The sequence below is a fragment of the Mesoplodon densirostris genome, chromosome 8 (genome assembly GCF_025265405.1).
Source record: "Mesoplodon densirostris isolate mMesDen1 chromosome 8, mMesDen1 primary haplotype, whole genome shotgun sequence".
In the NCBI taxonomy this organism is placed as follows: Eukaryota; Metazoa; Chordata; class Mammalia; order Artiodactyla; family Ziphiidae; genus Mesoplodon; species Mesoplodon densirostris.
The window spans coordinates 29,921,204-30,065,382 of NC_082668.1; the positions used below are offsets into that span (position 1 = coordinate 29,921,204).

Below are 144,179 nucleotides of genomic sequence, written 5' to 3' on the forward strand. Positions count from 1 at the left end.
CCTGACCGGCCGCGTCCGCGCCAGAACGGCGATACGCGACCCTCTCCCCTCTGAGGGGCGCAGGCTCCGGCCGCCTGGGGCCCCACCTGGCACCCAAGCGAAGGTCGGAGGCCGGCGTGCGGCCCGATCCCAGTCGCCTCGGCGTCCCGGGAGCCGGTGCAAGCGTCGCCGGGACCCTCCCAATCCCTCGCGCTCGCGCTCGCGCTCCCCGGGCGCCGCACGGCCTCTTCGGCCCCCTTATATAGCCCTCTAAAAATAGCTCGCCTCGCACCGCCTTGTAAGGCAGCAGGGAGATTCGCAGCGTGCCAATCCGCGCCCGCCGCCAGGGCCAAGCCCCGCCCCAGGCCCTGTTCCGCGCTGCCCATTGGTCCTCAGTGACTTCATGAGCCCCCTGTTTACCATACATGGTCACACGCGGCCTAATGGACGCCCTCCTCCGAGATCCCACGGCTGCGCGGAGAGCCGGGCGGAGGGAGGGAGTTTGGGGAGGGGGAAGAGCAGGAGGAGGAGAAAAGGAAGGGGGGGGGAGAGACTACAAACTAGCAAGGATGGGGGTGGGGGTGGGGAGGGAAGGAAAGGGGGGGAGAGAAGCGATCGCGAGAAAAAAAAAATGCCACCTCCCAAAATAAAGAGCAAAGATTGCATTAGGAGCGAACAGCGCTGCAGAAATAGATGGCAGCTTCGTGTCAGTGAGTTTGCATCCCCCTTCCTGATCCACGAGCTGGAGTGATTAGAGCCCTGGAAGGGAATTGTTACTCCCGTGAAGTCCCCTTTTCCTGGCAGCCGTCTGCACTGTACACGCTGGATGCCTCTCTCCATCCACCCCACTCAGTCTCTCCTCTCTCACCTCCTCTCTCCCTCTCTTCTGCATTGATTTTTTTTTTTTCCTTTTTAGTTGACTGAAACAAAACAAAACAAAAGGGCCACTGGATGTCTGCCTCCTTGGGGGGTGAGCCAGACAGACTGACAAACAAACAGACCCAACTGTGTTCGGGGGAGGGTTTCTCCTCCCGTTTTGCCCGGCAGCAGCAGCATGGACGTGTTGGCTAGTTATAGTATATTCCAGGAGCTACAACTTGTCCACGACACCGGCTACTTCTCAGCTTTGCCATCCCTGGAGGAGACCTGGCAGCAGGTGAATGATTTAAATTACTTGTGTAAATCGTGTGGTGGCGGCGGAGACGCAGGGGCTGCGTTGGTGTGGGCTTGGGGTTGAATTTTGTTTGTTCGTTTGTTTAATTCCCCCCCCCCCTTTGGCTGTCTGTTGTTTAAAATGTTTTCGGAAACAGTCATCTGCTTACCTCTCCACCCACCCCCTAACCCCTTAGTGTGCTGAGCTGAGCGGCCGGTCGGAGCTGCCTGCGTTTCAGTCACCAACACACATCCTTGCGCACACGTTGTGCGGCTCACTGCCCCCCAGCAGAGACCTGCCTAACTTCTGGGGTTCGGAGAAGCCGGGTGGGAAGGTGGTTTGGGGCTTTACGAGCCATCACAGACAGGTACCGCGTCCCTACATGCACGAGCTCTACCTCCTTGGTACCTTAAATCAGGTTCATCTCTTTGAACTGGTGCTAACGACAGTCAGATGGGGGGGAGGGGGTAGGAGCAAAGCGGAGTGTTTTCCTAGTAATTAGCGAGTATCGGTAAAGAATAGGAACTTGATTTTGAGATTAGAAGCTGGGCAGAAGGAAGAGGAGCCCAGTGATAAAGGATACTCAAAGATATCTCGGAAGAGGATGGGAAGATGTGTCTATCTCATGCTGACCGTGCATTGTAGGTTTCCCCAGTGCGGTGTCTTCGGAAGGAGAACACCCTCTGTGGGTGTCCTTGCTTCTCTTTCGTTTGGTGTGCCTCTCCACTTAGCACAACCTCCGACAAAGGGTGGTGTGTGCTTCCATGCCTCTGACTTTGTTTTAGAGGACTAGTCAAGAAACTCCTGAGATGCTGAAGGGCACCGATGCCAAGTTGGCTAGGTGTCCCAGTGAGGGGGAAGCGGGGCTGGTGACAAGTTCACTGGGCTTTGTGAAGTGGAATAAAGAAAGTGCTGGTTAGTGGGAAGTGCGAGATCTGCTGCGGAAACAGTGGTTTTCTCAGTGAGGATTAGGAGCTGCTGAGGGGACATTCTGCAGGAAAGATGGTGGGTGGGGATGGAGGGACACGAACATTCTTTCAGAATTCTACAGTGTGCATCATGGAACGTGCAAGAAGGCAGTTCGGATTTGCACATTGGAAGTGTGAACGTGCACAATCCGTCTGGGAGAAACGTGCGTGCCCTTGGGGCGGGCGGCAAGAGGCTTGGTGTGTGGCTGCTCATGTAACTTCTCTGCTCCGTGACAGCAGCTTGTTAAGGCTAATGAACGGCTGAATTTCCTCTGCCAGGATCCAAAGCGGGATTTGCCAGTTTGAGCCTGGGATGTAACAGTTGCTGCTTTAGCGAGTGAGGTTTGGCTTTTGGTATAAAGAGCCTATCCTGTGTACCATTGTTGCTAGTTGCTGTTCTCCCCTGATTTCGAGGCTGGAGTTTCTCCAGGTACTGGCCTCTGGTGTCTGTGCTTCCACACATACATTCCTGCCCAAGGATGCTGGCAGATGTGTTTGACTTTGTCTTTCTCTAAACGCACGCACAGCTCACATGTTTCTAGCAGAAGGCATTTCTCCAGTGCATCCTTTCCCCCATCCTTGATGAGACTGTCTCATGAAGGGTCTCACTAGAGCTTTTTCCTCCTTTTATTTCACATGCTAATTAAACCAAAAGGTTGCCAGAATTTCATTTTCTGAAATAGTCTTCATTTCACACCGTCAGCCCACTGGTGTTGAATCGGTTGCCTATTAACAACTGTCTAGACAGGTTAGGGAAGAGAATCTGTTGATTTAGTCAGCCTGCCCAAGGCAGCCCTTGTTTGTGACTAACTGTTAAGCAGGGTTGGAGGGAAGAAAGTTGGCTTTATTTGTTACAACGTTCCCTCCTGATGAATCACCCAACTTTGTTTGGTTCAAGATTTCACAGTAGTAAAGCCTGCTTTGGGGGAAGGCCTCTCCAGAGGAAACCTGCTTTTCTAGATCTGGTTAGAGCATCCTTGAGAAAGTCTAGATCTGTAAAGAAACATCATTGGTTTGATAATTAAAGGATGTATTGTATCTTTTGTTTCCTTAGAAGCCTTCTCCCGCTTCCCACCCACCTCATCCTTCATCTCACCTCCTTCAGGGCATCTCTAGCTTAGTCTGTATCTGTGGGCAAAGAAATTTTCACCCCCCTATTTCTTGCCTTAATCCTCTCCTACTGCCAACTGCCCTCAGCTTAAAACCCTTTGCCAGGCTCTTTCAGAGGCATGCTCATAATCCATACTGAAACATAACTTGTGAGGACACGGTCCTAAATGAGATATCATTCCAAGGAGCTTTCTTCCGTGGACTCTGTAGTCACAGATGCTTTCTGTAAAGGTGACTGTGCCTCCCGGTTCATGCTGATGACATAACCTCCAACCTCTGTCTCTTCCTTCCTCCCTCTGCCTGCCCCCTCCCTCTTGCCTCTTCTGAGTATAAAGGAGGGGAGTGTGATTACATGCAACTGTTGGTTCTAAATCAACCATCACATGGTGAAATTTTAAGGCTCCTTTGCTCAGATCAGCTCAAGAAGGTTGCCACAAAGAACCCCAGGCAGGAGGAAGTTTCCTGAAGCTCTGGGGTAATCAGATTTTAGAGGTCAAACGAGGAGCAGTTATTAGATGCACTCCTGAAAGTGAACAGTGTACCTTGAGGAGATGAGCGAAGTCCAGAGATTCCAATAGTCTGATTTGGTTCGTAAGAAAGAGTGGCTTGGATGATAAACTCAAGACCATCTGTGCATTTGAAAAATTAAGGATAGACTCTTTAGAGATTTTATGTTAAACTCAAGTCTGGGATAATTGTTCTGCTTAATAGTCAGTGAGCTTGTCATGGCCCTCCTGTCACAGGGGTCGTCATTCTGACATTGGGTTTTGGGGCAATAATGTCTTAGCCTCATACAGCTCCAACTATGAAAACCATTGTTGGTGTAATTTTTAAATCCAGATGGACATCCTACATTAACAGCTCTCCATTCCTGGGCTCTGACTGCATACTTAAGCATTTGGCCCAAGTAACATCATCCCTGCCTGTCATATAACTGTAAATTACACTGTGCTTATGTGGTCTATTATTTTATGGAATTCAGCTGACGCACAACTCTTAAGGCTACCAGCCTTAAGCTCTTTGGAAACTTGCAGGAAAATTTCCAAGAGCTGTCTGAGCAAAAGTAGGAAAAAGTCAAAGGTAGGACAGAAACTAAGAGTAGCGTATAGGGTACCACTTGATGATGGATAAAGGGGGACCCATTCATGAGTTTTGTTGCCATTAGAAATCATGATTTTTCTGGACCCACTGCTGACTTGGAAAATAAAAAAGGATTTGGTACAATACTGATGGTTATTTTTCTTTGGGAAGCTACAAAGACTTTTAGAATTTGGATATATTCTTTATACCTAGACTGCTATTTCATGAGTGCAGGTCAAGTAATGATGTTCTAAGTCTTATTTGCACTTAGCTTTGCTTCATGCCATTGAGGAGCATGGTATGTTTACTTGAAAACTCTTATGGAATTATGCTTGTTGTTAATGCTGATTCATAATTGGCAGATGGGGTCAGTTTCAGGCCTCCTTTTTGCTCAGAGAAAATTTTCCACTGCTACTGGAAACAAATAAATAAATCATAGAACATTCCTCCCTCCTCCCCCATTCCCCCATTGTTTTAAACTAATGGCATACTTGGCTACTGTAAGAACTACAGCGTCCCCATAACACTGCAATTTCATCTTGGTTTCAGGCACCCTGAAACACTTTTTACAAGGGCCTTTGGTATGAAGCATCTCTAGGGGACAACTTACAAAAATGGTTGCCTGCCAAGAACAGCCTCATGGTGCAAGGGATGGGATTTGATCTGTGAGCTACATCGCTTCTCCCATGTTGGGATCTTGCCTTTGCGCTGCCTTCTACAGGCCCGAGCAGCCTGGTGCTGTGTCAGCCAGAAAGACAAAGCAAACTGTAGGGTCCCTGCATCCGCAGGTTTGCCTCTGTCCCCAATTTGCAGAAAACCTTGTCACGAATTAGAATTTCTTGGCAACAGCACCACCCAGGGAAATTTGTAGACACAAAGGAGCCTTGCTAACCACACTGAAAGGATAAAATAGCTGGCTTTTTTTTTTTTCTTTTTTGTATGTGATTTGTGTGCTCTTTAGTTACCATAACTCTGTGTTTTTTTTTTAAATTTGAAACAGTGACTTGATAGATGAAAAAAAAATCAGAACTGCCCCTGTCCTCCAGATTTTCTAAATAAGGATGCAGTCACTCAATAAATGTAGCTTTACAAATGAAAGCACATGTGGATGCCATCTATCACACAGTTGGCCTTTCCATGGTCTTTTTAATTTTAATTTCCATGTTCTTTTTAATAGATACATCTTTGTGTAGGTTTAGGGACTCTCAAACATTATCACTCAGTCTACCTGTTTGCAGTTCGGTATTTTAAAGTGAGTGAATGTTACAATGCAGATGTTTTTACTACATCTGTCTTTAGTTGGGGGGATAAAGGAAGTGGTGACTTCTTTGTTCTCCATGAAACTCCCACCCCCACTGCCAACCCTGAGGAGGATGTGATGTTGGGGTCCAATCCATTTAAAGGGCAGAGCAGAAGATGTGACACCTCACCCTGAAATGATTTATGTATGGGTATGTCAGAGACCTTCAGCGTTCAAAATGTGCTCTTCCTCTCTCCCGGCCCATTCTAAATATAAATGCCAGTGGGGGCTATTTGCCTCTCCACTTAAACGGGAATAGTTTAGAGAAGGTCCTAATGGAGCTTTCAGTAGCCATTCTCTTATAAATCTTCAGATTCTTCTCCCTTCAGAGAATTCCTGTATTTTAACTTTTTGAGTACAAGATGGCAATGCAGTCTTCTTTAATCACTGTGTGCTTATTTGGGAGAGAAGACAGTTTCCTCTGGCCAGTCCGAACTGGCTCATGTTGATGGGATAGCTGGCCAGATCGGGTGGCAGACACCCGCTATCTCTGCAGTTTGTCAGTAGCATGCAAGGGGTTTTAAATCACCTTCGCTGGACTCCATGATTGGTGAATGCAGAGAACGCCTCTGTGATTCCAGTTCCCTCAATCTATCAGTTAGCATGTATGTTTGGAATTGGGATTTGCTGAAAGTTTAGGACAGCTCCCCAACGTAACCTGAGCGGTGCCAGAAGGGTGAGGGGTGGAGATTTATCTCTCTACAAATAAACCCCTTTGTTTCCCCAAATTAGCTGAGTGCTTGCTTAGCATAAACAGGTGGAAATATTTTAACCCAAATTGCCAAATCTTACCTAGCACAGTGATTAGGAAGCTCTATAAGTACTAATGGTGTTAAAGCCGGTGGAGCAAGATACAGCATCTAATCATTAATGTTACATGCAACATCCACAAGTTAAGAAACACTCCTCCTCCCAGTTACATTGTGTGCTCATTTTAGAGCATCCACATGAGAAGCTATCCTTACTTGGTTTAATTTAAGTGTTCCCCAAATCAAATATTGCATTACTGGAACAGGCTTTTACCTAAGATTGGTCATGATCTTGTTCCTCTCCCTTCTTGTTCCTTGGCCTTCATTTTCTGCTGCTAATTTGGAGAATCATTTCTCCTGCCTTGAATGCTTTTTGTTTTCCTCACTTGGTATTTTGCTGTGACCCTGAGAACCTGGTCCTGCTAAGTGTATTGTGTCCGTTGCACTCTCCGTTAGAGCAGCTTCCAGCTGCCCCATCCACCATATGCGTGACATAGAGATGGACAGTGGGGGGTCAGCAGCAGCTTTGTGATCAGTCCAGAATCAGCCTGCCTGAGGTGGGAGTGACTTCCGATTTCATCGTGATACCATTCCTGACCGAGCAGTACTGGAACAGGCTTTTACCTAAGATTGGTCATGCCTCTGAGCTGGTAGAGGCAGTCAGTCACACCTTGTGGGCTTTTCTCTGTTTATATTAAAATATGGAAAATATTTCACAGTCAGTCCTTCATTCCTTTGCTCTAGTTATGTGCAAAACACTGTTTGGGTGATGCGAATTTGAATTGGATATAGTTCTGCCCTCTATGAGCTTGACTTCAGTAGGGGAGAGTGAGCGTGCTCAGAATTAAATAATACAGTATTAGAACACAATTGCCAAGAAAAAAAGAGATTTTAAGTCCAATATTTGAACACTGACCCATGCCTCTCTGTACTTACCCACCTCGTTACAACCTTGCTTATAAAACGTACTTGAAATGTACTAAGTTTTCTTAGGCTTTTTTAGCTAATGGTGTAATGGGGCTGGTGGCCCTTTTAGGGCAGATGAGTCGACAGTGTGAATGAATACGCATGTCCATAATGGCCAGGAAACAGCATCCATGTCTGTGTCGTTTGGCAATGATTATAGGTAATTAAAATAATTAATGTAGAGCCATATGCAATATCTATTTCTGAATATGGGTTTATTGACATTTCCTGAGGTCATATTGAAAGTCAGGCCCCAGACCTTGTACCAAAGCTAGACCCAGAGAATCTTAGAATTTCAACTCCTGAAAGGGTCTTGGTTTCTTTAACTCTAAAACACTAGGCTAGGACCAAATGATTGTTGAAGCCAGATGAGGCATGGAACCTTCCAAGGTTACCTAGCTGTCGTTAACATGGACGGTGGTCCCAGGCCCAGTACTCTTTCAGATGCCCAAATCGGTTTGCTTGCTTTTCATCACACTGTTCTGAATATACTTTGAGTCTCTTCTCATCTTTTCTCCTCTCTCTTTCCCCCTCTCCCCTTAAAGGGAAGCAAGAAAACCCCCATTTTACTTTGAACAATACTAGTACATGGAATTTTGGAATTGTCTGGGCCCTAAACCAAGATATTGAATATCTTGGAGAAAGCTTATGTGTGTAATTTAATCTCTTTTCCATTTTTAATAATGTGTGGTAACCTGGAAAATGTACACTGTACTGAAAAAACAAAACAAAAGCCCCCAGTTACAACTCCAGCCTTAGGAAAAAAAGTGCTGTCACTTAAATGATAACAAACGGAGTGAGAGTAAGGAGGGTGCATTGAGATGTATGCGGGAGGGAGCTGGATGGATGATAGAACTGGGGTTTTATGTGGAAAGCATCAAATGCGAAGTTTTGAAATGCTTTGTCTCTGACGACTTGCCAACAAAGGGACTGCGTGAAACTGTAGCAGTTATCATGTGCCAATTCAGAAAAATGTCTTTTGAAGTGTTTTAAAATTTCTTGAGAGGGTTGGATGGGCAGTGAGGTTGTAATGTTTTACAAATTTAAACAAAAAACATTGCACATTGTGATAAGCAGTTGGGAAGAGAGTCAACTTCTGTGCGGTTTTTAAAAAGTCCTTATGGGGTGGGAGGGTGAAGCCAAGGCTCAATTTTCACAGTGTCCCTAGTGAGGAAAGGCAACGCAGGGTGCTCTTCACTCTGCTCAGTGACTTTTGGCCCTTCTCCACCCAATCTCTAGTATAGTTATGATGGTGAAAATTCTCTCTTGGAACTTGGCTCACAGATTGGTTTCACCTCTAAGATCTTAGAAACTGAAGATTTCTTCCCAAATGGAGACTTCTTTATTTCTCCAAAGCTGTCATCTACAGCTCCAACTCCAATATTTTCCTGAGTTTCAGGCCCACATTTTTGAACTGGAAACCTGGGGCTGACACTTAAGGCTTTTGGGGTTGTCCCATGAAGACCTCAGCTGAATATGTCCCAAAGCTTGAACTCATCAACTTCTTTCCTCCTTTTCCTGGCTTCCCTGTTTCTTTTATTGAGTTGACCTTTCTTCTGTGATCCAGGTTTGAAGGTCCAGCCATCTTTGGCTCCTCTCTTTCCCTTCACTCTGATTGGTTGAAAAATCCCATTGATTTGGTTCTTACAGTACGTCACCACGGTCTACCACTTTCTTCTTGCTCTGCCATTGCCCCAGGGCAGCCCCATCACCTCAGCTGGACTGACTTGCTGCCTCCATCACCATGTTTCAAACTGTCAATGGGGCCCTCTTTTACATACGATGAGGCCAAATGTCTAAGAGTCACGATGTTCCAAGACTGGGTCTAGGTAGTAGTCACAAGTTTCCCCCTTTGTTACCATGTGCAGTAACCGCCATCCAAATTGAATGACTGTACTTTTACTGCTTCTCTCTTCATTTATGTCATTTCCTTCAGCCTTTTCCTTCTTCTTCCTCTTTGAGTCTCTTTGTCCAAATTCTACCCATCCTTTAACTTTCAGATGGTTGCCACATCTTCCAGGAAACTCCCTCCCTTTCCCTTGGCCAACAGTAATTGCTGCTGTTTCTATACTCTTGTGTAGAACTTTTTACTTTCTCATGATGCTTTTTGGTTTTGTCCTGTAGTATAGTTTTTCTTTTCTTTTTTTGCCCCATTGCCTTATTTTTCCAGTTAGGTTGTATGATTTAGAGCAGAGTCCATGCCTTGGTTATAATTTTGATAATAAACTTTTAATACATAACCCTCAGGTTCTCAGAAAGCCTTGCATGTGGTAGATACTCAATAGATATTTAGGGCTTAATGATGTGACTTAAGATTTGACTATGTCTGTAGTAATGGTTCACAACTGTGGCTGCACCCCAGACCAATTAAATCAGTATGCCTTTGGGTGGAACCCAGGTATCAGTGTAGTTTTGTTTTTGGTTTTTTATAAATTTTATTTATTTATTTATTTATTTTGGACTGTATTGGGTCTTCGTTGCTGCACATGGGCTTTCTCTAGTTGCAGTGAGCAGGGGCTACTCTTCGTTGCAGTGTGTGGGCTTCTCATTGCGGTGACTTCTCTTGTTGTGGAGCATGGGCTCTAGGCGTGCAGGCTTCAGTAGTTGTGGCACGTGGGCTGAGTAGTTGTGGCTCGTGGGCTCTAGATCGCAGGCTCAGTAATTGTGGCGCCCAGGCTTTGTTGCTCCACGGCATGTGGGATCTTCCTGGAACCCATGTCCTCTTCATTGGCAGGTGGATTCTTAACCACTGCGCCACCAGGGAACTCCCTCCGTGTTTTTATAAAGCTTCTGGGTGATTCCAATATGCAGCCAAGGCTTTGAGCCATTAATCTATAGAGGGTTAATATCAGAGATATCAGAGTTGCAGGTAGCTACTACTTATATGGAAATATTTCATTTCTTGTATAACTTGGGATCTAAGTGTAATAGAGGCTTACAATAAAGCAGGACAGTGGATGTACTTCATCCAGCTCCTCGGTTAATAGCAACTGTCCAAGTGTTGTTTCATCTTTCTTGTTTTACTTTCCCTTACCCTAAAGTGTTTCTCATTTAGCTCACATTTCCTATGACCCACTAGAGGTTTGCTTAACCTGGTCAAATTCCATTTCTGGTACCTTTGTGGTGGTGGGCATTAAACTCCAACCATGCCGTGCTTCAAATAATTCATTCTCAGCAAGCTCTCGACCATGATTTTCCACTTACCTCAGCCTGCTCTGTGGTTTTAAAGGGATGGTTGCATGCACGAACATTTGTTGGATGATGCCAGATAGACATTAGGTAGCAGCTCTACATATTTCTTCCTGACCTCACTGTTTGCAAGTAGACTCTGTTTATAAAAAATTTCAAAGGACCCATGTTTCTAGTAAGAGGAGCAAAAATAAACTGTGGAAGAATTGCCGCTGAGGACATTCAGGCAAGGAGGCTGCCTCCTCGTCCACAGAAGGCTTTAGCTCTTGTGGTAATGACTGTGGGCATGTGGCGATGTTCACAAAGAAGCCTTAGAAATGCCTCTATTTCAAACTGTGATGTTTGCAAAAATGTATGTACTGTAGCTACATCCTTTCATCTATAAACTGTCTTTGATGGGGGTATGGTTGGCAAGAGAGAACATCATGAGAGGAGCTCAGAGCTTAGGGTTGAAGGAAGTCTTTTGGAAAGCTCAACCCGGCCGTGAAAATGGCAATTAGCTGTGGAGCAATTGCTCTGCAAGGAAGTGTCCGCCTGCTCCTGACCCCGCTTTCACACTCACCTTGCAGAGCCGAGGTAGCAGGAATTCAATGGCGTGGTCACAGTGCTGGCTCTTATTTTTGGAGAGGCGGCAAATTCGCTCATCACACAAAGGAGTGGAAATAGATTGCCCCAGCCCTACCTTTTGAGCTCTTAGTGTTTGTTCATATGGCCACTGTAGAGCTTGTTAATAGAGCACAGTTCCTGCCTAAGGGGTGAAGGATGTCTTCTGTGAGGAGGCCTCTGTGCAGGACTGATTCTCCAGTGAGCTCCCGAGATGCTGCTCAATGACAGACTGCGTCTCTGGCTTTGCTTTCTGCGTTCCAAGATGGCTCGGCCCTCCCCTGTGCATTTGCCTGCCTATATCAAGGTTCTTGCTTTCTTTGATATGGACCAAGATATGATTTCCTCTGTGACGGAGACGTTCATGTTGGCTTGTGAGAGTCTAACAAATATCTGTATTGAGCTTTTTTTCTTAAGGGCTCAGGGTGTTTTGCTCAGGATCTCTTGTCATTGGCACATACTTTTTGTAACTAAGGAACAGACAGGTATTACAGAATTTCCCGTTCAGAGGTGAGAAAATTGGGGCAGAGGAAGATTAACCAAGTTGTCTTAATGTGGCCGCAAAGCAAATGAGTTGCAAAACCAGTGGTGGAACACACTTCCCTCTTCCTTTTTTCCACTTGGCTATTCTGCCTATTATCATAATAAGCATCATAATAATATCTAATATCTGTCAAATACTTCCTAGAGATGATCTCATCTGAGCACTTTATGTGCATCATTTCATTTAATCCTCACACCAACCCTGTGAGATACATATTCTTATCCCCACTTTACAGATGGAGACATTGAGGTTCGAGTTATTCAATGACTTTGCCTAAAGTCACACAACTTGGAAGTGGTTGAGCCAGAATGCAAACCCAGGCAGTTTGCTCAGGACTCCAAATTTTTACATTTATACTGACTCCTAGTTAGGCAGGAGACGCCAGGGCAAGAGCCAAAGGTCATGGCCTGGGACTCAGTGGAACTGTATGGGTTTGAACAGCTTTCTGGTCTGTCTTCTTTCTGGGCCTTGGTTTTCTCATCTGAAAAAGAACTGGGTTGTGCTAGGGCTCCTTAATGTCATAGTGTTTGTAGTAGTCAAATTACACAAGGCCTTGAAATCAGGCAGAGCTGGAACCTTGAGAAAGTCACCTAACGTCTCTGAGTCTAATTCTGCCATGAGTGGAATGGAGTTAATAATGCCTAGGTAAGGGCAGGCATGTTGGCTCTCTGGCCCCGTGTCTGGTACATGGCATCCACTCAACAAATGCTCTTTCCTTCCCCGTTTTCAACCATCCTTCCTCCCATTAAAAACAGTGCAGAGGGCCTCCCTGGTGGCGCAGTGGTTGAGAGTCCGCCTGCCGATGCAGGGGATACGGGTTCGTGCCCCGGTCTGGGAGGATCCCATATGCCGCGGAGCGGCTGGGCCCGTGAGCCATGGCCGCTGAGCCTGCGCGTCCAGAGCCTGTGCTCCGCAACGGGAGAGGCCACAACAGTGAGAGGCCCGCGTACCGCAAAAAAAAAAAAAACAAAAAAATAAAAACAGTGCAGAGTGACACAATGCTCTTTTTCTAAATAGTATCACTGGTCTCTCTAAGATCCCAGTGATTCTGGAGTGTCTAAGAGAAGGTGAGGCCAGGCCAGGGAGAATGCTGGGCATTGGACACGGTGTTCCTTTATCCATCCCACAAGAGGGCTCTCATGAAGTCACTGGTGCTTAGAAGTGGGGAAATACTAGCAATATCCATTGCCCCCCCAAAACTCAGCCTCCTTTGATATCCTTGGAATTTGCTTGACTTGCTGACACAAATGTCCAGCTCGTTCCCTTTCTTTCCAGTCTTACTTCTGACTTATTTCCCTTAAGTTTTTCCAGCATGCGGTTATTTTTCTTTACGAGCCAGAATTAGGCACATATACTATAATATAGTGCTGGTTACTACACCTGCCTTTTCTGCCTTACCTGATGACTGAGCTTACAGCAGCTTATGAGAGTGAATCAGGTTTTATGAGATCTATAAATATCTCCGATAGGATTTTTATTTCATTTCCCCGCTTCACATAAGACATAATGGAAGCAATCACATACACAAGGAATATTCTTTCTGTGATAAAGTGGGTGTTTTTGAATTGGCCTCTGAAAAGCAATAATTTGATGTGGTTGTTCCATGTTGGGAGTTTTATGGGGGAGGGGGAAGAATCATGCCTATGCTGCTATAAAACTCGAATATTATTTCCTCATGTTGAAGGTTTAGCCCCGCACCTATGGGGAGATTTATGTCGGAGATGCCAGCCCTGTGTGCAGACTGCATTTCCTCCTTCTGAGGAGTGTGTATTTGTGTTTTCTTAGACACATAGAATCCAGGGAAGGAAAGTCCCATTGGCTGGCAGGAGGGAGGGCTCCCAGAAAGAAGGTTTCCAGTTCTTTGTCTCATCTGTTTCCAGCTGCCCCAAGGGAGGATGTTCTCATCCTTCTCTGCACTTCATGGATTTCCTAGGAAGATTTCACACCACTTAATATATCTCAATGAGATTTTTTTCCCTTGGAATTTCACTTTTAAAAAAAAAGTCTTAAACTTATCCAATTCTTTAAAATGTACTATTCCCCAGTACCAAGTATGGAAAGGATTTTCCTTACCTTACTCTTTGAGGAGTGTCTAGAAGGAACCTTGAACATGTAACTTTAAAGAATCCATTAAAAAAAAAAAAAGCCGCGAGAGTTCTATGTACCTCGTTTTTCCTGTCTGGAAAATGGAAGTCAGGAGCTCCATTTGCCATCTTACTCAGGACCACTGGGACAAAGTTAATTATGGATTTAACAATTGTATTTGAAAAATTGAATATCTGACTCTGACTACTTAGGATTTTTTAATTTATTTTTTTGTTACAACCTCTCCTTGCATACATCTTCCCCCAGTTCTCAGAAGCTTTGTGTTTAGCTAGATGATAATATAATTTGGCCTCTGAAAGAATAACCCATGTGAACTTAGTACACCTGATCCAAGGGCATGCGGGATTTTTCCTTAATGTCATTTCATTTTTTCTATTTAACTTCATCTCAGTGTGTAATATAATCTTATCATTTTGGCTCTGCTACCTACAAACACTATTCTGTGCTTATCATCAAATGATGTGTCTTCTCTGGTCCTCAGTTTCCTCATGTGTATACAGTAGCGTAGAGTTAGGAATAGTCAGCGATCAGAGATACAAACAGGAAGCTCCTGGGCTAAACTGGCTTCAAGAGCTGTTTTATTTGGCCAGCATACATATTTCAATTTCTTTTTAATCGGAATGCTTTTAGACAGATCATGCATTCTTCAATTAACCTTGTCTCCACTATTTCTACCTCGCTTTGTTTCTGATCTCTGGCCAGGTGAGCATGCATTTGGGTTTGTGACCCCCAGAATGGCAGCTCTCTAAGTCCCATTCCTCTCCAAAATGCTGTGATTTGGGGACAACCTTTATTTCTTTATCAGTCTCAAGCTGGCTTGATTACTACTCTTACCTGGAATCCATTTTCATTTCTTTTTAGATTTCTCTACCTTGTTGAATGTCTTTGTTTGGGATTCTGTTTTATAGAGCAGATTCCAAATTGCTTCTCAATTTCTCCTAGTCATCCAGGTTCTGTTGTCGATCATCGAAATCTGGATTGGAAAAGACCATCTGGTTTACCCCTCTCCCCGCCTGGGCTGAGCAGTGTCTGCAGAGCATGTTTATTACTTATTGGTATTTGCAACATTTTCCAATTTGGAAACTGACTCTAAGTTTCCTGAGCTTGCAGCCTCTTCTTGGTGGAAATGGGACAATACCAAACAAAAAGTTCTTTTGGTCTAACAGCCCTCATTAACAAATGACTGCCATTGTCACTGTTTCTTTTGTCACTCCTGAGACCCAACTGGTCAGTGGTGGGAAAAACTCCTTTTTGTGGTAGAAAAACATGTAACCATTTCTGAGGTTTCTGAGTCTTGACATAGAAGCATGTTGTACAGAACCCCATTAACTGCTTTAACTGCTTATTTTGTGTGGAAGTAGATTTTATATGACTTGTTTCACTGAGGAAGCGATGCTTTTTGTGTGAAGAACTCCAGGGCATTATAATAAAGTACTTTCCTGAGAATCAAGTAATTTGCATTTTTTCCTACGCTTGGCACTCAAATACTGCCAGCAAGGCACTTGGCCTTCATTTTCTAATGCTTTCAGGATGCTGATCTACATTAGGGGTGTTTAAAAAATTTTATTCTTTTGTATTGGCTCCCTGATATTACTAAGGATATCATTCAGATTGACCAGCTGGTGATTTTCAGGGTCATTCTTTTCCTGTTAAAAAAAAACCCTGTCATTCCATTAAATTACTTGATGCAGGGTGTTTCTCCTTTTCTCCAATCTCCTATTACGTTTTCTTTCTTTCCTTTTTTTTCTTTTTTAAAAACTCTGAGTGTTAAGTAAAGGTCCAGGTTCATTATCTTGTTAACATATATATTAATTATTTTTTTTAACTAATAGCTGTTTATCTTATTGGGTGAATTGGCAGCTATTAAAATATTTCTGAAAAAATGTCTCTAGAAAGGAAGAAAGAAAGAAAAGAAAGATAGAAAATAAGGAAAAGAAAAGAAAAAGGAAAGAAAGACATTATGTGGACTTCAAATGTCCTTGCACAGTTTTTCTGTGAAAGAGAAGCAGAATGCAAACCATTTGTCTTCCTATCCAGGATGTGCCTGCCTACATTTTCCTCCTGTTTTTGCATTCATGATCTCTTTTTTTATGCTCCCTATTCATAGAGACTAGGATTTTACAGATATTAGAATTTGAGGACCATTAGACATCTCACTGCAATCTGTTTTCTTCTCCTCAATTTGCGGGTAACCTGCCTGAGCTTTAGAGAACATTATTTAAGTCCAAGCGAATATTGGACCATCAAGAACTGTGAGCCCCCTTTCAATATTTTATTTATTTATTTTTCAAATTTTTATTGAAGTATAGTTGATTTACAATGTTGTGTTACTTTAAGGTGTACAGCAGAGTGATTGTTATACATACACACACACACTTTGTCAGATTCTTTTCCATTATAGGCTATTATAAGATACTGAGTATAGTTTCCTGTGCTATACAGTAGGTCCTTGTTGGTTATCTATTTTACATATAGTAGTTTGTATATGTTAATCCCAAACTCACAATTTATCCCTTTTCGGTATTTCAAATGCATTCTCTTGTTAACACAATGCATGGTGTGGCATGGCTCAAGGCAATGCTTCTCAAAGGGTGGGCTGCACTCCGTGGGCTTCGTCAGTACAGCGTTAAATAACAACAGAATCACCTTGGGAGGCCTTATTATTCCCTTTTTAGTTTTCTTTCAATCCTTCTGACCAACCCAAGGAGAAAGACTCAGCTTTGTGGTAGTATGTCTTTAAGGCTTGATAATCTTTTCTTCTCCTCCGCCTTCTTCTCTGTCCTGTCCTCCCTCCTTCCCTTTCTTCCTTCCTTCTTGCCTCTTTTTCTTTCCTCCCTCCCTCCCTTCCTTCCCTCCTCCCTCCCTCCCTTCCTTCCTTCCTTCCTACCTACCTTTCTTTCTTCCTCTTTCTTTCTTTCTTTCTCTTTCTTTCTTCCTCCCTCCCTCCCTCCCTCCCTCCCTTCCTTCCTTCCTTCCTTCCTTCCTTCCTTCCTTCCTTCTGACAACAGATCCCAGACCCAGAGATTTTGACAGGCAAACATCCAGCTAAAAGTTAATAATATCATTTTGGCTTTATTGTTTTTAATTTTATGATTATCTTTTATTGATGAACATTTACAGGAAGAGTATTTTAAAATATATTCAGCCTTAATACATAATGCCTTAGTGAGGCAATTAAAAATGTAAATAATAGGGAAATGATTACACAGATGGAATGCTGATTTGGTAAAAATGTATGAAGGTGGAATGAAATGAAGTTTGAGGAATGCTGGTGTGGTAGAAAATCAAGGGACTTGGAGTCAGAAAACTGGAATTAGGCCTGACTTTGTAAGTATAAACCAGGGCAAATTGCTAAGCTGCATTTTCCCATCTGCAGTATGGGGTTTATAATAATAGGATTCTTATAATCAAATGATATATGGCTGTGAAAGTGCTTTGTAAACTGTCATATGCTATATAATGTTATTGTTTTCTATTCTGTGGTAGGGGAGGCTTTAGTCTCCAACCTTAAACTAGCACTTCTTGTTGACTTGCTTCTTCCTTATGATTTCTATTTAGTGTTCTCAGCAGGGATATAGTAGCTTCTTACTTGTTCAAATGGGGCTATTACTTTTGCCTTAATTATGGCACTTTGAAAAATCTTCCTACTGGTTTTCTAGAAGTGGGGACATAATTTCTAATTTCTTTGCTTGTGTGTGTTAGCTTTTAAATAAATTTTGAAAAAGTAAACTTAGTATATAATTTAGAGTACGTCAGAACTTCTAGATTAAGATAATACATTTAGGGCTTCCCTGGTGGCGCAGTGGTTGAGAGTCCGCCTGCCGATGCAGGGGACACGGGTTCGTGCCGCGGTCTGGGAGGATCCCACATGCTGTGGAGCGGTTAGGCCGGTGAGCCATGGCTGCTGACCCTGCACGTCCGGAGTCTGTGCTCCGCAACGGGAGAGGCCACAACAGTGAGAGGCCCGCGTACCGCAAAAAAAAAAAAAAAAAAAAAGATAATACATTTAGCTTAATTGATTTTTTAAGATAAATTTTTAAAAGTCAAAATATTTTACCACACTCATGAAACAATTGTGTGCATTTGTGTGTGTATGTGTGTTGGTACCCAAGGATGAAGGAAGTTTGGATTTTGTGTAGAAAGGAGAACCCTGGGGACAGTTTGCTTCTGAAAGTGGAAGTCTGGGTGGCTAAAATGACTCATTAACAATGTCTGTCTCATGTTGTTAGATGATAAGAAGATGGGGACTTCCCTGGATAGGAAGTCCTAGACTTACCAGGACCTTTCAGCTGACTTACAGGGAAACCCAGCTTATGCTACACAAGGATTGGAGTGACAGCGCAGCATGTGTGCTCTCTGGGACATGGACTTTTATCCTGCCCAGGACAACCCTGGTAGGAGGTAACTGTAGATAAAAAGGGAGGTTGATCTCTCTGACATGAAGACCACACTATGTTGGTCAAGCTCCGTAAACTTTTCAACTCAGGATGCTCAGATCTCCATGCTGCTTAAGACAGGTGCCCTATTGACAAGAATTTGGGGGCCCGGAGTGTCAGGTCCAAAGGCCCACTCTTATACTGCCTCATCTGGAGCATTGGTGGAAATGAGGGTGCATCTGGATCACTGTCTATGAGGCCACCAGGGTTTTAGCCCATCCCTGTTTTGGGGGGTTGAGTAGCTCTGTCTATCTACGTTCCTTCAAAGCGAAGGCTTGCAACTTCGATGGCCCTGGGGAGCAGCCCATGTGGTGGCTTGGCACGGGCCTCTCTTGTTCTGCCTGCCTGGGTCAGCTGGCAGCCACGGCCCTCCCCTCACCCTAGGTAGAGTTGGAGGGGGTCCCTGAAGCTCACAGCTGCCTGTTTGCCCTGGCTGCAGGCTTTCAAGGGGAAGTGGAGATGGAGAGGGACAGGAATCTACTTCTGTAGGGGTTTGTCAGGACATACCTTTGGCTCAACCTCCCACATGAGAAATTTGATTCTGGGGTCAGGAATGTGACAAAACACTTAGGTATGCAGCTGGATTTTTGCCATCAATGTGATTTGCAGGGAAGTGTGGCCATAAAATGCTTGAGATCATGAATTGGATGGACTCCCCATCTGGAGAGCCATACCTTTCCCTGCAAAATTAAATATTTATACACTTTTAAAGTTTAGTTTTGATTTTTTTTAAAAGAGGATAGAAACGCACTCAACTATTAAGAAAAAAAACATAAATTGCTTCAGACCTAGTGGTAACATTTTCAAGTTTGCAACAAACAGCTTTATTGGAAAACATTGTTTTGTTCTTTAAAGAAAATCAAACCCATCCTAAGATGTTTCAAGACCCGGCTGATGCTATAGTCCTGGCCAGTGAACACCATGGAAGCAGCAGAGGCTGGGGCTGGCGTTGGCACATTATATTATCAGAGAGCTTTGTCGCCATCTGTTACTCCTTGTCCTCTCGCTTTCAGGTTCCTCCACTGTGGCTTTCCCCGTCAAGTGCTAACTTATTTCATTTTAAAAACACTTTTTATTTTGAAATAATTATAGACTCCTAGTAAGTTGCAAAAACAATACAGAGTCCGTGTTTCCCCCAGTGGTGATATCTTATTCTATAGCTATCAGATGACTTACTTTAATTTGAGGCACTTGCTCTGAGGGAGTCGGGCGGGTGTGGTAGGAGGGAACACCTTGGAAAGCAGGGTGACGTCCTTATGGGGCAAAGGGAGCTGTGGACAGGGGGCAGAGGGGGAATGGAGAAGGAATCCAGGCCATCCCCTCCCCAGCCTCTTTGTACCTGGGACCTCCCAGCTGTCAAAATGAAAAGCCAGTTACCTTCTGTGTAAATGAGAAAAAAGAAGAAATAAAACTGTCTATTTGCTGATATGCATAACATTTCAAATAAAGGATATACATAAGTACTCATTGATAGTTTGAGGAGAAGGAGGAGAGGGTGCTGGGAGATAGAAAAGGGAGATTTTACTTTTTATACCTTTTCTGTTCTGTTTAAATGTTTTTGACCTTCACGTATGGTCATTACTTTTAATTTTTTTAAGACAATCCTGGTGATGGAATGATGGGCCACTTAACATTTTCCTTGTGTTATACATATATATATATATATATATATATATATATATATTTTAGTCTTATGTTCATTTAAAAAATACCAAGCCTCTTGAGAAGATCAATAATTATCAACAATTTGGACTGTTGACGGTTGTCTATAATTATACCATGATTGCTGTTATTTTAGTGAGGCCAATAAATTAACCCCACCTCTCCCCTCCCTAACCTATTTGAGAAAACAGATATGGGAACCAGAGAGAGAGAGGTTAAATATCAGGTCTAAAAATTGATAAAACTGGGTTTAGACCCCGCTGGGCGGTGCCATGTCACTCTGGCTTCCCAGTATTTACTGTAGCCCTCCTGCTGGTGGCTTGTGGGCAGACCCATCCACGGGAAATGTGTGTTCCACAGAACAGCAGGTTGCCAGCCTTGCCTGCCTACCTGGCCCCTCAGTGCTTCCCCCACGGCAGGTGGCAGAACCTTCCAGGAAGAGGTCAGGGCAACAAGAGAGGAGCATGGGCTCCAGTATTTTTTCTTTTCTTAATGTTTTTTCTCCCAATATCACTGATCACTTTCTTTCTTGGGCAGGAGTGAGGGAAGGAAGTAAAAAGTTTGGAAGCTTTACTTCCAGGATGTCCTGGGAGATATTTACTTCTGGAAGAGGGAGCCCTGTGCCTCTGTGGAGTTCCAGAGGAGGGCAGGGAGAAGCCCAGCACAGCAAGGGGAGGGGCTCAGGGTGACAGTTTTACATGGGTCTGACTCAGGGGCCGGGCTCAAGGGTCCATTGTCTTAGGCCCACTGGCCGGAAAGGAAGGAGGAGCAGTGAGGGAAGGGGAGCGACCCAGAGCGTGTTCGGTTCTAGTGTGTCCTGAATTCCCCCGGCCTCACCCTGCAGGTAAAAATGGAAAGAATTTGAAGACTATAGGCAGGTAGCCTTAACAGAAGAGTGGTGGAGGTGGAAAGATGAGAACAGAAGAATCCTGTGTCTCCAAAACACTCTGGTTGTGGAGACTGCTTTGTCCCTTACCTGTCCACCTGTCCACTTACCTCTTCTTGGCCACTTCACATCAGAACAGAACTCACTCCTAGTCCCCGAAGTCAGCTGGCCCTTGCTGATCAGAGTTTGTCATCCACCAATGAGGGGTGAAGGAGTCGGCATAGTCACACTCGTCTGCAATAAACCATTGGGATTCTTGAGAAGGAAGTAGAGAATGCTCAGTTTTGTAGTTGTGCTTCATTTCTCCTCTGTGGTTTTTGTTTGGTTCTCTTTCTTTAGTATTTTCTCAGTGATGTCTTGTCCATGAATAGTTGTTAGTTGTTCTTCTTGTGAAGTCTGGAACCACCTATATTGCCATCTTAGTGATGTCACTCTTCTCGTTCTTTTTCTTTAATTTATTCATTTAATTCCTCTCTTTCTCCTTCTCTTCCTTCCTTGAGGGCTTTTGATGTGCCAAGCATTGTGCTAGGCACTGAGAATGTAGTAGTGACCCAAACCGACATTGTCCCTGCTGGCATGGAGCTTAGAGTTTAGAGGTGGACCCAGAAGATAAATAGATACATATGGATGTATGCATTGTAATTGGCATATAAGTAAAAGAATAGGGTGTCAGGGGAGAACATTTCTTCAGTGACTTTCCCAGTCACATCTGAAATAGTTAAGGAATTTTCCTATTCATCTCATAGCTTTTTTATATACTTCCCAAAATATTCTTCTCAAACCTTTTTCCTGGAAGTGTATAGTTACCACGCAAAAAGGAAATCTAAAATGGAACAGACATTTTGGGTTGAGGATACTTACAACCTTTAGGCACCTGTATTTCATTTATTACTAGTGTCCTCCTGGGTATATAAATTCTTTTCTATGTATGTAGCTGGAGTTTTAACCTTGCTAAACAAAGAGGTTGTCATGCTCTGTATCCTATATGTATTGTTACTGTTTGAGTAAGTATATTTTTGTTTAAAGGTTTTTTTTTAACCTCAACTCTTTTTTCTAACAGATTTATTTTATTTCTTTCATAGGAAAAAAAACGAGGGAAGTAAAGAAAAGGAAAAGCTAATGGGTCTTTTCATGTCACACAGCAAATCATGGCAGGCAAGAGATTTTGACTAAGCATGTCAGTTAAGGCTTTAATGATATGTTACTGTACAGCACTTCCTTATAAAATCTGTATATGAAAAAGCAGTAGGTAATTTATGGTCATCAGTGGTGGCAGTTTTAAAAATATACAGATACGATGAACATTCTGTTCCTTAAGTTCTGCCTCAGGATTGGTGAGTTGCCATTGCGTCCTGTTGAGTGTTGTGAATAATATCGATAAACATATTGGGTCGTATTTGTCTGATTCTGGCTTGGTACATAGCTAAAGGGAAAAAAACCTTTCTGGGAAGAGTGATGCTTCTTTAACAGCAAATGGACTGAATTGATGTTAAGTATGATTTGCAACAGGGGATGCTTAACCTTCTATCTAGAATCAAATGCCGGAATTAGAGACACTGAAGGCAACAGTGACTTTAACAGCAGTAAGACTTTTGCTTGATCTGCATGATTGGGAGAAGGATTGGGGGATAAAGATGTATCTGAAAACTTAACTTTACTTACCTTTAACATCTGCCAGTTTTCAGCCATGCAGTGACAGTTACCGGCATTACCGAGGGATGGTGGCAGGGTACTGGAGAGACCAAGGTACATCTTCAGGTGAAGGGAAGCATGAAATGAACCTTGTTCATCGGGTATCAGTGTGTGACACTGACTTGGTGATAGAGGCAGTTGAATTGGGTCATGTGACCTATGAGAGGGAAGCAGTGACTCCCAGCTGGTCGGGAGTCCTAAGCAAATCAGAAGGGACACAGCGTAGGGCTGGTGGTTTCATTTCCATACAGGTATAACAAAAGCTCTGTATTTTCTTCTGGTGAAAACATTGGAAAATGTTCATTTTGGTACTTGTAGGTGACCCAGGAAAACAAGTTGAAAAGTTAGCAATAAGGGGATGCTGTAAAACTTGTGACTCAACATTTGTATGATGTTTTTGAAACTTTTGCCTTGGGTTAGCCTCCTGGCATGACTTTCTGGAAGTCTACACTAAACAATAACTCTTTGTCATTCAGACCTAGCTTGGTCTACCTGTGCTTCCTTCTACTATGACAGCTCCTTGACCAAGGGCAAGATTTTTATGAGGGTGGGGGAGGTGCTATTATCAATACTGGCTTCATCTGTAGAGCTTAAACGCATTTGCCTCCTGAGAGTTAAGCCTTTAATGAGGCATCCTTTCCCTTGGAGCCAGCCTGCCTTTCTGCCGTCTTTGCTCTCCACCAAGGCAGAGAGCAAAGCCTTCTGTTATGATATTGCAGAGTTAATAATGCTGCTCTATTGATTTTATGAGGCTCTCAGTCACAGGGGAATGTATGGGGGATGGGGCCAGCACTCAACAGTGCGCTTCCTCCAACTCTCTTTCCAGCCCTGGAGCTTTTGTTTTGAATCTGGAAGCTTCCAACCAGGGCTGGATTTCCAAAGGTCAAATGTGCCTGCACATTTTGTCCTTAATGAGTTTTGCCCTGGAGCCCTCTCTGAACTTGCCAGCGTTCAACCTGAGTGGTAGCAGCAGCTTGATGACCAGATCCAATTGACGTTCCACCCTTGCGAGGTGCCAAAAGGAGCCACTTAGGGTTATTGGCCAGGAGAATGTGGTCATAAATGCATGTCTACAGGAATGGGCGAGGTTTCCTCTTTGCTTAGAAAGCCAGAAAAACATCAACAGAAAGGGGCTACAAAGGAAAAAAACACATCCAGGCACTGAACCTTTGGTCCCCTCACCAACAAAACAGTTGATGGTTTTAATGAGGAAATGTCACTTTTTTTAAAAAAGGGAGATAATCATCTTCTTTTTTCCTCTTGTTCTTTCTCTTTTATTCCACATTTTCTTGTCTTTCTCCTCTTCTTGCTTTAAAGATGGCATACACAGGTCAACTGATATCTGAGGAACTGATGTTTCTTTTACTTGAGAATTTCTTAACTAAGTATTGATCTTTTTGCCTTGGCTACCAGGAAACTCAGGGCTGAATTTAATTCTGTGAGTGATCCAGTAGCACTTTTTTTTTTTTTTTTTTGTGGTACGCGGGCCTCTCACTGTTGTGGCCTCTCCCATTGCAGAGCACAGGCTCTGGACATGCAGGCTCAGCGGCCATGGCTCACGGGCCCAGCTGCTCTGCGGCATGTGGGATCCTCCCGGACCGGGGCACAAACTCGTGTCCCCTGCATTGGCAGGCGGACTCTCAACCACTGCGCCACCAGGGAAGCCCCAGTAGCACTTTTTTAAGCTAAGATTTCTTTTTGGTAATATTTATCTTCTTTTGTTCTCATTTTAAGGTTTGTTATATGTATGTCTTAAATTAGTATGAATCTGAAATGGAAAATGCCTTAGATGACTTTGTAAAACATTTGGGTTCAGGAGTATTACTTGGTAGCATTAATATGACCATTGGGCCTCACTAATATCTTTTGAGCTCTTTATCTTTTCCTGAATTATCACTGAGGATCTAGAGAAATAGCCATTGCTGTTTAGTAAGTATACTGGTAAAGCTGAGCCTAGAACAAACCAGCAACGTCCTTGTCAGCCAAAAACTGTTTGCATTTTCTAGGCCCTGGGGATGCATTTTTTGCTGCCCCTTTACAGATAGCCCATGTATCAGACCCCCTAGACTGCTCACCCTTTTCCAAGCACACAGTGGGGCTTTCCTGTTTCTACATCATTGCTCATGTTGTGTGCTCTTTCTAGAATGTTATTGTTCCCTTTCTACATTTGACAAAAGCACACTTATTTTTCAAGGTCTAGCTCAAATGTGACTTCTTCATGTGGCCTTCACTGACCTCTCTAGGAGAGTGAGTTGGTTCCTTTGCTGTGTTGCCATAACACATTGTTTGTCCTAGCTATTGGTCACACATATGCCCTGTTCTCTTTAATTGTATGTGTTTCTATCCCACTGTCCCTACTATACCATGGGCATCTTATAGGTAGATATTGAGCCCTAGGATTCCCTGAAACTCTAGCAAAGTGTCTGATGTAAAGTGGAGGCTCAGTAAATAATTGTTAAATTAATTTAAAAGAAGTACAAATACAGTACTTGCCCCTGAAAGGCCAACAGAGTTCAAATGGGTATAACCTACATATCGTAGCAGAGTTCTTCCTCCCTGGCCATTATCCTGCTAAGACAAAGCTACCAGTCTGATCCAGTCACCCTTGAGAAGAGCACAGAATGATAAGTAATAGTGGCTCCTAATCAAGATTTAAAAAAAATTCATTTAGGAAGAATTTATTGAGCAGCTGTTGATTATACCAAGCACTGTGCTTAGCCCAAGGGAGGTTTAAAACTTGGTGCCCGACCTCCAGGCTCTTGTAGATTTGTTAGCACTTACCGTCTCCTGCTTGACTTTTTGTGGTGACATCTCTGCAGATTTCCCTTTCTTGTGTCAAGATTCTTCTTGAGAGCAGGGATTCCAGCTGCTTGGTGCTGGGCAAGAGTAGCTGAGCAGGAGACGAAGGAATTTGTGATTTCCTCCAGCTGGGTCTCTCCTCTAAGCAATTTCTTAGGACAACTTGGTGGAGGTGTTTACCACAGTTCCCACCAGTCTCTGCTGTCATATTCTTTTCACTAATGTGTACTAGCCTCCTGGCCCCTGTAGGTGTTTTGAGTTTGTGAATCCTGACCTAGATTTATCAGGAAGTGCATTGATAACTACTAGAGGAGGGGATGCTTAGAAACAACACCTGCCTACCCCAGCATCTCAAGGACAACTATCTGCCCTTGTTTCATGGGACCTCACCTGGGAGGTTGGGCAGAAATTGCAGTCCAGAATCTGAAATCAAGATACCTGAAGACTCGTATAAGCAGAGGAATCAGAATAGTAAATTCCTTCTTCATCATGCCTTGCTTCCTTTAGGCAAGCAAGATTCGGTCGCGAGAAACCAAGGATCAAAGAGGAAGTGACTTCAGGAAGGCCACAAAGCTAATTACATAGGAGGAGCTGGTAAAAGTCCTCCTGACTTTGGTCTGTGTTCTCTCCATGACACCACATTGCCTTTGATTTTATATACCTATAAAAAGTCCCAAAGTTGAAAGATTTTGATATCCAAGATTGATTAGGTACCCCCTCACAATAAGATGCAAAATTACTTGATTTTTAATAAAGATGGTCTTCCACAACCACACATTTCTGAATCACAATAATAATTCTTTCTTCTTAGTTTACTACCAAATGATTATAGATAAAACCACTTTAAAATTAAGGTTTAGGTTCCATGTAGGGAGCAGGGCTAAGTGTCAGTTTTGCCCTTGTGTTGATTTGCTGCCCAAAGTTTGATGGCTCCCCTTGGTTAGAGGTACGTCACCTGATAAGAGCTACTGGCATCCAGGATTTTTACACAGAAGTGAAATGCTTGCGATTCATCTGTTTTCCATTACTGCTATTTTTCCTCCTCTTCTTGCTGCTTCTATTCCTTCCATGTTCTTTTTCAAGCTGCATTTTCTATTCGAATCTTGAACAAAAGAAATGAGTGATTGATAATACTGGTGTTGAAAATGGGCTAAGATCCAGTATTCTGAAGGGCACTGGGTTGGGGGGAATGTTGAATCTGGTTTAGTGAAATATGCATTTTTATGTTTATTAAAATTAGGAGGGCTTCCCTGGTGGCATAGTGGTTCAGAGTCCACCTGCCGATGCAGGAGACGCGGGTTCGTGCCCCGGTCTGGGAAGATCCCACATGCCGCAGAGCGGCTGGGCCCGTGAGCCATGGCCGCTGGGCCTGTGCGTCCGGAGCCTGTGCTCCACAACGGGAGAGGCCACAGCAGTGAGAGGCCTGCGTACCACACACACACAAAAAAAAACTAGGAATTTTTTTTTTCAAATGTTGAATGGCAAATTCAAATACCCCCTTTAAAAAAGTGTGTCACTTACAGTTTTCATATATTTGGTATTAATCCAATAAACAAGTAAAATTAGGTTCTTAGTAAACCGTAATTATAAATTTTCTCAGTTCAGATCTTAAAAAATGATACTGGTTCCATTTCTTTCTATCTCAGTGATGACACTTGATGTTGACAGATTGGAATGACTAAAATACTATTTACTTTTAACAATCCAACCAAGATTTGGAACAGTCAGAGAAAACTCAGAAATTTCCTAATAAAGGCTGTTGTCAAAACTAAGACCTCTTCTTGTTCTCACCAGGAGAAATTACATAGAAATTACATATGTAGTTGAAAAGTTTGTGAAATGAAATTTGGGATCGGGTATTGTGTTTACAATTTGGGAAGATCCTGAACCTTTGTCAGGAATCCTGTTCCTTCAAGGTTACTGCAGATGGTTTGTTGAATTTTTTAGAATGTTTTGAGATCGTGGTAGAGGGTTCAGAGTTGGACCAGAAAAAAAACCTAAGGGAAAAAGGCAAGAAACTTTTGGTTCTGTTTCTGGTCTATAGTGTGGCTAATAGAAGTATGGAAAACCCAGTTTTCTTTACTAGCTTGGGTTCCCCATCAGTAGGATGGGGATTTTAATTCTTGTTGGTCTCACAGGGGGACTTTGAAATATTGACAACCATTTTCAGAAGCTTTTCACGAAAGAATTCTCTGTAAAAAAAAGGTATATGTCATTTCATATGGATTGGATTGGAAAAGCCCCAGTTTCACCTGGCTGCTATAGTTATGATTTGTTCCTGATTCTGTCAGCCTGTTTTCTAAAGCAAATGGAAGGTTTCTATAGATCTCTGATTCAGTGAATCGTGGGTTCAGAGCTCAGAGTATGCTTTTAAGAACTGCACAGACAAAGCATCCCTGCCTTAGCAAAAGTGATCCTTTCATTCATATAGTTGTTTGCAAATCCTGATAGTGTGGAAGGCATTTTAATTTTATTTTTCCAAGAACTCAATTTATATACACTAATATGTATAAAATAGATAACTAATAAGAACTGCTATATTAAAAATAAAATAAAATTCGGGAAAAAAGAACTCTGTTGAAGATCAAACCAAATATAAGCAAATTTTATGGCAATTGCAGATATAGACACAACATCAAAATATCTCCTAAATTAAGGCTGTGGCTCTGCTGGGGCCCACATTCCAGGATTCTCAGTAGAGAAAACATGTTTTCTTTATAGGGGAGTTTTATTAGCATCAATGTTCCGGTATGTGGTTCAGATTAATTAATGATGTAGTCACACTGGTGTCTTGCCATGAGTTTTATTCCAGTAAGTAGGGCACTAGGAAGTCTCATTGGCATATCCTGTCATGCCAAAATGGAATCCGTAATTTGGACCATTAAAATACATCTCAGTGAGGTCTGTCAACAAGGTAGTTTAAGAATTTTTAATGTGGATACTACCTTACACTGAGAATTCATTCACCATAAACTATTAAGTAGCATGTGCATTGGTTTCAATGAATATATGCCGTTGTAAAATATTTTGTTGGCTGAGATGATTGAGACGATTGAGACCTCAAAGACCCAGACCACCCACAAGCTCTGGTGGAGTTGACCTTCAATTGTGTAAGGAGATTTGTACTAAGAACCACCTTTTCCCCATGAGAGTTTCTATTAATTTTAAATCACAGTGGTGTTTTAAAACTTAATTTTATGTTGTGCATATGTAGCAACCTTCCTTGGAGGTTGAAACAACAAAGCAACTGGATTGGAAATTAGATTTTCCCCCTTATGCTGCTAATGTAGTTCTTGTTCCACTGGGATTTCCCTTTGCATGGGCTGATGATTTCTTTGAAACTGTATGGAAATTGGTTCAAACGGGAACAAAGGGGAGAGGGGATGGCAGTGATGATTCAAATTAGTGTCTCTTCTTCAATGAGAGTCTGGTGCGCCTGAAAGTGCATGTCTTGCGGTACCAGGCGAGCCACCTAAGGTTAAATGAGATGCCAGAGCTACTGGAAACCAAACTTCAGGGCCTCAGCACTTGATTCCTCCCTGTCCAGTTGGGTTGAATTGTTAATTTGAAATCTGCAACATCAAAATGTGGTTCAGAAATGGGCCAAGCACAATTTTTCTTTTCTTTATGTGATGGAAAACCCTTCTCTTTCTTTCTCCCTCATCTTTTTCCAGCCATCATGTGAAAGCTTCCTGTTGCCTATCATAATAAACAAGAAAGGGAATGACTCTGTGACTCTGGGAACAGTAACGGGTTTAGAGAAAGGCATCCGAAAGACATGAAAAAGAATCTACATTTCATTGTCAGCGGCATGTGCACACACACGCATACATGTGTTCATACACACACAGGGACCCTGTACGGCTTATATTCAGTATTTTCACCCTTAGCTCTTACCTAGTTTAAACGCCATACCCTCCTAATTGGATTTTGGCTTACTTCCAGGTTCAGTGTTTGAGGGCTCTGTATCTGTGAAATAATGATACTGAAATAAATAGCACCTCTCAGTAGAGATATCTTTTCATGTAAAATTCTTAAAGGGAATGGAGAGGAACGAAATGCTTTGTGTTTAGGAATTTATGGGAAAGTCACCAGAATGTGCCAAAACAGGAATTTCCAAGGACCTCACCTATGTAAGTGAAGTGTGCAGCTATTTAGGGTGACAAAAAACATGAGTCCTCCCTGCCTGCGAGATTTGAATGCACTGTTTCATCGAAATATCAGTGAATGTGGGGATGCCCATGTTGGGAACCAAATGGATGTGACCCTCAAGTGCTTCAGAGACCAGTGGCCAGAGTTGCCTTTCTCAGGGAGGTCCTTTTGGGTAACAGAAATGGAAATCAATGATGTAAGATGGTTGAGCCTCTATCTTAAATCTGTTCCCTCAGGGCACCAGTTAACAAGAACCTGGTTATAGAGGCCAGAAAAGGGTGGGTTTGTTCATCTGAGCGACACTTGGAGCACATGATGCAATACAGACTCCTGAGAAGAAATGCCCTCTTTGCATCTGTTTGAAATGGGCAGATGTGAGGACCCAAGACTGATCTCTTTGTCTTGAGCAGAGTTTCCATCTTACTGAGTCTGATGAGTATGAGTCAGTGAGTGCTTTCTCGGTGCTAAAATGTGCACGGAGGGGAAACGTTGATGGAGCCCTCTGACCTTATAAGGTAGACATTTTAGGATAGCTTTTCTGGCTGGTGAGACCAGCTAAAGTCCTCCCTGGAATTCAGGATTGACTAATGGCTTCATTGATTCATTTACCCATTAAAATAGTATCTTTAGGTGCCTTTTCCAGGCCCTGTGCTTGGTGTGGAGATTCATTGGCACATAAGCCCAGGTCCCTACTCTGCTGGCACATCCCTAATAGTAGGGAAAGATGGACAATAAACATGAAAACAAATAATTTAGATCTTTTCAGGGCTTGGTAAGTAACTAAAAAACAAATAAAACAAGGTAGTCTGAGGGAGAATGAATAGGGTGTTTGGGTTAGTTTATCTAGGCAGATCAAAGGACTCTCTGAATAGGTGGCAATTAAACCAAAACATAACAGATTAAAAGAAAGCAGGTATGCCATGACCTGGGGAGTCTGGATTCTGGGGTGCAGGAATAGCAGGCACTGTGGCTCTGAGCTTGGTGTGTTTGTGTGAATGGAAGCGGGGGGTAAGAGGTGAAGAAAACAAGACTGGTTCATGTAGGATCTGATTTGCCATGGCGAGGACGTAAGTGTGATGGCAGGCCACTGAAGTACTATCAGCAAGCATTTGAGCTGGAAGGGGTCTTTGAGAGGGTGGTTCACTCACTTTGCGAGAAGGAAATGAACTCCCTGCTCAGGGTTAGTAGTTCAGTGGGAAGGGAAGAGGCAGTGTTGGAAAGGGAGGTGTTGAATCTGATTCCCAGGCCAGGTTCTTTTTACCAATACAAATGAGAGTTGAACAGCACCTTGTCCACTTGTGTTTATGGCTTCTCTTCCTGGTGGTTTCTGGAGGCCAGAGGAGAAAAGATGAAGTGGCAGGAGGAAGAGGAACACTCTCTGAGATGAGGAAATGGCTTTTACTTCCTACACAGGGCTGCTCTATGGCCTTGTAGGAATCTAAATGTGCCTCTCATTTGGGAATGCTGGGTGTATCCCAGACAGTAAACATTTAAACTTTTTTTTTCTTTAATGAAAAACATTGAAGAGACAAGTTAATATCACCTGTAATTAAATATTAAAATACTGCTGAAGCCTACGAAGACTGTTGTTGGTTATATATGCATACATATTGTTTCTGGTGTTCTTTTGGTGGAGGAGGAAGAATTTTGGGCTTGTATCATACTCTTCGACCCCTGCCTGACCAGAATTGTGATCAAATGTGTTGACATTTTGACTGAATTGTTTGTTTGAGAGTTGCTTCATTCACTCACTCATTCATTCGACAAGACAAATGCTTGAATCAGGCCATGAGTCAAAAACAAGTCCGGGCGTCTTTGAGGAGCCCATATTCTAGTGAAGATTATATTTAGATGCTGGCGAGGCTCTTATCCTTGGTGAACCAGAGAATTCGTTGCATAGTATCTGTAAACTTGGGTTAGTGAGTGTCTTAAGCTTCATGAGCGAGGCCATGAGGTCCCTGTGAAGAGGCCAAAGACCACCTTCTTCTGGGTTTTGCAGCCTCCTTCCTTTCACCAGCCAGTTGGGCAGCAAAACCATTGGTCTGTTCCTTCGAACCTGTTCTGAATGAGCCATTCCCATATTTCTTTACCCTTCCACCACTATTTCATGGCCTCCTGGAACTCCAGACTGGTAGGTTCCTGAGAACCCCCATCCATTCACCTGGTAGGTGAGAAAACAGCCCAGTGAGGTAGATCATGCAGCCGGAGTCCCCTGCTCACTTAACCTTTTCCATTCAACAGCTTTGCTTTACCTTGATAATTATTTGGTGTTTTTTATCTTCCCTTTCCGTGCCCTTGCTATATTTATTTTCTTCTTAGATGTGTAATGAAAAGAACACATTATATATTGGCTATAGCATCCATAGTGTGTGTTTCAGGCCCTGTTATAAGCGCTTGACACTTGAGAGTGATTGAACTCTCACACACTTCTGTGTTGTAGGTTCTTCTGTTATCTCACTTTACAGATGAGGAAACTGAGGCAGAGGGGTCAAGTAACTTGCCCAGCAGTGATGTGAGCTAGTAAGTAGTGCAACCTGATTTTGGACCCAGGCAGTCTGTCTCCAGGGCCAACTCTTAACCCCCTTGCTTCTGCCTTTCAGGGTACACAGGGCCTGTTTCCTTAACTGGGGTGAGCTGCACAGTGGCACACCCACACAGGCACCTTAAATATTTGGGGAAGTTGATTCCAAGGACCCTGAATTAAGTAAATGTACAACCATCTATGTCAGGAAAAGCAGCTTAGGGCTTGGTTACATTATGTCTTTGGCTGTCACTTTTCGAAGTCTGAGGAGCAAAACAAACATTCCTCTTAGTGCCCCTACGTTGTCTTCAGCATTCCACAGTGGAAGTTCTTAAACTCTCTTGGTTTTGAAAATATCCTCTGTGATCACCAGCCACTAAATTGCATCTGCCACTGAGGGCCCCGATGGGACTTGAACCTGTTGTTCTTGGGAAATTCAGGCTTTGAGTGGGTTTGTGTGTGTGTGTGTGTGTGTGTGTGTACATTGTACACCTGGGCAGCTGTGCTTCGGGGTGAAAAACAATCATGTATGTATATGTATTTTTTATGGGCAGTAGAGGAAGGATATATTTAATTTACCCAACTGAGAAGGATATAACAATGGTCCAGAAGGGAGTCAATGAAATGAGCTTGCTTTAAAAAAAAAAAAAAAAAAAAAAAATCCCAGTAGCCTGAGTCAGCCTGTGCAAGTGATTTGGGAGAGGAAGGGGAGATGATGTCATGGGTTCGGCATGTTCCGAGCTTGGCCACTCAGTGCAGAGGGGCCCGGGGAGTTTGGGGAGGGTGTGTGCGTGTGTGTGCAAAGTTCACAGGAGCGGGTAGGGGGGTGAGTAAGAGCGGGTTGTAAAACAGGATTAATAACCCCTTGTCAGACCTTTCCCCGTTACTGTGTTTTTCAGTAATTTTGGTTTGAATGAAGGCTCTCTAGCCAATTAATGTTTATTTGTTTCCTTTGGCAAGACCCATTGGGGGAAGGGATGAGATTGGTGAATATAAAATTTTTGCTTTGTTTCTGCATTTTGGAAGAAGAGGCAAGTAACGTGAGTGTGGGTTTCCAATGAAGGCTCCCCTGCCCACCCGCCCCCTCCCAGCCCCAATCCACCCCTTTAAGAGGCAGGAGGCAAGACATGGCCAGCTGGTGCCTTGAACTGACACAGGTGCAGAGGCAGTGGGGGGGTGGCGAGCCAAGAATAATTACAGGTTTCTGAACCATCAGGCCCCTCCTGACACAAGCGCTCATCGCAAAGACTGCTCTTTATGGAGAATTAATGGTGAAGCTGAGCAACTGTCAGGATCATTGTTCTTGCGAGGCATCGCTCCGCAGGGGGGAGGCCTTCTCCCGAGTCCTTGGGCTCTCATGAGTTGCTGGAGCAGGGTGCCCTTCTTCTCAAGCAAGGACTGGTTGGCCCTCTCCTGCACAGTGATGGGCTTTTCCTTTGGGGGTGTCTCTTGTGCATTTGTTTTTTCTTTTTTAAACCACACTCTCAGCCCAGATCTGGGTCTTTGCTCTAGTGTAGGATGATTTTTCATTGACTATTAAGGCATGAATTTTATTTTGTCTATGAAAGTATAATAACTGAAGCAGAGACATCTAATGAAACTTATTTTCAAGCTCTAAAGTAACAAATGGGATTTCCTCCAGTGTGTGTCAAGCTAAATGGAGACTTGGCTGGGAAGTACGTTGATGGTGGACCCCAACATGTTCTGTGATCTAGCTGTGATGAGCCGTGGTGTCTCTCCACCACTCAGAAGTCGAATTTAGTTATAGTTCAGTGGCCAAGTGAGAGTGAGTGACCCTCCTTAAGGGCTGACGGAGGGCAGGTGCAGTAATTGTAGGCAGAGGCCAGAGGGATAGACTTCTCATTGGCGTGTTCTGAAAAGTAACGTATGGAAAAACAACCCTGAACCAAGATAGGGCGGCCTCTCGTGCATGGGCCACCTTATCCCTAGTGGACACTGAATTTTAAGGGTCACAGACACTGTGAAGGAGGAAGGAGCTCTTCCAGGTTGTTTGAGGCCTGGGGGACAAGGAGCACAAGACCTGGGCCTCAACTCTGCACAATTCGCCTTAACTCTTAATTCGGATTTGAGTTGTTTGGTGTTTGTTGGTTTGTTTGTTTTTAATGCGCTGCAACTAAGGAATCCTTGGGAAATGAAAGAGGTATTTGAGGCTGTCTATTTCAAAGACAACGCGCTCTCCCCAGGCCTTTAATTTTGTCTCCTTTCTCCCCAGCCTCCCCAAAGGAAAAATATACAACAAATATTTTCTTTGTATGTTGAAAATAGTTGGGGGAGGAGAAACACTGAAGGGGTTTTGGTAGAGATTTCCCAACTTTCATGTTTGTTTAGAATTCAGTTAATTTTCATAGCACTGTCTCTCAGAATTTACAGATTACTAGAGGGAAATACTTAATTTGGTTTCAGCTCCAGCAACCAGTTGATGTGAGAGACAGTGGGAAGGAATGGCATCTTACACTGGTTACAGTGCTGTGGTGGTTTTGCGGAGTTCAGCAGTTCTGACAGTGGTGGGTAATACTGTTGTACCTCTGGGGTGTGCTATTGATGTGGGTTCTTTTTTTTTTTAACCTAATAGCTAAAAAACACAGTAAGAGATTTTCACTTATGTCATATACTTGCTCACCCACAATTTCTAGACAGAATTTATTCTCTCCTAACCTTCCACCCAAATATTTTCTGGCAGTGAAAGTCAAGAAAAAGTGAATGTTTGTTTAAAATCTATCTCTAGTTCTTACAAGTTTGATTCTTGTCACTGGTTCATACCTCCTCTCTGCCACGAGTTAGGTTCACGGTTACATTCTCCTCCTCAGAACTGCTTTGAAATGTCAAAACCCAGGAAGATGGGCAAAAAGTTGAGGTGCCTGTTATGTGAGGTTCTCCCATAGGCTTACTGAGTTTATCAATTATGATGCTTCCTTTCCCTCCCCCAATCCCTCATAAAAATGGTACCAGAACTCTGGCCATGTTTTCAACTTCCTTTCCCATCTTTCAACTCTGACCTAATTTAAAAAGACTAGAAATGTGTCAGAACCGTTACATCATACCATCCTTTGAAGGGGGAAAAAAAAGAAATCACAAAGTTCCCATAAATACCAATCTTTGCAATCCTATAGAGTTTTCAAGTTGGCTTGGAGTTAGACGAATAAAGATTTTGCCAAAAAGTGTGAAGTGTGAACTTAGTTAATAATATGTTAGAAAGAATGAGTATCTTAGAAGATTGCTTTACAAAAGAAGCACAAATTACCCTACTGTCAGTAGCTTGTTTTGGGTCACTTTGAATTTCCATTCTGGGTTGTGTGTGAATTTCAGAGCACAGAAAAGTAATTAAGCTTTGGGACACTCTCAGGAGAAAGGTAAGAGGTTGTCTCCCTGTTTCTATACTTCAGACTCTTTGGGGACTGTGGCACCATGGTTAATAGCACGTGACAAAACCACACATAATAAATGTCAGGAGGGAGCTCCCATGGGCAGCCAAGTGCAGTTCACCTGCGTGTGCAGTTCTGGGTGAGCATTATTTCTGGGAACCAAAATTCACCCCTTCCTTGCTGGAAGCGTCGGCAGTATCATTATCATCAACATCAGTAGGTCAAGGTCTGATCTCAGAAGAAGCATGATTCTGCAAGTTCCCATGAAGGAGTTTGCTGGTATCTCCCCATATTTTTGCCTCTATGTTCTTTCCCCAGTTTGTTTGATCTTGTTCTTTTAACTCTTGGATCTTTGAAGTGAATGAAATAGGTGGAATACTTGGAATGAAGGACCTCTGGCTAAAAGGAACGCAAATGACTGATAATTGGTTATGAACATAGGTAGTAGTGTAGGTGGCACTTTGTTTCAATGACTGTATTATTCCAGAAAGAAATCATTAGCAAAATGCCATTTCTTTTATTTCTTCTATTTCTTCTTTGACTCACTAACTCAAGTATATGTGGATCCAAAGACTACAAATAACACTCCTAATGACACAGTTATTGAGTGGTGGCAAGAATATCGGACCAATGGCTTTGTCTTATGTTCTCATTAAAAGACAGAAAAAAAAACTAGAACTTTTTATGTTTTAAAAACATTTGGCTTTAAAGGGATGACATTGAGGAGCCTGGACTAGAGTCTGCCCCAACCAAACATGGGTATAGTTTCAGTGGTGGTGATGGATGGGGGTTGTGAGGTAAGCTTATGTTTCAGAAAGTTCTTACAATGCTACACCACTTCAAATACTTAGACCTATCTCCCATCTGAGATAGCAAAGGTAGAATTTAGCTCTGAAAGATTATTTTTATTGTTTGAGACCTATGTGATTTAAACAATATGGTCATTGCTTTTAAGGAGATCATAATCTTAATAAACCAGACATGCTACCAATTTATGGACCCTTAGATTCATTTTGGAGACACCGTTTAATTGTCCAGGATTGAGGAGGGTTGTCTTTCAACACTTGACAGTCAGCATATTTTCTTAACTCTGTGTTTCCTAAACCAGGCTTCCTGAAAGAGATAGACTTTATGCTGCACTTTGGATGAAAGAATGATTAGTGGGAGAGAAAATAAAAGATTTTGTCAAGCATATGGGCATGAGGGGAAGTTAAGGAGAGGAGAAACAGGTGAGGGAAACCCTTTAGGGGGAGGGTTTTAGGGGAAATGGCAAAAGCGCCTGGAGATATTTGCAATCTTGACTGGCAAGTTTCATGTAAATTATGATGAGATAAGGACGGGTTGAACAAGAGCCATTTGGTAACCTTGGCATCATCATGCCCACATATGACCAAGTTTCTTACATATTTCTTGATCCTGTGAAAGTAACTACCTCTTGCCAACAGCAGGGAGATTTTGGTGAACTTAATTAGTCCTGCAAGACTTGGATTATCCTGTTTTCTGTCAAATTCTGCCTATGGATCCTATCATAGAAGTAGCAGGTATGGCAGTTAACAGGTTTGAATTTTTTTCTTTTTTTAAAACTAGGTCTTGGATTATCATTTTAATAAGCATGTTTCAACAAGAAGGCTGTGAAGAGAATGGAGAGTATTTTAAAATATTTCAGGGTGATCATTTCAAAACCAAATTCAGGTGATGTTTGTTAGGAGACTAGAAGAAGCCATGCATTTCGAAATTGAGATATCGGACAGCCTTCACAAAACTCATCTGTGACTCATAAATAATAAGAAAGTCACTTTGCACTTGGGTGTGTTTCCTCCCCATTGCTGACGGTAGTGGATTTTTGAGAAGGTGGAGGCTGATCCAGTGGCTCAGGCCCTAATTTGTATTGTTAGGTCAGGCTGAGGAAAGCCTCATTTCTCCAAGGTGAGGTACCAGACAGCCATGATTTATGTCATTAAATTGACATCTGCTGACTCCAATTTGGAGTTTGCTGGCTAGTGTCATTGGGACAGAGTAACTCTCTGGTTCTGGTGGACAAACAAACATTTGAACTCTGTATCGAAATTTGTAATCTGGAGACACTCCTAGTGTGCCGATGGGCATTTCTTTTCTCTCTCTCTCTCTCTCTCTCTCTTTTGAAAGTATTTAGACTTATAGTAAGTCGCAAAAATTGTACATAGAGTTCCTGTATACACTCTTTGCAGCTTCCCTTAATGTTACATAATCATAATACAAGTATCAGAACAAGAGATTAACCTTGATAAAATACCATTAACTAATTTATACACTTTATTTGAATTACATTATTTTTCCCACCGGGGTCCTTTTTCTCATCCAGGATCCAGGCAGGGATCCATTGCATTTAGTTGTCTTATCTCCTTAGTTTCCTGCAATCTGTGACAGTTTCTCCTTTGTTCCTCATGACCTTCATACTTCTAAAGAATACCGGCCAGTTATTTTGTAGGATGGCCCTCAATTTGTATTGGTCTCATGTTTTCTCATGATTAGATTGAAGTTAGGTACTTTTGGCAAGAATGGCACAGAATAATGTTGTGCCCTTTTCAGCCTATCATGTCCGGGGAGCATGATATCAATATGCTGTAAAATTTCATCATATGGTGAAGGTGGTGCATGCCAGGTTTCTCTACTGTAAAATTATTATTTTTGTCTTTGTAATTAATTAATGTCTTGTTGGGGGGTGCTTTGAGACTAGGCAAATATCTTGTTTCTCATTATACCTTCATCTATTAATTTTAACATCCATTGGTGATTCTTGCCTGTACTCATTACTACTTTGTTGTTTGACTAATGGCAATTTTCTATTTCAATACTTCTATTTTCAATACTTCTATGTTTATTAATTGTAACTTTACTATAAGTAGGAGCTGATCTATCTCCTCCATTTATTTATTTATTCAACCACTTATTTATATCATTATGGATTCATGGATATTAATTATATTCCATGGGTTAGAATCTGTTACCATTATTTGTTTTTGTTGCTCACATTGCCTAGATTTGGACTTTGAGAACGCCTTCAAGTTGGCTCATGAGTCTTTTTGACATGCCTCCATCACTTTATGAGCACTTCCTTACCTTCTGGTACGACAGTATATTCTAATCTCATCTTTATTTTCTTTGCCTCAGCCTTTGAATCAACTGTTCCTCCAAGGCACTCTGGTCCCCTTTATTGGACAGTGATATTTAGAAGCCAAGATCTTCATGCCAGGTGTGCTCACTGCCACTTGGGTATCTTTGCTAGCTCATTGACAGAGCTAGGAAATACATGTATATATACGCATACATGCATATACACATTTATTTCTATACATACCTCTGTGTATATATGTATTAAAATCTCTGAGTAAATACTGATACCTTAAATTCCAATTAAACATCATAGGCGTTTCTTAAGGGAGTTCTTATAATTATTTTTCAAAAACATTGGCGATAAACTGTCTCTCTCTCTTTTTTTTTTTTTTTTTTTTTGATGGTACGTGGGCCTCTTACTGCCGTGGCCTCTCCCGCTGCAGAGCACAGGCTCCGGACGCGCAGGCTCAGCGGCCATGGCTCACAGGCCCAGCCGCTTTGCGGCGTGTGGGATCCTCCCAGACTGGGGCACGAACCCGTGTCCCCTGCGTCGGCAGGTGGACTCTCAACCACTGCGCCACCAGGGAAGCCCTAAACTGTCTCTTTTGCTTGGAAATAATCTAACATTGAAATCCTCCTCATCATTAACATTTTAATCTCCAACACTCCTGATGAGTTTCTGGTTGACAAAGTCTTCTTTTCTATCTAAGCTTCATCGCCAGCAAATATTACAAGAAGTGGATTTCTCAGGACAAAAATATTCTATAATGATTTCAGAGGGCTACTCAGCACATTATGATGGGTACTCATGCTTCTCTAACTCTCAGATGGAATAAGAATGCCTTGTATTAGGATTGCAAGTGATAGCCTCTCTTAAGTGGTCCAGATTTTCCCACATTTTAGTGATGGGAAGTATCTCCATCCTTAGATAATTAGTGTGATCCATGTGTTCTGGGATTCAAACTAGGGCATCCTGGGTAGGTTATTTTTTATCCTCCCTGAAGAGTGTGTAAATGCATTTAGAATCTCTCAGTTCCTTAGAACTCTGAGTATGAAGAGATCTGAGCTTCCTAATAATCACAACAATTTCTTAGTGACTTTTGATTCTTCGAGCTAAAAATATGTAAGATGACATGACATCCAAAAGCTCTATCCATAGACACTAGTGACTGTGGGTGTGAAATCATCCTTGTGTGTGAGGCCGGGAACTGCCTCAAGGACCTCTTATAACCCATGATTCAGCTGATTTCTATCTGAAACATATCTGTGTCTCTATGGTCTTGTTCTGCTCTGGGCAAAGCTAAAGGAGCATTACAATTATGTTCTAGAAGACATGTATTAGTGGTCATTTCTAGGATTGCTAGCCTCAGCCTAGTCCAGGTTAGGGTCAGCAGGTGGCTTTTGTAGAGTGGAGTAGAATAGAATGATCAAAATAATAGTACAAAGTTGATTTTATCTTTGTTTGATAGACATTATGTACTTGATGGGTACCAGACACTGTACTTGGCAGATGATGGTTTAAAAAGGAAAGGGGAGGTTTCAGGGGTAATATCTTATAATTCAGAAGTGAATTGACTGGGGCTAACACTGAGGGTTTCAATATTGGAAAGAAGTAAATGATAATTTTTAGCAATGAGATGGAAAAATGAAAGGGAAAATCTCTGAAACATAGAATTCAGAAAAGGGGCAAATAAGGATAAGACAAATTCCTAGACCTGAGAAGGTGGTAGTACTTGTTTCGGATATAAAGTGGTGGGAAGCTACTCAGCAAGAGCTATTATTTAATCAATAAGCAAAATAGAATCAAACTTACTTTTCCAATAAGCTTTACTTGATTAATACCTCCATAATATAGAGTACAGAATTCATTGTCCACTCATCCCCTAAGAACTTATCAACATACTTTATTGTTATGTTATTTGGTACCACTTTGCTTATAAATTCATGCAATGTTTAGCTTGTAATTGTTTATTCTGCACCTACATCACATGGATCTATCACTGTCTTCTCCTTCTAACATACAGAAAGCCTTGCACCTTGCTGTGAACACAGTAGTTGAGTGAACACTTGTGACATGAGGGTTGAATGAAGATTGGAACCATTCATTAGTTTATCCTATTAAAAATCAATAGTGAGGGCTTCCCTGGTGGCGCAGTGGTTGGAAGTCCGCCTGCCGATGCAGGGGACACGGGTTCGTGCCCCGGTCTGGGAAGATCCCACATGCCACGGAGCGGCTGGGCCCGTGAGCCATGGCTGCTGAGCCTGCGCGTCCGGAGCCTGTGCTCCACAACGGGAGAGGCCACAACAGTGAGAGGCCCGCATACCGCAAAAACAAACAAACAAACAAAAAAAAAACAAAACAAACAAACAAAAAAAAATCAATAGTGAGACCCAAAGGTGATTCATTGTTAAAAATCTGCTTTTCTTACTCAGTAATGCAGAGTTTTACCAGAAGGCTGATTAAAAACCACTCTTTTGAAATGTCACCAAAATAAAATCCTTGACAGATACAACACAACTAGGTATATCATTAAAATAGATTCTTAACGGAATAAAAACCTAGAATCAGAACATTGGTTGAAAACATAGAAGCTCTACAGAGGCAGTAAATTAGGAGCTAGTCACATTTTAAATTTGCCATCAGTGTTTCTTTGTTGAAGCCCCAGAAGTTAGAGCAAATTGAACTGATAGTATAAGTTAGCACCATGGTTTTCTACCAGATTCTGGGAGAGTAGGATTAAGTGAGGAGAGCTTTTAGATTATAAACTTAAAATCCGCTTTGGCCATAAAAGCGCTTCCCCTATCTTACAAAGACTTACATGCACCATGGATGAAGATTTGTTGAAACTCTGAAGGTTTCTGTTTCTTTAGTTTCTTTTTCCTCACTTCTTTACCGGGTGAAAACTTTATATTGAAATAGATTGTGTCTTATCGTTAACAATTCAAATAGCTATGATTAAACTTATTTTTATCGTGGAGTCAGAGATGTCAAACTATTGTAATGGGACTCGGGCTCCTTGCCACACAGTATGTAGCAATTGTATTTTGAATAACTTGCTGTAAACAATGGGGGTTTTGTCATGTGCATCAAAGGTTTTATACAAGGCGTTCTTTAGAACAGTGTCCATTCCTGCTGGTTAGGGAATCCATTCCCAAGGCAGGACTTGCTGTTGGTTCAGCTCATGACTTAGTTTGGGTGGGCATGGTTTATTCTTCAGGGCAAGTTGGAAAATTGGCCTATTTTTGTGACTTACTAAAGTCTATTTGAAAAATTAAGTTGGACTGTGGGGAGTCTTATCTCGATATGAAAACCTTGTCTGATTCTATTTGCTTCTTGCTTGAGCGGGAACTCCTAGGGAGGCTTAGAGCATCCCACCTGCTGAATTGGATTGTGGAGCATGAGACTATTTTAACATTAAATGTTCTCAGGGAACTTGATGGTGTGAGATAGCCCTTCTGGGCTTCTAGTTCCCCATTAACTATAGTAATTGAACTCATATCATGTGACCCTTGTGAACCCTTCAGAAGTGTCCAGGGAGAAAATAACAAGGTCAGACCTTTCAACAAGACAATTTCAGATACGAGCCATGAAACATTCTCTGTTCCTTCCTGTATCTTCTTCCTCAGCCTGTCAACATGTGGTCTCGTGGTGTTCTTTGCTTCTGATGGCTGTTTCTCTCCCTCCCTCCTTCCCCTCTGCAGACATGCCTTGAATTGGAACGCTACCTGCAGACGGAGCCTAGGAGGATCTCGGAGACCTTTGGTGAGGACTTGGACTGTTTCCTCCGTGCTTCTCCTCCCCCGTGCATTGAGGAAAGTTTCCGGCGCTTAGACCCCCTGCTGCTCCCTGTGGAAGCGACCATCTGTGAGAAGAGCTCGGCAGTGGACATTTTGCTCTCTCGGGACAAGTTGCTCTCTGAGACCTGCCTCAGCCTCCAGCCAACCAGCTCTTCTCTAGACAGCTACACAGCCGTCAACCAGGCCCAGCTCAACGCAGTGACCTCATTAACGCCCCCCTCGTCCCCTGAGCTCAGCCGCCATCTTGTCAAAACCTCACAGACTCTCTCAGCCGTGGATGGCACAGTGACGTTGAAACTGGTGGCCAAGAAGGCTGCACTCAGCTCAGTAAAGGTGGGAGGGGTGGCAACAGCAGCGGCAGCCGTGGCGGCAGCTGGGACAGTTAAGAGTGGACAGAGCGACAGTGAACAAGGAGGGGTAGGGGCTGAGGCATGCCCCGAAAACAAGAAGAGGGTTCACCGCTGTCAGTTTAACGGGTGCCGGAAAGTTTATACAAAAAGCTCCCACTTAAAGGCCCACCAGAGGACTCACACAGGTAGTGGTACAAGTTGGCCGCACGTGGTTTCTTCTTTTTCCTCCTTTAGCCTCATGGTGGGAAGGGCTTCTCTCTGTTCCGAGAAGTGGCATCCGTGCCAACTAGGAGGTGTAGAGAGGCAGGTGGGCCTGGGTGGGGAAGCAGGTGACTCGCTCGTTACCTTAGGATCTCCAGGTGTCCTGAGCACAGGACATGGGTTTGTCACTCACTGGCTCGGAGACACTTTCAGAGGCAATAATTCTACAACCAAGGTGTAGAATCAGACACTACTGAGGATGCCTGAACAGGGGCTCTGGTGGTGTGACTCACAACCGTACGTGATATGGGCCCTTGTCACTTTCCTGGCACTTTTCATTGTTTTATCAGTGTAATTTTGCAGTTTGGATCAACACTGGAATCCGAGGAGGTACATTTGAAATTCACAATTGAACAAGGTAGCCAAGGTGTCCCTATTCACTCTTTTTTCCAGCATCCCTGATTTTTCATCAAAGTCACCAACAGCAGGAGGGTTTCAGAGTTCATTAGAGGTGATCATTCTATAATTAATTGGCATCTCCTTTTTTGCATTGTTCTCTGGCGCATGCTTTATGGAGAGATGGCAGAATTGCTTTTTAATGAGCTTGTTACTGAGAAGTTGCTAAAGTGATTACATTGCTATGTGTGTGGTAAGGGCACTGGGGACCGTCGGGGACTGTATATTTTCCTCAAGACTTCTGTGGTGACTCCCAGGAATCATGTTGATCTTGGGAGCAATGGGATAATTTGGAAGAGGGGGAAACCGCAGAGAAAAGAGTGAGATTAGCATATTCCTTGAATCTGGTCTTTGTTCTCTGGTTTGAGTTGGAAGCTTAGAGCTGGTGTCTCTTCTTGGGGTTAGCATCGTCGGAGCAATTACTGTCATTGGGGTTTTTTTAATGAGTCCCTGACAGTGTATTGCTGGTATGGTTTTTGCATACTGCGTGCACAGTACAAGCTGAACAGGGAAAAGCTCCGAAAGTATAAACAGCAGAATCAGAGTGTTGTCAGGGAGAAATAGGTGATTGGATCTAGGCTAGGAGATGTGTTGGTGAGAGTTCTTTTCGGGCTTACTGCTTGTCTTCCAGGTACCCTGTGGTGGTTTGTGGACTGTGTCACCAAGGAAGTATACAGTGCAAAGTTCATTGACTGGAAAATCAGGAAAACCTGGGTTCTATTCCAATGCTATAACTAACTAGCTTTGTGACCTTGAGCACATCGCTTTACCTCACTGGCGGCCTCATTTTCCACATCTGCCAAACAATCTGGATCTTAAGGCCCCTCTCAGCTTTAATTTTCCTGGGGGGAGGGGGTCTGTGAAATGTCTTTGTGCAGGACAGAGGAGCTTCCCTGATGTAGGAGTGCATAATGTGTGACTAGAAGCCATCACCACCGCGAACCTGGAAGGTACTCCCACGGGAGGATGAGCGTGGACGTTGCTTCTTCACACCACAGGACTTAGGCATGCTCTCCTCTAACTCCGAACTGACTTTCCCTTCTGCCCTTGCTTGGTTCATGGGAAGGTCCCCTAAGGTAACTTTGAACCTGTGGCTCAGGTTCAGGTGCCACTCAGGGTTCCCATTGGAGATTGGGTTCAAGTCCTCCAGTCCACATACATCAAGGCGAAAGCTTCCTACTATTTTCAGCTTTTTTTTTTTCCTCTCTCTGATATTGTCCTGGAGATCATTTTATTTATATGTCTTTCTTTCTCAAGTCAATGAATAAAGTAACGAGAAGACATTGCAGTGCTCCCAGGCTTCAACCCTGACTCATCTCCTGTTCCCCGCAGGAAACCAGAGAAGGCAGGATGAGGCTAGAAGGTTGAGCTTTGTTGGGGGTGTGGAATTCATGCTTATGAGCACATTTTTTCATTACTGACGTGAGACAGGCTATGTCCTGCCTAGTATGGAGACTGGACGGCTCTGGGGAAGCAGAGAGTCTTTTTGGGGGGTGAGTCCAGAGCATTTTCTTCTTTTCCCTATCCCCTCTTTCCAACGGATGTGTTAGAAGGATAACTCTGAGGAGTGATGCATATTTTGTGCTTTGTTTTTTGGGCGTTTTCTGTTCAGAGTGATTATCAAGGTGGAGCTCATTATGTTTCCCAGCACCTGCAACCCCTTGCCGTATAGCGGATTAAAGTGGAAGGAATCCTCCCCGTGGGGAGTTTACCCAAGAAGGCAACATGCATTACTAGAAAGGCAGTACTGCAGAGTGGTTAAGAGCAGGGCTTTGCAGTCAGGGAGACTTGGGTTTGAATTCTGGCTCTACAACTTCCTAGATTTATGACCTGGATACATGATGTATCTTCCCTGAGGCTCAGTTTCCTCATCTGTAAAATAGGGATAATTTACCTCCAAGATTGTTTTGAAGATTAAATGAGTAAACATATGTAAAATACTTGGCAGATGGTAAGAGCTCATTAAGGATAGTAATAGGGTTGGTTGTAGTTGTGACTATTGCTGATGATATTGATTAGCAGTGATTTTGTGCAAAAACAGCTTTATGTAAACTAGAAATAAACCACTTAAGGTTAAATGCCACCAAAAAACAAGAAGCTTTTCTTTCCTCACTTCCATAATTTCAGTGTAGGGGTGATGATACAAGAACGTTACTCATGGAGGGTGAAATTGGACATGCAGGCATTGGCCCATTGAAGTTGGCAATAATGTAGAGCATGACTTTCCTAAAACAGCACAGGAAGCAATGGCCTTGCACCCTCCAGAAGCATTTTGCCAGTAAAACCTTCTGCAGAGACAAGCATGGAGGGAAGAGTAGGTGCTATGAGAAAGAGAAAGGATAGGAGGGGAGGTAGAAGTGGAGATGGGGGATGAGGAGAGGGAATCTGAATTAATTTGGATGAAATGGATGAGAATCAGAAGTATTTATTTGGAATTGGTGTGAAGGGGGCACATGGGGAACTGAAAAAAACAAAAGTGATAATTTATGTGGTGTGGATGAACTAAGAATAATGAAAAAAGCATGAAGGATGGAATCAAATTAAGTGCAAACATATCAAGGAAGTAGACTAGTAAAAAGCTTGAGGGCAAAGGTATACGGTGATGGGAATTCAGTTTGGAGATGAGTCTGCTGCTAGAAGTGAATGGAGTAGGAAGAGCCGCTGACCAAGTGTTGAAATGAAATGGGCTCTGGGGCTTCCCTGGTGGCGCAGTGGTTGAGAGTCCGCCTGCCGATGCAGGGGACGTGGGTTCGTGCCCCGGTCCGGGAAGATCCCACATGCCGCGGAGCGGCTGGGCCCGTGAGCCATGGCCGAAGGGCTCTGGTTGGATTCAGGCAAGCTGTTTTAACACAGGGCTCGCTTTAATTCAGTGAAAATATTTTCTTATCCTTCAGCTGGGGAAGCGTTTTGGGACATAAAAATAGAGAGGAGAGAGAGAGAGGAGGTGGGGGGAGAGGACCTCGCATTTTGTTCTCTAGAGTTATATATATGATCTATCTCTTCTATATGGTAATATGTTGAAAAAGAGACACACTTGCAAATGTGAAATAAAATGTGTGGGTCTCTGTCTATGCATAAAGAAAGACAATACGTTGTTGGTAACATGGATTTCCTTGCATTGAAGAATTTTTAAAAGTGTTATTCATTTAATCTTTATACAGATAGGATTTACTGAGCTGGAAAAGATATGCTTCTTCTTCTTCTTTTTTTTTTTTTTTTTCCCTTCTGTGTCTGTTTTTTGAGGATGCTGAATCCTTCAAACTTTTTGCCCTGAAGGATGTTAGGCAGTGAGGTGGCTTTTCTTTTTTTCAGGTAGCAGATGTTCAAGTTGGTAGCTAGGGCACAAATACTGTTTGCCCAAGGAGGTGAAGTGAGGGATGGGGGAGCCAGGCTGGGGGTGGCAGAAGATGAGGCAGGGACTGGGACAAAAGGAATATTGTGAAGTAGCAGAATCTTAGTGAAAGGAAGCATATAAAAATGGACATATGGTTTATTCATTGGGAAGAGCACTTAGTGCTGGCATGAGCGTAAAAATGTCCTTTAGCAGCCAAGCCATTACAGACCTTTCTCTCCCACTCTGTTTTCTGGTCTTTGTATAATATATTTTTCTTTCTCAATAAGTCAACCATTATGTTCATAGTTTTATTCATCTTCTTGGAGAAAATTAAATAATTCTTATATTTTGACGCAGGGGAATCCCTCACTTTCAATTTTTAAAAAACCCCACTTTTTTATGCTTATTTTCAGCAAAAATCAATTTGTTAAAATGTTAGTAGTTTCTATTCAAAATGAGAAAGAATAATATTCCACATTTCTTCTCGATCACTGCTGAGTAGGAAAGGAAGAAAGTCTGTATTGAAATGGTGCTTTGTGTTAAGTGAGCAGACTTTTCTAATATGGAAATTCATATAAAAGCATGTCCACATTTACACTATTAAGATGAGTCAGGCTGGTAAAGTCCGGACAAAGGCCAGCAATGAAGTCTTTGGTTGTTGGTCACAGAAGAGGGAGAAAAGAGGCCACGTCCTCTCTTGTGCTACTTGGAGAGCTCTCTATAGACTGGGGTTGCTTTAGCCTAATCCATGGGTGGTGATAGGACATTCTAGATTTTGCACTGAAAAATATAAAAGTATGCTTTCTAAGTGAAAAGATAAAATGAACGTGCAATTTACTTAGCATTCTATATCTGCTTTGGGGTGGTCATAATGAATCAAGATGTGGCACAATCTCTAAGTTTAATTAGGATTTAGGGAAATTGTTTTTAAATGGAAAGGTGAGTAAAAACATTACAAACAAAAAGATGAGTGTAGTATTTAAGAGGCAAACAAAAGTGCTTATTTTATACATATAATGAAAGTTCTTTAAAGTTTGAAATATAATTTATTTTACTTTTCAACAAATACTTATAAACACTTCCTATATGCCAGGTATTGTTCAGAGTAATAAGAAACAAAATTCAATTGAGTAAATTTTAAAGATCTTACTGGCTTTATTCAGTGATTTATGAATTGGGCAACATCTCATCTAACAAATAGAAAGGAACTCTGAAGCACTATACAAAACAAAAGACTTTTATAGACAGAAGGGGGCTGGACAAGGAAGTTGTACCAGCAAAGAGCTGATTGTTTGTGGCAAGGTCACCTTCCTTTAGGGGATGACAGAGGTCTATCAGGCAAATTACCTCACTAGTGCTCATCAGGTAATTCCAGATTGACTGGTTTAAGATTCCATTCTTGGGGCGGGTGAACCTATATTAAAATTGTAAGTTTCAGTTTGGTGAAGTGGGGCTTAGCACAAGTGACGCCATTTTGGGCCAGTTGTCTCTTTTTTTTTTTTTTTTTAAACAATTCTCCCCTTCTGATCAGACTCAGCCTGAGAGATGTGATCAAAATTTAACGCATTAATGCCACTCCCAGCTACTGCTCTGAAGATCTCACAGTTTTTGCTGATTCTCTGTGTGCTATTCACAGGTCATGACTTAAGGTTTACACTTTTTAAGTTGGTGATTCTCTTCATCCCTTTTCTGACATTTCAGTCTTAGGGTATTACTTGCTTGGTGGTTAGTGACCATGAACATGCACTTAAACGTGCATTTAAAGTGTACCAGGAAGACTACTATGATTATTGTAAGCAAGACAATTCCCAGTGTCTGGAGTGCACTTCAGAGCCATGCTCCCCAAGACCCAAACCAATCAAAATCAAATACGTCAAGAAAGACCTCATTGAAGGAGTCACTTTTTAAAGCCAAGTGGTTTATTCAGTGATTTTATGTAGCTGAGTTTCAGCTTCCCCAGAAGTGTTAATCCAAGTGCAGCAAGTGGTATTGGACGCAGCACAGACACCTTATTGTTCAGCTAAAAGATAATCAAGGGCTATCCCATTATCAAGAACAACCTTGGTCAGAGTCTAAGGAATTTTCTTGGGCAGCTATTGCTTTAGCAGTGGATTCTGCAGTACTTTCAAGAGTTAAGGAAGGTTCCTGATCATAGTCTCATTTGTACTCACTCCTAACCAGGGAAGAAAGTGCCTGTCAAAGGAAGTGAATCCTAAGTCCTGAAGCCTTCTGATAGGCCCCTTCTAACTTGACAATGTAAATCAGGGGAATTGACCAATGAGCTGCCTCAGTTTGATTGTGGACGGTTAGGGGCACAGTTAGGTAACCTAAGAGGCATTGCCTCGTTATGTACCAGCCATCTAGGCATGCATAAGCCCGAGGAGAATGATAATCACCACAGACAAAGATTAATCATGTCAGGGCACAAATCATTCCCATGAAGGTGGCACTGTTAACGGATTCATTTCCAGGGATCGTTGCACTTGCCCATTCAAGCCAGGGGTCAGTTAGTTTTTCAGTGTATTTGGAAAGTAAATCTCCTAGCCCAAAATAAAAAGTTGTTCTAAATTCCTTGCAAAAATGGGTGCAGCTGGTAAGATCTTTTCATGATTGGGGTAAGATCTGATTTAGATAATCATAAGAACGTCAGGGTGCAAATGTACTGTGGTTTGTCTAGGTATTGTGTCTAGTTGGGCAAGTACAGCTATAATCAGAGAAAAATGAAAACAAGGCACTGAATGTCCTGGCCATAAAAGTTAGACCCTCTAAGTGACTTCTAAGGGGGGTTCAATTGTAGTTTACAGGACATTAGGAATAGAAGAAAAATTGGTCGCAGGAAGGACCAGGGGGTCTCTAGCATTATGGACAGGTTGGAGTTTTTAATGGCAAAGCCAGCAGTCTAAAAGGTTATCCCCCTTAGTAATGGCCCGGGAGATATGATGGTGTTGTCGTTCCAGGCCAATGCCACAGTAAAGGAAAGGAAGAGAAGAGGAAAGGATTTTTAATGTTTAGTTAAAGTATGAAGTCTTGATTCAGCATCTTGGGTGGAAGCAGTCTATACTGATGTCAGCTACTTCTCTTCCTAGTCAGTTTGATTTGCAGGTCTCCAGAGTTTGCCCAGGAGCAGATGTCAGGTGGAGCCTTCTTCAGCTGTAAGATATGTACCCAAGGTTCAGTGCCTTCTAGTTTTTCAGCAGTGTCAGTGGTCAGGAGCACTTGGTAAGGTCCTTTCCATGAGTCTCACTTTTGCAAAAATATCAGAGTAAAACAATAACTGCCTGTAAATTATAAAAGACTTTAAAATGCCCACTGTTAAGATCTGATGAGAACTCATTTGCTAAGGAAGTGTATTTATTTCTGTGATATATATTTTAAGATAGTAACTGGAATTATGACTGATAACATTTTAGCAGAACATTTAAGAATTCCAGGAATTTCATACGATTTCTGGAACACTTATTACATATACAAATACAAAATAGAGAAGACTTATTGTTACCTATTTGACAAAGTTTCTCATTTAATTTAACATATCAAATAAGCCTATTTAGTTTAACATCTTCCTTTTTATGAGGAGGCAGAACAAATCTCTTGAGATGTTCCAGGGGCCCTCTGGAAAATCCCAAAGAAAGTTTGAAGTCAAGAAACTTCACTTAGAATTTGATTTGGGGGAAGTGTGTCAAAAATATCCATTTAATAGTGACAGTAGATACTGTTAAAGGCAAATACAGAAGGTTACATAGTTGTAAGTAAAACTTAGCTCTTTTAATATTGAGAAGATTGGGTTTTCTCAAGCATTCAAAGACCTGATAAAGACAGTGTGAAGCACAGTAAGTTGCTGTGGTAAGACACAAAATCTTCACTGTCCAGGCAGATTACTTAAAAAATAAAGAAAATTTCACAATCCATTATCAAAAGCAGACTAAAAGTCCAATAAAACCTTGTAATTTTAACAGAGAAAACCAAATTCTAATTTTGTACCAGTGTACTTTTGATATTACAACTCATTTTTTTAAACTTAAATAAATTCATTCTAATCTTAGCCAGCCTGACTACACATAAAATTTGTTTCCCAAGGTTCCTTTTCCACAAACTTTCTACAATTTTGTCCTATTTTTTTTCTCTTTCTCATTTTAGAACAATCAATCATTTTACTTTCCTTACCTACTTTTCATACATAGTTGTTTTCCTTCACCCTTATTTTTTTCTAAGTAGTTTTAATTACGTATATTGATAATATTGAAAATGAGGAATGCATCCTTAATTCATAGTGAAAACTAAGATGTAAGAAATTGTGGACTGGGCTTCCCTGGTGGCGCAGTGGTTGAGAGTCCGCCTGCCGATGCAGGGGACACGGGTTCGTGCCCCGATCCCGGAAGATCCCACATGCCGCGGAGCGGCTGGGCCCGCGAGCCATGGCCGCGGAGCCTGTGTGTCCGGAGCCTGTGCTCCGCAACGGGAGAGGCCACAGCAGTGAGAGGCCCGCGTACAGCAAAAAAAAAAAAAAAGAAATTGTGGACTGTCTCTTATATGGGCATTCTGTGGATTGGCAAATTTATAAATACGTTTCATAATTTCTAGAAGTATATTCTTTCTCATAATAAATTTTCCAGTGTAGCAAAACAAACAAACAAAAAAAAAAAACCATGTCTACTAATAAACCCAAGTTTCTCAGTAATAAGAAGCTAAAAGATAAACCTATGTTCAGGACTAATGTTCCAGTATTTATATGGAAATGATCTAGATAGTCAGTGACTATTCATCATTTAATTTAACTTAGCAAAACTCTAAGGTTTCAAGTTACCAAAAAGATTTGGGGAAACTATTTAAGTAGATATACCATAACCATAGTTATTGCTGGAAAGTGGAAACGCTTACCCACTTACATCTATTTAAATCACTTGTTCTTAACAGTTATGTTTAGATTACTCATGAAAATTTTATCATACCAAGTTATTTTTCTTGCTGAAAAATTTTGTAACGGAGATAACATGAACTTATTTGACTAGTAAACCCAGGTAGAATAAAATTGTATGTCTGCATTATTTTCAATGTTGATAACTCTAAAGACATATCTATTTTAATTAAGCCAACAAACTTAAACTAGCTTTTATTTACTGAAGATTATCCTAGGTCATGTGAACTTGAAAAACATTTGAGTTAGTTTTCATATTTCTGAGACTATGTTTAATTTATATAGCATTTGTTTTTAAACCAATTAAACGGAGCCCTTTACAAATTAATTTTAGCAATACCATCCAGAGGTAGCAAATACCACACATCTACAACACATATACAGTTGACCCTTGAACAATGTGGGGTTCAGGGGTGCCAACCCTCTGCGTAGTGGAAAATCTGTGTGTAACTCATCGTCCGCCCTCTGTATACATGGTTCCTCTATATCTGCGGATTCAACCAACTGCAGATCATATAGTACTGAAATATTTACTCTTGGAAAAAACCTGCAAACAAGTGGATCCAAGCAGTTCAAATCTTTGTGGTTCAAGTGTCAACTGTGTATATAGACACACATAAACATACAGACTGACTCAGAGACCTTAGAGCTTCCATTCTCAAATTTTAGCCATGAATTAGGTACAATAATACAAAACTCACTAGTTATATAAAATAAGTTGGATCAAAATTGTGTGTTTGGCAGATGGAATAAGTTAAGGCTCAGATGGCTAAAGCTTTTCACTAATATTTGTGAAGAAGACACTTAAGATTTTTCATTTGTCTAAGTTCCAAATAACTCCCTACCCCCTTTTTTCCCTTTGGTAAGAATTACCTCCCTGGAGTTTGCATTTCAAAGAGATATGGCCTAGATACGATTTCCTGGAGAAGACCTGGTAGAACATTTACATCTCAAAGGCACAGGAAAAGAATGCGAGTTCTTCCAAGAAGGACTCTTGTTTTATAAGGCCAGAATTTTTACAATACCTACAAGTCTTTTGAGGTGAGTAGGGGAGGTTTGGGGATTGGACTTCTAATTGTTTCTAGAGCTGCATTTCTGGTTTTTCAAAAATTTGTAAGATAGGGGCAGTTGCTTTTAATTTCTCAAAGAAGTGGGTTGTAGCCTAAATGATTATCAAGGGGTTGATTTGCTTATTCAACCACATTATCTTCAATTTGCTTTTTTATATTGGGGAGAGAATTTCCAACTAAGATGGAAATGAAAATTTATGTTCTGGATTTAGAGCTGTTTGTCTTTGGAATGTTTTAGTAAATCCTTCCACAAAGGCATCAGAATATTTTTTGTTATTTTATTTTTTTCCTCCTGGATACATAGTTTCATTTGTCTTAGGGGAGAAGGTTTAAAAATTTTTTTCTATCAGGCTCTGAATATCAGCTTCCAGTTTGGCCAACTTCTGATCACAGAGCTACTTAAAAATGCTTTCAAATATCTTGTCAGTTTTCAGCTGACACACGCAATAAATATAAATAAATAAAATGAAATAAAAAATACAGGCAGTATTGAACAATCCTATGGACTCAAGAGATGTCCCCAAAGAGGGTGCAAAAGTTATTACCCTCCCAAGATCCAGAGCCACTCTCAAAGATAGCCAAAAGGAGAAAGAAAGAAAGAAAGAAAAAAAAAAAAAAAGACTTAGACAATTCCCCTGAGGGCTGGCTGTATACCCAAGCTGCAAATGGAGTTTAACCCACATTTCTGTCCAGCCATATCTAGCTGCAAATGGGATGTAACCTACATTTCTGCCCAGTCGTATCTTGAGGCCCTCAAATTGACAAGCCAAGTTCTCAGGACGTAAAACAAGACAAACAAGAAGGTAACAGCTGTCCTTGGGAGAGAAAGGATCAATAACCAATGGATCTGGATTTAGAAAGGAAGGAGCAATGTGAAATTTTATTTTCCTCTCCCAACTGGGCATAACAGACAGAAATTCAGGAGAGCTCCCTCTGGTAAGAACTCTCACTCTTCGCTGGCTTCTGCCAGTTTCCCAGGATCCCATCTGCAGGTTGTAGTATCTACCAGAATTTGACAAGGTTTTTCCATTAATTTTAATTTTATTTTTCCTTGGCTGTTTAAGGGAATAATGTAGCAGTTTACCAGAAAATCTCTCAGAGTCCTGTCAACTCTGGGAGGGGTGCATATGGGGACCTTCCTTTGAGGGTAGATATGGGGGTGTCTGTATGGCCACTAACTTGGCAGACTTGTTCAGTCCTGTAGTCTCTTCAGAATGGAAAGACAATTCAGACAGAAGACAGTAGAAGGAATGTTCCAGCAAAGGGGGGTAGAGGGGAGCAGTAGGAACTCTGTCCCTCCTGTGGTCTTTGGTTTTAGGTACCTCCTGAGTCTTTTCATTAGCCTTTTATAACACATCTTTCAGTGAAGGTAGTTTGGAACTTTGGAGCCTTTTGGAGCCTCTGCATGCCAATTACAGTAGGTATCCCATTCTGTTTGTTTGATTTGGGAGCCCTTGTTTTAAGACACGCTTTCTTAAATGATCATGTCTAATTGGAACATTCCCTATAATGGCCGTTGTAATTCTAGGTTGTCTTTAGTAAGGTTTTGCCATTGTTGTTAAGATATTTATAGCTTCCGGGACCATAGTTCTTAGACATAAAATAAGCAGGTGTGCCAGAGGTAGTGTACTCAGTTCTTTGAAACATAAGGATCCCAATTTTTTTAGCTAAGCCTTGGGTCTCTCGGAGCCAAAATTAATACCCAAGAGGGATGTGGCACTGGGTTGGGGATTGTGTGGTGTTTTACAGCATACCTTGTTGTGTGGAAATTTTCTTGGGATCGGCAGGTGACCTGGTGTCAGTCTAACCTGTTTTGTGACCAGTTTATCGAAACACAGGAGTCTTTTGAGTTAGGTGACAAGTGCTCTAACAGCTTTTAAGTGCTCGACCATACCCATCAATTTTGTGGCTTTTGTCTTCTGAGATTCCCATTAACAATAGTCTTTACCTCCTATGCACACTAACATACCAGCAGTAACCAAAGAGACGTTACTGCATACTGGCCAAGAGAAGGTGCTAGGTGGACACCACCAGCTGTTCCCAATGAGGAACTACAGACTAAACTAACAGTCCCTAATAAATGGGGACTGTGGACTAACCAAGGGCTAGGGACTTGGGTTCCACGTGGGACCGTCTGCCAGCTCACGCTGACCCACTAAGCCCTGGACTGGGACTGTGGTCTAACCAAGGGCTAAGGATTGGCACTCTGTTAGAGCCTCCTGTCATACTAGACTGGCTTATTAACCTTGCACTGGAAAGCCAATTGGATCAGGAGCTCAGTGCAAAGAGAGCAGAACTCAGAGCTGAGAGGAACTTACCCACAGCCCTTGAAAATGATGAGACAGACAAAGAACTCAAAGGGTTTACAGGTACCAGTGCCTGTGTTTCTCATTATCTCTGAAGCCATCAGAAGTTTCCTTTGGATCCCACCACTGTCTCCAAATCTGTTAAAAAACAAAATTCAACTGAATAAATTTTAACGATCTTATTGGCTTTATTGAATGATTCAAGAATTGGGCAGCATCCCATCTGGCAAATAGCAAGGAGCTCTGAAGAGCTGTACAAAATGTAAGAGTTTTATAGGCAGAAGGTGGCAGGACAAGGAAGTTATACCAGCAAACAGCTGTTTGTGGCAAGATCATCTTCCTTTAGGGGGGATGGCAGGGGTCTCTCAGGCAGATTACCTCACTAGTGCTGACCAGGTAATTCCAGATTGACTTGTTTAAGGTTTCATTCTTGGGGGAGGCAAAAACTATAGTTAAGTTAGGTATTAAGTCTTGGTTTGATGATGTGGGGCTTAGCACAAATGACTCCATTTTGGGCCTGTTGTCTTTTATTTTTTTAACAGAAATCTTTTACAAATATAACCCTTTAAGCCATATTAATCTAATGACACAGGTGCTATTCTTATTTCACAGAGGAGAAAAATGAGACCAGGAGAGGTCAAGTAACTCGTCCAGTGTTACAGAGGTCCTAGATGGCTGGGCCAAGATTCAAATCAGACAGTATTGCTGCAGTCCGAGCTCTTAACTTCTGTGCTAACTCATGAGGGGAAAAGAAGTCATACAGATATTTTTCTTCATAACCCATTCAGAGGAAATGAGAAACTTCTAGTTTAAATACAAATTGACAATGAAAACTACTTTAAGTGTCTTCTAAATAGGTAAGAACTGGCAGGATCCTTAAACATACTGCCTCATCAAGTGACTAAGAGCCAGAGCAAGGAAATTACAAAGGAATGATCTTCCGTTTCCAGGCCCATTATTGTTACTGCAATAGTTACTATTATTATGGTCATTACTATTAAACCATTTTTTTTTACTTTAAAATTAAAGAGAGACTTTCTTATAACATTCCCAATTCACTCATTAAAATGACAAATGTTAATACTCTATCCATATGAAATAATAAAAACAAGCATTATCACATATAGTGGAAACTGAGGACCAAAACTATAAAAATGCCTTAGTCCAGTATATACAACCTGCCACTGGCAGAATTAAAATTTGTACCATGTCCCTTAGGCTTGCATTCTATTTAGTAGAATTTAGTAGTATTCTTATTTACTTTGTTCCTTCAGTCATTCTACAAACAGGTATTAAGTGCCCATAGATGTCAGGTGCCGTGCCACAGAAATGACCAGCAGTTAAGAAGGGAAGAACCAGTCAGATAAGGAGTTCTAAAGGAAGACAGAGCATTAAATGAGATTAGGGCTCCTGTCCATGGTCAGAAGCAGCATGGATGATTCAGAGATACGAAGTAGCTCTTCTCTTTCTGGAAAGGGTGTTTTTTATTGATGCTGTTCATCTTTTAAAATGATGCCAATGTGATAATACACTAATGTATATAAAATAGAAACCCTAATTCGAGGTCAGGCGTACCAGCAGGATAAAATTAAATACCTCAGTCTGGAACTGTAGGGGGCCCATCGACCACTTTCAACCTCCTCAGCGCCATAGATAAGAATTCTTTGAATTTATACAATAGCAACTGAAATAGGGCAATTTTGAGACATTAAAGGGCCTTTAATATGCTGAGACACATGGCTGCTAATGAAGTTTATCCATGTGTTGAGGCAGAAACTCATTAAACCCCTATTATGGGATGGAAACTAGCATAAGGGTTAACTGTTTAGTTCACAAGGTGGAGAGAGTTTAATGGGAGGGTTTGATAGTTTGGATTTAGCATATTCAGGGGCTTAAGAGAAAGAGTTTGAAAGAAGGGGCGTGAATGAGGTGGTGAAAAACAATTGATGGGAGAATTTTATGACTCAGGAAAATCTTAGAGCTTCACCACATGATAATTTAGCAATATGCTAGCTCTTAACATTTATGAAGATAAATTTAGGTAAACATATATTGAGTAGAATGGCTTAAGCTCAGCATATACACAGCAAACACATTTATTTATTTATTTATTTATTTATTCATTCATTCATTCATTTATTTATTTATTTATTTATTTATTTTTTGCGGTATGCGGGCCTCTCACTGTTGTGGCCTCCCCCGTTGCGGAGCACAGGCTCCGGACGCGCAGGCTCCGGACGCGCAGGCTCAGCGGCCATGGCTCACGGGCCCAGCCGCTCCGCGGCATATGGGATCCTCCCAGACCGGGGCACGAACCCGTATCCCCTGCATCGGCAGGCGGACTCTCAACCACTTGCGCCACCAGGGAGGCCCCACATTTATTTTATTATTATAATATGGTAATAACTGTAGGCTTTTGGGGATGCCTATTCCAGGTGTCCTTTTAATGGATAATTGGTAGTCACAAAGTAAATAAATATGTTAAAATAAGAATTGAGGAGAAAGAAAAAACCATGAAATTAAAAAGTATTTCACCGGGCCTCCCTGGTGGCGCAAGTGGTTGAGAGTCCGCCTGCCGATGCAGGGGATACGGGTTCGTGCCCCGGTCTGGGAGGATCCCATATGCCGCGGAGCGGCTGGGCCCGTGAGCCATGGCCGCTGAGCCTGCGCGTCCGGAGCCTGCGCGTCCGGAGCCTGTGCTCCGCAACGGGGGAGGCCACAACAGTGAGAGGCCCGCATACCGCAAAAAAAAAAAAAAAAAAAAAGTATTTCACCATAAACAATATTTATTGAACACCCACTATATTAGGTACTGTTCTTTCCCCCATCTCTGAGAACCTCATTTTTTGATACAAAAGCCTGAAATATGGTTTCATAAAGCCATTATATTTAGAACCTGATTTCAGAAGAGAATAGAGCATGGATTGGGGATGGCAGGTAGGAAGAAGGAAGAGAAAAGAGGAATCTCATTTCAGAAAAGGCAATGGGAGTAATTGAATTTTATAAATTCTAAGATTTAAAGGTTAGGCCAGCTTTGTTTGCTAAAGAGGAAAAGAGGTTCATGAGAAGTCTGTGCAAATGAAGAAATGGCATTGGGAAGGCCAAGTGTGAACCTGAAAAAAACTGTTCCCTTTAATAAATAATTAATGTATAGATGCTGTTTCTAATACAGTAAGAATATTAATAACCATGATCATTATGGTTATCCTGTATATATTATATTGGGAGGTTGGAGGAAAGTTAAACGGAGCTTTGTAAAGAGTGCAGGCAAAGATAATATTGTAAGAATTAATTGGTGGTAGGCAATATTTGTTGTTGTTGTTTTTTGCGTTACGCAGGCCTCTCATTGCTGTGGCATCTCCCGTTGCGGAGCACAGGCTCCGGACGCGCAGGCTCAGCGGCCATGGCCCACGGGCCCAGCCGCTCCGCGGCATGTGGGATCCTCCCGGACCGGGGCACGAACCCGCGTCCCTTGCATCGGCAGGTGGACTCTCAACCACTGCGCCACCAGGGAAGCCCCCCGCAATAGTGTTTTTATGTCTCCTGAAGTTGAAATAGTAATGGAGTGATTCTGTTTGAATCAGGAAGCAAAGGGGAGTTCAAGAAAGTCATGTGTAGTAAAACCAAAACCAAAACCTTTTTTTTTTTTAAGCTTTGGAATAATCCTTTTGAAAAAATTAGTTAAAATACAAGGACAGATGAAAAAGTATTTGTAAAATTATGTGCCTTTCTTTGAAAAATATTGTTTGAATTTTGTAGAAATTGTAGTTGAAACCTTGAATATGGATCATGAGGAAACAAACTTTTCATAGAAAGAAGTTAATTCTGGTAAGCAAATGGAACTCTTTGGGAATCCAGCCTACTATGGATATATGTGTAATGGGACTCAAAGCCAGGCTATCAGCTACCAAATGGAGAGAGCATGGCCCTTTAAACCAGGCAGTTTCAATTTGTCCCCAGTCTAATGGAGGCGAACTGGATGGCGGCAAATTTGTTTTCTAAAAATCTCAGTGCTTTCCTTCTTCGTGCCCCACCAAAGAATCTTATACTTGATGCTTTCCTATATTGAGTCACTTCCTGCCTTTTTAGCCTTCCTTTACCCTCCCTTACATCAGAAAGGATCTGGTACACTATTGATTGGTGGATTACATATCCATCAACCAGTATAAAACACTGAAATCTTTTATTATGTTTTGAATCTTCAGTTATAGGAGACTTAATGGAATTTTAGGAATCTGCAAGCAAGTAGGGAGTCAAGACGGGGGCGTGTTGGAAGCTGGAGCAGCATTCTCCACCTCCCACTCTTTCCCCTTCCCCTGCTGATGGATTTTCTACATTTTCTAAGAGTAACCTCTTTTCAGCCATTTTTTAAAGTAATATTTTGACAGGACAGTTATGAAGCTAAATGTTAATAGAAGGAAGACCATTCAAAATAAACAAAAGTTAGTGACTTTTTAATGTGCCGGCTATTTGGCCAACCAGTGACAGAGTCACCCCCCATTCCTGCAGTGTCTCCATATTTGGTTGCCAGTGTTAGGACCTGACTAGCTTATATAATGGAAGTCAACCTACTTAAATTATTTAAGGGTGTCTGCAGAGAGAATACACTTTCTGTGATCTGTCCCATATTTATGTTCACCTTGCCTCCTCCTTTGTTATCTGTGCTTATTGAGGTAGGTGAGTTGGGGACTGACCCAGGATGGAAGCCAATAAATTTTGGGGGATGGAAGACCAGGGAGCCCCATTACTAATTCCTTATGGATCCTAGGTCCAGCTTTGTCTTAAACCAGGCCTACTTGGCAGACTTTCTTCCTTTTTTGGACTTTGCATCTTTTCCTTTCTTCCCTTCAAAAGTTATCTGCAGTTTGGCTTCCCTGGTGGCGCGGTGGTTGAGAGTCCGCCTGCCGATGCAGGGGACACGGGTTTGTGCCCCGGTCCGGGAAGATCCCACATGCCGCGGAGCGGCTGGGCCCGTGAGCCATGGCCACTGAGCCTGCGCGTCCGGAGCCTGTGCTCCGCAACGGGAGATGCCACAACAGTGAGAGGCCCACGCACCGCAAAAAAAAAAAAAAAAAAAAAAAAAAAAAAAAAGTTACCTGCAGTCAGCTTAGACTCCTTTTATTTTATTTGCAAAATAAAAATGCACTTGCAATTTAAAACTCATTTTAGGGGCCTCCCTGGTGGCGCAAGTGGTTGAGAGTCCGCCTGCCGATGCAGGGGATACGGGTTCGTGCCCCGGTCTGGGAGGATCCCATATGCCGCGGAGCGGCTGGGCCCGTGAGCCATGGCCGCTGAGCCTGCGCGTCCGGAGCCTGCGCGTCCGGAGCCTGTGCTCCGCAACGGGGGAGGCCACAACAGTGAGAGGCCCGCATACCGCAAAAAAATAAAATAAAATAAAATAAAACTCATTTTATATGATAAGCCACTCATCTGGTGTCAGCAAGCATATACTTTAGACTTCTTTTGTTGTTTTTGTCTTTAGAATGTATCCTCTTTCCATTACTGTAATTGACATTTAATTTATGGAACTCAGTAAAGTAAAACAGTATTATGCATACTGTTTCCAAGCAAACAATGTAAAAATTTTTTAAATCCCAAATCTGTTGCGATACAATAGTTTCAACCATTCCACTAGGTGAGCTAAAGTTGACAAAAGCCATCAATCCTTTTGTTGTGGGCAGGAAGCCAGAAGCCATCCTCAATGGAGAAAGTCCTTTTCCTTCATGGAAGAGTATTGCCCAGTGAAGTGTGTTATGGTGTCTAATGTCTTCTTCTGGAGCCCTTGGAGTTTTCATAGCAGGGGAATTTTATAAGAAGGATGATAGATTGTTCCAATATTGAAGGTACTGTTAAAATGAGACAGGTTCTAGGAGTCTAAAGGATGCCCTAAAAATGTGAAATTATATAATCTGTGCCCTGATGACTAGAACCGAGGAAGAAGGTTGACGCCAGTACATATTCTAGTATATAAGATGGGCAGTGTGCAGTTGGAAATATTTTAGAATAGCTGCACGATAGTCATGTTTAAATGTTTTCTGTCTTCATTTTGTATGTTCATGAGGTTTAATATCACCTCACTGGAATTCATTACTGTGATTATGAACTTATAACATGGCGTTTGAATCCCCTTACTGCGGTATTCACACACTCTTCACCTGCACTCAACTTCTATTGTAGAAAGGAAATAATGATTCCTCATACCGAATTCTCAATTGGTCATGAGCCTACTGAACATAGTATCAGTATTTTAAAAAGAGCAACAAAAGATACATCTCCCTTCTCTCATATAGGTAATAAGACATTTTATGTTCAGGAGAGAGTGTCAGAAAATCAATATGAATAAATTCAAGTACGCAGAGGATTCAACCTATTCGAAAATGTAGTGTATGGCAGAATGATGGTATGCATTATTAAATGTTTCTTGCTTCACTTACATGTGAATATTAGCATGAAGAAAAGGTACCATAGGCTACTTATAAACTTAGGCAGAAGGCGATTTGCTGGCTTTTTGTTTTTTTCGTTCTTTGTTGTTGTTGTTTAGTGTCTCAAGGCTTACAGCTAATCTGAATTTGAAACTAAATACTGTCATTACAGAAGATTTTTTTCTGAGTTCTTCCAATTTCTCTGGGGACAAAATAATGGCTGCTTGAAGCAGTGGAGAAACAGTAATTAGGGCAAATAGTAATACTGTGCATGATTGAGGAAAATGTGAGGAAGGGAGGGAGAAAATGCAACAGACAGACTTGTACAGCCTGTTACTAGGAAACCACATCAGCATTAAATACAGTGTGCTAATTGGCTATCCTGTTTCTGCCTGGGTACCAGCCTGGGCCTGCTACACAGCTGTTTCTGCTCTTTCTGGTTGCTAGGTAACTGCATCAATTTTTTTCCCCCTCTTTGTATTCTGGAGGCTAATTGGCTACTTCTGCTCCTGGTGTTGCTGCTGGGTACCAGTCTGGGCCTGCTGCTCTGCTGTTTTCCAAAGGGATTTAATGGGGGGAGGGGAGGAAAAAGGGAAAGGAAGATATGCTGGCAATTAATGGAGCATAAGTGCAAATTCTACACAATGTCTGGCACCTGCGCCCCTTCAGCCTGCTTTCTCAACTAAATCCTTTAGCTATGAAAACACATTAGAATCTTGAAATCTTTCTTCTCTCTGCTTACCTTTTGAATATAGTTTAAAAGAAACAAGACGTTTGAAGACTTATTACTTCAATGATGGATTTGATCTTCTTAAGAAAGAATGGGCAAATTATTACACATCTATAGTTGATATGGGCACTAATAGAATTTGTGCAAACATGAACATTTCTAACTTAATAACAAAGCAGCATCTTTAACATCTTAAGGAGAGTACCACTTTATCTCTTAACTGGACCAAATTCCTTTGTAGCCATTCTTCTTGATATCATACAGAGTATAAAGTAAGAAATCACATGGACTAAAAGCAACTATAGGATTTTCCCAACTGTTTTATTCATTAAGAAAGAGTAAAGGGAAGCTTCTAGACCCATGCCTTTCCATTGTGGATTTCATTCCTCTGATGTGCACAGCACATGTCCTAAGTACTTTTTGGTGATACATTGCATTTACATAGAAATAAGCATGTTTGCACACCTTATTTTTCTTTCCTTATAGCAAACAAATGTGGTGCAAAGTAAACCTAAACTCAGTTTTGTGATTTTTTTAAAAAAAAGTGTAATTACTTTCCATATCATTTTTATTTCCTATCTAAGTAGAGGTTTCCATTTCATCATTATTGAAATTCTCCCTGGAAGTATGGGGAGGAAGATTCTTCAGAAGTGAAATGATGCTTCAAGGAGGTTTCACTTTAAATGGTTGAGAAAGTATATGTAAATTGAGGCCCCTTGAAGAGGCAACTTCATCCCCCTGGGAAGGAGCTGTTTTATTGAGAAAACTCAGAGCATGTTGTGTGACTGTGCACAGAAATAGTTAGCAGAGGCAACTCTTACTCAATGCTAATGGCTAGTACTGGCTTCCCATACTAATGAGATCTACCCTCCTCTATTGAAAGTGAAGAAGGAGAAGCTCTATTCTGAGCAACAGCCCTGCTGCTAGTAGATCAGATCAGGCTCTATGGAATCATTTCTGTTTAAAGTATCCTTAAAATAGGTAGAAGGCCTCAAACTAGGCTAGGATGATGGAGAGAATAGTGCAGTGTTCCATAGATCATAAGGAAACCAGCTAGCTGTTAGTAGCGATCGAACTGCAAAAGAAAACATTATCACAGGATAACTACAGAGCAGGTATAGCATTATTTCTGCTGTCTCTATTAAAAGGACCATTGTTAATCACTCCGAAATATTATGGGTCATCTGCAGTCAACTGAAGCAGGATATGGAGGAAAAGTCCAAGGAAGTGCTGGCTATTTTTGTCTGTTCCTCTTCACCTGTGGATTGGACGTATCTGCATTCTGGCTCTGGTAAGACCTGAGAAACCAAGACAGAGGTCTTGGAAGACTGAAGCAGTCATGATTAGCCCTAGCCATAAACAAACACTGGGACCCACCTCCTAGCTTCCTCTCTTCCTGCTCTTCAGGCAGGCAGATCTTTATTCTTTGCGTGGCTCCATATTGAAAGCGATAGTGGGAGTGCAAGCATGCTTTGGGGGTTGAGGAAAAGAGATGTTCCATGTAGCTGCTTCAAACTTTCGATTCTCCTCAGTCACAAAAAAACCTGCTTTGCTAATTCTCATCTGCACGCAGTGTTGCTACCTCTTGTATGAGGTACATCAGTTGATGAACCTGGAAAAGAGGAATCTGATGGCTGATAGCTGCCCAGTAGGGCTGCTGCTAACCCATATCATGCTTTTGTGTGAATCAGAAAAAGGTGCGCCTTCCGTGGGCAGATGTGGCCTGTGCTTGAGCAGCAGAGCTGGATTCAGCCCTCCTCCGCCCTTCAGCTGGCCACCCTGTGTGCACAACCTCCCATGGCTGCCTACTCACCACGGGAGCTGATCCACTCGGCGGGCCTTCCCTGACCCTCCAAGAACTTGAGACGCTAACGAGGTTCCGGCAGGAACATGAAAGTCGCATGACTGTTCGGGGTGGGGGTGGGTATCGGGACCCCCTCTCAGTGGCTGAAGAGGCCGCCCGTTATGTGTGAGAGTAAACCTTTTAGCCCAGCTGCACTCCCCAAATGTGAGATCATTAGTTGCCTAATGCTCTGATTCTCAACTTGGGCCCATTTTCCCCCTTGGGGCATTTGGCAATGTCTGGAGACACTTTGGGTTGTCACATCTTGGAGGGCGATTGCTACTGGCATCTGGTACGTGGAGGGCAGGAATGCTGGTAAACGCACTACAGTGCCCGGGATGGCCTCCACAAAGGAGACTCATGGGGCCCAAGCGTCCAGAGGACCGAGATTGAGAAACCCTGGCCTAACGCAACCTTAGCTGTCCTTTGCTCCTTCTCTTTGGGTTCCTCGGCACCACTTGCAAAATATTTCCTCATCCTTTTAAGACTACAGCCAGGTCTTGCCTTCCCTTTTGTGCTCTTCTAAAAATTGACAGAATATAACTACTGTATAATGTATTATTTCTTTTGGGTCTTAGAAGGTGTGCTGTCCCCCCGCCCCATGATATAGGGAAATCTCTCCACCTCTACCCGATGCTTAGCTTTCTAGAATTAACATTCATGATTGTAACTCTTCACAAGCGACATCCCCTCCCCTCTTGCTGAAGGCTCCTGACCTGTAATAATTTGAGATTTTGCTGAGGCAGGGATTTAAATCACATGGGCTGCCAGGCTGGTAGGTGGCAGAGAGGCTTTTAGCCAGGAAATGGGTCCAGCTGACCAGGCACTAACGATCATTTTCTACCCGTCCTCTCATGCACAGCAGACTTGCCAAATTGTAACAATTGTTTCCTTATTATCAAAGAGAAAGTTGACTGTTAGGGCAGAAATAAGGCTGAGGATAAATATTTTCAGTCAGAAAATGGACCTTTTATTGGGAAAACTGTATTATACTGGTATGTGCTACCTCAGTGCGTTTGCTATCATTCACTGTCTGGTCCACACCAGCATCGTGAGGAAAGTACCGTGAAGCATTCTGAGTTCCCAGGGAGAAAGGTGCTACCTCACATAAAAGGGTTTTAAGTGGCATATTATCTAATGGACACATACTTCATGCTTGCATTTTGTCAGGAGATGTGAATTATGCATTGGCCCTTTCAGCTGCATTCACATGCATAGAAAATAACATTGTCAGACATGTCATCCCCAGATACAATGGACAATATGCTATTATAATTGTGTGGCATTGTCCTTGCTGTTTGGAGATAATACTGCTGACATTATTCCTCTCATACATGTGAATGTGGCTATAGGGAGGACGTGACATCTGTGTCTTTCACACAGATTAGCTTATCCCCTGCCACTTGGAGAGATTGCGATTAGTGGGCTGGCCTCCTGGGGTCATGGGAAGTGCCATGTTTTGGGTCACAGTTGTTATCGGACCTTAGTTTTAGGTACAGTAGAGAATTAGTAATATTTATCTTGATGACCTGAAGAGGCAATGGTTATTGAGTCAGCTCCCCAGAGCAGATGTACTAAAGAAAGGATAGGCTGAGGCATTCCTACTCAGATTGGCTTTGGAAATGAGAAGGCAGTTGGGGACCAAGCCTGGATGGCTGCTTAACACATTATTGCTTTATCCAAGGAAGTAAGCAATAAGATATCACTTGTATAGGTTGTCCTAGCTCACCAAGTGCTTTTATGTACCTCATTTTATTTAACCCTCACTTACCTGTGGGGTAAATGTTCTCATTATTCCCATTTTATAGATGAGGAGACTAAGGCTCTGAGAATGATTTTTCTGTGATGAACTCTAGAGCATACCCCATTCTCTTTGTCCTTTGGAAATCAGTTGTTTTGCGGGGATGGGACTAAATTCAAACAGAATATAAATGAGTTTAGTTGTGTTTATGGTTCAGCAAAATAAATGGCTTAACTTTTGCCATCCTTCTTATCTCACACATATGCTAAGTAACAGGTGAGTTGTTATATATCCAGTATGACAAGTTTAGAATAGCTAAGAGAACTGAAAGTTTGTCTTATCTATTCCTATATTCTATTTAGATTGAACTTAAGAATCTTTAATCTTGGTTGTTTTTTTTTTCTATTTTAAGAAAGAAAGCTTTGAAGATGCCAACAAGTGCAAGGCATTGATTCCTTTTTTTTAATTTTATTTTTTTACATCTTTATTGGAGTATAATTGCTTTACAATGGTGTGTTAGTTTCTGCTTTATAACAAAGTGAATTAGTTATACATATACATATGTTCCCATATCTCTTCCCTCTTGCGTCTCCCTCCCTCCCACCCTCCCTATCCCACCCCTCTAGGTGGTCACAAAGCACCGAGCTGATCTCCCTGTGCTATGCGGCTGCTTCCTACTAGCTATCTATTTTACTACTAAGGCATTGATTCTTGAAGTGATAGCTCAGTACTAGCGCATTTGCATATTTTAGAAAATGTATGGAGAGAAATCATAAAGGAAAACTTCTCCTGACCCCTTACAAGAATGTACCTTAGTCCTCTTTCCTTACTAAATTGGAAAATCCAAATGGAGTGCCTTAGAGAAGAGGTGGGAGAAGCTGTGGATGGATGGATCTTGGTGTGTAGGTTACTCGTTGCTGTCTTAGGTATACCAGAGCTTTGCTTGGGGAGTTTGAACAAATAATTTGTGCTCTTATTTTTATTTGTATGATAATTACAGAGTTAAAAAGTAATCCTGTTTATCCCTCTTTTGCCCCACTTTTTGGAGGATATTTATGGACATGTTAAATGTCTTAAGGAGAAAAACACTTGACCAATACAGTAATTATAAATCCCCTAGTGGGCAAAGATCCCAAACTCAGGTGAAGATTCTGCTGCTGTGTGCAGCCATCTCCCCTCTGTATTCACAAAAGCACGTGGTGAAGAATAGCTGCTTTCTAGCATTCTGCCAAAAGGATCTATAGGAATCTCCGAGTGACAAGCACTTGCATTGTCTTCCAGAGAGCTGAAGAAAGAAAAAAATTTAACACCAAAAGCCACATTTCTGGAAGGTGGGAGGAACAGCACACATGACCCCTGAGGGCTCTACTTTTTGAGGATTGTTTGCCTGTAGATTTAATTTTGTCTGATCTTGGGTTCCTGTGCATCTTCATATTTTCAAATTTACTTCCCCCTTTTATTTATTCTACCTGCCAAAGAAATAATCATAACAAATCGTTAGAACTGGCAGGGCCCTCATCCTCATTTGATATGAGCTTCTTGCTTGCTTAGAATTTGCTGCTAAGCATTAGAACGCTTTCTAATCCACGTGTGTCTTTTCCCCCCTCCCACAGTCAGATCTTGAAGTTTTTCCTGTGGTTTTCCTTGGTGTCCATCTTTTCCACAAAGAATGTTAAATAAGCAACGGCAGGGACTGGAAATAATCCTTTCAACTAAGGAAAACCTTTCATGCATCTTTCCCACTAGTGTCATCGCATGAGTTAGAAGGACCAGAGGCACAAAGTTTATGGGATCAATTACAATGAGTTCACTATTAAACATTTAAAAAAAAATCTGTTGTGAGAAGAATAAAGCAATAATTAAAATTAACTGAACAGCTTTTGCTCTATTGAGGCGTTAAATCTTTGTGTAAACACAATCATATTGTGCAAACATGGGTCTTTTCACTTGGCTGATTCAGACAGTGAAACCGCTGAAGTTTTGAGGTCTCGGGGTCAAGGGCCCATTTTGACGCTGCTCATTTGTGTCTCCGCTCTGCCGCACACAGGGCCGTGAGCAGGTATGATTCCTTGCCCGCCACGGCGCAGAGAGGAGCTGGCAGATCGCAGGTCTGAGGCTGGCACGTGAAGCCAGCACGCTGCCCACGGGGCGGGTGTGGGTGGCTGCCGGCCGCTGGGGTCCGGGCAGTGAGCCGGCTTGAGTGTGGAGAAAACAGCAGTTATAAAATATAAATGTGTTTATTATTACACTGGGCCCCATGCTATATAATTTCACACACACTCATATTTGTGATTTATGGCCGCAGCTTCATATGGAGGAGAAGCTTGCTAATTTACCCAAATTGACAGGGAGGCCTCTGAAGATGATCAAATTGGAAGGAGCCGGGTAACTGAGAAAAAATGGTCTCCTAAAACAACCAAAAAAAAAGTGGCTGCCGTGTCGGAGGCATCCTTTGTTCATTTATTTTGATAAGCAGAGCTTTGCCTTAATTATTCATGATAATGCTTGCCCTGCAAGGAATGTCCGTCCCCTGTCCTGGCAGCCTCGGCTCGGTGCTGGGTTCTCCGTGAGGTTAATGCCAAAAACACCCAGCCCAGCTTCCCTTGAGATGGTGTCATGCTTTCACCTGTGAGAGCTGAGACAGGTGAAGATTAGGAGGTTCACGCACACCTGCCGCCTGTCCCTTTCTGGAAGACGGATGTTGAGTGGGTTGAAGGAGGGGAGGCCTCAGCCCCGGTTTGAGGCACTGCTGTGCTGATCAGGCTGCTTGCTGGTGCTGTACCTGTGTCCCTGCCCTGAATCCTCCCAAGGTGGGTGGTGATTTTCCCATCACAGGGAGGAAAAATAGAGGCCTAGAAGAGCCCAGGGATACCCAGCTAATAAGGAGCTAAGCTGACTTTAAGTCAAGATCTGACTCCAAAGTCGGTTCTCCTGTAGTATTCTGCTGGAATTTTCTAGGAGAGAAGCCAGGAAGGGGCATAGGAGCAAAGACCCCACCCAGCTTCCACCACAGCCCATCCCATTGGCTGTACTTTCAGCCCATTTCCTGATCGTAGCAGCAATAAACATCATCGTTTCCGACAGCTTTCCGAAGTGATTCTTGTCTTGGCAGAATCCTGAGTTACTTGTTCTGGGAGCTCTTCAGAAGGAAAGCACTTTGGAATAGCATATGCTAGTTCCAGAGTACTTAGAGCATCCATGATTCATGCCTCTTGCAGAAGAACTTAATGCAGGCAGAATACTGCGACCCCGGGATAACTTGATGGGCTATTTTTACTTGGATGTGTAATTACTAGAGAGTGGATACTGAATGGCCCACCCACTCTATTCATAGCAGAACCTTGGGAGTCATCCCTGTACACAACCTTTTGTTTCCCCCTTATTCAATCATCTTCTATAACTTTTGGGCATTACTTTCTAACTATGTTTTGTATTTGTTCACTTCTCTCCTTCTCTGCTGCTAGGAGCAATGCCATCCATGTTCCAGCCACAGTCTTCTCTCTCCCAGACTGTTGTAGAGCCTCCTAGAGGGTCTGCCACATCAGCTATTTCCCTCTGCAGCCCATTCTCCGTTTTGTAGCCAGGGTGATATTTTAAAGATGCAAATCTGATCGTGGTAATGCCTCTGCTTAAGAGCTCACAGTAGCTGCCACTGTTCTTAGGATAATGTCCAAATCCTTACATGTGGTGTGTAAGATGACTGTCCAATAGAAATATGTAATACAAGCCACATGTGTGTTTATATATACATATCCTGGCAGCTTTATTTTAAAAGTAATTAGTTATACTAATTAATTAATTTTAATACTAGACTTTAATTTCAACATGTAATCAATATTAACATTTATTAATGAACTACTTTACATTTTTTTCCATAGTAAGTCTTTGATATCCAGCATGTATTTTACACTTAGAGCACATCTATATTTAGATTGCTCTCATTTCAAATGCTCGGGAGGCACATGGGACTAGTGGCTTCCAGATTGGACCCAGCAGTCTGCCCCCTTACTGATTTCTCCGGTCCCATTGTGTTTCTCCACTCCTTGCAGGACACACCAGATCCTCCTCTTTGGGCTTCTGGGCTAGGTGTGGGAGAGGATGTGGCAGAGAGGTAGGAGTTTGAGGAGATAACCCAACACAGAGCCATCTTCAGTCTACCTTTGGACCTGCAGAGCTTTCAGGCAGTCGGAGGTATGGGTTAAGAATGAAGCCGTTGGGCCTCCCTGGTGGCGCAGTGGTTAAGAGTCCGCCTGCCGATGCAGGGGATACGGGTTCGTGCCCCGGTCTGGGAGGATCCCATATGCCGCGGAGCGGCTGGGCCCGTGAGCCATGGCCGCTGGGCCTGCGCATCCGGAGCCTGTGCTCCGCAACGGGAGAGGCCACAACAGTGAGAGGCCCACATACCGCAAAAAGAAAAAACAAACAAACAAACAAAAAGAATGAAGCCGTTGCTTTTCTGTTGGCCTTGGGGGTTTCCATTTTGGTTTATCTAGGGCTGTGTCAGGCTAAACTGATGCTTTTTTGAGAAAGTGAAGGGAATTAAATGGAAAACCACTGGTAAAGTTGATATGTGGTATCACCTTTGCCTGCCTACCCCACACAGAGGTCCTGTAGTGAGTAGTACCATTATATGAGCTAAAGATGAGACTGTGGGACCTGACAGGGGTGAGTGAGGGGTAGTTCACATCCCTGGCTTCTAGTCTCAGTGGATAATATTCCTTCATTTATTCATTTTTTAAAAGTTACAACAGCTACTGTATGGGTGCCTCTAAAGAGTTCTGGCATTCTTTCCAGTTGAAAGATTTATTTTATCAGAAAATATTTCCAAAAGGAATATGAACATTTATTTTTATTGTTGGCATTTAAATAAGAGGCATAGTGAGATAAGGGTTAATCACGTGGACTCTGAAGGTGAGCCTTCCTGGGTTTAAATCTTGACTGTACCACTCGTAAGCTGGTGAACTTGGGGAGTGGCTTAATTTCTCTGACCCTCAGTTTCTCATCTATAAAATGGGGGAGGATGATAGCATGTATCTCATAGGGCTGTTGAGAGGATTAAAGGAGAGAATAGCCTGGAAGCCCTTAGAGTGCTGCAGTGCCAGCCCATAATGAGTGCTGGATAAATATTAGCCAGTACCCTGTTTCCCCAGGATTTATAAAATATCATCATCAATTGAGGATTGATGGAATTGAGCCACAAGTCTTGACTCAGGATGATCATGCAAGATGTTTTCTCAGGGAAGATACATTTATTGTCTGTTTGTGTACAATGTTTTGTGTTTTTCTCTCTCACTTGGTTTCTGCTATATGTATATCTGTGTGAGGAAGGAAAATAGAGACATCTTATCAGGATTTGATTCTGCCATCCGTGTATCCAACAGAAAAAGCCAAACATGTTTTAGTGGATGAGATGTGTGGCATGGTGAGATGTATACTGTATTTAGTGGGACATGGACTATGAGCTATTTTTCTATGAAAAAAGTTGTGCTGTTTGGTCCAAACCCTTTGTGTTTCTAATCAGTGACACAGTGCAAGTTGAGAAGTTGGGGCTTAGGGTGACATCTCTGATCATTTATTGAAAGACTAGCACCAGGAGGTGGTCTGCTCCTAACACCGTACACTGATCTCTAACCACGTTAGCTAGAAACAGGTGATTGCAGACCTTTTGTTCACCAAGGAGGTACATCCGGCCACTGGGTGTTGATATGAGCCATCTTGCATAAAGAAGGATGTTTGTTGGGAATATTTTAATAATAAGTTTGCTTACGTAATACAAAGCACTTGCCCAGCCATCATCTCTCTTCATACTTCATAATAGTCCTGTGAGGCCAACATCAAAGAAGAGATTAGCCCCATTTGTTTCTGGTTTTATGTTTACCTTAGTATGGTATTTAGTGCTTATTATCATTGGTGGATTTGTTTATTGGTTTGGTTGCTCTCTTCCTTATATATATATATATATATATATGTTCTTTTTTTTCCTTTTTCTCTTTTTGTAAGTATGTATGCGTATGCTTCTTTTTGTGATTTTATCTGTATAGGTTTGCTTTTACCATTCGTCCTAGGGTTCTGTCTGTTTGCTTTTTTCTTTCTTTTTTTTGTTTTTTCTCTCTTCCCTTTCTTCTGAGCTGTGTGGCTGTCAGGGTCTTGGTGCTCCAGCTGGGTGTCAGGCCTGAGCCTCTGAGGAGAGAGGCCCGAGTCCAGGACATGGACCACCAGAAACCTCCTGGCCCCACATAATATCAATCAGGAGAGCTCTTCCAGAGATCTTTGTCTCAACACTAAGACCCAGCTCCACCCAACGGCCAGCAAGCTCCAGTGCTGGACACCCCATGCCAAACAACTAGCAAGACGGGAACACAACCCCACCCATCAGCAGAGAGGCTGCCCAAAATCATAATAAGGTCACAGACACCCCAGAACACACTTCCGGATGTGGCCCTGCCCACCAGAAGGACAAGATATAGCCCCACCCACCATAACACAGGCACCAGTCCCCACTACCAGGAAGCCTACACAAGCCACTGAACCAACCTCACCCACTGGGGACACACACCAAAAAGAACAGGCACTGTGAACCTGCAGCCTGCAAAAAGGAGACCCCAAACACAGTACATTAAACAGAATGAGAAAACAGAGAAATATGCAGCATATGAAGGAGCAAGGTAAAAATCCACCAGACCAAACAAATGAAGAGGAAATAGGCAGTCTACCTGAAAAACAATTCAGAGTAATGACAGTAATCATGATCCAAAATCTCAGAAACAGAATGGAGAAAATACAAGAAACATTTAACAAGGACCTAGAAGAGCTAAAGGGCAAACAATGATGAACAACACAATAAATGAAATTTAAAATACTCTAGGAGAAATCAATAGCAGAATAACTGAAGCAGAAGAACAGATGAGTGACCTGGAAGATAAACTAGTGCAAATAATTGCTGCAAAGCAGAATAAAGAAAAAAGAATGAAAAGAATTGAGGACAGTCTCAGAGATCTCTGGGACAACATTAAACACACCAACATTTGAATTATAGGGGTCCCAGAAGAAGAAGAGGAAGAGAAAGGGTCCGAGAAAATATTTGAAGAGATTATAGTTGAAAACTTCCCTAACATGGGAAAGGAAATAGTCAAGTCCAGGAAGTGCAGAGGGTCCCACACAGGATAAATCCAAGGAGAAACACTCCAAGACACATATTAATCAAACTATCAAAAATTAAATTCAAAGAAAAAAATATTAAAAGCAGAAAGGGAAAAGCAACAAATAACATACGAGGGAAACACCATAAGGTTAACAGCTGATCTTTCAGCAGAAACTCTGCAAGCCAGAAGGCAGTGGTAGAATATATTTAAAGTGGTGAATGGGAAAAACCTACAACCGAGATTACACTACCCGGGAAGGATTTCATTCAGATTCGATGGAGAAATTAAAACCTTTACAGACAAGCAAAAGTTAAGAGAATTCAGCAACATGAAATCAGCTTTACAACAAATGATAAAGGAACATCTCTAGGCAGGAAACACAAGAGAAGAAAAAGACCTACAATAACAAACCCAAAACAGTTAAGACAATGGTAATAGGAACATAGATATTGATAATTACCTTAAATGTAAATGGAGTAAATGCTCCAACCAAATGACACAGACTGGCTGAATGGATGCAAAAACAGACCCATATATTTGCTGTCTACAAGAGACCAACTTCAGACCTAGGGATACATACAGACTGAAAGTAAGGGGATGGAAAAAGGTACTCCATGCAAATGGAAATCAAAAGAAAGCTGGAGTAGCAATTCTCCTATCATGCAAAATAGACTTTAAAATAAAGACTGTTACAAGAGACAAAGAAGGACACTACATAATGATCAAGGGATTGCTCCAAGAAGAAGATATAACAATTGTAAATATTCATGCACCCAACATTGGAGCACCTCAATACATAAGGCAAATGCTAACAGCCATAAAAGGGGAAATCGATAGTTACACAATCAGAGTAGGGGACTTTAACACCCCACTTTCACCAATGGACAGATCATCCAAAATGAAAATAAATAAGGAAACACAAGCTTTAAATGACACTTTAAACAAGATGGGCTTAATTGATATTTATAGGACATTCCAAGTAAAAACAACAGAATACACTTTCTTCTCAAGTGCTCATGGAACATTCTCCAAGATAGAGCATACCTTGGGTCACAAATCAAGCCTTGGTAAATTTAAGAAAATTGAAATCATATCAAGTATCTTTTCTGACCACAATGCCATGAGACTAGATAACAATTACAGGAAAAAATTTGTAAAAAAATAAAAAGACATTGAGGCTAAACAATACACTACTAAATAACCAAGAGATCACTGAAGAAATCAAAGAGGAAATCAAAAAATACCTGGAAACAAATGCCAATGAAAACACGACGACCCAAAACCTATGGGATGCAGCAAAAGCAGTTCTAAGAGGGAAGTTTAATTAATTAATTTATTTATTTATTTTTGGCTGTGTTGGGTCTTCGTTTCAGTGCGAGGACTTTCTCCAGTTGCGGTGAGCGGGGGCCACTCTTCATCACAGTGTGTGGGCCTCTCACTATCGTGGCCTCTTGTTGCGGAGGACAGGCTTCAGACACACAGGCTCAGTAGTTGTGGCTCACGGGCCTAGTTGCTCCGCGGCATGTGAGATCCTCCCAGACCAGGCCTCAAACCCATGTCCCCTGCATCGGCAGGCAGACTCTCAACCACTGCGCCACCAGGGCAGCCCTAAGAGGGAAGTTTATAGCAATACAATCCTACCTCAAGAAACAAGAAACATCTCAAATAAACAACCTCACCTTACACCTAAAGCAGTTAGAGAAATAAGAACAAAAAAACACACCAGAGTTAGCAGAAAAAAAGAAATCATAAGGATCACATCAGAAATAAATGAAAAAGAAATGAAGGAAACAATAGCTATGATCAATAAAACTAAAAGCTCGTTCTCTGAGAAGATAAACAAAATTGATAAATCATTAGCCAAACTCATCAAGAAAAAAAGGAAGAAGACTCAAATCAACAGGTTTAGAAATGGAAAAGAAGTAACAACTAACACTGCAGAACACAAAGGATCATGAGAGGCTACTACAAGCAACTCTAGGCCAATAAAATGGACAACCTGGAAGAAATGGACAAATTTTTAGAAAGGTACAACCTTCCAAGACTGAACCAGGAAGAAATAGGAAATATGAACAGATTGAAATTTCAGACAAGCACTGAAATTGAAACTGTTATTTAAAGTATTCCAATAAACAAAAGCCCAGGACCAGATAGCTTCACAGGTGAATTCTGTCAAACATTTAGAGAAGAGCTAACACCCATCCTTCCCAAACTCTTCCAAAATGTAGCAGAGGGAGGAACACTCCCAAACTCATTCTAGAAGGCCACCATCACCCTGACACCAAAACCAAAGATGTCACACACAAAAATTACAGACCAATATCACTGTTGAACATAGATGCAAAAATCCTCAACAGAATACTAGCAAACAGAATCCAACAGCACATCAAAAGGATCGTACACCGTGATCAAGTGGGGTTTATCCCAGGAATGCAAGGATTCTTCAATATATGCAAATCAATCAATGTGATACACCATATTAAGAAACTGAAGGATAAAAACTGTATGTTCTCAATAGATTCAGAAAAAGCTTTCAACAAAATTCAACACCCATTTATGATAAAAACTCTCCAGAAAGTGAGCATAGAGGGAACCCACCTCAACATAATAAAGGCCATGTATGACAAACCCACAGCCAACATCATTCTCAATGGTGAAAAACTGAAACCATTTCCTCTGAGATCAGGAACAAGACAAGGTTGCCCACTCTCACCACTATTATTCAACATAGTTTTAGCCATAGCAATCAGAGAAGAAAAGGAAATAAAAGAAAAAGAAATAAAGTCCAAATTGAAAAGAAGAAGTAAAACTGTCACTGTTTGCAGATGACATGATCCTATACATAGAGAATCCTCAAGATGCTACCAGAAAACTACTAGAGCTAATCAATGAATTTGGTAAAGTAGCAGGATTCAAATTAAATGCACAGAAATGTCTGGCATTCCTATACACTAACGACGAGAAATGTGAAAGAGAAATTAACAATCCTGTTTACCACTGCAACAAAAAGAATAAAATATCTAGGAATAAACCTTCCTAAGGAGATAAAAGACTTGTATGCAGAAAACTATAAGACACTGATGAAAGAAATTAAAGACGATACAACCAGATGGAGAGATATACCATGTTCTTGGATTGGAAAAATTAACATTGTGAAAATGACTCTACTACCCAAAGCAATCTACAGATTCAGTGCAACCCCTATCAAGCTACCAATGGCATTTTTCACAGAACTAGAAGAAAAAATTTTACAATGTGTATGGAAACACAAAAGACCCCAAATAACCAAAGCAATCTTGAGAAAGGCAAACGGAGCTGGGGGAATGAGGCTCCCAAACTTCAGACTATACTACAAAGCTACAGTAATCAAGACAATATGGTAGTGGCACAGAAACAGAAATAGAGATCAATGGAACAGGCTAGAAAGCCCAGAGATAAATCCACCTTATCTTTGACAGAGGAGTCAAGAATATACAATGGAGAAAAGACAGCCTCTTCAATAAGTGGTGCTGGGAAAACTGGACAGCTACATGTAAAAGAATGAAATTAGAGCACTTCCTAACACCGTACACAAAAGTAAACTCCAAATGGATTAAAGATCTAAATGTAAGGCCAGACACTATAAAACTCTTAGGAGAAAACGTAGGCAGAACACTCTATGACATAAATCACAGCAAGATCCTTTTTGACCCACCTCTTAGAGAAATGGAAATAAAAATAAAAATAAACAAATGGGACCTAATGAAACTTAAAAGCTTTTGCACAGCAAAGGAAACCATAAACAAGACAAAAAGGCAACCCTCAGAATGGGAGAGAATATTTGCAAATGAAGCAACTGACAAAGGATTAATCTCCAAAATATACAATCAGCTCATGCAGCTCAATATAAACAACCCAATCCAGAAATGCACAGAAGACCTAAATAGACATTTCTCCAAAGAAGATATACAGATTGCCAACAAACACATGAAAGGATGCTCAGCATCACTAATCATTAGAGAAATGCAAATCAAAACCACAATGAAGTAGCATCACCTTACACTGGTCAGAATGACCATCATCAAAAAATCTACAAATAATAAATGCTGGAGAGGATGTGGAGAAAAGGGAACCCTCTTGCACTGTTGGTGGGAATGTAAATTGATACAGCCACTATGGAGAACAGTATGGAGGTTCCTTAAAAAACTAAAAACAGGACTACCATATGACCCAGCAATCCCACTACTGGGCGTATACCCTGAGAAAACCATAATTCAAAAAGAGACATGTACCACAATGTTCATTGCAGCACTATTTACAATAGCCAGGACATGGAAGCAACCTAAGTGTCCATTGATAGATGAATGGATAAAGAAGATGTGGCACATATATACAATAGAATGTTAGTTGGTCCTAAAAAGAAACAAAATTGAGTTATTTGTAGTGAGGTGGATGGACCTAGAGTGTGTCATACAGAGTGAAGTAAGTCAGAAAGAGAAAAACAAATACCTTATGCTAACACATATATATGGAATCTAAAGAAAAAAAAAAAAAAAAGAAAAGGTTCTGAAGAACCCCAGGGGCAGGACAGGAATAAAGACGCAGAGGTAGAGAATCGACTTGAGGACAGGGCGAGGGGGAAGGGTAAGCTGGGCCGAAGTGAAAGAGTGGTATGGACATATATACACTACCAAATGTAAGATAGATAGCTAGTGGGAAGCAGCTGCATAACACAGGGAGATCAGCTCTGTGCTTTGTGACCACCTAGAGGGGTGGGATAGGGAGGGTGAGAGGGAGGGGATATGGGGATATATGTATACATATAACTGATTAACTTTGTTACACAGCAGAAACTAACACAACATTTTAAAGCAATTATACTTCAATAAAGATGTTAATTTAAAAAAAAGAGAGAGAGTGGTTAGCCCCATTTTGCAGAGGAGGAAAGTGAGACTCAAAGAGTATGTAACTTTCTAAGACCAAATAGTAAGTAGTAAGAGTAAAGGCTAGAACCCAGTTCTCCTGATTGTGAGTTGTGTGTTTTTGTGTGTGTGTGCGCGCGCATATGTATTTTCCACTGAACTGTACTTGCAAACATGATACTCCATTTCCAGAAGTTCTGGCAACCTTTCTGAATAAAACAAAAAGTGAGATTGAGATGTGAAATAATGCTTTTACTGCAAGTTTTCCATTTGGGCATGTATCATTTTCATTCATTGCTTTCTGTTTACCCTTTGAATTAATAAGAACATAAATGAAGCTATTTGTGGCAGAGACCCAGGCTAACAGAGGCTTAAAGAAGATGGAAGATTTTTTTTCTCTTTCACATAAAAGTCCAGGCTGTGAGGCAGGTGTGCTCTGAGAAGTTTTCAAAAGCCCAGACTCCTGTCCTGTTGATCCCTCCCGCATCCCAAGGGTTTCTGTCCTTAAGGGATCACCCATGTCCATGCAATTCAAGATGGCTACTCCCAGGCCTGCTTTATAGCAACCTAGTTTTCATGCAACTGTTTTGAAAGTGGGAAGGGGAGAGGATGTCCCAACTTTTAAAAGTACAGCTTGGAATTGGCACTTGTCACTTCCACTCACATCTCATCAATCAGAAGTTAGTTATATGTCGATATGCAACTGCAAAGGAGCTGGGAAGTAGAATTCTCATTCTAGGTGGCAATGAGCATGGCTAAAATCCGGGGATTCTCTTGTGATAGAAAAAGGGAGAATGAGTATAGAAGGACAACTCGCTGTGGCTGCTCTGCTCTGAGTCTTAAGAATAGCCTCTTTTAAAGACATTTAAACATGAAGCACTTCAGTTCAGAAATTCTAAAAGTATAATATGGTAAGAAAAAAAATCGTGGTGCATTTTAGTTTGTGGCACATTGCACAGTCAAAATAACTGAAGGAAAACTAGCTTCCTGTGGTATGCCAGAAGTTCTGAATGGAAATTTAATTTACATTTTGCAATTTATGAGAATATTGCATTATTGGCATAATATGAAGTGACTGGAAAATGAATAACTTCGAGAAAGTAAGCCTATAGGGTCAAATTAACCACATCTTAATATTATTGCACTTTTTTCTTTCCAAAGTATCAAATCACATTGCACTGACATTTTCACCCCAAGTTGAAAATTTAGTAGAAGAATGAAAAGTATTTTGTAGCTGTGGGTTTAGCACAGACAAAATTAAGGCTGTTTGAGGTTAGAGGGATATAGTCTGACAGATTGTGTGGGGATGTTTTTACATATGTGGGTGTCAACATGTTTGTGCTGAATTGTTTGCAGATTTGGGGGGGAGGTGGTTTTGTGTGTGTGTGTGTGTGTGTGTGTGTGTGTTAATGTAGACTCCATGGGTGGCTTCAATCATTGTGTTTTCTTCCTAATTCCTATTACAAAGCAGCAGAAAGAGGTTGTAGGAGGATCTAAGCTACAGTGCTTGAAGGAAGGTTTGAACTAAGGACTAGTCATGGATGCATGTTTGTTCGATCAAGTTAATTGACGGTCTTTGAAATGTCTCCACTGTTCTAAATAAGTCTTGGAAATACTAAGGTAAATAAACCTGGCCTCTACCCTTGCAGGGACCAGTTGGTTTTGTGAGGTGACAGCGTGTAAACAAATCACTCAATCAGTAAGATAAGGCTCTTCTGAAGAAGTTATAGGATCAGAGGAGAAGGGGCACCCAGTTCTACCAGAGTTGGTCTAGAATCGCTTCCCAGAGGATATGCTTTGTGAGCTACTGGTGCCACACATTAGGCTAGGCTCTGAGGATACAGCTATGTAAAGACAGGAACTCTCACTTCAAGGAAATCAGTCTCCTGAGAGGGGGGTGGCTTGTCATCAAGGCCCCTAAGGGTGTGGTTCTTAGTTCTTTCCAGTCCATTCTTGAAATTCCTCTTCATATACTCACCCTTCACCTCAGCTGTGACACCCCACTGTTCCTCATCTGTGGGCCTTTGTGCCTGCTGTTCCTTCTCCCTGAAATGCCCACTGCCCTTGTCCCTGGCATCCTTCAAGTTTCCATGAGGCTTCTCTCTTCTGGGATGCCTACCCTGAGGGTCCTACAGAGTCTTGGGATGGCCTTCTCCACACATCCACGCACACACACTGATCAGACACATCGGGCTTTTGTTGTTTGTGTGCACACATGGGGCTTCCCCACCTGGAAACCCCTCTAAAACAGAGACCCTTTACTTTTTTGCTTTAATCTCCGGCACTGTCATTGCTCGGTGCATATAAGAAACAACAAGTAATGTTGGTTGAATCTAGGTTGTCACACTGGAGAAGCTGATGGTATTTTCACCATCAGTGAGTTAGACCAGAAGTCTTCGTATCTGACTTTACCTGCTCACTTGTGGACAGAGATGAGGTGTGTTGGAAACAATTGCATGTTAGGGTTTGTGAATCTGGAAGGCAGGATGTTACTGTTGATTTCTGATTGATCACTGACCTGTTCATTAGTAAGTGTCATTCTGAGTGCACTATATGCACTGAGAATGCCTGAGCTGGTACTCGATGGTGGGGGATGACAAAGAGGCAAGCGAGAAAGCATCTAGCTCTGTTCCTAGACACATTGGGTACTCAGGCAGGGCAAAAGATCAAGGCATAAAAAGATAAATATCTATAGGAAATTGCAAACAGGTGGCCAAAGAGTGAAAACTCGGACAAAACTATAGTTTTCTGAGAAGGAGAAATACTTTGGGCTGGGGTGACATGTAGAAGACAGACACATCTTGAGTTGAGGACATCCCCGTAAGCAGGAAGGGCTGGGGAGGGCTGCTTGGGAATGTCGGAGATTGAGGGGTTTGTGGAAGGAGTAGTGGATAGATAAGGGTAGGAAAAAAAGTAAGATGGTTTTGTGGAAAAAGTGAGATGGTTTTGTGGACATCTTTTCCAAAGTACATAGGCAGTGGTATTTGAAGAGCATCTTGCATAAGTTATCATTTGTCAAAATAAGAGACTAATATTTTCCTTTTGAGTTTCTTTTTCTTAAACTTCGTACTTGGGTAGGTACATATGTGGGATGGTTTAGCTAATGGGGAAATTCGGTCTCTGGGAAAAAAGGGGGTTAATCTTGGGAGAGTTAAGTTATATAGACAAATTGATGTTTTAAATCTTGACTCGAAATCTCTAGGGAATTGGATCCATATCTATTCAGCTTGAATGGTAGCTGGTCCAGGTGAGGGCCCATATCTCCATCATCTGTGTGTACATGATACAATTTGGGCTTTTTGAGGATTGATAAAGTTACCTTTTTGTTTTTTTAATTTAAGACAAATTACCTTATCCAGTATTGATTTGCTTAGACCACTTCTCCACCATCTGCATTTGTATAATCAGGGAATAACAATTAATGATTGTGTTAGCTGAATCAGAACAAATTCAGGATGCTGACACTAGTCATTTAATAATTTCCAAAATCAGATCTAACATGGTTTTTGGATTATCCAGTTTTATGGTTTTCTATACCACCGGTCCATCTCTTTCCATATATATCACATATGTAGCAGAAAATTAACTCTGTACCCTAATATATGTGTTTCAAGCTTATATTATCCAATTTTTAGTTAGCAAAAAAGGAAAATTCAGTGTATCTAAGACAATAAATTCGGCATCATCTACTAATGTGATATGTGCCAGTTGATGACTACCATGTGTCCTGGATCCGGTGAGATTTGTTTTAGCCTACCCTCCCCACACACTGGTACTGGACCTCCATGCCCCTCTTTTTTTCATAAATCCCAGATACACAGTCCTCTCCCACTGCCCTCGGGTTCTCCCAGATCCTCACCAGTAGGTATCAGGCCTACTCTCATTCAAAGCTCTGTGCTACCCATTATTCTTTTTTTTTTTTTTTTTTTTTTAGCACAGTATGTGGGCCTCTCACTGTTGTGGCCTCTCCCGTTGCGGAGCACAGGCTCCAGACGTGCAGGCCCAGCGGCCATGGCTCACGGGCCCAACCGCTCCGCGGCATGTGGGATCTTCCCAGACCGGGGCACGAACCCGTGTCCCCTGCATTGGCAGGCGGACTGTCAACCACTGCGCCACCAGGGAAGCCCCCCATTATTCTTTTTCTTACTACCTCCCTTCATGCTAGAAGAATAAATTCCTGCCAATACTCACTTGAAGTTGTACACCTGAGTTGCCAGCCTCTGAAATTCATTGGACCTTTGGGGGAAGGGTTCCTGTTCTATGTTGGTTTGCTTCTGAAGGGCACAGCACACTCCTGCATTAGAGATATTATTACTTTCACAGTGGCTTGGTGATACTTTTCATATCAACTAAGCTGGGAACATGTTGATTGGGGCTAAAGTTACATTTTTTTCCTCTTCATTTTTAAAATTAAATTTTTTAAAATGATTCAAAAATTAATAGTTTGGTCATGGTTGTAATAGTAATACACTGTTCCTGCATGTATCCTTTGCAGTCATGCTATATTTACATTTGAATACAAAAATCAAAGATTTTGGCCATGAGTTTGAAATTCATAGTTCTTAATCAAATTCTTACCTAAATACATCACATTGAATTGTGGAGGCCTGGCTTACAGAGTAATATCTTTATTGCTAAATGGAGGAAATGCCCTACAAATTAGTTTCAATTAAATTCACATGGTGTAGTTATTGTGACAGGAAAAGAGACAAATGTTTTACAAATTTTTCCTTCAAATTTAATTTCTATCTAGCTTTTAACTTTTTTTTTTTTTTTTTTTTTTTTTTTTTTTTTGTGGTGCGCGGGCCTCTCACTGTTGTGGCCTCTCCCGTTGTGGAGCATAGGCTCCGGACGTGCAGGCTCAGCGGCCATGGCTCACGGGCCCAGGTGCTCCGTGGCATGTGGGATCCTCCCGGACTGGGGCACAAATCTGCGTCCCCTGCATCGGCAGGCGGACTCTCAACCACTGTGCCACCAGGGAAGCCCTAGCTTTTAACTTTTATTGTAACTTTGGTAATCACCAAAATGTACTTAAATTTCCAAACTGATATTAAACTTTCCTTGAATTTATCTTTAAAAAGCTGATAAAAATAATTTTTAAAATTAATATTGGACAACAGCAACAAAAAGAAGCCAGTAAGAATCAAAGCAAAATAAGAAAAAATTAACCATGGTGCCAGAAAAACACTTAGTTCCCCGAATGGTCATACTTACCTATTTTACAGCTTGAGAACATATAACTTCAGGTATGAGTGTTGAATTTTTAAGTGAGTTTACAGTCTTGAGAATTACTCTCTTAAGACTTCTGGGATTTTGTTTTTGCTTTGCTGGGGGAAGGGAATTAATTGTAACTTACTGAAAATATTAGAATGCTGTATACATTTTGATAAAATAAAAAATCAGTTTGACTTTGAGAATATTATGATACCCCTAGCCTTATGGGACACATGCTGTGGTATCTAAAAACAAATGTATTGGACTCACAGGTTGCACATTTGCAAAAACTCTGTAATTGCTGAGAGATATACTTGTTCCAGCATCTGTGATGGTTGCCTGTTTTCATGACCAATCCAGTCTTCCTTCAGCGTTTCAAACAAATTCACCAAGAATCTAACAGTTCACCTCCAAAGGAACGTTTTAGAAAAAGTTAACAGTCACTAAAAATGGAATATGTCCCCAAAGACTTGTTTAATCCTGTGTATTTTCAGGCCATGTTTCACAAAGCTAGGTGGGTCTGAGAAGTGATTCAGTGTGATGCCTGGGCTCCAGTTTAAGTTTCATGGAGAAGCCCTTGTGCCCTTGCCCTGCATACAGAGGTGACAGAGGTCTCTGTTCCCATAGTCTTCTCTGGCCTCCTGCACACCTGAAAACTCCATTTTGATATCACCATCATTGTCAATACACCCTTTATTCATTTGGGACTAAGTAATTGACCACTTTTATGTACTAGACTCCATTGAATCTTCATAACTACAAGAGAAGCGGAAAGATGTTTTAAAATTTCTTTTCTACGCGGTTGAGAACAGTAAATCCAGAAGAAGAAGTTAACTGACTCTGCAAGGCTATATTGCTAGTATGTGGCAAAGCCAGAACTAAATGAATCTGTTTTTGGATGACCAGTCCTTTTTCTCTCCACCAGACCAATGATTCAAGTTTCATCAAGGCATTGAGGGAAGCCTACCCTGAGGGTCCTACAGAGTCTAGGGATGGCCTCCTCCACACATCCACGCACACACATTGATCAGATGCATTGGGCTTGTGTTGTTTGTGTTCACGCATGGGACTTCCCCACCTGAGAACTCCTTTAGTGCTGAGACCATTTACTTTTGCTTTAATCTCTAGCACTGTCATTGCTCGGTGCATATTAGAACCAACAGTTAATGTTAGCTGAATCCAGGTTGTCACACTGAAGAGGCTGATGGTATTTTCACTATCAGTGAGTTAGACCAGAAGTGTCAGTATTTGTCTTTGCCTCCTTACCTGCAGACAGAGATGAGTTATTTTGGATGATGTGTGTTAGGGTTTGTGAATCTGGGTAGCAGGGTGGTAACATAGCTTTTTGGGCTGGGCTTTGGTAAGAGTTTAGAAAGGATGAGCCCTTACACTTGAATTAATGGTGGGAATTCTACATAGAAGCTATATTTTAAACTAGTGCTGTCTAAAATAGAAATATATGCAAGCCAAATATGTGATTTAAAATTTTCTAGTAACCATATTATTAAAAAATTAAATAGAAATAGTAATTTTAATAATATATTTTATCTAAACCAATATATCCAAAATATTTTTTCAACATAAATCAATATGAAAAAATTATTGAGCTATATTTTATGTATTCTTTTTATTAATAAGTCTTCCATATCTGGTGTATTCTATACTTATTGCATGCCTAAATCCATATGCTAAATTTTCAGTGGTTAAAGTTAAATACAGTCCTACCAAAAGAAGAAACCATGTACTTTCTGGTGGTATCTTTAGGACTCTCTGTGTATAGTATCATGTCATCTGCAAATAATGACAGTTTTACTTCTTTTCCAGTTTGTATTCCTTTTATTTCTTTTTCTTCTCTGATTGCCGTGGCTAGGACTTCCAAAACTATGTTGAATAATAGTGGTGAGATTGGACATCCTTGTCTTGTTCCTGATCTTAGAGAAAATGCTTTCGGTTTTTCACCATTGAGAATGACGTTGGCTGTGGGTTTGTCGTATCTGGCCTTTATTATGTTGAGATAGGTTCCCTCTATGCCCACTTTCTGAAGAGTTTTTTTCATAAATGGTGTTGAATTTTGTCAAAAGCTTTTTCTGCATCTATTGAGATAATCATATGGTTTTTATTCTTCAATTTGTTAATATGGTGTATCACATTGATTGATTTGCATATATTGAAGAATCCTTGCATCTCTGGGATAAATCCCACTTGATCATGGCGTATGATCCTTTTAATGTGTTGTTGGATTCTGTTTGCTATTATTTGTTGAGGATTTTCGCATCTCTATTCATCAGTGATATTGGTCTGTAATTTTCTTTTTTTGCGGTATCTTTGTCTGGTTTTGGTATCAGGGTGATGGTGGCCTCATAGAATGAGTTTAGGAGTTTTACTTCCTCTGCAATTTTTTGGAAGAGTTTGAGAAGGATGGGTGTTAGCTCTTCTCTATATGTTTGATAGAATTCACCTGTGAAACCATGTGGTCCTGGACTTTTGTTTGTTGGAAGATTTTTAATCACAGTTTCAATTTCATTACTTGTGATAGGTCTGTTCATATTTTCTGTTTCTTCCTGGTTCAGTCTTGGAAGGTTATACCTTTCTAAGATTTGTCCATTTCTTTCAGGTTGTCTATTTTATTGGCATAGAGTTGCTTGTAGTAGTCTCTTAGGATGCTTTGTATTTCTTCAGTGTCTGTTGTAACTTCTCCTTTTTCATATCTAATTTTATTGATTTGAGTCCTCTCCCTCTTTTTCTTGATGAGTCTGGTTAATGGTTTATCAATTTTGTTTATCTTCTCAAAGGACCAGCTTTTAGTTTTATTGATCTTTGCTATTATTTTCTTTGTTTCTATTTCATTTATTTCTGCTCAGATCTTTATGATTTCTTTCCTTCTGCTAACTTTGGGTTTTGTTTGTTCTTCTTTCTCTAGTTCCTTTAGGTGTAAGGTTAGATTGTTTATTTGAGATTTTTCTTGTTTCTTGAGGTAGGCTTGTATAGCTATAAACTTCCTTCTTAGAACTTCTTTTGCTGTATCCCATAGGTTTTGGATTGTCATGTTTCCATTGTCATTTGTCTCTAGGTATTTTTTGATTTCCTCTTTGATTTCTTCAGTGATCTCCTGGTTATTAAGTAACGTATTGTTTAGCCTCCATGTGTTTTGTGTTTTTTACGTTTTCTTCCCTGTAATTGATTTCTAATCTCATAGCATTGTGGTCAGAAAAGATGCTTGATATGATTTCAATTTTCTTAAATTTACTGAGGCTTGATTTGTGACTGAGGATGTGATCTGTCCTGGAGAATGTTACATGTGCACTTGAGAAGAAAGTGTAATCTGCTGTTTTTGGATGGAATGTCCTATAAATATCAATTAACTCTATCTGGTCTATTGTGTCATTTAAAGCTTCTGTTTCCTTATTAATTTTCTGTTTGGGTGATCTGTCCATTGGTGTAAGTGAGGTGTTAAAGTCCCCCACTATTATTGTGTTACTGTTGATTTCCTCTTTTAGAGCTGTTAGCAGTTGCCTTATGTATTGAGGTGCTCCTATGTTGGGTGTAAATATATTTATAATTGTTATATCTTCTTCTTGGATTGATCCCTTGATCATTACATAGTGTCCTTCCTTGTCTCTTGTAACATTCTTTAGTTTAAAGTCTATTTTATCTGATATGAGTATTGCTACTCCAGCTTTCTTTTGATTTCCATTTGCATGGAATATCTTTTTCCATCCCCTCACTTTCAGTCTGTACGTGTCCCTAGGTCTGAAGTGGGTCTCTTGTAGACAGCATATACATGGGTCTTGTTTTTGTATCCATTAAGCAAGCCTGTGTCTTTTGGTTGGAACATTTAATCCATTCACGTTTAAGGTAATTATCGATATGTATGTTCCTATTACCATTTTCTTAATTGTTTTAGGTTTATTTTGTAGGTCCTTTTCTTCTGTTGTGTTTCCCACTTAGGGAAGTTCCTTTAGCATTTGTTGTAGAGCTGGTTTGGTGGTGCTGAATTCTCTTAGCTTTTGCTTGTCTGTAAAGCTTTTGATTTCTCCATCAAATCTGAATGAGATCCTTGCTGGGTAGAGTAATCTTGGTTGTACGTTCTTCCCTTTCATCACTTTAAGTATGTCATGCCACTCCCTTCTGGCTTGTAGAGTTTCTGCTGAGAAATCAGCTGTTAACCTTATGGGAGTTCCCTTGTATATTATTTGTCATTTTTCCCTTGCTGCTTGCAATAATTTTTCTTTGTCTTTAATTTTTGCCAGTTTGATTACTATTTGTCTCAGCATGTTTCTCCTTGGGTTTATCCTGTATGGGACTCTCTGCACTTCCTGGACTTGGCTGGTTATTTCCTTTCCCATGTTAGGGAAGTTTTTGACTATAATCTCTTCAAATATTTTCTCGGGTCCTTTCTCTCTTCTCCTTCTGGGACCCCTATAATGTGAATGTTTTTGCGTTTAATGTTGTCCCAGAGGTCTCTTAGGCTGTCTTCATTTATTTTCATTCTTTTTCTTTATTCTGTTCCGCAGCAGTGAATTCTACCATTTTGTCTTTCAGGTCACTTGCCCATTCTCCTGCCTCAGTTATTCTGCTATTGATTCCTTCTAATGTAGTTTTCATTTCAGTTATTGTATTGTTCATCTCTGTTTGTTTGTTCTTTAATTCTTCTAGATCTTTTAAAAACATTTCTTGCATCTTCTCAATCTTTGCCTCCATTCTTTTTCTGAGGTCCTGGAGCATCTTCACTATCATTGTTCTGAATTCTTTTTCTGGAAGATTGCCTATCTCCATTTCATTTAGTTGTTTTTCTGCGGTTTTATCTTGTTCCTTCATCTGGTACCTAGCCCTCTGCCTTTTCATCTTGTCTATCTTTCTGTGAATGTGGTTTTTGTTCCACAGGCTGCAGGATTGTAGTTTGTCTTGCTTCTGCTGTCTGCCCTCTGGTGGATGAGCCTCTTTTTCCAATGTTAAGAAAGCTTTGTGACATTTTCTGTCTCAGTGTCTGTATTCCCCAGGTGGTTTAAATTCTCTAGTGTTGCTGAGTATGATGTGAAAGCAATTGATGGGTCTTTGCTGCTTTCCTCTAGATGTGCTAGGTGACAATATAAACCCATTACAGAGTACCCTTTCTCCTTTCCATTTTGCTTTTCCATTTCCTGATCTGCAGAATTTCAAATTCCTAATCCAAGTCCTAAGGAGACCAGGACCTTAACATGCCCAGATAACAGAAATCTAGTAGCTACATTTTTTAAATAAATAAAAAGAAATAGATAGAATTAGTTTTAACAGAAACCTAGATACATCAACATCCTAGTCTCCTTAGGAAATGGATTAGGAACTTGAAGTTTTGCAGATCAGGAAATGAATGCAGAAAATTTGCATTAGCAATGTTTATTTTCAAGAGACTTTTAATGCAAGATTCTGACACCTTTCATATTTCATGCTACAATCTATATCTTAAAGGTGAATGTATAGTGCAATACGTTTGACATATCACTTATGCTCTCCCAAACCCATCTTCAGTGAGAACCTCTACCAGTGAGTTCCGTAAAATGACGCACTTGGTTTCCCAGAGGGGATGTTGCTCAGGAGACTAATCCTAGGGTTGAGATGAAGATTACAGGAAGATTTTCAGGATACTCCTTTTTTAGGCTCAGGCAGATAGGGAAGAAGTGGGAAGTAATCTTTGATGGTGAAGGAATAGTTAATCCATTGTAGAGTTTCACACTGTAGTCCCTGTCACACAGGCGTGGCCAGGTTTAAACAAGCAAGCAAACATTTTCTACCCTTATGCCAGTTCAGTACATAGAGAGGGACTGAAATCACTCAGGCTCTCCTGGCCCTCTGCTGTACGTGGGTCTTTGTTGCCAGTCAGGATGCTTTATTCATGCAGTGCCTTTTACAGGATTGAGCCAGGCCCTGCTTTAGTGCTGTTGGTGTCACAGTGAACAAAAGAGATGCCTGCATGAAGCTTATACTCTCCTAGGGGAAGCAGACAGTAGTACACACAAACAATATCCAGTCGAATTTCAGAGTGACTAAGTAGTATATAGAAGATGACAGAATCTGCTGTTCAGCAGAGGATGGGGAGGGTAGGTCTCTCTGAGGTGGAGACATTTGAACATTGACCTAAATGAAGTGAGGCAACAAGAGTGTTCCAGGTAGCAAGTGCAAAGGCTCTGAGGTGAGAGCATCCGGATAGGGCATGGGGAATCAGGTTGGCGGTGGCAGATCATGTAGACTCTATACTACAGGACCTTATAGGCTTTTGACTTTTATTCTAAAAGCAATAGGAAACCATTGGAGCATTTACACTTTAATATCTCCTTAACCATTTTTGGGTCATGAACTTCTTTGGCAGTCTGGTGAAGCCTGTGGAACCCTCTGCAGAATAATGTTTTCAAATGCATTAAATAAAATCTGGGGGATGTTAAAGAAAACAATGATCTGGAAATACAAAGATTGAAGTCCCCTGTAAGGGACACACATGCTCTGATTTACATTTTCAAAGGGTTGTTCTGACTGCTGCAGTGAGAATAGACCGTAGGGGCCAAGGATAGAAGCACAGAGACCAGTGAGCTTGGAGCCAAGCTGTTTTCATCTACCCTGTAGGGCAACGGTCTCGAAATAGGGTTGTGCAACACAGTCTTTTTGAGTGCAGGAAGAAAAATTTATAACTTCTATTTATATTCAATTGACCCTAATTCTTTTAAATTTCTATATTGAGTGTATGTTTTATAATATCCTAATATATTAGGACATTAGTACATTTATATAATTCATGAATAAATCTTCATGTATTGGAGGTACATGTTCAAAAGGTAATGGTGACAATATATTTTGATCAATCAAATGTGATGATTGTGATGTAGGAAGAGTTACTCTGTAAGAAACTAAAAAAAAAAAAATGCCACACTGCTTTAGACCACATTCCATTTCAGAGGCCATTTTGTGGGGAAGCATGAATTTGTGCCATGATTCAGCCTTGCTAAATGTCATTCCTGTTTCTCAAGCATCCTTAACTCTCCTTAAGAGCCCTCATATGGCTATAAATCTACTTACACCTGATTAGACCTACTATCACATCTGACTGGCACATACTCCCCCAGGGAAATGAGTTTCCTGGGATTAATAATTTCCAGAAAGGAAAAGTAGTTCTCGATGTTCCCCCTAAAATTCAGAGGGCTCTGAAGAGTGGCTTCTACCGCGGGCCCCGTGAACCGTGCAGGCACTGCCATGCTCTCCTGTACATCCTCTTTGTCACGTGCTTGCCTTCATTCACGCACTCCTTCGGGACTTGAGTCCTGATGTTTGAAGCCTGTCTCCCATTTGCCTGTCTCACAGAGACCTCTCTTGAACATTTTTGTTCACTCTTGAGATGCAGTGAGCCAAATGCTGGGCATTCGAGGTGCCACAAGTGTAGCGTGGGGCAGGGGTATGACATTTTCTGTTTTATACCCAGGAATAGGACCTGGAGTGGAGCAAGGAGAGAAGGGAGGGTGAGGCAGATGAGCTGATTTTGCATGAATCTGTTCAGTTATTATTGAACTGCCTTTTTCTTTTCTTTCTTTCTCCCTCCCTCCCTCCTTCCCTTCTCTATCTCCCACTCTCTTTCTTTCCCTCCCTCCCTCCCTCCCTTCCTTCCTCCCTCCCTCCCTCCTTCCCTCCCTCCTTCCCTCCCTCCCTTCCTTCCTCCCTCCCTCCCTCCTTCCCTCCCTCCCTTCCTCCCTCCCTCCCTCCTTCCCTCCCTTCCTCCCTCCCTCCCTTCCTTCCTCCCTCCCTCCCTCCCTTCCTTCCTTCCTTCCTTCCTTTCTCCCACACCCCCTTCACCCCCTGTTTTTTTTCTAAAAGACTTTGTTTTCTTTTATAAAGAAAGCCGTTTTTCTCTCAAGAAGGAAACCCAAGTCTTTCATAAAATGAGCAGAAATCCTCAGGTACGGTGTTAGGATAAAAACTAATGCATTGTGGGTGTAGGTTGTTCTGCCCCCAAGATCCAGCAGTCAGGTGTTGGTGTCTGGGGGATGTAATCTTGGCCATGCAAAGTACTGACAGAAGAATTTCACTGACTAGAGAGTAGATATTAGTTTGTGGAAGTGGGTACAGAACCCAGAAACTATGCCAGCCTAACCACACTATTTGTGAGCTTTAGATAGGAAATTGTATCCCCAATTCTTTGTATTTTTCCTGTTCCTCTGATTTCTGAACTCTCCCTGTTTCAGGCACTACTCCTTCCTTTGGCTGAATTCTTTCTTGGTTATTTTAAATTTCTTATTAGTGAGTATTTGCGGAAATGGCAACTTGTAGGTCAATTAATCAGGAGCTAGAAAAATAACCTGATGAATCACTGTAGCATAACTTGGCTAAACTAGCAGGGCACAGAGGGTCTTGTCCTTAGTGTTATTCTGTAGAGCACCTGCTGCAAGCAGGAAACAATGTTAGGTGACACGATTCAGAGCTAAGTCAAGCTGTTGGTAATTTCTGTCTGTGCAGTGGCAAAAGGGACACAGTCACTGGAAGGACACTGAAATAGCTACTGGGAAGAGGATGGTTGGTTTGTGCCAGGAGTTAACAGAGCATCTACATTATTTTCTGGGAAATAACTAAATCCTTGATATTATTTGTCAGAATAAAAAAGAACAAAACTGGTTTAAAAAATTCAGCAAGGGGAAAAGCAAACACTTTGAATTTTTTTTAAAAAATACCCAAAGACATCTACTTTAGTCTCCCTCATTTTCTCTCTGTCCTTCCTGTGTCCTTCAGAGTATGGTTGCCTGTGATGGACGGGTCTGTTCGATTGTGGGATTGATTTTGGGGACTGGATGTCTCTGCTTGTTGCTGTAGAATGTCATGGGATTTCCAGATGCCTTGTTGCACTTGGGGTATGCTTGGTACCCAAGGTTCCAGGACCCTCCAATTTTACTTTCATTTGAAGGCCTTTGAGGGTGGAAGGTATTTTGAATTTCTGAAGTCTTTGGTGCCTCATTCTCTGTTTCTTGTTGTTGTTTGTGACGGATTTCCTTGAAGTAACAGAGCCCCGTGGGTGATCAATAACATTAAGTAAATGATGCCAACAGGCCTCTCGGAGAGGGCACTTCTCTCTCCTACTTGGGTCTCTTATTTCCCCTTCAGCATCCCACTTATTCAGAGCAGATCTAAAGAGCACAGTTTTTCTGGTCCATTCTCCATCAGTATACTGAGAAAATACTTAAAACTTAAAAAGACTCTCTGTTTTCCAATATTCAGTTTGCCCAGAGTGACTCCAGACCCAGCTGTCTGGAGCCTGAACCCTGGAAGTTTGTACTGATGGCCAGTTAGACCTGTCTCCTCAGCAGCCTCTGAGAATATAGGTGAACGGGGAGGAAAGGGGGTTCAGATTAATTGAGCATTTACCTTGTGCCAGGCTCTGGAAATGCCTTATACACAACAACTTATGTAAGCCTCACAATAAACACAGGCGTCTCACCCCCATTTGACAGATAAGGACACTGAGGCCTGGTGTCTGCAACGAATGAATAAGATCCCAGGTATGCTAACTCCAAAGCTAACTTGACCCCTCCACTCTTCACCTTCTCTGCAGCAAGCGCACTCTTCCGAAATTGTGGCTTTAAGGATCCAGAAGGTGAACTTTTAACACCGCTCAGTGATTCTTTTTTTTGTTTTTTTTCTGGTTTCCAAAACTGAATGGGTTTCCTCCTGCGCTTCTGGCCCTCCTTCATGTCCTCTTGGTTCGATTGAAAAGAAATGCCTGTGTTTCTCATTCCTCTTCTCCATGGGTTTTACAGAGCAGCAGCCCACTAGGGCACCAATTTAATGAAATGAAATTTTCAATCATGTTTGGTTCAATTCTAGGTGATACAAATAAAGAATTGTGGATGCTTTGTAGTTAGATTCAAAGGGAAGGGAAAAGGTGGAAAGAAGAAAGTGGGTCAAGTATAGTACCTGGGCAATGTCTCCTTAAGTGCTGCCTAGTGAACGTTGAGCTATTAAAAATGGAGAAATAATGGGGCAGCCGTACTACTTTGGCACTTGTGTATCCGGAAATTTCAGGTTTAGCGGTTTATAATACTTACCTATGCCAGGCGTTGTTCTAATTTATATATAGTACATATGTATATTAATTTATGCTCTCCAAACCCTTTAAGGTACATATCTCTAAGAAAGCAGAGGCACAGAGATGTTGATTAACTTGCCCAAGGATAGACAGTTAAGGGCGGAACCAAAAGTTGAGCCTAGGAAGGTTGGCTTCAGAGCTGTTGACTGCTATGCTAACCAGCCTCTCAGTTACAGAGCTCAGTAACTCTCATGATTTCAAAGATCATTCTTCTTATTAGAACCAGCCCACCATACAGTTGGAAGGGTAAGTATTTGTCATGTTTGATGACAGACGTTGATGGGTTAAAAAAAAAGGTCTTAGGAAAATCATGTACTTTCTCTTCCATATTCCTCCATCTGTATTTACTGGGCGAAAAGGTCACGTGAGCACAGAGCTCGAATTTCATGCTTCTAAGCAGCTTCACTGTGGCTGAAACCTTGCTCTACAAATTGACTTTAAAAATATTTTGTAATAATGTGTATCACGCTCAAATATGAACGCTCTGGAGTCATTAAGTGATGAGCTTCTTAAATAGGACTTTTGCAACTGTATTTTACATAAATGCCGGGAATCGTTAAGTGATTTTTGTTTTACTCTCAAACCGTAGCCTTTTCTCGTGACTGTCCATCCACTCACATTTACTGGAAGGAACTGGGGTTCTGGGAGACCTGAGCTCTTTGCCTGGTCAGTCAGCTGCCTGGCTACAGTTTGTGGTAGGAGGGAAGCGAGGGGAGAAGACTAAAAAGGCTGAAATGGTAAATTACTGTAGGTTCTGGAGAAAAATAGAATTAGAAGCATTTGTGGTTCAGATGAAAATAGCACATTTCCTTTCTGCTTGCAGTCGGGGGGAGGGGGTCAAAGTGCTCCAGGGAATAGAAAATAAATAAAAATGGATCCCTCACCAGTTGAAGCAAATGCTCTGACTCTGGGAACTGAAATGACAGCTCCAGATTTGAAGATCTTATGAAACCACTTTTGAAGGTTAAAAAATAAAATAGAATAAAATAACAACAAGAAAAACACCAGGAGACTAAAAAAAAAAAAAAAAGTGACATACTGTGTTAGGAAATGCAGTCTTTCAAGAATGATTTCACAGCCCTTTTCCAAGACTGTAGAATAGGTAGCAGACCCTGATCAGGTGTGTGCCCGTTTTGTTCCTGTCGCTGACCATGGTCATTCCATCTCTTCTTGCAGGTGAGAAGCCTTATAAGTGCTCATGGGAAGGGTGTGAGTGGCGTTTTGCACGAAGCGATGAGCTCACAAGGCACTACAGGAAACACACAGGTGCAAAGCCCTTTAAATGCAACCACTGCGACAGGTAAAGAAACTTAGAAGCTGCTGGGATGGGGAAGGGAGATGCTGAAATGGGTGGGGGTGGGGGGCTGGTCGTGTGCTCTTGGGTTTATCACAAGCCTCTCTTGCAGAGACTCAGGCCTGGGAATGCCTTTTACTTCTCCATGGAGAAAACCAATTAGATAAAGGTGCCTCCTTGCATGTAATCAAGAGATGATATGAATTCTTGGATCAGTTACATAAGTATTTAATGAGTACCAGAACTGTGATAGTCACTGGGTGTCAATGAGACATAGCTCCTACCCTCAAGGGGATGATGTGACAGATAATTTTAGTATAATAGGAAAAGTGATAGGATAGAGAATGGTCACCTGTAGCTTCTGATCTTTTTATTAACATCAACACTATTTTTCCTCATCCTTAATAACGTGAAAGAATAGAAAGCCTGCTTAATGGAGGGAAGGTTCGTTATAAGGCTTTCCTTCGAAGCCCGGTTAGAAATGAATTTGCTGAAGAGAGTTCCCATTCTTTGGGGGGCCTGAACCATCCTTTCTTCTTTGAAAATAGGTACAGAGGTCTAAAAGTTGGTGAGGCTTTGAGAACTTATCCTATAATTCAATTTCAAACCTTCAGCATTTGATATGGAAGAAAGAGCTCGTAGCAGCAGATTCTACACAAGTAATAATATCTGACAGCCCTGGCATTATCAACCAATAAACCCCAAAATGGAGACTCTGCAGGCCAAGGTGAAGGCAGGATTAGGTTTAGACATAATCAAATAATGGGCTTGCATCTGAGCGTGTTAGCCTTCTAATCCTATTTCTGTGTTTAAAAGGAAGCTTAAGAAAATTAACCATCTTTTTAATGCACTACTAAAGGTCTCGGTTATGATGAGAAAAATGCTTCTAATACGATAAAAGCCCTGAAAGCCTCAGGGTTCCCCGGCTCAGCCAGCAGTTCACAGGCTGGCAGGAGGGGTGTGCAGGATGTCTGCAGAGGCCTGGCTCTCCGTCGGAGGAAATGCAATGGTTTTCACATCCTGCCCCCCTCATCACTGTGCCGGCACCTCCCTCACCAGACCTTCGTCTGGAGTAGTGCCTGTTTGTTTGGAGAGCACGGCAAGAGTGGCCAAATCTCATGGGTGGCCAGTTGGCTTGGAGCTCCTTTAAGATGCTTATAAAGGAGCATTCAGGATTTTCCTCCATTTTTTTTTTCCTTTTTCCTGAAGAGGCTATTTTCCTCTTATCTTCATTCTTGAAGAACTAAATAAAGCCCCCCATGCCTCCTGGAGCCCAAAGATAACCTCCCACCCCAGGGCTGAGGAAGTACATTCCATGAAGCTATTGTCTCTCATTCCCTTGGAGCTCTGTTCTGCTACCTAAAAACACAACCTGTTTTTTCATTTCTATCCCATTACCTCAAAGTCCCCCTAAATTTATGTGAATCAGCAGCTGTTCTTCTACAAATTATATTTCAGTGATGTTTCTCCTTATTTGATATCATCTCTCGACTCCCGTCTCAAGTTCATTCCTCTCTAACCCTGGCTACTAATAAAGAAGTTATATAGATGGTGACCCTTGGACCACAGTCCTTTGAGGAAGAGCCTTATATCAGTGGGGATGAAGAGGATCCTTTGTGAGTTGTCAAAGTGTGGTGGTATAGTAGGTACGCACGAGTCGCCTTGCCCTGAAGGGCGGTGAGGCTATTACTTGGAGGTGGTGCGTTACAGATGGCCATAATCCAGGGAAATTGCCAGAGTTAGTATTCCTCTCTTTAGGTCCACCGAGTTACTAAGCAGTATGCAACTGTCCAGCACTTGACACATTAGGATTAAACCTGACCATTTGTGTGATTTATATGGAGAAATATTTCACACCGACTGGATATTTCAGTGAAGGAGATGTCAGGGATGGGTAATTTGGTTAGTCTTTTGCTTTATTTTCCTCATTGAGATATACTCTGGTTTCTGGAGTTAGAAATTTGAGGAACAGGTGGTACAAATTCTGTGACGTGGTATTTGGGGGAGCTGGTGAGTAGCTCAGAGTCCTGTGACATGGGCCAAGAGTCAGTGCATTTCAACAGTGTCAGAAATCAGGGGGAGGAGTCTCATTCGTGTCTCCTGACAGGCAGCACCTTGTACTTCAGTTGCGGGAATTATGCTAAGAATAGAGCAGGTCTGGGAGGTGACGTGGGGAGTTGGAGTGGTCCCAAAGCCGATGGAAGGAAAGCCTGGGGCGACCGGGGACTTGGCATTCCTTAGAAGACTTTACCTTCAGAAACAGAGGGCATCTGTAGCCCTTAGCAGGACAGTGAAGCCTATTGGGCCCAAAGGGTGTATGAGCCCAAGAAACCTATCTCTTGCCTCGTGTAATTTAGCAATCAGACCACCTAGAGACTGAACTAGGATTAGGGTTTCTTGTCCTTAAAGCAGGTACCAAGTCTAACTTATATTTTTATTTTGCCTGAAGGGTAGATTAAACATACATGAGTTTTTGTTTGTTTTGCTAACATTTAAAATTGCTAAGTGCCACAAAAATCTCTATTCCTGGCTTTGTCTGAAAAACTCAGAAGATCTGGTAACAGTGGGCTCACATTCCCACGTGGTCGTGATTTTCTGGCGCTGAAGAATCATCACTACCTTTCAGTGATGGCCCTGTGGTCACTCATTTCTCACTGTCCCTCCTCCCCCACCACAGTCTCCCCAGTGAGAAGGCAGAGCATCAATCACCGGCCATCATCACACTTCTCGTTATGTCCTCTTAATCCATGCCTTATCAGAAGTGGAATCACATAGTTTAACAGTGCTGTGTGTTTCTTACACTTCACCCATTGCACCCATTTACTTTATCTGCCTGGCCCCTGAAGACATTGGGTTTTGTGACCTCTGGCTTCAGGTCTGGGTTAGAGGAGAAAGCAGTGAGGTGACTCTGCCATTTTCTTACTGTCAAACTCAACAGTGCAGCCCACTCAGTGATGAGCTGCTTACAACGCTGAATCTTCTTTCTCAGCCCACAGAGCATGAGGCTGCTGATGGTGGTCGTCAGGGCTGTTTCCACAAGTGGTCATATGCAGATATAATCCAGGGAGACTGCTCCCGGGGTATTACCTCCAAGATCCTGGGAAGTTTAGAGGAGGCATTTTGATCTTTGATCTCTAAGTCAGCTCAGTAAGAGGTGGTGACAAATACCAACCCCTATCTGGCCCTTCAGTGCCCTAGAGGATTGCTATCAGCTTAATGCCCATGTGACTTTAGTGGGCCTTTTTCATAAGCAGCAGAAACTACAATAGGGGTTTGACTAGTTCTCTGTAATGAACAAATTTCAATCATTAAGGACCTTCTTATTCAAGGTCATCTGACTGCTGTAGAGTCACAAATACCCTCTGGGGGTATATTACCCTTACAATTATTTGATTCTGCATTTCTAGATGCTAAGTTTATTACTTTTTACTTTACTATTCCTATGTGGAACTCAGTAAGTATAAATTAATAAATATAAGTTAATCATGGCTAAGTATCTTGCTGGTGTACGGGATTTAAATAAAACCTCAGTGGTGAGGCACCTAGTCTAATTTTTTTTTAACGTCTTTATTGGAGTATAATTGCTTTACAATGGTTTGTTAGTTTCTGCTTCATAACAAAGTGAATCAGCTATGCATATACATATATGCCCATATCTCCTCGCTTTGTGTCTCCCTCCCACCCTCCGTATCCACCCCTCTAGGTGGTCACAAAGCACCAAGCTGATCTCCCTGTGCTATGTGGCTGCTTCCCACTAGATATCTGTTTTACATTTGGTAGGGTATATATGTCCATGCCAATCTCTCACATAGTCCCAGCTTACGCTTCCCACTCCCCGTGTCCTCAAGTCCATTCTCTACGTCTGCGTCTTTATTGCTGTCCTGCCCCTAGGTTCTTCAGAACCATTTTTGGTTTTTTAGATTCCATATATATGTGTTAACATATGGTATTTGTTTTTCTCTTTCTGACTTACTTCACTCCGTATGACAGACTCTAGGTCCATCCACCTCACTACAAATAACTCAATTTTGTTTCTTTTATGGCTGAGTAATATTCCATTGTATATATGTACCACATCTTCCTTATCCATTCATCTGTCAATGGACACTTAGGTTGCTTCCGTGTCCTGGCTATTGTAAATAGAGCTGCAATGAACATTGTGGTACATGACTCTTTTTGTTTTGTTTTGTTTTGTTTTTTTGCATACGCAGGCCTCTCACTGTTGTGGCCTCTCCCATTGTGGAGCACAGGCTCCGGATGCGCAGGCTCAGCGGCCATGGCTCACGGGCCCAACCGCTCCGCGGCATGTGGGATCCTCCCAGACCGGGGCACGAACCCGTGTCCCCTGCATCGGCAGGCGGACTCTCAACCACTGCGCCACCAGGGAAGCCCTTTGGGTTTTGTTTTGTTTTGTTTTGTTTTTTGACTCTTTTTGAATTATGGTATTCCCAGGGTATATGCCCAGTAGTGAGGTTGCTGGTCATATGGTAGTTCTATTTTTAGTTTTTTAATGAACCTCCATACTGTTCTCCATAGTGGCTGTATCAATTTACATTCCCACCAACAGTGTAAGAGGGTTCCCTTTTCTCCACACCCTCTCCAGCATTTATTGTTTATAGATTTTTTGATGGTGGCCATTCTGACCAGTGTGAGGTGATACCTCATTGTAGTTTGATTTGCATTTCTCTAATGATTAGTGATGTTGAGCATCCTTTCATGTGTTTGTTGGCAATCTGTATATCTTCTTTGGAGAAATGTCTATTTAGGTCTTCTGCCTCTTTTTGGATTGGGTTATTTGTTTTTTTGATATTGACTGCATGAGCTGCTTGTATATTTTGGAGATTAATCCTTTGTTAGTTGCTTCATTTGCAAATATTTTCTCCCATTCTGAGGGTTCTCTTTTTCTCTTGTTTATAGTTTCCTTTGCTGTGCAAAAGCTTTTAAGTTTCATTAGGTCCCATTTGTTTATTTTTCTTTTTATTTCCATTTCTCTGGGAGGTGGGTCAAAAAGGATTGTGCTGTGATTTATGTCATAGAGTGTTCTGCCTATGTTTTCCTCTAAGAGTTTGATAGTGTCTGGCCTTACATTTAGGTCTTTAATCCATTTTGAGTTTATTTTTGTATATAGTGTTAGGGGATGTTCTAATTTCATTGTTTTACATGTAGCTGTCCAGTTTTCCCAGCACTACTTATAGAAGAGGCTGTCTTTTCTCCATTGTATATTCTTGCCTCCTTTATCAAAAATAAGGTGACCATATGTGTTTGGGTTTATCTCTGGGCTTTCTATCCTGTTCCATTGATCTCTATTTCTGTTTCTGTGCCACTACCATACTGTCTTGATTACTGTAGCTTTGTAGTATAGTCTGAAATCCAGGAGCCTGATTCCACCAGCTCCATTTTCCTTTCTCAAGATAACTTTGGCTATTTGGGGTCTTTTGTGTTTCCATACAAATTGTGAAGTTTTTTACTCTAGTTCTGTGAAAAATGCCATTGGTAGTTTGATAGGGATTGCATTGAATCTGTAGATTGCTTTGGGTAGTAGAGTCATTTTCAGAATGTTGATTCTTCCAATCCAAGAACATAGTATATCTCTCCATCTGTTTGTATCATCTTTAATTTCTTTCATCAGTGTCTTATAGTTTTCTGCATACAGGTCTTTTGTCTCCTTAGGAAGGTTTATTCCTAGATATTTTAATCTTTTTGTTGTAATGGTAAATGGGAGTGTTTTTTTAATTTCTCTTTCAGATTTTTCATCATTAGTGTATAAGAATGCCAGAGATTTCTGTGCATTAATTTTGTACCCTGCTACTTTACCAAATTCATTGATTAGCTCTACTAGTTTTCTGGTAGCATCTTTAGGATTCTCTATGTATAGTATCATGTCATCTGCAAACAGTGACAGCTTTACTTATTTTCTGATTTGGATTCCTTTTATTTGTTTTTATTCTCTGATGGCTGTGGCTAAAAATTCCAAAACTATGTTGAATAATAGTGGTGAGAGTGGACAACCTTGTCTTTTTCCTGATCTTAGAGGAAATGGTTTCCGTTTTCACCATTGAGAACAATGTTGGCTATGGGTTTGTCATAGAAGGCCTTTATTGTGTTGAGGTAAGCCCCTTCTATGCCTACTGGAGGGTTTTTATCATAAATGGGTGCTGAATTTTGTCGAAAGCTTTCTCTGCATCTATTGAGATGATCATATGGTTTTTCTCCTTCAATTTGTTAATATAGTTTATCACATTGATTGGTTTGCATATATTGAAGAATCCTTGCATTGCTGGGATAAATCCCACTTGATCGTGGTGTATGATTCTCTTAATGTGCTGTTGGATGCTGTTTGCTACTATTTTGTTGAGGATTTTTGTGTCCATATTCATCAGAGATATTGGCCTGTAGTTTTCTTTCTTTGTGACATCTTTGTCTGGTTTTGGTATCAGGGTGATGGTGTCCTCGTAGAATACATTTGGGAGTGTTCCTCCCTCTGCTACATTTTGGAAGAGTTTGAGAAGGATAGGTGTTAGCTCTTCTCTAAATGTTTGATAGACTTCACCTGTGAAACCATCTGGTCCTGGGCTTTTGTTTGTTGGAAGACTTTCAATCAGAGTCTCAATTTCAGTGCTTGTGATTGGTCTGTTTATATTTTCTACTTCTTCCTGGTTCAGTCTCGGAAGGTTGTGCTTTTCTAAGAATTTGTCCATTTCTTCCAGGTTGTCCATTTTATTGGCATAGAGTTGCTTGTAGAAATCTCTCATGATCCTTTGTATTTCTGCAGTGTAAATTGTTACTTCTCCTTTTTCATTTCTAATTCATTGAATTGAGTCTTCTCCCTTTTTTACTTGATGAGTCTGGCTAATGGTTTATCAATTTTGTTTATCTTCTCAAAGAACCAGTTTTTAGTTTTATTGATCTTTGCTATTATTTTCTTTGTTTGTTTTTCATTTATTTCTCATCTGATATTTATGATTTCTTTCCTTCTGCTAACTTTGGGATCTTTTTTGTTCTTCTTTCTCTAACTGTTTTAGGTTTAAGTTTAGGTTGTTTATTTGAGATGTTTCTTGTTTCTTGAGGTAGGATTGTATTGCTATAAACTTCCCTCTTAGAACTGCTTTTGCTGCATCCCATAGGTTTTGGGTCGTCGTGTTTTCGTTGTCATTTGTTTCTAGGTATTTTTTGATTTCCTCTTTGATTTCTTCAGTGATCTCTTGGTTATTTAGTAGTGTATTATTTAGCCTCCATGTGTTTCTATTTTTTTACAGATTGTTTTCTGTAATTGATATCTAGTCTCATGACAGTGTAGTCGGAAACGATACTTGATACGATTTCAATTTTCATAAATTTACCAAGGCTTGATTTTTGACCCAAGGTATGCTCTGTTTTGGAGAATGTTCCATGAGCACTTGAGAAGAAAGTATATCCTGTTGTTTTTGGTTGGAATGTCCTATAAATATCCATTAAGTCCACCTTGTTTAATGTATCATTTAAAATTTGTGTTTCCTTATTCATTTTCATTTCGGATGATCTGTCTATTGGTGAAAGTGGGGTGTTCAAGTCCCCTACTCTGATTGTGTTACAGTCGATTTCCCCTTTTATGGCTGTTAGCATTTGCCTTATGTATTGAGGTGCTCCTATGTTGGGTGCATAAATATTTACAATTGTTATATCTTCTTCTTGGATTGATCCCTTGAGCATTATGTAGTGTCTTTCTTTGTCTCTTTTAATAGTCTTTATTTTAAAGTCTATTTTGTCTGATATGAGAATTGCTACTCCAGCTTTCTTTTGATTTCCATTTGAATATCTTTTCCCATCCCCTCACTTTCAGTCTGTATGTGTCCCTAGGTCTGAAGTGGGTCTCTTGTAGACAGCATATATATGGGTCTTGTTTGTGTATCCATTCAGCCAGTCTATGTCTTTTGGTTGGAGCATTTAATCCATTTACATTTAAAGTAATTATTGATATGTATGTTCCTATTACCATTTTCTTAATTGTTTTGGGTTTGTTACTGTAGATCTTTTCCTTCTCTTGTGTTTCCTGCCTAGAGAAGTTCCTTTAGCATTTGTTGTAAAGCTGGTTTGGTGGTGCTGAATTCTCTTAGCTTTTGCTTGTCTGAAAAGCTTTTGATTTCTCTGTCAAATCTGAATGAGATCCTTGCTGGGTAGAGTAATCTTGGTTGTCGGTTTTTCCCTTTTATCACTTGAAGTGTGTCCTGCCACTCCCTTCTGGCTTGCAGAGTTTCTGCTGAAAGAGCAGCTGTTAACCTATGGGGATTCCCTTGTGTGTTATTTGTTGTTTTTCCGTTGCTGCTTTTAATATTTTTTCTTTGCATTTAATTTTTGATAGTTTGATTAATATGTGTTTTGGTATGTTTCTCCTTGGATTTATCCTGTATAGGACCTTCTGCACTTCCTGGACTTGATTGACTATTTCCTTTCCCATAGTAGGGAAGTTTTCAACTCTAATCTCTTCAAATATTTTCTCAGTCCCTTTCTTTTTCTCTTCTTCTTCTGGGACCCCTATAATTCGAATGTTGGTGCATTTAATGTTGTCCCAGAGGTGTCTGAGACTGTCCTCAATTCTTTTCATTCTCTTTTCTTTATTCTGCTCTATGGTAATTATTTCCACTGTTTTATCTTCCAGGTCACTTATCAGTTCTTCTGCCTCAGTTATTCTGCTATTGATTCCTTCTAGAGAATTTTTAATTTCATTTATTGTATTGTTCATCATTGTTTGTTTGCTCTTTAGTTCTTCTAGGTCCTTCTTAAACATTTCTTGTATTTTCTGCATTCTATTTCTAAGATTTTGGATCATCTTTACTATCATTACTCTGAATTCTTTTTCACGTAGACTGCCTATTTCCTCCTCATTTGTTTGGTCTGATGGGTTTTTACCTTGCTCCTTCATCTGCTGTGTGTTTCTCTCTCTTATGATTTTGCTTAACTTACTGCTTTTTGGGGTCTGCTTTTCACAGGCTGCAGGTTCATAGTTCCCAGTGTTTTTGGTGTCTCCCCCCAGTGGCTAAGGTTGGTTCAGTGGGTTGTGTAGGCTTCCTGGTGGAGGGGACTGGTGCTTGTGTTCTAGTGGATGAGGCTAGATCTTCTCTTTCTGGTGGGCAGGACCATGTCCGGGGGTGTGTTTTGGGGTGTCTGTGACCTTATTATGATTTTAGGCAGCCTCTCTGCTGATGGGTTGGGTTGTGTTCCTGTCTTGCTAGTTGTTTGGCATAGGTTGTCCAGCACTGTAGCTTGCTGGTCGTTGAGTGGAGCTGGGTCTTAGCGTTGAGTTGGAGATCTCTGGGAGGCTTTCGCCATTTTATATTATGTGGACCCAGGAGGTCTCTGGTGGACCAGTGTCCTAAACTCAGCTCTCCCACCTCAGAGCACCAAGACCCTGTCAGCCATACAGCAGTGAAAATCTGCAGTCTTTTCCTCTAAGATCAGGAACAAGACAAGGTTGCCTCCTCTTAACTACTTCTATTCATATAGTACTGGAAGTCCTTTTTGGACAGAAAGATCTTACTCCTGGATTGTCATAATGACTTGATGATGATCAGTTAACCACAATTTGACTTATTCACGAAGTCCGGAGTGCAGTCCTGTAACAGTTGTATCCTAGGGCAAATTATTGAACTTCTCTGTATATCAATTCCTCATCTTCTTCAACTGTTTTATAAAAATGTTAGCCACCCCTCTTCAGATTTATGGTTTTCAGTAACACTGTCTTGATCTCTCAAGAATGATGGTGCTGATAAAGAGTTCAAAGAAGTAATCATAAGAATGCTTGCCAGGCTTGGGAGAAGAAAGGAGGAACTCAGTGAGAACTTCAACGAAGACCTCTGAATGCAAAGGCCATACTGCCTGTGGTTTATTGTCCCATATTTCTGTAGGTCAGAAATCCAGCATGGCCTGGCTAGGTCCTCTCCTCAGAGTATCGTAAGGCTTCTTGCTATGGTAGGCCTGAAGTCCCATTTCCTTGTTTGCTATCAGCCAGAACCACTCTTAGCTCCTAGAGGCTGCCCACATTCCTTGCCCTGCAGTCTTCTTCATCTCCAGTTCAGAAACCACCTAGTCTAATTCTAAACATCATGTACTTCCTAGAATTTTAACAAATAATGATGTTAGTTTGATTCGGGAGGGGTGCAGTTACATTTCATACCATGTCAAAGATTTGGTTTACTTTTTTCTGAAAAAACTTGAAGGGTAAAGATAGTTGCTTGTACATATATTGCTAGGTACCCAGCACAGGCTAGGCAAGTGGTAAAAGCAGAATAAAAGTATGGAACACATACATTATGGAGTGGTAATTTCAAATGAAGTCCTATATCAAGAATACTGTTGTCCTGTATGTTCTCAGGATATGGAAAGGAAAGGAAAGAGGTTTTGTACTGCCATGACTTATACTTTGCTTCTTACTGTCTCAAATCCCCATGTGCCTCTTTTGGACAGGCAGGATTCTTAGTACCTGCTCTGTTGCTTTCTTAGAGGTCCTTACTGCTCAGGCCTGACCAGATTAACTTCTGGATTAGTTTTCTAGCTGCTGCCATTACCAATTGCCACAAATTTATATCACCCTTATTTATCTTTATAAATTATTATCTTACAGCTCTGTAGGTTAGAAGTCCAACACAGGTCTCACTGGGGACAAAATCAAGATGGGGGCTGTGCTCTGTTGCTTTCTGGAGGCTCAAGGGGAGAATCCATTTCCTTGTCTTTTCCAGCTTTCAGCTTTGCCCACATTCCTTGGCTCCTGACCCCATTCCTTCATCATCAAAGCTGTTGAGTCCTTCTCATGCTGCCCCCTCTCTGGTTTTCTCTTTTAATTCCCTCTTCCACTTTTGAAGACCCTTGTGGTGACATTGGGCCTACCCAGATAAATCAGAGTAATCTCCCTATCTTAAGATCAGTTGATCAGCAAATTAATTCCATCCACAACCTTAACTCCCCGTTGTCTTTGAACCTAACATATTCACAAGTCCTGGGGATGAAGTGTAGATATCTGGGGAGGGCCATCCGTTATTCTGCCTACTACAAACTCTTTAAATCAACAGCTCAGCTTGACCTTCTTTTCAGCCTAAAAAGCAGATATGGCTAAGAGCATGGGCTCTGGAGTCAGGCTACTTGGGTTCAAATTTTGGCTTTGCCTCTTTTTGATGAGTATCTCATCTGGTAGTGGGGATAAGAATGGTACCGTCTTTATATAGAGTTCTCGTGAGGATGTTAACTTTAAAAAGCAAATACCTACAAAAAGAACTTCCTGGCTTAGATCTTCCTCCTCAAAGCTGTTGAGCTGAAGGACGGAGAAAAGAAAGAAGGGAGGAAGGGAGGGAGGGAAAGAAAGAGAAGAGGCAGTGGGCAGTACTAAGTGTGCCTTCAGGACAGGACAGAGTGGTGCAAGTCAAATACTAAATTCCCTGCAGGCTGTATTGCTTTTTCTTGTACCAGTGACATCAAGTACTTGCTTTTAAGGAAAATTTATCACTGTTTTATAGTAAATCAAATCCCCTTTCAATGGAACTCTAAGGGATTATCCAAGTATCTTGCTCATACCAAATCAGAGCCTGAAATAAGTGGTTATAGTTAGAATTACTATTATTCAACACGTTATTGGATTAGATAATTTTCTACTGTACTTTTCCCTTTTTTTTTTCATTTTACCTTTGTTCTGTTTTGCTTCATTTCCTTGAGGTTCTGTCCTGCACGTGTACCTGTTTATGAAATGAGCACAAAAGGTGTGTGGAGAAATGTTGGGATCAGGGGATAGGGCCGGTTTTTGTTTGTTTGTTGTTTGTTTTAGGAATGAACAAATACAGGGAAATTCTGCACTGAACAGGAAACCTTGCTAACCTGAGCAGGACAGCTTGCTAACATCCCAACAAGACTTTTGGACTGTGAGGATATCTCAGGCCTCAGGGGATCCTGGGAACATTCTCCCAGGTAGGAGGGTGGCCAGTTTCTAGAAGAGGATCTGAGGGAGGCTGTTCACCCAGAGCTAAGAATGACTGCTGTCTGAGGTGCTGACTTCACTGGGATTCCAGCCAGAACCTGAGACTGTATGTAGGCTTTGGGGATATGGAAATGGCCACTCTATTAGTTACAAGTACAGAACCCTGATTCAGACTGGTGCTAGCTTCCAAGGGTATTTATTAGCTCTAATAACTAAGAAGAATAGAATTGGATTTGTCTTTTGGCTTGGCTGGGTCCAGGTTCTCAGATGTTTTTCATCAGGACTAGAAACTCTCTCTTCCTTTCTATCCCCTGGCCCCATTTTTCTCTGTTGACTTCGTTCTCAAGCAGGCTCTTTCCCACATGGCCATATGGACACCAACAGCTCCAGGCTTCAGTATTAGTATCTTAGCCCCAGTGGAAAGAGAGCTTCTCTCTTCCAGTAGTTTCAGCAAATGTCCCAGAGCTGGCTCTCATTGACCTTTGTGGGTCACATGACTGTCACTAAGCAGGTCACTGTGGCCATGAAACTTCAGCCTTAGGAGGAGGGTCAGGCCCATACAATTGAGAACACAGAAGAGTTTCTGTCCCGGGCAAGATCAAGTTGGTGGTGTCAGAAGAAGGGGGAAGGAGTGAAAACAACCACTGCATCAGCTCTGAGGCTGACAAAGGCACTCAGCGGTGGACGTTGGGTACCAAGAAACAGTTCAAAAGAGTGGGCTTACAGATCTGCCTGGGTTCTCACCCCATGACTGCCACTCACTGGCTGTGTGACCCAAGCCTCAGTGTCCTTATTTAGCACATGCACACAAAAGGGGTGCAAAGATTTACCATGGAAGGCTGCTGAGGATATTATTGGGGTGAGATTGGGGAAATTGCTAGCACATGCCTGCACATGATACCAACCTTAATAAACATGAGCTTTTTCTCGACTTGAATATAGAGTGTCTATATAGACCTGCAGGTATCACAGGCAACATTTCTGGGCTTCCATTGTAAAGCTTAGGATTGAAATCTGGGTGTTGAAATGTTAGAGTTTCATCCTTCAATGGTACAGGCTAATCATTCTTTATTTACCCTATACGGGCATGACACGTCATTTCCAACACACTTTTACCCATGTTTCTTCTTTAATAATGACAATTTCGATAGTAATAGTTAATATTCATTGAGATCTTACCATGTGCCAGAGACTTTTCTAAGCACTTTACATAGATCATCTCATTTAATCCTCACAACCAATCTATGAAGTAAGTGCTGTAATTATCCCCGTTTTATTGAGGAGGAATTAAAGCACAGAGAGGTTAAGGTGCTCAGAGTCACACAGCTATTGGAAGAGCTGGGATTTGAACCCAAGCAGTCCGACTCCTGAGCTCACCTTCCCTACACACTTTATTTCTCAACACATACGCACGGCCTCTCTTCAAGGTAGGGCTAATCGTTTTCTAAGGGGTGATGGAAGTTGAGTTCTTTACCCAGATCTCTCTAATATCCTTGTTATTTTTATGTCTCCTAGGTGTTTTTCCAGGTCTGACCATCTTGCCCTCCATATGAAGAGACATATCTAAAAAACCTAAAGGCCACAGTTGCCATGGCGCCGGCCGTTGTCTGAAGGAAATGCCACGAGGCAGGGGGCTGGACTTCAGGCGGGGACCCATTGCCTCGCAGAAGAAAGTTCTCACTTATTAAACCTCTGTGTACACACATGCACAGACACACACAGACACCCACACACGCGCTCACACATAGACACACACACGCGCACACACACACTGTCATGCACTCAGCTATATTTAAAATATATACGTCTATTCTTTATGCCTTGCCCTAGCCAGATGGTAGAAGACGAAGAAGAAGGAAACCAGGTGAACTCAGCAAGGCAGTCTGGCTGCTTACTTCAGCACTATTGGAATTATTTCCCGCTGTTGCCAATGGAAATCAAAGAAAACGGATATGACGTCTCTGCAGGTGGACGGCAGTAAGAGGGGCTTATTTAACTCGCTTCTCAGTGCAACTTGATAGGAGAATACAACGTCTTAAAGTTGCATATGTGTAGCACTAATGTTTCTTTTTAAATAGTTGGGGGAAAATGACCTAGAAAACCAAATTGCAGTTTGGTAGCCAAAATTAACTCTTGGTTTATTTGTCCTTTGTGTGTGAAAAGTCCTACTATTCCGTGCGTCCGACTTCCTCACAGAACTGTTGATCAGTTTTGGTTCTTCTTAGTACTATTGAGATCTATCCAGTTGATACCAACGGCCTTAGCGGCGGCAGACTCTGGAATAACTCCTTACACCTTTCTGGCCTGCATTTCTCTAGACTTCACTCTCCAGGGAGGAGTTTTCTTTTCTTACTTTTTGACTCTCTTGCACACCATATGCACTAGGGATTCTGGAAACTTCTAGCATGACTGCAAAGTGGCCAAGAGAATAAAGTCCTTGATGATAAATCACAGTATATCCCTTGAGCCTCACCTTATTGCCAGTGCTAGATTTTTTCTTTTTAATCTCTGTTTTTTGCTAACGAAAACTTGAAAAGCTTATTTGGAAGCTTAAATGTTTTATCTTTTCTCCATGGACTAAACCTCTCCAGGACTCTCTCTCTCGGCACCTGGATGTCCAGCTCTCGAAGCAGCCAATCAGATGGGACATCACACTTTTCTCATCCCCCTTGAGGCATCCTGACCTCAGCTTACAGTGATCAACCCTGTGCTGTATGTCATTGCTACCCTATAACCAGTTTCAGCATAGATGTTGCTAGTCTCAAAGGGCAGCTGCATATTTAACCTAACTCTGGGTTATGACCTGACAAAAAGCCAAAAATATCACTCTTTCCAGGAGTGGGGAGAACAGAGGATGCCTCCCAAGTCTAGTGACTTCAAAAAATATCACCCTTTCTTCCTCTCTCATACCCACTGAGTCCTATCACTCCACTTGTTAAAACACACCGTTCAAAACGCCATTGTGGGAATGAAGGGTGGACATTTAAAGAAAGGGTTGAGATATTTCTCTCCTGCTCTGTGTAAAAAGAGAGACATATTTCTGATTTTTTTTTTTTTTTTTTTGGCTAGGCCCACCATGACTTGTGACCTAGAGCACCCGGGATCAACCGAGGCCTCACTCTTACTCTGCAAGCTGACGCCGAGGGGGTTACATGCCTCACTTTCCATCCCCCACACACAATCCAATATCGGCCTCCATCTACCCGCATTCTTAGCTAGCTGGCACTGGCCTCAACTCCAAAGACTGCCTTTAGGACCATTAAATGGCCTATGCAAGCAAGCGGGGTGGTTTTAGGGCAGATTGTATATTTTGTATATTCTGGGACCATCCCTTCAAGACACGACTAAAAAAACAAAAATGGCACTTGGTCCACCCATGGTTGCTGCTCCTTCATCCAGCTGGCTCCCCTCCTGCCCTCCTTGACTGTTTGACTCATTGACTGTTAAAATGCCACCCCGTACCTATTTGGGATGCAAAAGTGAAGTCTTTGAAAGGAAATAATAATGTAAGAAACACAGATACATTCATGACAGCAGCCTTCAAGATCCTTGGCATTTGGTTTCTCAGCTTTCTTCAAACTTTGATTTCACTGACATGTTGAAACTACTCGTCTGAGGGCAAAGGAGCCTCCTTATCACAAATGCTGTAGCTGCCAATTGGACACTTGGGGCATTCTGAGGTCTCGCCCTTAAAGTTTTCTTTCCCTTTTTCCTTTTTTCAATTTAGACCAAAAAAAAAAGAAAAAAAGAAAAAAAAAAAAAGAAAAATGAAATAAAAAAAAAAACAGCAAAAAAAGGAAAAACCACCCTAAACACACATACACACAAAATCTGCCCATTTGCCAGAGGCAATTATGTATATGTTAGTAGGAGGGTATTTAAAAAAATCAGTTTTATTCCAAAGATTTAAAACTAGACATGACTTAGAAACCATTTCTGGAGCACTGCTTGCTGACAATCTCATAGTTCTCGACTGCATTCGAGTGCATTTGTAGCCAGTCCATCAGGGCGGACCATGGGATTATATTTGAATGTGTGGTGCATCCTTTCTCGATGAAGGATGTGTGAGGGACCTTGACCCTCAGCTGTATTAGACTGTAGCGCCTCCAGTCGGTGCACTAGATGAAACCTTAGGCACCCCAGGTTTTGTTGGTTCGTTGGTTTCCCCTTCTAGAGCAGCCTCCGGCATGACTGCACGCACACACCAGTGATGGCGTTACCCATGGCTGCCACGATTTACAAACGTTCTCTCCCCAGCTGGAGTTGCTCTTGCCTCTCGAAATGCTATTATTATTAAGGGTTTATAATACTTAATTTAATTTTTGAACTGACCAATGCAAGGCTCTATTAAAAAGAAAGTTTAAAAAAAATGCAAAAGAGTAATCATTGCTTGCTCGCTCCCCGTTGTCATCTGTGGTCTTGAGAAGATCTCATTTGAACGTGGCAGAACAAAGGGCATTTGGTCTTCATCAGCGTCTGAAATGTTCGGCAGTTTCTCTCTCTTTGGAATCGGTGAGGTCCTTTGTAATCTGCTCCTGACCTTTCTCTGAGCAGGGTGCACTGAACCTCGATGGTGGGGCTGGCTTGCTTGCTTCAGGTATTTGTTGACTGTGAGAATTGGCCTGAGAATTTGGTGGGCGCTAAGTGTATGGCTTTGAAACTGTTCTTCTCTAGCCCGATTGACACCTCTGAATGATCACCAGTCCTGTCCGTGGTGGGTGGGGTGGGGGGCAGTAGCCCCAATCGTTTTGGAAATGGATTTGTGATCAAGTGTCCATCATCTCTGAAATGGCAGAGATGGTTGGAAATAGCCTGCTGGCATGAACAGGCTTTCCAAGAAATAACCTGAAGCTAGTTTGCTTCCAAGAGGACAGGTTATTTAGAACAGTGCTTTAACTGACCTTTGAAATACAGTAAACCGCTTTCTCGTTTAAATTGTTACCTCCCAACATTCCAGGGGATCTCAAATTTGAAAGGAAAAACCTGGCATGGTGTTTCTTGTGGTTGTCCTCTCAAGCTCGGTTTATCCAGGGTTCAGAGTTTGACGTATAGGAAAAGAGTGTTTCGAAGCCATTGACAGTTTTCTTTATTTCAATGTGTGCTTCTTTCTCCTACCACACGGCTGTAAGTCAAAGGTGTGGAAACCTGAAATTATAATGCTGCTCCTGGCTACTGGCCTCCTGCCCCACTGATGGTTCATTGCCCAGCTTAATGCCTGGTGGTGATGAGTATTTATGTCCAGAAAAAGAGATGTTTGGATTCCATGACAGAGCTGCATTTTATAAAAATATCAGAGACCCCCAGAATGAACTTCATGCTGACCATTTCCCTCTCCTCTCTGTGCTCTCCCTTGCAAAGCCCTTCAAGTGTCCCCTGTCCTCCCCTCCTGCACCTCTTGTGCCCTTTTTACATCTTTGATTGCCTGATGATAACAGGGTAAAAAAAGACAGCCAACCTCACGCATGATTAGCAGAACTGATTCCTATGTTTTAAAAACTCTTCTTTGAATCTAGAAGCCAGAGAAGTTTTTTTTTTTTAAGGATTTCAGTTTGAGATAAGCTTCCAGATTAGCCATGTCTATTTGCATCAAAGGGGAAATAACTGGGACTTTCAGGGCGGCTCAGCCAGTGCATTCAGAACATTCTGCGTATAGCCCCAACTCCTGAATTCTATGGCAAAGTCAAAAGAAATGAGCTCAAATGGCAAGAACAGCAAATCTTAGTGATTAGTTTTATTGGTTCAAAATGGTCTCCTCTATGGAGGTCACTTCATAAAATATAAAATACAGTGCAAAGTGCTTTTGGCTTTTCTTCTGCATGAGTTGGTTTTAGGAGAAGGAAGAAGGTTGGGAAAGTCAGAGATGCAACATATTTCACTACAAAAATCAGGTTCATTGTTTCTTTTTTAAAAAAATCTTACGAGGGCCAGCATTTCTGGCCGCAGTTTTGCACCCAGATCTTTGCCAAAGTGAAAATTCGTTAAGTAGAACCTGGTTGAAATCTACTTGCGGAAGCGTCCTCTGGCATCTTCCGGAAGTGGCCACTGCCAAGTGTGGGGTGGAGGGAGGAGGAGAGAATTTGCATTCCGGGTCTGGATTACATTTCGGTAAACATGGTGATATTTCGGTTTGAAAAGGGGCTGGCCTGAGTGTATACATCGATGCCTCTTTGATGGTCTACTTTCCTCAATGAGGATCTTTGGGAAGACTTGAGACGGAACAACGAAAATGTGTCAAAGGAAGCAAAAACTGCTTGTAAATGTGAGATCCCATGACGAACTGCCTGAGGCTTCAGGGTTTTCTCTTGCTTTTAACACTCGCTTAAATCTCCTCTGTTGATTCCTAATAGATCCTGGAAAAGGGGAAAAATAAAGCTGCAATTAACTTTCTTCCGTGCACCCTTCCAATAGAGTACTGTATTCTTCAGGTGTTTTGCATTTACGTGTAAGTCCTCGGGAAACAGGTATCCAAAACGGAGAGAGAAATCCTAGGCCGTCACTTCACAAATATCCCAAACGAGATACTCTTTTCAAACAGGGCTCCCTCTCAGCAGTCACGAGGGAAGGTTGATGTGTTCTTTGTTGGGGACTGTTTATACAATTTTTTTCAACTGTGAGCTTTGGAATCGTAAACTGCTTTGACTCCAGCTTCTGTCTACTGCCATAAAATGCACCCCACGTCAGAATAATGAGGGTGGTATGTGTGCACGCAGCTAGACACGTGTGCACGTGTACCTGATGTACCTTCGCAGAAGGAAAACACTTAGGCTACTGACGTTTACGAGGAGTAGCCACCAGTGCCTAATATATTTTCGGGGGGATGGATGCTTATAATTGCCAGTATATTGAAAACACACTGGGAGTTCCACGTAGAGGGGAGGGGCTGAGGGTGGGGAGAGGGGACCTTGTAATCCTAGGCCTTTGGGACCCGAGGCAGAATGATTTCTGCACATCTAGGTCCCGAAAGGCTTTGGGGCTCACTGGCTGGTCCTCAACCTTTTTTGTTTTTGTTTTTCTCCGCATGCATTTTCTATCTAAACCCAGGTTGAGTTGAATTTCTTGATCTTTCACTTCTGCTTCATTCCAGGGAGGAAAAATACACCTGTTACGGCCAAAATCTCCTTGCTAACACAGAGGCAAAAATAAATGTTTCATGTTTTTGAAGCCTCCCCCGTCCTTTCCATAAAGGCCCCCCAAACTCCTTCGGTTCCGTCACCCTCTCCCTCCTCCTACCACGCAACCTCCCAGCCACTGCCACTTTTCTTTCAACTCTCTATCATGCTCTTAACAGTTGCTTGAAGGACTTTATTTTTGCACTGTACGTTTTCTTTTTGCCAGACGTGTCTAACAAGTGTGTTAGGAGAGACCTACTCCCAGCCCTACCCCTCCCACACCTCCCTCGGTCACATGCTCTCTCTCAGGCCTTCTCTGGTATTTATAATATATCACAGAAGTACCCAGTCTTATAGCCCTCGGTTATGCCTTTTTTTGACATTTTATTTTTTTTAAGCTTTTTATATATATATATAAATATATTACTTTGTCAAGTTTTTTTGCTGTACAAAAGTCTTAAGATTTAAAACTATTATTTGTATTATATGATGGTGGTATGTTAATGTTACAAAATTATTAATGAAGAAAAAATTTATTTTTGTTACTGGTCTGTTTCATAATTCTTTTTTAAATTGGTATATTGTAAGATATCTATGCAAAAAATGTTATGTGACGCATTTTTATTTAAGAATGTAATATGTGTAATAAACAGTAGAATGTGTTTGGCCTTGGAATGCCTTACTGTATTTCTCCTTAGCTTATCTCACCAGGGAGAAAAAAAAATCCTCAGAGAGATCCAAACGGGTCCTTATATACCTCATGAGAGTTTTCTTTCTCAGAAAAAGGGAAGGCAAAAGATTGTAGTAGGTATTTTTCTTCATTTGGGAGGCTGTTGGGGGTATGTGTGTGTGTGTGTGTGTGTGTGTGTGTGTGTGTGTATTTTATAGTTTCAGTGAGGTAGCTCAGAGCCCAGATAAGAAGGAACACTAAAGACAGTTTATTTCTTTAAGGGGAGGTAGAGAGCAAATGGTTGGAGGTTATGAAAAGCAATATTTTCGAACGAGGTGGATTGTGGGATGTTATTTGTTTAGGGGGTTAGGAGCAGCTTATTGAAAGCCGTTTATTTGGTGAGAGAAGGGGAAGGTTTGTTCTGGGATAGCAGTAAATGGAGCAGCTTTGGAAAGGGTAACTTGAAGCAGTTGGTGCAGGAGAGAAGAAGGCAAATGTGAGAAGGAATAATCGAGGTGAGGGGTTGAGGCATCAATGTATAGGAGTTTGGTGACAAAGTGGGGAAGAGAAGGCTAACCAGAGGCAGAGCCATGTGGGTGGCTAGGCGTAAGTGCGAGAAGGTAGACGCAGATATAAGCAGCCGCAAACACTGACAAGAGGGAGATGGAAGGCCTAGGGAAAATTCTCAGAACTGAAAAGAACACTTACTAAAATCTTCTCTTCCCCACACGACTTCCAGGAAAGAACATCCAAGTAAGCAGAAAGGTAGAGAACCTGACTGCTGTTACAATCCCAGCACCCCTTGCAGGGCGAATCTCCGAGAAAAGTGGTATCGTTAACTGGGAGGAACAAACGAACACATTTGTCACCTACACTGGACACAGTGCTGCTCAAGCTTTCTTTTCACGCTTTGGACTTAGGGAAACAGATACAGTGGTGAATCCCTTCTATCCCTCCCCAGACGAATGTGACGAGAAACTTTTCGATCAATTTTCACATTAAAGATCGTGACTGTGGTGACCAAACTTGCTGCCTGGGCACATGCATATCTCTGAACAGGAAAACGGGTGTGAGGAGTGTTGCAGGGGGCTGGGAAGGGAGGCTGAATGCTTGTGGTCTCACCCTAATAAAACTTGAGGGAAAGAGAACAGTAGATGCGTCAGGGGCCAGAAAAATGGTTTTGAAAGTTGTAAAGATCTGCGGCCACATCTTTCAAGTAAGCACGTGAGCTGGGCAAAAGGGCAACCCAAAGCCAGCTGACAAGAAGCTACAGGCTCCAGTGGGAAGAGCACTAGCCCTGGAGTCCACAGCCCCACCTCCTGGTCCCTGGTCATTTAGTAGGTCCATGCCTAGCGGAGTAATTTAACCATCTCATAACCAAAGTCATTGGCTTAGAAATTTCTTTGCGCGAGGAAGGATAAGATAGTTTTGCAGTGTTACTTAGAGCACGGCTTATTTTTCCATAAGAATAAGCCTGACATGTCAAAGCATATCAAACTGAACATTTTAGGTGGGGGGCAGCCTATACCCCGCTGAGATGATAAGAGGGGAAGCTGGTAAGTCTAATCTTTATGCCATAAGGAAAGGAGATGGTTTACATAAGTGAATATTCTAGATGACTGAAGCTTCCACATTTAGAGACATAACTTTTGTTTAAAATATGTCTAAAAATACATTACCCACTTCACAATTTTTCTAGCATCCGTTTTTGCCATGTAACATAATTCAGGGATGATTCCAGACTGTCAGGTTGTCTGACCCCCAAACTAAATGACTCCAGTCTTTACCCCGAGTGACTGACTCTACTTCCTCTGCTGTGTCCTCCCTGTTTGCGAGTTGCAAGTTCTTTGTGTTGCCTTCTAGCAATATTTATCTCCTTGTCAACTCACAGATCAGAGAAGCAAGTTTGGCCACTTAGTAAGCGCAAAATATAAATATAATTCTAGTTCAACAGGCAGTAGTCAGAAAGTGTAACCTGGGTAAACCTAGGGGAGTAAAGTGCATAGGCTTTGTGACAGCTCTAATCTGAGGTTATGTATCCGACTGGAAATTCTGTGCTAATGGAAAGGAACCTTGTAAAAAGCAGAGCTCGGTGGAATTGATAAATAATTTATTATAGCTAGATCGTCTTCCACTTAGGATTATAGGTTTAGAAGGGGAGATGGTTAAAACTTTTAACTGAAATGAGATTTTGAGGTGACTGGTGAAAGATGATGGTTTTTTGGGTTACCCATGAGAAACCAATTTGTGATTCCTTCTTCAACATTAAACATTTTATCCCAGCTGTTCAAAACTATCAGTGCTGACTGGCTTGAACGTCAGTTCAACCTATTGTTTTCTTAAAATTCTGCCTGATCTTAAAATTAACATAATTATACATACCACCCCACTACATTTAAAAATACTGAAATGACAAGAGAGCTACAAGGTTGGGGAAGAACAAGATTTGTTTGATTAGAATTTTTCCTTCGTGTACACTGCATTTGAGCCGTCCAGCAAGACTGCATAGTAATAGAATAGGTATCGTTCACAACCGTGACCCTTTGCCTTCACAAATAGAGAAACTGGGACTGAAAGAGGGCATGTGACTTTGTGAAGGCCCAGGGGACACAGTAAGTGAGAGCGCTGGCTCGTAGGTCCCCTGACTCTGGACTTTCCTCTACCCCTCACTGCTCCTCGGTGACCCAGGAGCCAACTTGATGCTTATGTGTGTCTATCAGTAACATCACCATTGACAACACTGACTTTATTTCCCAATTTCCTTACCTTTAGTCACAGATGGTAACCTATAATAGAGATAAAGCATCACTTGCTAGAATTGGAAGGGATCTTGGAGATCTCCTTCAATGCACCACTGTACTTGAGTATACTGGGGCTCAGAGAGGTGGCAACTTGCCCAATGTCATACAGCACGTCCTTTACAGAACAGGAGTCAACCCAGGGTTGTTGATATGCAGTAATTCTCAACCAGTCTTGATGTTGTTTCTTAAACTTTAGTCACTTGAGTATGGCCCTCAAGATTCTTGTGATGTCTTTGCTCTAATACTTCCTTAGTATTTTTCTTTAAATCGACCCACTTTTTAAAATCTTAAATACCTGTTTTAGCTTTGTCCTAAGCAAAAATTTCCTGAAACCACTGATTTGACTCTTTCCTCTTTAAATATAAATGAAAATAAATGTATAATTCCAAATAAAAACACACATAATTGTGTTACATTGAAAGACAATTACTCTTGGTGGTATTGGAGAGGCATCATTCTGTAAAATCTTTTCTGTACCATTTCTCTTTAGCTAATTATTTAGTCCATATGATGCTCCTTGGAGCACATTTCAAATTGAATCTAAAACTAAGTGCATGTGAAAATTTAATAAAGACTGATTTGATGACTGGGAAGTTACTTAAGGACCCAGAGGTCTCTTAGGAGGAAGAAGATAATGCAGCCGTGAGTGGAGTGAGCATGCGTTCTCTGCCTTGCTTTCCCATCCTTGGAACACCCATCTTCCCTCAGGGCAAGGCACTCTCAGTGGATGGGCTCATGGCCAGGTCATGCCATTATTCTGGGAATGGAGCTCTGAACACTGGGTGTTGACTGCATCAAGGAAATCACCCTTTCCTTGTGTCCCCCCACTCAACCATCAATGCCTAGAAACAAATGCATGCTATGAAACATGGCATCAAAAGATGTGTTCACCTTCACAGCATGTTTCCTGGGATCCGCAGCCCACCACCTGTACATGCACACATACACACAACTCAGCCCCCAAAATATTCTTCCAACCAGCTTCCAGGCACCTGATATTCTACTGGTAAATTTTTTTTTTTTTTTTTGCCTAAACACTTCCCTATTTTAAAACTTCAACTAGCCAGGAAGAGGTAACTCTATACGTTATCCATGATGTGTACCTTAATGTGAATGAGTGTATTCCAACCTTTCACAAGAAAAGACTTTAAGTGCAAGGAAGATGAGAGACATGGAGACTATGGATAGGAAAGTAGGTGGCTACCTTCAGGCCTCAGGAAGGGGGAGGGGGAGGGAGTCAGGCAGGCAGTTCTTTGCCCATCACTGCGGAGCCACAGTGTAGGCAAATGACTTCATAAAGGGACCGAAGCAAAGAACAGCCCCATCTGAGTGACTTCCAAGGAGGTAACTGATCAGGTTAAGTCCCAGGAACCTTCTCCTGAAAATGTGTTGATATGGACCTTCTCTGGGTCTTTTCTTAGATAAGACCTCTGGTGGTAACTCTTTGGGGACAGTGCGTTTTGATTTTGTTGCTTTTGACTCAATCCTCTCAGTTGGCCTTGGCAGCTTATGCCCTGTGCTAAGATGGTCCCTGGCAGAGGTCCTAACCAGGGCATAGGAATGCCAGCCTGTTACTAGGACCTAACAACTTACCCACTTTGGGCTTAAGACCCCAGACTGGGGGCTTCCCTGGTGGCGCAGTGGTTGAGAGTCCGCCTGCCGATGCAGGGGACACGGGTTCGTGCCCCGGTCCGGGAAGATCCTACATGCCGCGGAGCGGCTGGGCCCGTGAGCCATGGCCGCTGAGCCTGTGCGTCCAGAGCCTGTGCTCCGCAACGGGAGAGGCCACAGCAGTGAGAGGCCCGCCTACCGCAAAAAAAAAAAAAAAAAAAAGAGACCCCAGACTGGGCCCTGACCTTGGCTTCTGAGACACCAGTGACACCCTCTCTGGGTCAAGTCCTATTTGTTTCTTAAACCTTTGCCGCCTTTATGCCATTGAACTTCATCCTTCAAGCACAAGTCCCCTGGGACTGAGAGCTTGGAGGAGCCCATGTGAGTCTGCTGTCTGTCAGCAAAACCCCTTGAGCTAAGCTCAGTTTTACATCCATATTTTATCAACTGAAGGAGAGGAAAGAATTCATGTCACAGTTGGAGAATATGGGCTTTTATATATTCTGAGGAAGCTATTCTAAAAATAGGCCTGTGGAAGACCTAGCAGGGAAAAATAGGAGCAAAGAAGGAATTTAAAAAATGATTGTGAAAGCTCTTCCTGAAAATGTACAGATACAGATTCCTGCTTATCTCCTTCCTCTGACCCACAGCACCCCAGGGATGAGGCAGGTAGCTCAGGGAACAGGAAGAGAATTGCCATAAATCTGAGCTAATTTGGAAAGGGAAGGAAGAAGCAGATACTCAGCAATCAATAGAGCGACGATTTGTTTGGTGGTAAATGTTTACGGCTCTGTTGCTGGAATGAAATCCTGCTGCATCAGAACATGGACCATTAGAGGTGAAATGAGTTCACCTAATGCCCTCGGTGTGTAATTGGTATGCATCCCTCCTCCACGGACAGCAGCCCAGAGTCCCTGGCTTCCAACTAGAGAAAAGATTTTAGATGATTCTTGACATCCTCTTTACCTTTTTATTACTTCAGGATTCCCAAGAAAGAGAGAAAAATGACCGATGTCTCTTTCCTTAGCCCATGCTTGCAGAACGGGATGTACAAATGGCACTTAGTGTTTCCTTCCGCTCCTGAAAGTGCTGTTGGGGAACAAATGAGGAAATGAAAACAATGAGAACAGGGGCTAGTTTGTTCCTCCACTGACTAAACTCAAGAAATGATGCCTTGCTCAGCCACAGAGGGGAAAAGAAGCAACGCTTGTGTTTCCTTGTCATGCAAAGGGAAGGGTGTGAAAAATGCTTGACTGAAAGCAGAATGCACTAATTGATTGTTAATGACTATGCAACCCTAAATGTCTGGAATTTGGTTTAGATTCAATGTAATTTGACATTTGCCAACCATTATTAAATCCCTTTGATGCTCTCCCTGTGCAGCAGTGATGAGCAGCTGATTGGCTCTTGGGGTTGAAAATGAGGCTGGCTGGGCACCGAGTCAATGGGGTATCTGGAAGGCAGCCACCTTCACCCAACTCCCCTCAGCTTCACCAGCCTCACAAGCGCTGGCACTCCCAGTGCCTTGTCTTCTCCATCCCCTTCCTCTTTCTGCAGGCTCTCCTCTCTTCCGTTTCCCCTCATTCTCCAGATCATATTCCCTTTCCAGCTCCAGTTCACCTGCCCCTTTAAAAGCAAACCATCCTCTGCTCAGTCGGTTTCTCTAACTCAAAAGCCACCCTCTCTTTGAAAAGCACAAAAACTTACTACAATTGCATCATGATGAAAGGATTAATTAAAAAGTTGCAGGAGGATTTCATGAAAACCCATGTGGGAAAAATAGTCCCTGAGAGAATCTGAGAGTCCTTGCCTCCCTCATGTTTCATTTCTGTTTTCCTTTGCCTGTTTGCTCATCCTTCCACAAACAAGCTTCTCTGCTTCCTCATCCGTTGTATACTGTCCAACGTACCTTTCACCAGAGCCACCCCCGAGTAACTCCCTTAGTTCCAGCCTCTGCAGAACCCACCTCCTGGCTCCCCACAGGAACTGACATAGTCTCTGGGTCCCAATTCTAATTTCCCATGAGAAAGAATTTCATTGGCCAGGCTCTGGTCTAGGGCTTATCACTGGCTGAATCAGCTGTTGCTTGGGGGGGGTGCGGGGAAGTGGGGAGCAGGGGTAAGGCAAGTAAAGTTCATTTTTCCAGAGCTGAGAGGGGGAAGGAGGAAAAGATGGCAGCCCTGGTGCAATGTCCAAGAGCCAACCTCTTCATATTGGGGTCAACTATCTTGGAATATCCAACATGGCCTTGCCAATAGTTCTATTTCTATGTTCATAATTTTTAATATACTCCAACACTTGCACTGACCCACTTACTTTGCCAGAACCAATTCCCCATCCACACTTCTGCTACATCTCCTTTCAAAAGATTTAGGAGGAGGAAAAAAAATCAGAAAACATTTTAAGGCAGATCCATGAGAATCAAGAAAAGAGCTGCGGCAATGAGAGAAAAAACACATAATTCCATTACAGTGAGGACAAAGCGGAATTTCCTTATCCATCCGTCTCTGAAGCAGCATGAAAGGGGTTCAGGCGGAAGGACAGTGGAGGAGGGAGTCAGGAAATATTTTCCTAGTTCTAACTATGCCTCCTGAGGGCTGTGTGACCTGAGGCAAATCAGTTAACTTTTCTGGGCCTCTCTTTTCCTTTCTTGAAAATTAAAAAGAATAAATTAGATGAATCTTAAGTCCTTTCCTCTTCTTCAATTCTGTGATAATATAACTTCAAGAAATATTTGATACAGAAATCATAGAACAGCAAAAGAATTTGAATGGTTTCCAAGAACTATTCATCTTTCCGTTCATTCTTTAATTCATCAAGCAAAAATTAATGTTTTAATTCGCTTAATTAATTAATGTTTTAATGCTAGCTAATCTCTGGGCTAGGCTCTGGTTATGCAAATGGCAATATGCAGATATGATCCGTACACTCACAAAAGGCACAATTTAGCACATTAAGGAAAATCTTTAACATCTACATTGTAGTATTTCTGAGATAAACCTTCTTTTATGTATAATGCTGTTTTCTCCTGTAGAACTCTTCATACACTGATGATCTATGGCTTCTTTCTCTTTGTCTAACTGGAATGGGAGCCTTCCCTCTCTCGGGGAGACACTTCGAAACCCCAACACTTAGCTGCTACGGAAAAACATGGCCATGACCGGATAGAGAGATTGGCCTGCTGTTCCATCTCCTTCTGTGTCAGGTCTGTGTGTGTGTGTGTGTGTGTGTGTGTGTGTGTGTGTGTGTGTATGTCTGTCTGGTCTTTCTAACAGGACTTCCTCTTCAGGTTCATAATAAGTTACAAAAACATCGAAAGACTTTATATTCAAAGATAAATGTAAAAGCATCATGAAACACAAGCAGACACTACTTATGAATTATGCCCCATGTTGACCGTCCCATTCTCTCTGAGCCACTGGAAGATCATTTCAAGAGTGACACGAGTGGACCCGTGGCAATGAGAGTCGGGCCTGGCATGTGTTACCTGCCCACTAGGTGCTGGCTGTCACTGTTGGTGCTAATAGAAAGCTGGCACCTTTCAGGGCAGAGTCTCTTAGATCTGAATCTCATCCTAGTCCTTGAGAAAGCGGACCAGGTGCTCACACTCACCCCAAGTCTTGGACTGGGGACCTCAGCTTTGGGCTCAGGGAAGGAGAGACAGCACAGTAGCTACAGCCTCCCTCTTCCCTCCTCTCCTGCAGCCACCCCAAGTGTGTGCCCCCCGGTCCTTGCCCAGCCCAGATTCTCCTTCACTGGTGACTCACCAGACAGGCCAGGGGGGCTGGTGTTCCACAGGTTCAATCCTGCTCTTCATCCCCCCAGAGCAAATCAATGTGTTCTCAGAAAACACAAGCCCGGTGGAAATGTTTGCCATTTTCTTGGCTAAGTGTTATTTTTTCCATATTAGAGGTCTGATTTCCTGCCATTCTTGGAGAGTACCGGGAGGAAGAAGGGTCAGGAAGCTGGGCCCAGAGGGGAGCCGTGATTAAGCGCCCACTCATTTCCGTCCTTTTCCTTCTCATCGGCGGGCAAGGGCTCTGAGGTGTTTCCGCATCGGTTATTTTTGCACAGAAAAGAACAGTGTCTTTGTTAAGGGCTCCTAGATGATATGCATGGGAGAGTCAACGTTTTCCCCTCGCCCCTGTCCCTCACAAGCGCTGTGGCTTTCCGGAGCACTGGCTCACTGGGCCGGTTTCCTCAGCCCTTTTAAAAGGAGACAATACTTGCTTGTGAAATGACTTGGATTTCCTTCCAGATAAAATGCCAGGCAAGTCTAACGTACTATTATTATTGTAAAAGGTCTCTGTCTTGGGAAGTAGCACTCAGTGAGAGGTGAAGAAAGGAGAGGGCAATCTTGAGGAGGGAAAGGGACCAGACAGGGTCACAAATGAATATTCCTAGACATTCTCCCCTCCACCCCTCCCCTCTCTCTAAGAGGAACTTTAGAGTGGTTTTCACCAACCAATAACAGGCTGCAGTAAGAGTAAAGCTTTAGAAGCTTTTAGAAGCTTTAGAAGAGTAAAGCTGTTATGGGCTAATGGAACTGATGGAATTGATTTGACTCTATGTATGTTTATATGTATTTTGTTTGTTTGTTTGTTTGTTTGGCCACACTTCACGGCACGTGGGATCCTAGTTCCCTGACCAGGGATTGAACTCGCACCCCTTGCATTGGAAGCACAGAGCCCTAACCACTGGTCCGCCAGGGAAGTCCCTATGTATATTTTTAATAACAGCTCTCCACAGGTACAAAATAAAGAGAACATGATTTATCCAAGTGTTCACTAGTGATACAGTGGGATAATAGAGAAAGTATACTCCTTTTGATGATTGTTTTAATAGCTTGTCAATAGCTTTATTACCTCATTTAACATTCATAATAAACCTGTGCGGTCAGGAGGATAGACTTACGTAAGCCCAAATCCCTACCTCTTCTTCTTCTTCTTTTTTTTTTTTGCGGTACATGGGCCGCTCACTGTTGTGGCCTCTCTCGTTGTGGAGCACAGGCTCCGGACGCGCAGGCTCAGCGGCCATGGCTCACGGGCCCAGCCGCTCCACGGCATGTGGGATCCTCCCGGACCGGGGCATGAACCCGCGTCCCCTGCATCGGCAGGCGGACTCTTAACCACTGCGCCACCAGGGAAGCCCCCCTACCTCTTCTTTGTCTTTTGGATGAGGAAACTCAAACCCGGGGAGGTCAAGTGGCTGGCCCAAGGTCGCAAAAGTGCTAAACAACAACGCTGAGGTGAAAACATCTCTCTTCTAGTAATGCGCTTTCCCATCTACCATGTGCTGACCAGCACCTTCATGAAGCAAATTCGGCTTTACTGTGAAGAGATGCCTGAATATTTGGTTCACTTAATAATTGTTTATGTTTATACTGGAGCTATTATATTAATAGTATTCCAAAAGTTTGCTCAGAAGATGAGTTTTACTATATTTTTATTAAAGTAACTAGTCCATGTTTAAAGGTTAAAAACACAACTTCATTGTTACATTTGGTCCTTTATAGGATCAGGTGGTTTTATTCAGTATTATGAAAACTGTATGGCACGAGAATTGGGGTAAGGCTTATTGAATTTACCAACTTATCTAATGAGTACAATAAGCTAAGATTGTGTTCGACATTGGGAATCAAAAATGCCCAAGGCAGAGCTTCCCTGGTGGCGCAGTGGTTGGGAGTCCGCCTGCCGATGTAGGGGACGTGGGTTCGTGCCCCGGTCCGGGAAGATCCCACATGCCGCGGAGCAGATAGGCCGGTGAGCCATGGCCGCTAGGCCTGTGCGTCCGGAGCCTGTGCTCTGCAACGGGAGAGGCCACAGCAGTGAGGGGCCTGTGTACCACAAAAAAACAAAACAAACAAAAAAAAACCTGAGTCCTTTCTGGCTCCTCAATTTCCCTTTCCCTCCCTGTCAACAAATCCAGTGAACTGGCCCTCTAAAACGTATCCCCAGAATCATAATTTCTCTCCACTTCGACTAAAACTACCTTCATCTAAGTTGCCTTCCCTGATCTAGGCTATTGCAAGGCTAAATTAGACACTGTAAGTGTGAGAACTGACCAGACTTTCAAGGGGAGAGGTGAAGTAGGTAGCTGAACATTTAAAACTAAATCTCAAGTTGGGAGTTACATGACATAACACACATAAACAGTTGACACAGCACCTGGCTTCAAGAATGTCCTTAATGCACATTTTAAAACATTATTACTCATCCTCCTGGTGCTTTTCAACATGAAGGAAAGATCAAGGAATTTGGAGAAGGAGACTTGGATTGATGTCTTAGTTTAAAAGAATTGTGGCTTTGGACAAATCCTAATTCTCTGAGCTGCTTTTTTTTCCTCTGAGGAATAAAGATGTAAACACCTGTTCTTTCTATTATACAGGGCTGTTATGAGCATCAAATATGGTGACGGATATGAAAGTGCTTTGTAATCTGAAAAGCATCTTTTCATGAGTGATCAACTATATGAAATTACATTTAATTCAGTTTCCCTTTGTGTGTGACCTTGCAGGTTCCTATACTGTAAGACAATATTACAAAAGAAATTTTATTATAGGACACTGGGGTCTTCAGCTTACAGGAAGACGGAATCCCAGATTCTTGAACCTCTGCCTTGTATAGTCAAAACCAGTGCTATCCAATAGACCTCTCTGCTGAAATGGAAATGTGTATCTCTGCTCTCCAAACATGGTAGTCATTAGCCATTGTGGTTACTGAGCACTTGAAACATGACCAGTGTGACAAAGGAACACTACATTTAATTTTTTAGTTTTTAAATTTAAATTTAAATAGCCACATGTGGTTAGTGGCTGCTGTATTGCACAGTACAAGTCCAAAAGCTCTATTTTCTCAGGGTCCTCATCTATAAAATGAGGACCCACTAAGGTCCTTTCTAGTTCTCTCAATGCTTCTACATACATAATTCAGAAATAGGTAAGCCAATTTGGATAAAATAAAAGCTGAATCCAGAGTCACTTTTCTTATTCTTGAGTCAAAGATAATCCTAGATTTTTTTTAAAAGTTCATAGCTGCTTTATTTATCAACAGGAGGAAAGACTTTGAAACAATGACCACACAGTCTCAAGTCAAAGGCAATCTTAGAAGATGAACTATTATACTCAAGGAATACATTCTCCTGGGAGCTATATTTTGGTATCAAGTAGAATACTTGTTCCAAAGTTAACATTCTCCATTTCTCATTAAGAAAAATTGCCAGGGAAAAATGTTTGGAATTGAATAAATAAACGGATGGCTGCCATGGGAATTGTTTATATGATGCTGACAGTTGCCAGGTCATAAGGGGTTTCCATGATGAAGCTGGCACTAATTTTGTCTCTTTGTATAAGAACTGTCTTCCTATTAGGTGGAGACAGAACATAAGGTGAAATACAGAGAGAAACAGACAGAAAAGGAAGGTAACATGATTGAATTGTTTGGGGGGAAAAATGAGAGCTCCACAGAAAAGAAACCCAAGACAACTGAAAGGACGAGCGATGAAAGATGGCAAGAAGTGAGAAAAGCATTTGAAGGGGAGAAATGAATATGGAACTGAAATCAAGAAGACAGAGAGGGAACAGATTGGGGTAGGCGGAGTGAGGATCAGAGAAGAAATTCCAGATCCATTTGTGAACGACACCAGGAGCTAAGCCTGCCTGTGGGGGAAAAAATAAGAAAGACCAGGAAAAAAAATTACTTTGGAAAGAAAGAGAGTGACAAGGTAGTGAGGACAAGGAGGGACAGCTGTCATCTCATTTAATTAAAAAATTATTAATGGAACAGACGGGCCAGCCACAATGAGCCTTCACTGATGAGATGCTACTAAAACTCCAGATAATAGCAGCTGAAAAGTTATTGAGAGCAAAGTGGTAAGAATGCTAATTTAATTGGTAATAACATTATACTTAGCACAATGCTTCGGAATTTAAAAATCACACATTAAATAAATTTCAATGACTCTGGTTATCATCTAACTATGATTGTTTAAATAATATAATACAATAAAATGCAAAAAAGAAGACTTAATAATTTTAAGTGATCGCTCTCATGTTCTGAATTCTCCTTTTAAGCATTTACTGTTCAATCCTACAGTCCTGGTGGAGGTAATAATACCCTGCTGGCTACATCTTTACCAAACAGAGATAGTTGTTGGATCAGAAGAAGATAAATGGCAAACTTAGCTTCTAAATGCCTTATTTTTTTCTTCTCCATCCTTTCTTTTTCCATTATCAGAATAGGTGGCTTCTTTCTTCAAACAACTACCTTGTTTCCTTCTCTTTCCTCCTCTCACCAAGCAGGTCCTCGGACAACACCTCCCTGCCTTCATTACAAGAAAATATGGCATCAATCCTGTTAGACTACACATATTACAGGTCATGTAGGAGCTCAGCCATGCAAGGTCCCTTCACAAAATGTTGTCGAGATTGCAGCACTGAGAACCAAGAACCATGGCCCTGTGGCCATGACTATGTTGCTGACAGTTGTTGGAGAAGAGAAAGATATTTTGCTCACCTGACTCCTTCATGGGCAATCCATCCAGAAGTTCTTCTCATAGTGGGTGGAAAGAAAAAGGCAAAGCAACCGATTTATTTGAAAATATCTTTATTTTTCTAATGGTACATGAATGCTGTAAATTATCCCCCCAATACAGAGAAAGTTAAAGGTCTTATAGCCCTACCCAGACCATCACTATCAAGAATTTGATGCATGTTTCCAGAAGTCAACATACATATGAACATAAATGAGCTCTTATGTAGGTAGTGTTCTGTAGGAGTCTTTTTAAACTTCATGTATGGTGGCCTTCCTTCCATGTCAATATGCCATACTTCATTCAGTGAAAGATGCTTGTGATTGTAAGATTATGTACCTGTAAGAAGGAAAAAAAGGCTACAGATATAATTGGCAGGTTCTGTAGACTCTGAGACACATCCTAATTTCAAAGATATTGAGATATTAAAGAGGCATCTTATAAATAATGAAATACAGTATTAAAATTTTTACTTAATCTTTGTGAGAGCAGCATAATATTGCATTGTATGACGATATCATAAATTACCTGACAAATCCCCCATTAGTAGACATTTGTGTTGCTTCCAGTATTTTCAAATTTTCATGACTTTCCTTAATGTCTATCTTTGCATACTTGTCCTATTACTTCCTCAGGTTTAATTCCTAGAAGTGGAATTGATGGATTAAATAAGACTGTTAATCTTGTCTGCATCGGGTGATACTGATTCACACTCTTACCAGTTGTGTTTCAGAGTGCTTACTTCCTCAGGTCCTCAGCAACGGATATATCTGGCCTGGATCTCAAGTAAGAAAGATCCGAAGTCTAACACCTCAATTGCTATCTATTATCATGCTTATCTTTCTTCTTTGTGTTTCCAGTATTCAAGAAACTTCAGGAACTTGAAATGGTGATGTCCATAGATGATTCCTCTGTAATGAACAAAGCCCAGATCTACTTATTGGCAAAGACCCACCCTTAGCAGCAGGGCTGTGTTCAGTGATCTACTATACTGCTCTTCATCTTTCTGCCAGAGACAAGGCCTAAGGGTCACACCTTTGGATGTGACTTAATATTATTAGCACCAGTAATTAGGAATTAAATTGGGACTACTTTCCTGAACTCTTTTGTTCATTTGATGTGAAATCAGTGAACCCAAACTGTGCACTATGCTGTGGGGAGACAAAGATGAACAGCTTACAGTTCCTGCCCGAGGAGCCTATGAGATTCACTCATATAAAGTTATAGAACAACAGAAGACAAGATCATTGATTTCATGAGACAGGACATGTCTTAGTGTCAGATATGCAGACATTAAGCCCAGAATTTGAATGAAATCTGGTGACAGAATGCCCTGTCCCTTTGAGAGGCACCAGGACCAATGCTAATGTGCCGTGACCCTCTGAACGCACAAGGATGACACATGGTCGATCTTTTCTAGGCAGCATCTGCGTCCTGTACCGTCCCTCAGGAGTCTAAGGCACAGCAACAAATGCTCTGTCTTTTCCTGGAGCACCAGAGGCCAGCTGTCCCAGCTCCCTGTGTGTCCTGGAGGGGAGAAACCAGACCTTTTGACTTCAGCCCCTCTTCTGGAGGAGTGCCCTGAGGGCAACACACAGAGTTCCAGGGTGGGGGGTGCAGGGGGGAGGGTTGAAGTGCTAAGAAAGTGGAAATTCACCTCTCACAGTTCTTTGCCCAGTGGCATAGGAACTAAAGTCTGTTTGTAAAGCAAGCTTCCCAGTTCATCAGCAACTCAAGTTTGGGCACATATGCCTCCCAAACCAAATTTCAAGACAGAGAAGGAGAGATGGAGAGAGATGGCCCTTTTCTTTTATTGTTTCTGAAATCAGATACACATGGCTTTTAGGAGGCCCCACCTCGTGTCCTGCTTCCGGGCTCTGATTTAATAAGGGTGACAGGAAACAAACGACTTGCTTGCTAATATTGGAAAAGCGCAAACACACCTGCCCCAGGCCCTCCAGGTCAGGGCACGTGGTTGTAACTGACAGTCGGGTAGTGAGCCGGTGGGAGGAGACCTGGACAGAGACTCAGCAGAGCCCACTGGACCCCATCGGTGGATCTTAATCAAAACTGGGGGTCAGTATCCCAGAAACTCTTTCAGAATAGATGCAGGTTTGGACACACCCAGACCTCCTGAATCAGACTCTTGGGGTGGGTGGGGCATTGTTTTCCCAGAAATTCCACCAGAGACTCAGATGTGCTCCTCTTGTTAAAAAATTACAAAACTAGGTAATCTCTAGCCAGGTACTCTCAGAATCATTTCTGACATTTTGGGGCATTTATGTAATTTTAAAAAATGAAGGAAAGTCAAAATGGGGCTTCAAAATCATTTTAAAAAGTTAGCACATCTTGAATCTCACAACTTGTGTTTATATTTAACCTAATAACACTTAAATAGGATTGTGATGCAATTTAACCTCACAAGATAATTAAACATTTATGAAAAATATTCATTCTTGGGGAACCATAGGGAGTCTGATCTGAAAATAGAACACAAGTTTAAGGTTGTTTGATGAATGGCTTCTTTTAGTCCTGTCAGGGTGACTCTGAGCCTGAAGATACCACCTCATTTGATGAAATGATTGAAGTATCAATTTGAGCCTCTTCATTAGTGGGAAGCCCAGGCCCATGGTCATCCTGCCTTCTCTCCCCCCATGCCTGCCCCCCATAGAAAGTCCTGGGCTTCAGCTGTAATGATCAATGACCCCGTGGTCTAATATTAGTCATGATGTTTCTAGGCTGAAGACTTTATCCCCGTGGGGGAAAGCTGTTAATGATAATATTAAGAACAGCTAACATCTGCTGAACTCTTACAAAGTTTCAGGCACTATGCTCGGGGCAGAAAATAGATTTTCCTTTCTATGCCATGAATCCGTGTCCCTGAGAGTTTACTATTCAAGAGAAGCAGTCTGTTTTCCAAAACAGGCTCCATATTAATCGTATTATAAGGGTGAAATACCGTTCTTTTCTTCTCTTTCAGCCGGTGTATTGGCTTTCACGTGATTCTCATCCCTTTTTAGGATATTCAAACACCATTCAGGCCCCGAGACCTTGACATTGGACACAATCTTATGATTTGGTGACCAAGCAATACATGGAGCTGGTGGGGCAAGACTACATAAGTGAACATGAACATCCAAATGAGATGAGAATAAGAGGGAGATGGGATAGTTCCCAAGTATGCAGCCTCAAGGGCGACTGTGGTCCTTGTGGGGTTAGATCTATGCCACCTGCTCCTAGAGTGGCACCCTTCCCCCCTTCTCACATCCTCTACCTCTCTTGGAGTCAGAGTTATGTTCCCCTTCACTGAAGTCTCATAGGAAGAGTCCCTCAGCCCCAACCTGTGTCCCTCATACCAACCCCTCCCAAATTCTCCTCCAGACATGTTCACATTCCTCATTCTTTCTCTGTCTTACAGCCTCAGTAGGGTCCTCCTCACCACATCCACATACCCTCAAGACTCCAGGTGAGAATTGACTTCTCTTTCTTCTATGAAGCTCTCAACCCACTCACGTAGCTTTCAACTTTTCACCTTAGCATTTTTTTGTGGGGGAAGAAAAGGGTTCTGCAGTTACTGATTCCACATCCTTGTCATGTCACCAGTGTGAAATCTGGTTTCTACTCCTACTGGGCTCCAAAGTGCCACATGCCTTAGCTCTGTCAGATTCCCTGACCCAAGGCCCCTCCTCCTGGGCCTCTTCACAGGATTTGGGACACTCGGTTCCTGGTTCCACATCACCTGCCATTTTGGTTCTCACAGATGACTCCTCTGTGCCTTTTGGACTCTATTCTTCCTCCTGATCTCTAAAACTGTAGTGATTTCAAAAGATTCTGCCCATTTGTTCTCTCTCTATCCCCTCTCTCATCAATTTTATCTACTCTCACAACTTCATTGTAAACAAATCACATCCCCAGTCTGGTCCTAAGCTCTGGGTTAGCTTTTCCAACTTATTTTGAGACACCTTCAACTGAATACATCTCTGAAACTTCACACTCTACTCTCTAATACCAAACTTATCAGTGTTCTCCATACCCAAACCTAAACCACTTTTTCCCCTACCTTCCCTATTTCTGTTCATTTCTTGATCTAGAAACATTTCTTAATCTAGCAACAGCTCAAGGTAGAAACATCAGCCATGTCCCCCACCCCACCCCGCCCCCGGCAGGACGGAGGTGGAGTAAGGGTGGGCTCTGCTCTAACTGCCGTTCAGGGGCCAGATAGACAGTGGTCCTGCCATCTTCAATGCATGCATGCCTTCCAAGGAGGGGTCTCAGGTGCTGACATCCAGATGCCAAGAGAAGAAAGGGCATTGAGACTCTTGTGTGGGAGGTTTGTACAGACCAGGTCCAGAAGTGGCTCACGTCATTCTGCTCACATTCCATTGGCTAGAACTTGGCCACATGACCTAGTTGCAAAGGAGGCTGGGTAATGTTGTCTATCTGTGTGTCCAGAGGGAGATGGGTTTAAGTGAGTATTCTCCCTGTAACCTGTATTCAAAACCTCAAAGGAGGTAACCCCTACTTCTTCTGATCTCCTTCCTTTTTCCTGTTAGTCACAGGTCCTGTTGATATTTCCTCCACAATGCCACTCATCATATCCAGTACCACCATCTTAGCTAGGCCCTCATAAGCTCTAACTGGGGGACTATAATGGCCTTCTAATTAAAATCTTTCCCCTTCTAATCTCTCATTTATTCAACAAATATTTATTAAGGACTATAGTCCGGGCATGATGTTAAGTGGCTAGGGGGAAATGAGAAAATTGACAGACCTTGTCCCTGCATTTATAACCTCGTGGGGAATATTGATGAATAAATAGCTCTTACCACATTGGATTGTTATTACCTGTGATGGGGAAGTGTAGGGTACAAAAGAAATATGTGGGAGGGGGGCTTCCCTGGTGGCACAGTGGTTAAGAATCCACCTGGCAATGCAAGGGGCACAGGTTCGAGCCCGGGTCCAGGAAGATCCCACATGCCGTGGAGCAACTAAGCCCGGGTGCCACGACTACTGAGCCTGCGCTCTACAGCCCACAAGCCACAACTACTGAGCCCGCACCCCTAGAGCCCATGCTCTGCAACAAGAGAAGCCACCACAATGAGAAGCCCGTGCACCACAACAAAGAGTAGCGCCCGCTCACCTCAACTAGAGAAAGCCCACCTGCAGCAACAAAGACCCAACACAGCCAAAAATAAACAATTAATTAATTAATTAAAAAAAAAAACGAGGGGCTTCCCTGGTGGCGCAGTGGTTGAGAGTCCGCCTGCCGATGCAGGGGACACGGGTTTGTGCCCCGGTCTGGGAAGATCCCACATGCCGCGGAGCGGCTGGGCCCATGAGCCATGGCCGCTGAGCCTGCGTGTCCGGAGCCTGTGCTCCGCAACGGGAGAGGCCACAACAGTGAGAGGCCCGCATATCGCAAAAAAAAAAAAAAAAAAAAGAAAAAGAAAAGAAATATGTGGAAGGGGCCCCAAACTGCCCTGAGTACTCTGCTCAAGCCGGGCACAACTCTTCCCTACTCACTGAACCCCTCATTGCCCTCATTGGTCCCTAGCCCACCATCCTGTTTTATTTTCATCACAGTCCTTAATGCCATCGGAAATGATCGTGCATATTTATGTCTTTATTTGCTGGTTTTGTGTTTTGTCCCACCAAAATGGGAGCTCCACCAAGAGCAGGGACCATGACTAATTTGTCAGCAGCATATACACAGGGTCCAGAAAAGTGCTGAAATGTAGTAGGAAAGGATCTAGTCTAGAGGGGTCATTAGATTTCTAGAAGAAATGATCTGGACGAGATGGTCTGAAGGATACATAGGAGTTAATCAGTCTTCTGGTGGTAGGGGAATGGTGGGGGTGGGAGAAGTTATTGTTCTAAATGGGGAGGAGGGAGAGCATGATTGAAGGTCAGTGTTGGGAAAGGGGAGAGTTGGGGATGGAGGTGTGAGTTTGGATCTGCATGTGTGGGTTTGGATCTTCTCCTAAAACCGTTCATTGTTTTAACTTGTGGAGCTACATTAGGATCCAATTAGAGCTTTAGATCCCTCTGCTTCTCTTTGTGGAAGAGATTGGGGGAGGGCAGGACTGAGGGCAGGACAGCTGGCGAGAACCCAGGGGAGAGATCCTGGTAGCATGAACCAGAAGAGAACATTTCAGATTAATTTTTCAAAACTATTAGCTCAGATGATATCATTCCCTCAGAAATGTCTCCAAATGGTGTAACATTGCAAAAAGTTGGATAATTACTATATTTTTCCACTTCTGTTTTATCTCCCCTTCCAACTCAAGTCTTACCTCCTCCTTGAAGCTTTCCATGATTACCCCTTCCCTGAATTGTTGTAAAATTTCACAGTTATCCACTTCATTTTGCACAGATGCACGGTCCTATATTTTCTGTAACCTTTACAGTCATCCCCAGCCTTCCCCCAGTCAATTGCCAGCATCTTCAAAAAGTGACCTTGGTATATTATTTCATAAACATGTGCTTATAGAAATGTAATTTGAACAAATTGATTCACACTCCGGTGTTTGTCACTGATATGACAGCTTTCCCTATGCTATTGGGATCTTAAAAGAGGAAAAATAGTTCTTGGGAGAATAAGAAATGTTTAGTCTAAAGAGAAGTCCTGTCTCCTTAGAATGTTCTGGAGTGCAAATATGGCCCATTGTTACCCCCAATGCTACAAACCAATCTTCATGGAATTTCTGAAACCCTTGGGGAGAGATCTTAGGTGAAGGTATCCTATAGAGAGTGCCTCTGCCGGGACCCTGAAGCCAGGCACCAGCCATTTCCCAGAGACCAGTACATCCTTCTTACCTCAGGCACATTTTGATGCAGCCCATCAGGCACTCCAGCAGGTCTAAACTGGTCCAGGTAACAAGAGGCCTGATGTCTAGGTCTTGTTGACAGGCTCACAGAGCTGGGGAATATGTTTTCATTTCAGGTGATGTTGGAGGGTCGCCCAGTTCTGAAAAGGAGATTTTTCTCTTAAAGGTAGCCTCTCTCTTCCTATTTCCATCCTCCAAACTCTAGATGCATCAAGGCCAAACTTGCAATTCAGAGAAAGAAGAGCACCAGAGGACCCAATAGGATTTTTATTAAGTGCTTGTTCTGTGAGAGGTCGAAGCGGGTAGGGAAGTGTTTGGAGAAGGCAGAGTAATTGTCACCTGGGAAGCCAGTTATTCATGAACTCCAGGAAGTAAAAATGAAAAAGCCCTTTTACATCAATCCACTTCTCCCCCTGTCAGGGAAGAATGTGCCGGTGATAATCGCTGCTGAGTTGAGCATCTCAATGCCAAGACATCATTTATTCCACTTTCCTTTGTCTTTCAATCCACATGTATGTTTCTTCAGCTTTCTCCATCTGCTATTTTTCTTTTTAATAATAATTAAAATAGGAGGCATCTATCTTCTTAGGATTTATCTTTGGATTTTGTTTTTCTTTTTCATTTGTTTTTGTTTTGTTTTACATTTTGTTTTTGTTTTTCATTTTATACCATCCTTATATTTATATGTAGATGCCCTGCTTTCACAAAAACCACATTCTCCGTAGCTCATATGATTGCAGTGTTAAATCATCGTGGCATTTGTTGGCTTTGAGTGTGAAAAGATGTGCCTGTGGGGCTGCTCAGGCACTAACACACACGTACCATTCACCAGTTTGTGCAAGAAGCTCAGCAAGATTATCTTTTTACCCCTTTTTTCCCCTTCATACAGTCAAAATGAAAATATGGTGTCTGTTAAATGCAGAAATCTAAACAGGAATTTATGGGAAGGGTCACCTATATCTACTGATTTCTTGGTATTCAAAAACAACTTTTTGTGCACTCAAAAAAACAAGGACAGCTAAACAAGCAACACTGGTGTTGCTTAGAAGCCAGCAAACAATAGTTGGGCAATCTGCTAGTATTTCTCAAGTCTTTCCCATTGCCCGCCTTTCTGGAAGAGGTGTTGAAGGCAAGTAGCTAGTGGGAGAAACAAAATCAAAGGATTTTCATCTACCACAGACTGGGTAAGCTGTCCCCCAACAATAGAAACTTGACCGTTCTTATTTCTGGCCACACCCTTGGGCTGAAGGACCAAAAACATTTTGTACACTTCAAAGGAAGCAGGAGCTTGCAGCTTCTCACCAATGCCTACTTCCCGGAGGCCAAGGCAGCATGTTCATATGCTGCATGATCATTCTGGACTTCATACTTGGCAGGCTGTCATTGCTTTTGCTCAAAACCAGACCCTGAGAGGAACATGAACTTGATCCATGCCATAAATCAAGTTCTAATACAGGGTGAGAACCTTAACCCCTCCCCTCCCAGGTCCCCCTGCGCTCCTCCGCATGCCTCCAATGCTATTGAAATGATTCAGCGAGCCGGGCTGTTATTTTTATCACTCAGTCCCAAAGGTAAAATGGTTGGCTAATTTGATTCTTATTCCCAACCCCCGCCATATTTAGACATGGAAGGGGAAAGACTAAGAAAAGAATGCTTAGGCAAATCAGTCTGAAAACAAAGCTTAGGAAAAAATGGAAAGAGAAAAAGGGAAAAGAGCCAGCAGAGAGGATGCAGCCTGTGTCTAGACAATCCCCCTTTGTTTTCAGAAGACTCCCCTCCTCCTCTTATGACTGTTTCTTCCTTCACTCTTATTAATTTTTCTCTGCAGCTTATCTCTCAGCCCTGAGGTAGGGAAAGATCAGAGTCTATGCACTGGCTCCAGAGGCGGGCGGCTCTCCGGGTAGCCAGGACCTGCAGGGAGCTCAGGAAACACACTCACTTGGCAGCCACGAGGCCAGCAGGCACCCCAGCTGCCCTCCTGGAGTAGAAGGTGATTTTTTCATCCCTCACAAGCACCCTGAGGGAGATTAATAGTCATCTTCAGCTTTGGGTGTTTGTTCTCTTCCCTGTGTCCTTGACACATACAAAAGATCCACTTTAATGCCTCTAAGCAGAAGGAATAACCCCAAAGGGTTAAGGCCGGGAATGGGCAGTGTTATTCAAAGACACGCTGCATGGAACTCTTAATGATTACACTCTGGAGTGCTATGCCTTCACTATGTGGCATTGATTGTCATCGAAATGTTCAGAGGGGTTAAAAACTAGGGGCTCGAAATGAACATACTTTCAGATCAATGTTTTGATACTTGTTATCTGCATGACCTTGATCTAGTTACTTAAACTCTCTCAGCCTCAGCCTCTACATCTAGAAAATGGGGAGGATAATAATAATAACACTTAGCTCAGAAGGTTTTGAGAGAATAAGATGAGTTAACGTGCTTGAGTTAACGTGAGTGACGTGCTTAGCATAGTACTGGCTGCATGTAAGGACACCACAAACTAGGGCTGAGTGGTGAGAAATGCTATTATTACTGTTGTGAATGTGTTATTAATTTTAATTATTGGCGAGGTGACCTGAAATATGATTAAGGTGTAATCTGTATCTGTATCCAGTGAAGAGTCTCAGAAAAGAACAGACTGGACTGTGATTTCAGGGTCCACTCAAGAAAACGGTAACCATTCTAACTATTTTAAATGAAGGGAATTTAAGACAAGAACTGATTATGCAGGTGGTGGAAGAGAGAAGACAAAACAGAAGATCGGGAAGCAACCCAGAGATGAACAACAGCAGGAAGCTGATGCCACCCTTAGGATGGAAGAAACACAGGAAAAAGGTGATGTGACAAAGGCCAGAAGCCAGGGGCTACCTGGTGGGAGCTGGGACCTCAAAGTGAGGGGTGGTCGGGACAGCAGCTTAAACCACAAAGGAGTTCAACCACTACTGTAAACTGTCATCTGAAGCAGAGAGACAGACCCACACAGGTCCTCCTTTCCTTCTATCCTCCTGTGCATTGACTGAACCTGGACAGAAGCCTATTGATGAGGCAGGCTGGGAAATGTAGTTTGCAGACTCATCAACAGCTATAGATTCAACAGAGATATATTCCAAGCATGGAGGAGAAAACTCTTCATACCTATGAGGTTAAAGGAAAAACTGCTTGATATACTGAGGAGAAACCATCTGGATTCTGGGTTTTAGCTTTTAGCTGGAATCCCTAAAGATCCAAAAGTTTAAAGTCAGGTGATGATTTTGTGATGAACGTTACCTGAGATGTAAGATATTAGGAACACAGAAAAGGAGGAAAGCTGACAATCCCACACCTTTGGGGAAGCTCCTTTTATTCCTTTTCTTTCTTTCTTTCTTTCTTTTTTCTTATCTAGAGAGCCCTTATCCACAATGATTTCAATAACTTTTGCCAGAAAAGCTCCATTATTATTTATTGAGGCTGGTTGTGTAAGTTATTGACCAAACCACTATTGACCACAGCAAGAAAATGACTTGGCCATCGTAGAGGCCAACAGTGATTCTTTGGCTCATTAAAGAGTGCAAAGGGGAAAGAAAAATTGTCAGTATCTTTGCTTTCTGCAGAGTTGCTTTCAAGCTGAGGGATGTCCCTTTGAAAATGTTTCAGTCTTAAAGTATGAGAGAGGGCACTAGATAAAGACTCAATCTGGGGCTTCCCTGGCGGCGCAGTGGTTGGGAGTCCGCCTGCAGATGCAGGGGGCGCGGGTTCGTGCCCCGGTCCGGGAAGATCCCACGTGCCACGGAGTGGCTGGGCCCGTGGGCCGTGGCCGCTGAGTCTGCACGTCCGGAGCCTGTGCTCCGCAGCGGGGGAGGCCACAGTGGTGAGAGGCCCGTGTACAGCAAAAAACAAACAAACAAACAAACAAAAAAAGACTAAATCTGACACATGCTGGAAATGTTCACTGAGTGCTTTGGCTTCATCTCTCTGTCCTAGACCATAACACTTGTTTCTTATAAAGTGCTGGGCTCTGGCTGTCTTCCCAGCACAGAATGGCCTCCCTAGCCATTTCATTACCAGAACTTACAATGATCATCTGCCTAACTGGGAATAGCATTATCCAAAACACAATTATAAGTAAACTCACGGAAAGTCTAGGTGGCCTGGTGATGACTAATCAGAAATATTACTGCCCGGCACCTCATACCAGATCATAACTCAGGATCATCACAGATACTCATCATTTTCAGAAGCACCTCAATTACCATGAACATGGCTGGAAGGAATGAAGCAGTTACTAATATGTTCAACTTTGGTGTCTAGGAATTAAAGCACACAAAGGTCCAGGGGCATTAGGATCAAAAGCCCTGGTCAGGGCTTCCCTGGTGGCTCAGTGGTTGAGAGTCCGCCTGCCGATGCAGGGGACACGGGTTTGTGCCCCGGTCCGGGAAGATCCCACATGCCGCAGAGCAGCTGGGCCCGTGAGCCATGGCCACTGAGCCTGCGTGTCCAGAGCCTGTGCTCTGCAACGGGAGAGGCCACAACAGTGAGAGACCCGCGTACCGCCAAAAAAAAAAAAAAAAAAAAAAAAAGCCCTGGTCAAAACATGTTCTTAACTACATGAACATGATAATAATTTGATCTGGTGTGATTCCAACTCTGGGATTCTCACCCAGTGGGAGTGGGAAGAAAGTAACCCTGAAAAATGGGACTGCTCAGGGCTAGAGCAGCACCCACTAATTTAATAAGGTAGCAGGGCACACACTTCAGGAGATGCAAGCTACAGGGATTTCCCAGAAGACAGAAAGCACTGGAATATGGCTTTATTTGCATCTGGAAATAAATATAGTTTTAAAATCATCTCTATAGGACTTATGGGGACCGAGCCTCAAGGTCACTGATTCTGCCAAGGCCAGGTCTTTCCTTTCTAAGCCAAAACAAACTAACCAAAAAAGCAACCGCTCACGTGTTTGCCACGATGGAAGAGAATATTTCAAAGTAGATTGTATGTGTTTAGCCTTACAATAATGCCTTACCAACATGACAGCAGAATGATTCCTTGTTGTGTTCTTTTTTAAAATAAATTTATTTATTTATTTATTTTGGCTGCATTGGGTCTTTGTTGCCGCACGTGAGCTTTCTCTGGTTGTGGCGAGCGGGGGCTACTCTTCGTTGCAGTGCGCGGGCTTCTCATTGCGATGGCTTCTCTTGTTGCAGAGCACGGGCTCTAGGCACACGGGCTTCAGTAGTTGCAGCACGTGGGCTCAGTAGTTGTGGCTCGCGGGCTCTAGAGTGCAGGCTCAGTACTTGTGGCGCACGGGCTTAGTTACTCTGCGGCATGTGGGATCTTCCCGGACCAGGGCTCAAACCCGTGTCCCCTGCATTGGCAGGTGGATTGTTAACCACTGCGCCACCAGGGAAGCCCCCTTGTTGTGTTTTAAGTCTGAAGTTTGGGCCAAAGGTTAGTTCAGGTTAACTCAGAAGACTGAGGACCAAGAGGTCAGACAGGAAAGTCAGTTGTTATATCTAATGTAGTCCAGAGAGTAGGATCAAGAACCTTGACCCTCTGTGGCCCAAGCCACTCTACTTTCTCTCTTTCTAAACTGCAGGGATCATCAGAAGAGGTGGCAATAGCATCAACGGTGGTAGCAGCATCAGTGGAGCCGTTCTGGAGCCGCCTAAGGACAGTCATGGTGGCTGGTAAGTCAAGCCATCCCTGTGACCAAAGCAAGAGTAAAGAATAATAAAATGAAGATTTAGTTTGTATTGGCACTCCCCATGCATTAACTATAAGAGAAGTGTCCCCAAACGAATTTCAGTCTTTTGGAAAATGATGCTCTAGGAAGAAGAGCCAATATTGACACTTCAATAATGTTTGCCCAGAAATCAGTGAGCTGTATACAGCACTCAGGGTATCTATGTTACTGGAATCAATTAGGAAAATGGAGAATTGATATCCTCCAATGAGAAATATATGGTAACTGCTGACATTACAGGGGACGTCAGCTCTGCAAATCATCTCTGCAGTCATAGGCCTACCCAACACTGCCATCGATGTTTGGAGAATCTGTCTGAGAACACAGCCCTTACTTCAGTTTTGCCGTCCGTTGCTCTTACCAGACACTGTCTCCCCCAATGTGCAGTTTCCATACCCTGAAACTAACTCTTTCTATTCATTCATTCATTCAGTAAGTTTGTTGAGAACCTACCTTGTGGTAGCATTATTTTAGGATGGACAGGATCTCTGGTTCCAGTAGGGGAATAGAAACAATGAAAAAGCACAAAGTTAGCTATTTTCATAAGAAAATGAAAATGAATGAGTCACGTGGAGACCTGAGTAAGGAGCATTCCACTAGACGACCAATGAATGCAAAGGCCCTGGGGTATATACAACAGCCTTCTCTTTACCCTCCTGGTGTGTTTAGTTGTTCTCTAGTCTCTGGTTGCTTCTCAGGCTTTTCAATCCTTCCTTCTTTCTTTCCTTTGTCCCCACCTTCTTCCTTCCTTCCTTTCTTTTATTTTATTATTTATACTGTCAGAGGTCTTTTAAGAAGTCTTATGGCCATGAAAATCTTACATCTTAAAGCCTTCTTTTCTCAAACAGAATTTTGTTGTCATGGTTCAGATGCCTCTCTCGCTTCCCACATAGATTTTTAAGTTCTTTGAAATAAGGACACACTAAAGTGTCTTAGATCTTTTTAGATTTCCCCAAATGCCTAATATAACAAGGGGCATATAGGAGAGGTTCAGAATAATGAATGTTGGCTCAAACTACAATATTTCTGGCTGGGAAGGTTGTTGAGATACATTTGCCCACCCAAGACATTTTTTAACTATACATTCTTGATCTCTCTCCTTCTCTTATTTATTTGTATTCAGTTTATCTCCAGAGAACTAAAAAATTTTAAAGCACTGTGGGGAAGAAATGCTTAGATATTGCTAATGGATTTTATTTGGGGTACCAATTCTTATCCTGTGAAGGAACTGATAAAGTCTTTACTGATAAAAGCAGCCCAGTAACAAGTAGTTTTTATGCAAGGAATACGTATGTTCAGTGTAATCGGGCTGGCCTAAGGTTGAAAGCTAAAGTTCATTAGCTTCTTTTAGTAAGAGATGATTCCAAAGAGCCAACCAGTGATTTATAATGTGTCTGGGAAAAGCCCTAATTCTTAACTTTTAGAACCAGAGAACAGGTTTTCTTCTCACTTCTCCTCTTTTGAAAGAGGAGAGACGTGACCCTGGGTGAGATGGAGGGACGCATTAATGTAAATTCTCAGTCTGTGGCCTTCAGGGTCACAGCTTCCGCTACCTAACCTCAAACTAGCACCAATGAAAAGGGCTTTTGGAGCAGCAGGCTGGTACCATAGTGATGGGATGGTTGCTAAGGATGTCATTATCACTCCGATTGGTGAGTTAATTGGCATGACCTCATTCAAGTCCTCAGGGCCTACCTGTTCACAACTTACAAAGGAGACAGAAAGTTGATCTTTTTATAGTGTCTGGAGGAAGCACCTGTTCACATTTAAAATAACATTTGAAACAAGGTATAACACGCACTATTTATCTACCTGTTACCTTTTTCTCACACTGCATTCTCCCTTCTGCCCTTTAGTACATAGAATTAAGACTTGCCCTTCTCAAAAAAAATTTTTTTAATTGTACTATTGTTCCTGTTCCCTCTAGCGTAAGGGGGAATTATTTATTTATTTATTTTGGTCTGAGAATCAGCCATTAAACTGAAGAAGAAGGCTCAAGGAAATGAACTGAAATGTCTTACAGAAAGAAAAATAGCAGAGTGAAGATGAAAAAAAAAAAAAAAAGTCCAGGATAATGGAGATTGATCGCTTGATCAATGGCCTCAAATAAAACTGATTGAATTTACCATGTGAGGTTACAGTTAAAATGCTTAGTTGTTTCAGTCAGGGTAATATAGTTTCAGATTTTCATAGGGAGCCATTTATTTATTTTTGCATTTGTGAGTCATTTAGTCATTCCCTTGTGAGTGAGAATACATTTATTTTCCAACTCCCTGCTGTTAGGTGTTCTATTAATACCACACTAGTTGAAATAAATGGAGCAGTAGAAACTGTTTGGTGGTGAATTTGTTTTTCAGATTTTTTTTTGATACTGCTATTTTGGTAAGTTGGTTTCCCAACCTCTCCAGCAGTTTAAATAGTCTTAACTTCTCACCCTTTCCCCTCTCTAGCTGCACACTTGATTGTTGCTTTTGCCTCGATATGGACAACTTCAAGGCCACCTGAAGCATTATAACCCAAGAAATGCATAAAAGAGAGGGTGTATGGTAAAATAATTCTAGTCAAGATATAGACTTGTCAAAAATTATGGACAAAGTGACAGCTTTCTTAAACACAAGTTTTCTCTCCACCCCTTTGTACTCTACCCCGAAAATCCAACCTAATAAAGAGGAAAATTGGCTCTACAGGTTATAAGGAAGTGGCAAGGGTCATATTTTCCAGGATTCTAAAAGGGAATTTTCAAATGTACCTCAGTTGTGCTTGAGCCCAGTCAGGCTTGCTCATGCGCCTTTGGAGTAAAGCTGGGCAAAGATAACGTCCTTGTTATTCTGGGCGGCTAATTACTGTCAGTAATTGTTGTCTGTAGTGAACACGATGCGGCTTAAAGGGGGGATGGTGGGGAGGAGTGCTGGAAGGCGGGTCCGCTCGGCTTTGAACAACACCCAGCCCTCGGAGGCTGATTTGAACAGGAGCGCTTCTTTGGGGACAAGTTCAGAAAGGCCCCAAAGGGGCATTGGAGGAAAGCCTGTGGACCTCCATACGTTCTGGCCCTGGCAAAGGTCAGGCAAATAATCGAATCACTCTTCCTCGGCTTTCATTTCATGGGCTGCCCTCGTGAGGATGGGGGTGGCTGGAGAGGGGAGGTAGTAGGTGGCCCTGCTCCTCCCGCTGAGGGGGAGGGAGCTGGTCAAGGACATTCCATTCCATTCTCTACTCTCACTGAAGCCTCGGGAAAGAACAAAGAAAGAATGACAAGGATACAGACATGCTGGGCACGTGCATTCACAAACACACACACACACACACAGCCAGCACTGGCAGTAAGGAGTCAATAGGAGCAAGGATAATTTATGCTGAGACTGGAAACACTGAGAGAAAACCAACACAGAAGTGTAATGTGGGGAGGGGAGAGAGGTTGAAGACAATCCTTTGCATTTCTTAGGGACCACTCTCCAAGATCTAAAACTACACCCATGCCTGAGATACTTATAAAAGGAGTATCACCTGAAACTGACAAAGGAGGAAACTGAGGCTCAGAGGAAGGAAGTAAATCCTTCAACGATGCAGATCAAATATTCAAGGAAGTAAGGACTACAGCTCGTGTGTGTGAGCGGGTATCCTGACACCACAGGATCCTGCGCAGGTGGCAGCGGCTAAAAGCAGCACGGTGGAGGAAGGGATGCGAGATGGGGGGCCCACGGGGGCAGGCTTCAAGCTGCTTCATAAAGAGACTTGCATCTTGGTGAGGCTCTGGACTCTCTCCGATTTCTTTCACTTGTTTTATGAAACCAATAAAGTGAAGTCAGTGAAACATTTTACTGGCAGCTCTGGGTGTATTCTAATTGGCCTATAGTTGGAATTCCCATCATTGCCAGGGAGAAAGCAACCGCTCCAATTCCCTGAAGATTATTTAGGGGTAGATTTATGAAGGGGAAACAGGAACAGGGGTAGAGACTCAACTTCCTAAAGCCATTTCCTTTGATTGGGGTGGGGAGAGTTTTGCCACCAATTTCCTGCCTACATTCCTAAACATTTTTACCAAGGTCCCTCCTCCATTCCCATTTTCATCAACGGACTTGAAATCTCCAAAGATCAGCTTACAGGGACTCCCTCATCCAGAGGTGAACCATCACCTGAGACAGATCCCAATCACTTTCCACCTCTGTCCACCAGCCAGGCTGGCTGCTGGCTGGGAGAACTGGGTTCTAGTGTTTTCCCCAGCCCAGCCTCCCTCAGGGTTTGTGAATGAAGCTGAAAAGGAACTCCCTGCCTCTGCTGCCCAGGGCCACAGTGACTTTGCATTATGCTGGGACAATGAGGGTAGTGTTTGTGGCTGGGACTCTCTCAAGCAAATGCTACTGAATACATTTAGAAGGAGCATGCTTAGTTGGACACTGCCATGCTGTAGGAACCAAAACCAACTGGAAAAGGAAGAGTATAGAAGAGTTTAATTTCTTTAACTTCATCATACAGGGTCTGAATGTGGACCTAGGTTCAGATTTCAGCTAAAGTAGATTTTGAATCTTGTTCAAGTTATTTCACATCTTTTGTGCCTCAGTTTACTTATCTGTTAAAAAACAAAGCAAACATAGCATTTGTACCCCATTTACAAGTGTATTATGAGGATGCAATTATATTATTTGTGTGAAGCAATTAGCACAGAGTTTGAAACATAATTAGTACTTGACAAATGTTAAACAAGCCTCGCTAGCTCCCTACCTGTTCCTCATATCAGTTACCCTTTCAGCTCTTCGGTTTGTAGAACTTAACTAATACCTTATAGGTAGAGTC

The 144,179-nt window shown here is 42.1% G+C and overlaps 1 protein-coding gene across 6 annotated transcripts; it reads left to right on the forward strand.

The window, feature by feature from the left end:
• The first annotated feature begins 576 nt into the window (after positions 1-576).
• KLF7 (KLF transcription factor 7) lies at positions 577-112,994 on the forward strand. 6 transcript variants are annotated; one of them, XR_009533182.1, is made up of 5 exons: positions 577-1,135; positions 42,074-42,707; positions 94,067-94,190; positions 107,638-108,834; positions 109,192-112,994. XR_009533182.1 is itself a non-coding variant. In XM_060106364.1 (5 exons), the coding sequence occupies exons 2-5, from the start codon at positions 1,034-1,036 to the stop codon at positions 107,687-107,689; spliced, it is 912 nt and encodes a 303-aa protein (XP_059962347.1). In that variant the 5' UTR covers positions 577-689; positions 896-1,033; the 3' UTR covers positions 107,690-112,994. The 6 variants fall into 6 exon arrangements, 2 of the variants coding, with proteins under 2 accessions (XP_059962347.1, XP_059962349.1); XR_009533184.1 differs by having other exon boundaries at positions 107,638-108,099; positions 108,714-112,994; XR_009533183.1 differs by having other exon boundaries at positions 107,638-108,099.
• The last annotated feature ends 31,185 nt before the right edge of the window (positions 112,995-144,179 follow it).

Coding starts and splice junctions, on each gene's coding strand:
- KLF7 (XM_060106364.1), top strand. CDS start 1,034: ATGGACGTGTTGGCTAGTTATAGTATATTCCAGGAGCTACAACTTGTC. Junction 42,708..94,066: donor CCAGAGGACTCACACAGGTA/GTGGTACAAGTT, acceptor CTCTTCTTGCAG/GTGAGAAGCCTTATAAGTGC. Junction 94,191..107,637: donor AAATGCAACCACTGCGACAG/GTAAAGAAACTT, acceptor TATGTCTCCTAG/GTGTTTTTCCAGGTCTGACC.